Source organism: Pezoporus wallicus, unplaced genomic scaffold, assembly GCF_028554395.1.
Source record: "Pezoporus wallicus isolate ANWC-B61680 ecotype Strahan unplaced genomic scaffold, APGP_CSIRO_Pwel_v1 scaffold_6362, whole genome shotgun sequence".
NCBI classification, from domain to species: domain Eukaryota; kingdom Metazoa; phylum Chordata; class Aves; order Psittaciformes; family Psittacidae; genus Pezoporus; species Pezoporus wallicus.
Genome location: NW_026637663.1, coordinates 7,636,399 through 7,770,619, shown reverse-complemented (window position 1 = coordinate 7,770,619; position 134,221 = coordinate 7,636,399). Strand labels below are relative to the sequence as shown.

The 134,221-nt window shown below is 41.4% G+C and overlaps 2 protein-coding genes across 6 annotated transcripts; one reads left to right on the top strand and one right to left on the bottom strand.

The window, feature by feature from the left end:
• Nucleotides 1-42,823: 42,823 nt before the first annotated feature.
• On the bottom strand, nt 42,824-94,887 carry FAM120B (family with sequence similarity 120B). Of its 5 annotated transcripts, XM_057406978.1 has the most exons (11): nt 94,830-94,887; nt 90,888-91,933; nt 87,713-87,893; nt 80,878-80,970; nt 74,668-74,840; nt 70,478-70,570; nt 53,562-53,768; nt 50,526-50,634; nt 49,168-49,281; nt 45,614-45,692; nt 42,824-43,454 (listed from the first exon to the last, which is right to left on the bottom strand). In XM_057406978.1, exons 2-10 carry the CDS (start codon nt 91,905-91,907, stop codon nt 45,631-45,633), a joined length of 2,052 nt encoding a protein of 683 aa, XP_057262961.1. In that variant the 5' UTR covers nt 91,908-91,933; nt 94,830-94,887; the 3' UTR covers nt 42,824-43,454; nt 45,614-45,630. The 5 variants fall into 5 exon arrangements, with proteins under 5 accessions (XP_057262961.1, XP_057262964.1, XP_057262960.1 ...); XM_057406981.1 differs by lacking the exon at nt 90,888-91,933 and having other exon boundaries at nt 94,830-94,877; XM_057406977.1 differs by lacking the exon at nt 94,830-94,887 and having other exon boundaries at nt 90,888-91,996.
• Nucleotides 94,888-101,569: 6,682 nt separating this feature from the next.
• On the top strand, nt 101,570-110,043 carry DLL1 (delta like canonical Notch ligand 1). The gene is made up of 11 exons (XM_057406976.1): nt 101,570-102,143; nt 102,360-102,671; nt 102,940-103,000; nt 103,273-103,530; nt 105,962-106,022; nt 106,495-106,625; nt 106,750-106,919; nt 107,059-107,275; nt 107,994-108,786; nt 108,904-109,018; nt 109,399-110,043. The coding sequence occupies exons 1-11, from the start codon at nt 102,084-102,086 to the stop codon at nt 109,402-109,404; spliced, it is 2,184 nt and encodes a 727-aa protein (XP_057262959.1). The 5' UTR covers nt 101,570-102,083; the 3' UTR covers nt 109,405-110,043.
• The last annotated feature ends 24,178 nt before the right edge of the window (nt 110,044-134,221 follow it).

Here is a 134,221-nt window from a genome sequence, read left to right as displayed (position 1 = left end):
GCTTGCTCTATCAAGGAGAAAGGAAGATCAGTCACTCTAGGATCTAAAACCAGCCAGGAAATCAAACTCAGGCAATTTGAGGATGACGGATTGTCCAATCTGAATTACATGAGGAGTACAAATTTAGTAACTTTCCTCCAAGGTAGGAAAGAGAGAAAAGTATTTTTATTACATTTATTGAGTAGGCATGGGAAGCCTCCTGTGAGGAAGAAAATGTCCTTTAAGTCTATGTCATGGTAGTGTGATACTGAAAACCAGAAGGGGTGAAGGAATTGTGAACAGCTGGTGAGTGGCAGCCTTATGCCAAAAGAATGAAGTGTGGAGGAGGGGAAAAAGCAATTAAAACAAACAACAGAAAAACCCCAACAAAAAATCCCCAAAGCCAACCCAACAAGAAAGAACTGGAGTCTTAACTTCAACAGTAAAGTAACAACAGAAACAGAAAAACAAAACAGAAGTGTTGGGAGACTACTGTTGAACACCAGCTTCCCATGGACTAAGAGCAACAGAAGCCATTGTCCTCTATTGGGGATGGGAACCATAAAGAATAACAGGCTGGGCTGGGAACATAGCTGTTGTCTGCTCTTACTCGCATTTCTCAACTAAGCCCAACTCACTCTCTGTACCGAACATGAGGGATGCATCACAGAGGATGAGTCCGGCTGGGGAGATGATCTGTGAACACTCACCTTCCTTAAAATAAGAAAATCCCAGCAGTTAGAACGTGGTTAGTTCATCCAGGCTCTCAGGTGAGGAGTAAATAAGGGCCCCATGGGAGGGTGATGGGCATGTGGGACAGGGACCTGCAGCCAAACACCCTGGGCAGGCTGCTGGCTGGGGCCAGTGCTGGGGGAAAAGTTTGGGCTGGGGTGATTGCAGGTGGCAGCATGCTCTGCTCCTGGGCATGCAGCTGGCACAGAGCAATCCTTCCGGGTTCCTGTCCTCTCACTGCGGTGCTCCTGCCAGGAGGGAGAGGGTGGTTTATGCTCAGCCTCAGGTGAGGCACGCTGACTTCCCTGGCAAGCTGCCCCCATGGCACACCATTCTGCAGTGCTCCTCCCCGCCTGCCTTCACCTGGCATGGCTGTTTCAGAGGTTTGAGCATTCCTGTACCAGGGGCCAGGAGGAGCTGCTGCTCCCCTGCAGATACCAGGGACCTGCCTGTGGCGAAGGTGAGCTCAGCATGTGCTGGAGGACGAGGGCACAGCACAATGCTCCATGCATCCTCCCTTGGCCACCCTGGAAGCTGGGAGAAATACTGCACAGAGAGGCTTAAAAGCAGGAGATGATTTTTGAGGAAGGAGACATTAAGCAGTCAAAGATTCTAACTGAGCAACAACAGTGACATGTATCATAGTGACAGATTTGAGAGGCAACAAGGGAAGAGTTATTCACCATTTCTCACAATACAAATATTAACTGGTGTCACCTGAAATGATGTGATGGCAAGGTCAAAACAGGAAGTACGTCTTCCTATAATGTGTCAGTTATGAAACTTTGGATGGACTAACAACAACCACAAAAGGACAGATATGTAGATAAGAATAGTCCATAAATGCAATTCAACACAAAGACATGGATACAACCTCAACTTGAAAGTCCTCGAATCACAGATTGCCACTACTGTTCATGTACATAATACTGACCACTGTTAGAGGCTGGAAAAATCTTTACTGACCCTAAAAGTATACTCTTGTTTTCTTCTGGTTTTCATTTGTCCTTTGAAACTTGGTACACTCAGTGATTAAAATAAACCTGACTTTGAAACAAATACATCCAAATCACAGGTATCCAAAGCGCTGTGTTAACCTTCCTGCAGTGTGTTTTGACCCTCGGAATATTTAAACTTTTACAAAAGATTCTGCTCGTGGACAGGCTCATCTTTTTCAGGGCATGATTGACAGGGGTCTATTACAAAATACCTCCCATTAGGGAAAAAAAAAAGAAGAAAAGAAAACTACCTTAATGGTGAAGCAGGGGATGACAGCAGCAGACAAAAGGTTGATGCTTCTTTGTTCTTCAAATCTGAAGAAAATACACAGAACTCCATTGTATGACTTTTTCATGCACAACATTGTCTCCCTTGACCTCATGCACATCTGCAGCCTGAAGTCCTCTGTTATCTCTGGATAACAGCTGTTCCATCACTGATTATTCATCAGCTTCACTTTAGTCTGCCTTAAGGTGCTGTGAAAAGCTCCCAGGTTGCTGAGTTTGCTAACAGGAATTCAAGATAAAGACTAAAATTGCTGAACAAAAAAAAGAAAAAAAGGATAAATATCAGCATTACTGAACATTTCGTTTGGTTATCTGTAGCACGTAGACCTATAGTTTAACATATTGAAATTGCAGGGTCTTTTGAAAATCTCCCTTAGTTCTCTCATTTAATTGGCTTTATGCTTTTTATTTGGCTTTGGACAGCAAAATGTGAAGGCAAAGAACACATGCAGTCAGCAGTGGAAAAACAAGCAAGCCCTTCAGACACATGATGTGCAGGAGCAGAATTTGCAGAACAATTCATTAGTGAGGATTTCCAGTTAAAAGAAGGTGACTGAAAAGATATGTGCAAAACCCAACCCCTTTGAATGCAAATGCTCCTTGATCTTTATTTGGGGCAGAAGGAAGTAATTTCTCTTCTGTCTTCTCACTCTTGCTATGGAGACCACAATTCAGTATGCACCTCCTCCTCAGACAATTCATCTTCTGCACTCTTCCACCACCACCTCCCCCAATCATTTTCCACCTCTCCCACTCCCCAGTTACCAATGGTCATACTCCCACATGGGTGCTAAATCCCATCAGTCTCTCTGTCCGAAGGATAAGGATGGAAGAGGATTACTTTGATCTCCAAGTCTCTTCCATGGGTCATTTGAGAGGTGAGGATGGAAGAAGGTGAAGATTTCCAGTTTATCGGCAAGGTGTTGATGGCCACCAGATTGCTGGGAACATAATAGAGGACATTCTTGGGGAAAAAAAAACAAAGAAGAAAAAAGAGGGGGAAAAAGAAGTGCTTTTCAGCTCAGCACTAAGTTGTTAATGAGCTCCTGGTGTAAATTCATAGGGTGCAGGGGCTGTACCTAAGCAGGTGGCTCTGCAGTGACAAGCAGCCTCCAGTTGCCTCCTTAGAAGTAAGCTCCTGCGCATCTCCTGTCCCTGACACACCTTCATGTGTGTCCCATGACACACCACCCAGTATGTGGATTTAGATCAGTATGACAGAGCCCACAATGTGCTAGGCATGTTTCCAGAAACATGAGACCACTTACAGACTGTAAACCAGAGAAAACAGTTCCTGCAGGAGCCCCAGAGGAGCTACAGGCTATTTCACGGGGCGTCCCTGAGTTCTGGTACCTGTGGCTTGTTTGCTTTGTGGCCATGTGTAAAACAGTCTGCTCAGAAGTCACCACTCTTTGATCTCTCCAAATGTGAAGGTGCTATGAAACAAGCACAAGCGTTGCAGGTAGCTGCAGTTTGCCTGTCGTAGTTATGAGTACCATAGCTCAGGTACAGGATGCCAACACCTCAGTCTACTGAAATGACACAGAGGGACACAGTTAAAGGCTTGCTCAACCTTTGTTCTAAATTTCCCGATTTGATTGCAAACCTAAATTTTCTTCATGCTCCCAACTTGCCTTTTATCTCTTCCAGTCCATCTACATCACATCCCTTGCAATTGTATCACGCTTTCTTTGTCTGTATGCCAAGAATTTGCCAAGAACTTGCAAAATCCTCATTCCTAGTTCTTTACCTGTTTTGCACAGCATTTCTGCCCTCCTTCAGAAAGCAATTCTGCTATGGCTTCCTTCTGTTAGACAAAATTATGCAAACTGCATAGATTAAATTGCTGTATAATGGTTGATCAGCTTTTCCTTATTGTTTGCCATTTGTTACACAGGATTTGTGTGCATTTAAGAGTTTTATGTGTTTAATAGTTATTTAAGAGGCTTAGCATAGCTAATACCTTCAAGCAGTTCTGTCCCTGCAGACTACAGAGAAGTAAAGGCTACCTCTGTCACCAGTGGGGTTGATTAAGGTGTTTTGAAAAGTTTTGAAAGCCTGAGTGTCAAAGGAGCTGGGGAGAAGGTGCAGAGACTGCTGACACTGTTGGGAGAGCGTGCTGATGTTTGCCAAAATGATCCCTGTCCCTCTTATAAAAAGAGCTACAAAGCAGACCCAGCTCCCACTGGTGGAATGGGCTCAGCAGGATGTAGGTCTCCAAATTTCACGTTGTTCTATTACAGCCCGTTTCCGTTCATGTACATGCAAAAGCTTGGAATGACTTTGGCATGAGTGTCGGCTCCTCTTCCAATTTGAGGATGGTTATAAGCGAACACATAGGCATTTCCTCTCTGTTGCCAGATCCTGTTTTCATTAACATGTTGCCAAAGCATTAATCATATCTCAAATCCCTTGTGCCCCTGAGCAGACTTTCTCTCCCAGCTGCCTCATCCCCATTCCTTGACAGACAGACTTTCATCTCTCTCCTACTCCTTACACATCCTTGATCTTTTCCAAGAGCTGCCGCCCCACCAGACCAAGCAGGCCAGGAACAATGGGGGGTTTGCTGCCACCAAGTTGGCTTTTCTGCTTCCTCGCTAGTTGTGTAGTGAAGGCGACTCCAGTGCACTCAGAAAAGCACACAGAATCCATGCAATACCTGCAGCTTTTGGTAAGCAATTAACTGAAGAAGTCAGGTTTGGTTTTCTTAAACAAATTAGCCTTTTAGTATTGAGTTATACACACCGTTGAGAAAACAGAGAGTAAAGTAAATACGTTCTTGAAAAGCAACACTTCTCCCATGCAGCCCCAGAGAGTAGTACTCACACATTTGCCCACTGCAAACAGATGGGCCATTTTCTTGTGTCTCTATTAGGTAATAGGCTCAAGCTGTGAACAAATAAAGCAGAAAACACCCAATATGCCAATGTGTTAGTTTTGTCTTCCTGTAGGTGTCCCTGTCGATTGCAAAAACGAGTCAGGACCTACTTTTTCATTTCTTATTTTTTGCTAGCAGAGAAAAAGATAAGTTGGAACCTTTTGCCTGGGCAAAATAAACTCTGGCCATTTTTCACAGTAACAGTTATATAAAAGGTGCTGATTAAGCCACATTTGAGAAACAACAATATTAGCCCTAACAGCTTGGAATTCTGTTTCGATATGTGTTATCTTTTTAGATAGCTGGGTTCTCCTTTAAAGCATACATCTCTATACATATTCCTGCCAACCCTAAGTTTTAATGATATGCCCAGAACAACTCTCCCTAATGTGCATATGAATACACATAGTATATATAACTATTCATCATTTGCATGGCCTTTGATGTGCTTCACTGGTGTATAGCTGAGGACAGAATATAGCTGAGGCTTCACAGACCTTATAAACCAGTAACATGTTCAAGAAACATGTTCATCATTGCTTTTGTACACAAGACTGTTTCCATGATTGCATTGGAACTGACAGGAGGTTTCCACAGGGAACAAAACGGAAGGTAAAAACCTCTAAAGAAGTCTAGATATTGACTAAACCCAACAATAATTCAGTATTATTTTTCCAAGGTACTCAGTCCAAATTCCTAGTTTTACTTATTTTGCCTAGAAAGTCTTTGTCCTTGCATGGCTGAATTCATCAGCCCCGAGGAGAAGCAAGTGCTGAATGACACAGGCATTTGTGTACTTACCAACAGAAACCCAACAATTCTTAACGTACTCAGGCCTATATCCAAGAGATATAAAGGTGCTTTGCTTTAAAGTCTATCCTGATTAGAGTCACTCCTATGACTCTTAATTTACCACTATCAAACTACCTCTCCTATTGTTATAACCTTTCTTTCTTTCATGAAAGTCCTTCGAAAGCTTTTCACGTACTTGTTAAATGCTCTTGGTCACAAAGCCTGCTCAAAGTTCCCTTGATCATGTCATTGCTATGGTGTAAAATTGAATTACTTTTACAATGCATGCTGTACCCTGGCAAAGTGAAGCCTTTTCCCACAGTTAACAGAGGTTGAAAGCCTCAAAAATAAGTGAATAAAGAAGGCCAAAAAAATAGTTAATTTTCATTAAAGAAGGAAAAAACTTTTTCTTGATATGTGGGGAAGGCAAGCTCAAAGAGTTCTCTAGTTAAGTGTTAGCCCGGCATGCTATCTCACTGTTTCAAAAGAGAAATGGATTGACTTGCTGAGGAGGCTTTAGTAATAGTGAAAAATAAGGCATTTGGAATTTGCCTGATTTTTTTGTTGGTAGTTATAGGCGTCTTGTCTCCCACAAAGAACCAAGAACACGAACAGTTTCTTTATTGCCTAAAATGGCTGTGGGATATTCTGGGTTTGCAGATCATGAAGTTAGTCCTCATCTTATTTGTGTCCTTTTTATAGGCTTGGACATCAAATAAATAAGGTTATCCACACCAAAAACAAGTATTTAAACTAGACAAACATATACTCAGAGCATACTCCCTTTACCCCCCCCCCCCCCAAAACCCCTCCCACACATCCCTTCTTGGAAAATAAACCAGGCTTTGTTAATCCTATTGTATAATCTAAATAAAGGACTTTGATTAGCCTGCTTATTCCAGATTCTCATTGCACATTTGCAACACAGTACAATATCAAGGCTGCAGTGGCAATCCATTGCTCCATGCTGGAGACAGAAGCCCAACCCTTTCCTTGAGGGAGCTCAGGGGTGCTACATCATCTACAGGGTATGAAATGCATGCATGCAGCAGAGCATGTGGACATGCCTAACATTTTTCTTGAGTTCAGCATGGTCCTGCAGTGACCCTGTTGATCAACTATTTTACCTGGTGTCAAAATCTTGGGTTAATTTTCCTTTCCCCTCAGTTTCTGGTGCATGACTTGTCTGTGAAGTTCCTGCTTCCTTCAGGTCTTCATGTGTTTCACAGCACATTCAGCCCTTGAGCCAGTGAGCCTGGACCAGCAGGAGCTCATGGCCAGGGGTGCAGTAGTCATTCCCAGGGTCCCAGCTGGGGAAGGTCTAGGTGCACCATTCTTGTCTTTGATAACTCAGACCCACTCCCAGGTGCCCATAAAGTCCTAGTTTGGTTCAAGACAGTCCAGGGTGGTTTCAGTCCTGCCTATACTGTCAAAGGGGCTATGCTGTCATGTCACAGGGTAATCATCTTCTAGTGGTACTTGTGCTTGCAGGTATATATTCTGCTAAAAGTATGCTTTCATGGTGACAACTTGTGTCCTGCCTAGCAGAGTGATATAATTGTACTGTTATCATTAGAGTTGTTTGCGGGGAGCTGCTTCCCCAGTGGCAGTGCAGCCCTGCCCTAGGGTGTGGGCAGAGATGTGACCTCTGTTGCTCAAAGGGATTTCCAGTTAGCCGAGCAGCAGGATGAACAATAGGAGCAGCACCCTTTTGATTTGCATGGTTTTCATCTTTCTTTTGCTTCCCTTGGATTTTCTAAGGCAGGCTGTGAATGCTGAAGTGTCACCACTTGCACTTAAAGACTTTGCAGGTGATAGTGCGATGCTTGTTCACACCAATATGCCAGGAACCCCTCAGCAGGAAGTCAGCTCTTTCAGACCTCTTTAGAAATGTGTGATAATCTTATAGTGCACCAACACTTTCTCCCTCCCCTCTCTCCCTGCCTCTAATCTCTCTTAAACAAGGCTAGGTTTTGATGCTGCTGCTGACATAGCTCTTTCTCTAAATTTGCTCTGTTTCACACCTCACTATCCCTTACCACTGCACTATTCAGAGCTCTGGGGACAGGTTTATGGATTCAGTCTACACCTAGCCTGCTGTGTTGCGCCCTTCATGATGCTTTTTTCCACATGCTTTGGAAAAGACACATTTGGTGATAGATATGCAGGCCTTTTCATATTCTCTTTCTCATTTTCTTCACTTCTTCCCTCTTGTGCCTTGCCTTCTCTAAAAGGATTCCTCCATATTTAAATTTTGCACTTATTGGTCACATTCCTCCTGTTCTATGTTAGAGCAGGTCAGATTTTTAATTAATTTATTCTTTTTTCAACAAAACAGCTTTTTATTAACCAAGCACCCCTGTTCTGAACAGTTTTCAATGAGAGGAAAGCTCCAGGTTCAAGTACCTCTATGAAGTAAGTTAATGGTAATTTGAATGTGGATCTATATCCCATAGGAACACGCTTACCACCAAAATGATGTTTGCTCTATGTATGTTTGTTTCAGTCACCAATCTGCCCACCAATTTTTGAAAGATTGTTTTATCTTGATGTGCAATAAAGTTGAAGGATTTAAGAAGTTTCCTGGCCAGCTCTCTATATATCAATGTAGTATTTGAGTGTCTCTCAGAGGCTGACTAATTTGCTCCTGCAATCCTTCAAACAAGGCAGTAACATATGGACTCAGGTTTAGAGTTTGGCAATAAAGACACACAGGACAGGTTAAGCAATTTTCCCAAGTTTTCACAGTCAAAATATGAGTGTGCTTGTCCACAAGACTCCCTCCTCATGCCAGACTTTTTCTCCAAACTCCTCTTTTTCAGTTAAGTACCTATCAATATTTAGTTTATGCCATCACCTGATATCAGAGCCACTGAGACTTGCAAAATCCTTAATTAAAACTGTGTACAAACACTGATTCCCCACAGTGTGCATCTGGAGTAGTGGTTACTGTTTTGTCTCCTCTGCAGGTTGTGACACTGCAGGACATACGGGAAAGATGACTTGACCAATACTGTGCTGTGAATCATGAGGGAAAGTCCTGTCATTGTCCCTGTCCCTTCACATGCACAGACTGTAGAAGACACCAGATTCCCAGGCTGCTTTTAATTTGGTTTAAACATTAATATTTTTCTGTACCTTATTAATCCCGATGAAGACCAGCATTTCATTCTTTAGCGCAACTGAGGTGTGTTAAAACTCGCCAGGATTTACACACCACATTTGGGTCTCTCTTAAGAAGCTCAGCTGTAAAAATAATTCTCATCACACATTACAAAGCTGACTGTGGTGTTAAACACAGCAGACATTTGGTGAAGTATACTCCTGGACAAGACCAAGTAGCTGTTAAGCATGCTAAGAAACAGTTCTCATTCAAACAGAGGCCACCAAAACGGTTTTTGAATGAGAACTCACTGGGTTTTCTTCATCCTTTCATCTTGTCAGGAAATCTCTGTGAACTTCCCTCCTCTCCATTTGCTTTCCTTCCCCTTTCTCTGCTGTCATTTACCATCCAGGCTATTTTCTTCAAAGTACCCTCTAAATGTCACAACCACCAAACAACCACAGCAAATAATGGAAATGCCCTCATAACCCTCTCCAAAGCACTTATATACCAACGCTGAATAATGATGTGACCCGTTCTCATTCTTGGGAGCATATTTCACAGTAGTGGTAGAGGAAAGAGAATGGTTTTAAGATTTTGTTCCCTTTTCTCTAGGTTCGCTTTTGATGTAAGACAGCTCTACAAACACAATGTAGAAAAACCCTACAGCCCAAACCAGATGCCCGTTGGAGGGATCGTGCCAGCTGATACAGAAAGAGGAACATTCCTATTTCAAGTGCTGCAGCACATGCTTCACTGTGTCCCCTAAGAAAATTACTCAAAAGCCCTCAGGGACCTCTAAAACAAACAAACCATAACAGGGCTTGGGTACAGCAAAGATGTGCGCATATTTGAACACAGGGTTTCACCTGGAAGAGACAGTCCATAACACAGGATTTCAGGCAGAAATCCAACTATTACTTCAGTTTTTAAAACCCACAAGTTTTTCAAAGAGCCAAGAGAACTGTTCTTTTGCTGATTCTTTCTAATGTATCAAAAGACACTTGTTCAAAAGGCCCACACTAATAGGCATTTAACTATGTTAAAGTAAGTTGTAGGTTAAGATACCCTACTTGATTAATATCAGGAGTTCTGCATAATTTCATTCAGTGTTGGTTGAAGTTCTCTCCTCCCAAACAACTTATTTCTCTCTGTTTCTTCGATCACTGATAAATATGAACTTCATGGTATTTTGTATTCAAGATGTGCCTGAAGCAATATCCTCAAACCAACTCCTACTCAAGATTAGAAAAGAAATATTTAAGTCAGTGCTTAAGCTTTGAAGATGATCTTATTGCAGTCCCAACAAGACCTCTGGATCTAATCTAGATCAGGGCTTTGGTCACTGCCCCCTTTCTCTTTTACAGAGACAGAACAATACTGAATGCATGGTCTGTCTCACAACAGCTTTCCCTCTTTCCCTTCAGGTCTTTCACTGTACCTAATTTGCCTTACCCTAAACAAGCAACATTGGCCTTATCATCAGGCACTAAGAGACACTTCAAAAGTAACCACTGGCTTACGGGTCAGGAGGGAACAGAAGCATTCAGTTCAGCTCCCAGAGGTGTGGGTTTAGGAACACGCTTATCTGTTCACACATAAGCTCCTTCTGAGCTGCTTTGCATCTATGGAGAAGAAAACAGTGGTACTGGTGGTGCAATCAAACCAAAGACTAGGTGCTTCCCTGAACATGGCTGGCATACACAAGGGAAGGAAATTCAAAAGATACATCCCCTTCGCAAATAAAGCTACCTATATAATTAGGTAATGAAGAGAAAAATTGTGCCTGGGTCCCAGCTGTGAAACTTGAGGACTGACAGAACCTTCTTCCTGCCTGCAGACTCATTTCCAGGTCTGCACTGGAAACTCCTCCTAGACCAGCTATGGAAGTCAGTAGACAGAATATTCCTTCTCTTACCACTGTGATTTTGCTAGAAAAATCCCCTGTTTAGGTATAAGTAAATGAACAGGAGGATTCATTGCTAATTCTGCTCAGAAAATGAGCAGGGTCGATACTGGACAGAGTATGTGATGGCCAGTAGCTGGAGGGCTTTCCAACATGATTCAGGGCATAACTACCTCAGGATCCCCTCTGAAGCGCAGACAAGGCCTTTTCCTTGTTGCTGTGCAGTCACCAGAGCTATCTGCCTCCGTAACACCACATGGCAGTATGTTCCTCTGGTTAGTTAGAAGCGGCATAAGCAGGAGATGTTTGCACAACCAGGAAGCACCCTGTGTGTCTTACACAACTACTAAGGAGACAAGCTGGTCTTGTGGTTGATGCCAGAAATGTGTTGCTGCAATACCCACTCTACTCATGTGCTGTAGCCCTTCATCTCTTGTCTGTCAAGTTTGTGGCAAGGACAATCTGGGCATGTGCCTGGTACAACATGGCTCCCTATCAGTTGCTTCTGAACCCTTACACAAACAATTGCTAATGATAGGAGAGCCTTTGCCCTCAGTGTATGTAAACAAGCAAACAGTTAAAAGTTTCAAACGCTCATCTGTGGCTTTTGCTGAAATAGGGGCAAAATGGTCAGTGGAAGGAGGCCCAAGCCCTTCAGCAGTGCTATCAACCCTGGCTCCTCCATTTTCGTTGCAGCCTCTTTGGGGTGCACAGAGCTCTTCAGTGAACCATTAGTATACTGAAGGTCATAATTTCCTAACCTGCCCTGTTGACTTCCCAGGGGGGATTTACAAGCTTACTCCTTCTGGTGATCTGATTTCCATGTGTATGAGATGAGGTGAGAGCATGGCCATTTCAAAGCCTCGGAAGTGGACCTCCAGCACTGGGATGCTGAAGGAGGGCAGGGGAATCAGCATGAGAATGTTATCCTAACACCTTGGCAAGAATGGGAACCCTGACACAAATGTTTATTCAGAGGCAGAGGGATGGCCTAGCTGGGCAGTATTTTATTTTTCACTCCTAAGAGTGTGAAAAGAGGACATGTAAAGAAATTTACAATCTGTGATTCCCCTCCTGAGACCTGAAAGATGCAACAAAGTCATGGGAAACCAAAAGGCTTTTAAGATGAGGGAGGGAATTTGCTGCCCACTGTGAGCTTAAACCTGCAGCTTGTCCTTCTGGCTGCGTTTGGACAAATTCAGACAAAAAGTTTATGTCAGGAGAAGATGGATCAGAAAAGAGCAATGGGATTTTACCCAGGCTGTGGCTTTCAAAATCAGAGTCCTTCTTGTTTGTTGGTGGGAATGCTTAGCAGCCTGCTACGATATGGCCACAGAGCTGTGCAAGGGGTGAGATATCTAAGAGGTCAGCAAATCTGGTCAAGTAATGGAAGTTACCGTCTGCCTAGCAAAAGCTGTGAGTACTTATCTGGTGCTCTTGAAAGAGCACATGGCATATTAATTAGTGTCAGACACTAATGAAAGGCTAGCCCAGTAATTACTGCTGAACCAAAGCAGAGGCTGTTCCTGCTACCACTCAGTGTGTAGTGTAAGAGAATGTAGAGAAGGGTCTTGTGTTTGGGTCCAGCCTGACCTGGTCTCAGCTGTGCCCCAGGAGCTACCTTCAGACCATCCCATGAGTGTATTTGACATATGCAGAATGAAAGCCAAATATAATCTGTACAAACTGTATCTAGACAGGTATATTTCAAACCCAGAAAGCCCATTAGATTTTTCTGACCTGAACACTTGTGTATCCTTAGCATCCCTGGCCATGGGACTTCAGACCATTCCTCTGTTTTGAGCAAGGTTTTCACTTAGGCAAGACGATAAATTGCTGTGCCCTGGTGGAGATTAAAAGCAGGTAAACAGACAGCATGGCCTTAACCTATTTCTCACACATTTCACACAGGTGAACTCAACTCAGTTTCCAAAGTTTACCTACCTGTCAATGATAAGCTTACATGAGTTTCCTGTTTTAACCACCAGCCTCTGGATACCTTGTGTTACAGCATTATGCTTCTCTACTCCAGATTGATGAGTCCATCCCATGAGCATGCTTCTGACCAAAGCTGGACCAGCTGAGGAAGAACAGGCCTAGCACAGCAGCTCAATCTTATTGCCCAACCTTTTAGGACGACTGAATGACATGAACACATTCATTTGTACATCAGAAGATGGTGGCACATACTTCTAACTTGTGTTAATGTGACTAGGACTAAAATAAGCAAGGCCACTTCTACGGAGAAATATGTTGGCAACTGACAAGATATTATTACATTTAGTTTTCATAATGAAAGCAGCCCACTTTGTTAAGTCTCCAGCCAAGAGTGTCTGTGTTCAGATGTCACAGTAGACTATTTCCTAATCAATATAGCATATATTTTCACATCATGAAGAAAACAGCTTGGTAAGTCAAAAGCCTTTTGGTAAGGCATTTGTGTCCCATAGATGGTAACACTTACAGTCTTCCTTATTTGGGAGAGATTGATACCCAGTGAACCGGCAGAGCTCTGGGGCTCTGAAACAAGTGCTCTCTTCTTCTCCAGAATAAGACTGTAGGAAGACAATCTGGTTCCATCCTAACACTCTCTCTGAGCTGTCCATTTCTAATAGTCAAAGGAAAAACAGCACTTCCCAAGGGCAGATTCAGATCTCAGCTGAGCTGACTAACCCTCAGAAAGGCACTGTCTTTCCTCTCTCTTGAGCAGAAGTGAAGGAACAATGAGGCTGACTGGAGTAACACTCACCTCAGGTAACCAAGCCACCAAAAATCAGGCTTCTAGCTCATGTCACTACTTTAGGCTCCCTTTACAGTCAGAGATAAAACGGGCAACTGCAGGAGACAATTTTCCCACCCATTTCAGGAGGGGCTCAACTACCCTCTGAAAATGCCTGTTGTGTCCTGACTGTCAAGTGAAGGAAGACAGACTATCAGTTTGGATCTGGGGCAGCCCAGCTTTCAGAGAGCTAATGCTGGGTGAGGGCCCTTAGGCATCGCAGGTTAGATGCCTCCAGGTTAGATGCCTCCAGTTAGTTGATGGGAATCTGGGCCAAATACCTTTGTCATCTTCAGAGAGGAGTTTCACATTTTCACCATTGAAACCCTTTGAAAAAGAATCAGAAGAAAAAACAAAACAGCAGAAGTGATTAGATCATATTGCAGGCTATTTGTTGGACATTTATATGTTAAAATTGAACCATCATCAGCTATGTGATAACAAAACAAGAGCAGTCAGAAGAAGCTGCAATGATTTTAGTCAAAGGACTAAACCTTCCAGCCTGGACTAAGCTCTTGCATACATGCTGGTCACTCTGGCTAGTGCTCTACTTACCAGCATCTTGGAAGATCAGATGATAAGCTTGCACATCCACATGGAATTTTCCACAACAGCCACAGGCAAAACTTATTTCAGTGATGCAACCTCAAACTTCCTATCAAGGCATTTCAGATCCTGTATTACTGAAGACAGAGCACAGCTGGATAACTGCTTTTGGGGGCAGTAAAACTGCATGGAAAATTCAGGCTGTAGATTTGAAATACTCAAGACCTTCTGAGTTCCATGCCTGACTAGGAAGAATCATGTGCAAATAACTAATAGTGAATATGAGAAGCCTTATACATTCTTTTCAGTGTTATAAAGAAGCATTTATGATTTCTTTATAAATTATGACAAGCTCAGCCCACATCTGAAGATAATGTCACAACCTGAAGGGATAGTCTGATCTGATGCAGCAAATCCCACTTTGTTTTGATTTCAGCCTCTTTTTTTCCACCACCAATAGTTAATGTTCGATATGAAGGGCACTGGGATAATTATCACTGCATCTGTTTTCTCTATCACAGACTGCATTTTTAGCCATCAAATCACTTACAATTGGATGGAGGATTCTGAGAGTGTGTTTACCAAGAAGTGTATTGAGAGGCATCTGTTTCATTTAGTCTGGAATGAAAAAAAAGTAAAAATGGAATACTTACCCTGGAGCAATGCTGAAATTATGTTACATGCTAAAGTCCAGGCTACTGCTCTATTAAATCAGTTTTTAATGCCTCCTTGTTAAATCTACTAACCTTTCCTGCACTAGACATGCCCAGATTTCATGAGCATCCTTGCCAATGCTAGGAAGCAACTGATGCTAACCAGGAATAGAATGCAGCAGAACTCAATTCCCAGAGCAAAACCAGCTTGTATTTTGCACTGTTATAATAAGTAAACTCAAAGTAAGCGTACTAAGCAAAGCCCTAGCTTGCAGAAGCGCTGCACAAACTGCAAGAGTTCTGAAGGGCAAGAGATGTTTTATTTGACAGGTTCTGCTAAGGAAAATAAAAATAAATACTTATGTAGAACATTCACATAACCCCTTGCTCATTTCAGAGTCTGTGGTTTGCAGATCACTGCAGACAAACTCAAATTGCATTACTTGGCTAAGTGAATTCCCACATATCTGTCTCGAGGTCTTGTTGTTCTTTGAAGACGGAGGAAGTTTCAAGTATTAAAACCATCTTCAAAATCTTTATGAGACAGAGTGACAAGGTACTTTGTGCTTCTAGGGAGGTGGAAAACCAAAGATCTGTAATTTTTCCCAGATTTTCTTATGCTACTAGTAAAACACCCTGGTATATGGAGGTACAATCCCCTCACCTACCTATCCTCCTCCCACCACTCATCTCTCTCTCAGTTCCTGGCAGAGCAGCTGGTAGTGAAGGACCTTGGGCTGCAGAGCAGAGACATATATTATTTGAGGGATGACAGTGCACAGGTTTTGAGCATGTCTCAGCCATGACCCACACTACCCTATTTAGCCTGGTTGTAGAGGTGTAGGTGTCCCTCCTAAGGGAGCCAAACCCTTACATACCTGCGTATGTCATGTTGCACTTCTTCACTACTGTGATAAACTACTTCTTTCCGTACCTGCCTCCCAGAAGCAAACTACCAAACAGGTTTCTGATTGCAAAGATTTAATATCCAATGCAGAAGTGGCTTTGCATAGGTTTTGTATTTTCATTAAAGCTCTGGGATGCACTGTGACTTCCAACAGGACCTGGAGATGACTGACTGACTGACTGATTATCTATCTATCTATCTATCTATCTATCTCTCTCTCTCTCTCTCTCTCTCTCTCTCTCTCTCTCTCTCTCTCTCTCTCTCTATCTATCCAGAGCTACCAGTATTAACTGGTGCTAATAAAACTGCATAATATTTAAACATATAGAAAGCCCAAGAGCATGAGATGAGATTTAAATAAAAACACATTTCAAAGTCATACAAATGGCCATCAAAGACTGATTTCTTGTTACTCTCTCAGCTGGCTGCTGTCAGGCAAAGAACTGAGCAATTCCGCTTTTTAATGCCATGTAAATTATACTTCTGTGTTGTGATACACCAATTAAGTTCTTTGAATAAATTAATCAGAAAATTCTGTAAGGATGCTTCTTTGCTTTCTAAAAGGAAAAAATAATAAACCCAAACACAAACCCAGGCTTTGTGTTTATCTGGTGGTTTGTTTTCCTCTGGAGTTAATTCATGGGTTGAAATCTCCATGCATATATATTCACACATGTAAATAAGGACTGAAAAGCTTCACATTCTGTGTGAAAAGCCTCAAAACACTTCTCATAATTTAACTTAATAGATGTTAGAAACATGCCAACTAAATAAAGTGCCTTACACACATTTAGATGAAGCATCACTTTTGCAGCTGACTGACTACTGCTCCATTATTTCTACTAATTACATATTTATCTGCCTTAAGGAGCAGTTTTACTATTGATTCAACTAGAAAACAGCTTGCACAAAGCCAAAAATAAAGCAGCATTATGAAGTCAGACTTTTACATGCAAATATAGGACCCAGCTAGCAGAGTCTAAAGCAGCAGTCACGTAACTTCACGAAGAGTTGTACCACCTCATCACACAAACAAAATTGTTTCAGGTTTTAACATGAAAGTAGAAAAGTCGGATAAATCAGATGAGCTTATGAGCATGTCCGCTGCTTAATGTAAAGATATCAGTGATACAGAAGTGAATAAAAGGAAGACTCACAAATGCTGAGCACCATCAAAGCTCTCATCATGGCATGAAGAGTCTGCGTCCTTTGTAAAGGAGTAACGCTGTGTTTTGAACAGGATCTAATTTCTCAAAACCTAATAGACTCTTCTCTCTGCTTTAGTACACACAGACTGAGCTGAGATCAAACCTTGGTTATGTCTGAGTTTTGCTGTAGTGTGACCTATGTTAAAACGTTCTAAAAGCCAACGCCTTTCTCACCTAAACCTTGATTGCTGCATCAAATTTCAATCCTGATTTTTGATTTAAACCCTACATTTTATTTATTTAAACTAAATCATGATTTGTAATGCTTCCAGTTTCTCAGGAGTGGCTCTGGCTATCTGAGGAAATGAGTGCAACCTATGGCACTGAACTGTGAGATGCTGGCTTTGCTCAGCCATCTCCAGGTGTAATGTGATTTCATTAACCAATAAATGGCGCATCCTAACCCCCTCTATCCACCAAACAACCCCACAAAACAAAAGAAGAAAATTGAAAACTGGAAGCATCATCAAATGCCATGGATCAAAATCTCATCTGGCATAAACCAAAACACTGATGCTGAAAGTCTATGGAGTTGCACTGATTTATGCAAACAATAACCCTAGATGCTGAACTGCTGCAATGGCATGCCCATTCTCAAAACTGAAGGCCCATAAAGGAACATAACAGCCAGGTCAGGCAGTAAAAGGCAAGGTCTTGCTGCTGATAAGAGAGTGGGAGGCTGCCTTATAGGCTGGTTTCTTTCTTCCTTTCTTCCTTCCTCCCTTCCTTCCTTTCTCTTTTCCTTATTAATTTATGTGTTTAGAGATTTTGACATCTAGCATATGAAAGGTAGCCATGTGATTACTCTACACAAAGGCAAAAAAGATATATATTGTATGGAGGTGCTGAAAGTGTATACATGCACGCATGAGTAAATGTTACGTATTTTCAAGGGAACACAGGAGTGTTTCTGTTGGAATAATGAACAGAGCAGTAGTTGATGGGGGGATGACAGAAAAGTCTCCCCACCCCCTTGCAAAACCAAGCATCGTCTGTACTCATTCTGTCAAATAATAAGCATTAATGCTTTTAAACAATGTGTGCTTGAAGAAAAAGGACGGATGGATTGAGGGAGGGGAGGTTTGTAAATATTGCCCACAAATCATTCAGCACTTCTTTCACAGTGCAGTATTAAAGCCAGACTAAATTAGCAGTCCACTTCCCCGGCTCTCCTTCCCACTCAAGTCATGTCTGTTTACCCTCTGTAATGACAAAACGTAGACAACTGTCTGCTAGGACTGCGGTGACATTGGCACACACATACCAGACAAGCAGAATGTTGTGGGAAACAGAGATTGAAGCATCTTGATATACGAGAAACAATTATCATGGGAATTGTTGTTTCTCAGTGCAACAGCTATAATAAATAGTTGCCATATGCTAAGCACAGATGCCTCCTTGAAAAGCAGCCCTGTGATGGCACAGCCCATGTTCTGTAGAGTCTGGGGCTTTGATGAAATGATTGGCTTTTGCAAGCAGAACTGCTGCCCCAAGGAAAGGTATCTCAGGCCACTGAAGAGCTCAGAGGGGAAAAAAAAGACTCTGGAACAGCTTTGCATTTTGCTAGTGGGTTTTGCAAGGGAATCTGAAGCCGATCACTTCAATCAGGTGAGAGAAACTGGGATGCCTCTTGGTAGCATGGATTTCACCTCTGCTTGCTTTTCAAAAAACAGATAGAGAGAGAGGCATAGGAAACCTTTTGGGGAAGAAGTACTAGTTGCCTGCATTACTCACGTATCAGAACTGCAAGAGGATCTGGTGCACTGCAGGGGTCTCAGGCTTTGTTTGATTTCAGGAGTTTGGGTGGAACACTTCATATATGCTCACACACACACATATGTCATGCATCTTCACCTGTCTATCACAAGAATTTTCTGTCGATCTAGATAGGAAAAAGTTTTTTGTAGCAGTGGAAGATAAAGAAGCAAGCGGAAGGCTCTTCCACTTACTCAGTAACACATCACAGGAGGCTTGTGCTGTTCAACACAGAAAGCAAAACAAAACAAAAAACTAACAGGTCAAAATAAACCAGGCAGACCGACTCACACAGCATCCTGCTGAGGCTGGCAGGACCACTCTTGGTTTTACATATGTCTAGATTCCAAGTTCTTTAGAACCCTGTCTTCCTTGCATTCACAAAACCCTACAGGCACATCTCCAGCCTTTTCTGAAGGCAAGGGCTACATTGTCAAAGTGCCTAAAAAGGCAGTAAGAGCCCAAACCCTAGACCATTAAACGCACCTAACTACCAGATTTCAGTGAGAGTTAGGTGGGTAGATTCTTTGGGGGCAGGGTGAGTAAAAAAATCAATTTTAATCTGTATTATTAGGCATCAAAAGCTTCTTAAATAATGCCTGCTTCTGTATTCTTGAAGGCTTTGCAGCACTCGGCAGTCTCAGCCCTTGCACTATGCTACAAGCAACTATTAAAAATTTCTACTTCTTCACTTGTACTAAAATGAGATCACAGTCTCAATCTGTGCATCCAGGTGTTATTGTAACAGAAACATCTACTTAACACTCAGGTCTTCACTGCAAGCGTGCATGAGAACTGACACCACAGCAGGCTTTGCTAAGTGAGAAAACTGGATTAAAATCTAAACTGCCAACCATCTCTCTCTCTCTGTGTCACTTTAAGAACATGGCAGGGCATATATTTGGAAAGCCAGCTGTAAGCCCCTTAGGTAGGCTTTGGAAAAAGCCAACCCATCATGCACAGCAGATGCTGGCTTCAAAAATGGCACAGAAGGCAATGATGTAACCTGCTGTACTGTTTGGCTGACATTATTCATGTGTGCTATCATACAGAATGCTAATAGTTTTAAACATAATTCCTTTAAAAGTGCTAACTGAATCAATAAACCTGTTAGAGATCTTGGCTGGCTTTTGATTTCTGATATGATTAACATATGACAGCAATTAACAGCTAGGAAAGATTTCCAATAACTTTTCAAACTTTTCATTCATACAGTCCCTTTTAATCAGAAACTTTCTTTTATCTGAATTCAGTTGCGTGCTTTGTTAGAAACTGTAACATCAACAATACCAGGAACTTCCTTATTATTATCCTATTTATGCCAAGGATTCTGATTGCTACCCCCCACTCCCATCCTAAATTTAAAGGAAAATGGAAAACTGTTAAAGAAAATTAAACCCTGCCGAGTGGTTGCTATGCATTTTGAATAGCCCTTTTGTGCATGTATTATACATACATACATACTACATGAACCCTTTATTGGCTAAATTTGTATCTCGGGGATGTTTATTAAACAGCCAAAAGAAAAAAAAGCCACTGTTAAGAGGCTGCCTGTTTTCAGCTCTTGCTGCATTTGCAGCAACACTTCCAAGATAGCTGAATAAAGGACAAATGCTCAAGTGTTAAAGAATCCTTTTTTAGCATATGGGACTTTACAGCTTCACACTTGGAGTTCTCAGAAGTGCTCCTGTCCCCAGGATCTTTGGGGGCTCTCACCGAAACCTTTGAAACTATCTTTCTTTAAATGTGACCCATTGGTCATTAAAAAAAAAAACACAGGAGTTTTCTGACCAGCCTTACTATTAGTATATTAAAGATACTGTATGACATTGACAATATCAATAAACAAGATATTTTAACTCTGAATTCCACAGTACCATTTTACCCAAGGGAAATATAGACTCAGACCCCACTGCTGTACTTGGCTGCTGATAGAGAAGCCTTTTCAGTGTCTCAGAGCTGAAGAGAAGGAATGAAATTCAATACTGCCACTGCAGCCTACTTTAGTTTAGACCTACGATTGGAGGCCATTTGCAGTCCTTAACCTTCTCCTCACAACATTTGTACTGAATTCAAGGGAAGCACCAGCAGGAGTAAGGACCCCTTTGAATTCAGTCTGTAGGTAACACCATGCAAAACTAACTCATTTCAGCAACGAGCTGGTGTGGCACAAGGAAGCAATTTAGCCTAACAACAACTTAGGTCAATACATACAGGGAAGAGCTGAAACCTCATGAGGAAGACAGAGAAGTCCAGTTACTCTGAACTGGAATTCAGCTGCAATGTGCAAGTTGGCATTTGGCAGAGGTGAAAAGTACCAGGAGACATTCAGTAAGAAGAGAGTCAGAACCCTGGCTTTACAGTGTTTTTGAAGGAGAAGTTCAGGCACATCAAACAGTATCCGTGATGGACCTGAGCTGTGCTCACAGAAGGCAGGAAGCTTTCCTCCTCTTTTAGCCCATGCTCATTAAAGGAGGGTAATTTCCTTCTGCATCCTCTCGATGAGAAGGCTTGTTCTGGAGATATTTGCAAGTGAAAAATCTGACACTAGGGTGAAGGGAAGGGTTAGAAAACCAGTAGCTGATGAAGTTAATGACAAGAAGAATAGGCTCCTGAATGTTAAATTACGGTGTGTTTAAAAGGAGTGACACACAGAATGGATCAAACTGAGCAGAATGCATTCATCTCTTGAGTTACACATTTTGCCAACCCCTTCTACCAGAAACCCTGCCCTAACCTACCCATACAGTTCCTGACAGATGAACACACTGCTGAACTACCAATACACCAATACTGAAGAGCCAAAAAAAAACAAGTGTAAAATTACCAGGGATGTTACGCTCCACAGTTGCCATACTGCTTCCCTACAGCCAAACAATTTTGATATTTATTCCACCATCTGTAAGCATCTCAGACTGATTATTTCAGGTGTAGTAACACCTATAGTTTCTTGTGGCAGATTAAGGTCTTCAATTGTTGCACACCTCACAGCAGCAGTTATCTCACAAGACTTCTCTGAATGGGGCTTATCACAACCATCCACAAGCAACAATGTGACCTCCAGCTCATGTCTCTCACTTGGCTCGCAGGGCAGGGTCGGAGAGGAGGATGGTGGCTGTTTCTGACTCTCCCTTTCTTTCACCTCTTCTGGCCCAGTGACTAACTTCTGATGGCCCGTGCAGCCTCTGGGAAACACGGCTCAGGCTGCTGGGCCAGCGGCTATTGTTAGCTCTGCTTTCTGACACGTCTAATTCAGGGCAGTCTCTTGTGTCTGCAGTGTCGAGAGTTCCTGTAGAGGGATCTTCACCTAATCTCCTCCGGCATAGTCTTAAGTGCCCTGTTTTCCCTTTTGCTCTTGCTCAGGCTTTGCACTTTTTGGTCTGCATGCTGGCATTTGCTTACTGAGGCTCTGGAGGTCACTTCAAGTATCTCTTCTCCAGGGAGCAGTTCTTCCTATTTTCCTCAGCTCTGCTTTGCCTAGACTGAGTAGTTGCCTTGGCTAAGCACCTTAATTGTCCTGCTCAAAGACAGATATGCTATCCGTGTTTGACTTTCATTTTCCAAGGCATAGGAAAGAAAAAAAAAGGCAAGAATAATTAATGGTTTCAACACATGTTGGATGTTTTAAATAGGACAAAACGTCACATTTGAAGAGCTATGTCCATGTTCATTGTACCTCACTACATTTTCAAAGGAGATAAGCCGTTAGAAAAAGTGACCTTCACATCAGATTCCTAAATGCACACATCAGCAGATAAGAGAGCGCCCAAAGCATCAGGATTCACAACTGCAATGAGCTCACTAGGAGCTGATGGAATGTTACTGCACGGAGATAAGAGCCCGGATGTTCAACAACCATTTTAAGCCAATTTTACCAAAAAAAAGAAGGTTGGTTCAATAATTTTCTGCACACTTGCCTCTCTTCATATATGCTCAGCCTTCTTAATGGCCTTTGAGTTAACTAGCCAGTTTCTACCAAGTTCAATGGAGGCTGAAAGGACACTCCAAGACATTAAATTCCTGCAAGTCGCATGAAAATGGACACCTGGGCTGAGGAAGGTGTTTCTGCTTATCCCCTTATTGAAGACAAGTCTTTAGCAGAAGCTAACCTTACTGGGTGTAAGAAATCATATGGGAAACATTATGATGTCTCAGTCACGGCGAAAATCCTCTACTAGAGCCAACATGTTATTAAACACCAGAGTATACAAACACAAAGCAGAAATCCTGCAGAGATCACACTCCCCTTGTTCCTCTACTTTTGCCATGGAACTTCTCATCTTCCATTTTTAACAATTTTTCCTAGGCAGATGATTCTCAGGTTTCCCTGTCTTGGTCATTATGGGCCATTTAAAGCATACAAATCAGAGGAAAAAATACAAAGCATTATAAAGGCAGTCGATCCACCTTATTAATCAGATTACTTAGTCTGTTACCATTACCACTTGAACGTTTGTCTGCTCCTTCCTTTTACCATCTAAATGCAGAATATCAAAGAAAGGTGAGTGGGAGAACTGTATCAGCAGTGTTCTTCATGGGCAGTTGCTTTCTGAGAGTAATATTGATTTCATTTACGGCATTATCAAATACTGCTGGCTAGGACTGCTGGAGGCATTTGCAGCCACATGAAATTTAGCCAAATATATTGTTTTGCTACGGATGAGATGCTTCCCAGGAACATATCCATTTCAACAATTTTCTGGTCCAGATCCATCTAGTCACTTCTTATTACAGAGAGAGTGGAGAATGAACTAAAAGGTTTGAGTTTTCAAGGATATATATGTGAAAATCTAGTAACAAGGGAGTTGTCCATCTGGTTCTGAAGGGAAACCAGAAAAATAATAGTAATATCTGAATTTATGCGAGTTAATAACACAAAGCAATGAAAGAAAGCAATTTGTTCTGAGAGGAACCCATCTTTGTATCATTTTGCTGTTTCATCTTACAGAGTTGAATTCTGGTAAAATTTCACACCCTCTGCTTCATTAAAGAAAGTCAGGGATAGTTTAAAGAATATCTGTATTCCTCCTCTTATTACTGTTTAAGTGCTCACTGGGGTGGAAATACAGCACTTTTAATCAATGACTCTGTGTAGTTAAGTGGTATCATTTGAAGGGCCAAAGTCTGAGTTAGGATGGATTTATCTGCATGCTTCGTCGGACTTTTCATTATCTCTATGCTTTGTCTGTTGTTACAGAACTTATCTATGTGGTTTAGCAGCTTGATGATAAATTACTACTGTCAATCTGGTTAGCTTTTCCAAGATGGTCACCAAATAAATGAAAACTGAATGCCACAATATCAGTTTTCATTAAACATATGCTCATTCTGTTAACGTTTATACAACAGTGAACTTTGCTGCTGCCTCCAATACATCTATCTTTTATTGCAGATTTAAAATATTAGTGTCACATCAATGAAAGTAAGCAGTGAAGAGAGGAGGAGTGGATATCTTTGAAACAACACAGAAAACGCACACTCTTCGCATGATTTTGGAAGATCAAGCTCTAATATAAAGCCACATCAGAGCATACATTTGCAAATACTCCTCTGAAAGCTGCTTAAATTTGCTATCAGATTCCTTTAGCCTTTGGATATTACCAAAGGCCTGAACAAAACCGAAGCATCACAAATTCAGGATTATGAGAAGCATGAATAACCATGGCCAAAAATAGGTCTTTTAGGATGTCATTGGCTCAAAGGAGTAAGACGACAATGGCTGAGTTAGTTAGTGACTTCTAGGAAAACAAGGAAACAGAATCCAAGGAGTACAAACATGTCTTCCAGCAGAAAAAAACCCAAAACCTAAAAAAAAATCCAACCCTCCAATCACCACCCTCCCCCCAAATACTTGAAAAGACAAAGAACTAGTAATTGCCTGTAAAATGTAATACACCATGTGCTGATGCACAAGGAGTATTGCAAAGAAAGTCAGAAACCAGGAGCCTTGCCATTTATTCAACAGAGAAACTGTGGCTGCAAGAGTTGATTAATCACTGGTGGTGTCGTTATTTGTATTTTAAAGTAAAGGCAGCCAAAATAACAGCACTGAATACCAGATGGACAATCCAAATTCTGAATATTCTGCAGGAAAATAACCCTTTGCATACCAAGCGATCTCTGCATTTGTCATAAATTCTTTGTTAATCCAGATACGATAGCAACTTTTACCTCAAAGCAAGAGTGGTTCTATCAAAAAAAGAGAAAATATGTAAACCAATAAATAGTATTTCAACTGAAAACCAAAACCTTTGGAGCCCAAAAGTCCAGGTTTGAAGGAGACACTAGGCACATATCAGCCAGGGTGACAAAGGGAAAACAGATCACGTATCCAGACAACTTGTTGATGGATATGCTTGCCAAAGATAATTTAGTGCTGAACACAGAGCTGAAAGCAACCAAGTAAAAAAATCAATAGGCATCCAAGTGGTGTTGTGTAGAGCAGTTTTATAGAGGACAACAGACATCAAAGTATGCAGTGAGAGTGAGCTGTGGCCTTTTCAGTGCTCAGAACTGAATTAAGTCAAATGCACATGGCTTCTTCATACAATGCTAACAGGATAGAAGGAAGACTTAAGCCCATCAGCAAGAACAGAGCAACGGATAAACCTCTTTGGCTAAGACTTAGTTTATTGAGTCAGATGGGGAAAAAAAACAATCCACCAAAGCCCCCCTGAAACCATCACTATCCCATCTGTCTGTGTTATTAACAAAGACTTGTCCAAAGGCTGAGTGGTGTTAACAAGGCATCTCTGTTCGTTTGAACCATACGAAGGTGCAGAAAGTCATAACGTAATACATTGTTAAACATTTACCGGACAATAACAACAAAAGGTAGTGAGAAATCCAAGAGGATCCAGTACCAGCATTTATTTCAGGGACACAACTGCAGGCCACGAAGTACAAATAAAAGAATTTTTTCTCTTGTCCCATCAGCCAGCCAAACCTCATCAAATTCATGCTTAAAAGATGGGGGGAGTCAGGTGTAAATCACAAAGGTAAAGTACATCACATCTCTATTCAGCTGTGATCCTCTCCTTCTTCCTAGCAAGAGACAGCCACCAGAAAACAGGACTTCTCAAAGTACTGTAAAAGAAGGAACATGTGAGTTATACTGCATGCTCTAACAATGGGTGAAATCCAGCAGTAATATAGATCTTGGCTAATGCATGAGAAAGTCAGAAAACAGACACAAAACATCACTCACTGACAGTAATATAATAGCATGCTCCCCCGGGACCCACACATGCAGAGTACTGATTGGCCTGCATGTCTTTTTGGGATGCAATGCTGTTAGTGTTTTTTTCAGACAAAGGAAAACTGGGAGCCTTAGAACTCATGCAAAGAAAATGCCATTATCAATATAAGTTTTCAGTGTTTGGACAACCCTGGGAGCTTTCATCAGGCTTCTTTCAGAAATTACAAGAATTCACATGCCATCTGTTTGTCCCTAAAAGTGCAACAACTGATGCCATTATCAACCCTTCTCTGCCAAAAGGGATGAAATAGACTCCAGCCAGCTTCCCCCACGCAAAGATTGCTTATTCCAGCATGAACTGCATGCAAACTATTAAGCAGGAATTTGGAGATGATTCCTGCAATGTAAACCCACTCTGCTGGATCCAACAAGTTATGGCTGGACAACTGATGCCAAAGGGAATTTGGACATCCAGTGGATGCCTGAATCATCACCACCCAAAATTGTCTTGAAGCTTATGAATTACAGATGTGTAATGTCCATTCCTGCCAAATTGATGAATGCTTATGCATTAGTAATGGATTTAAATGCACAAAGATGTGTAAGTTCCAAGCCATACCAGCTACAGCACTGACGGTGAAGAGTTTGCAAGATCACTTCAGTGAAGATTAGGCATAGAAAGATGAAAAAAAAGAATAATCATGTTATACAAGACCTGTGAAGTAAGTATCTGACATGCTTCCACAGGAGGGAAGTATCATGTTGTTTAATGATGGTGTATTTAAACTTATGAGTTCCATACTTGTGTTCAGAGTCTCTTTTTTACCTACAAATTGTGCATTTAGATAAGTGAGGGTCGTCATCAGAAACATGCTTAGCAGCACTGAACTACCCCACTGAGAAAGCCATTACATCCAAAGTTTAGAGGTAGCAACACCGGCAAGGAGCTTCATCAGCATTTTGACCACAGGCGCCATCAGCAAGAGGAATGCCTGACCTTGGCTTACTGGCTCTTGGCTGGACAAAGACACTCACTTGTATTTTGTCAGATCTCAAATGGCTTCTTTTGGCAGGTGATTCAGCTGCTAAAAATGGGAAAACTCTGCCCATTAGTAGGAAAATAGACTTCAATGGAGAAAATAAGATAGTGCTAACACACAAAAATGTGGTCCTGCTCTCTCCCTGCACCGGCTGCTCAGTTCCATCCTTGGTGGTACTGCGGCCAGCCTACCGACACAAGGGAAAATGAATCCAGCTACATTCTCCCTTTCCTCCCCAACTCCAGCTGAATCTGCTCCAGTTTACCATCAAGCTAGGAAATGCATGGTGAAAGGAAGAGAATAGTACAAGGGTGAGAACAAGCACCCAGAAGCAAAGTGTGGAACTGCTGCTTTTATCAACACTGACAACTTGTGCCAGCTTAAAGTATTTGTCTGACTGGAACCCTGGAATCTTCCAAATAGCATCTCACTTCAGCTTATATATTACCACTCCATTATCCCGTCATCACTGCCTGAAGCTGGTCAAAACACTGCAAGGGAAAAGAGTTTTGAGAAAGAAGGTTTCTTGTTCAAAAACTAAACTCAAGCCTTTTTTTCAGGTGTAAAAATAGACTGGATAGCTGAAGACTATTCCTGCGCGCTCAGATCCAGTGTGATCCTCACCCCAAAGTTGCCCTTGACAAGCACTACTTCCCAATTAGCATGCACCAAAAGTCTAGATCAGAGAACATCCTACTGAGAAGATGACTGAAAAGACTGAAGTGGAAAACCCAGAGTATACTTCGAAAAGCCAGAACAGTATAAATTGATCACACACAGAGACCAGCCCAGCTGACTGACTTAGTTTCAGCACTCCTCCCCACAGAAGTGATAGCCATTACCCATTCCCCTCTTTTCCTGCATACCACACACAGTTTGTTATCCAGGTCTGATAGTGTGCAAAACCTGTGCAGCTCTCTTCCTTCCAATGGGAAAAACAAGCAGTCTTCATGCAGCTCTACATCGCTCATTTCTGCTCATCAACAGTGTCAGCAGCAAGTGCCAGATTGAAAGCTTTAGGTCAAAACTGAAAGATTTTGAAATTGAAGTTTTTCTGTCCATTTCCTTCCATCCCCAAGATGATTTGATTTCTACACTGCTATGAAAAAAATTCCCTTCATTTGTCTTATCCTTTCATTTTATTCCTTTTGGCTCAACTTCTTAGGTTCAAATCACTTGTAATTAAAACAAATTGACTTTAGTCATTAAAATACTTTAAATACATTACACTAAATATTTTATTTTAAAAACTTACCATAATCTGCCATATTTTATCATGATTTAATATGCCTTTTAATATTGCATTTTAATGAAATTTAATATAAAAAGCATAAAGAAATTGACTTGACTGAAATGAGAACTTCAGCCTTACTGAAATAAAAATAATGAATCTGAAGGAACAAGAAGTGGCATATCTCTTCTATGACCGACATAAATACTTTTTCCACAGTGGTACTGAAAATAAGCATCCGTAATACTCACTTCCCGCTTACTTCCCACCTCTAAAGACACTGAGTGTGGAGCAGTGGTGGGTACCCCAGACCTGTGTTTGCCTACTCAGTGCTGCTGTTGCTCCTTTGGGCAAAGCACACAGCCTGAAATGCTTCTCCTTGAAGAATAATTCTATACTTAAACTATTTTTGTGAAATTGGTTGTTGTGCCAGAACTTTCACATTCAGCGTCAGTCCTCTGGGGTCTGCAAACTCGCTTCAGCTGAATCCAAAGTTCCTTTGAGATCAGGGCTTCTTTAACATGTGAAACAAACTCAGGCTGATGCAAATAATGATGTTAACCTTCGCAGTGTTGAGGTGAGGAAAAAGGACTCATTTCAATTTAGGGACTCAAACTGCCTTTGGTGTAAAAGCTTCCTACCCCAAACAGCCTGTAAGACTGCCTGGTCTCCTAGAGTCATTCCCTTCACACCCAGCTCCGGACATTTGCGTCAATGCTGAAAATAATACCAGAAACAACAAGAAATTCCTGCTCAAGGGAGGGATGGTGCATCTGGGAGGGAGGCAGGTAATGCAGTGCCCTCCTTCAACCCAGCAGATCCTCCCCTCGATGGGAGCACACACGGAAGGTTTTATGAAAGTGACATATGTCTAATTGGCTGAAAGGTAATATTCAAAGGCCCGCCGCTCCTCTCTGAGCTCAGGGACTGCAGCTGGCAGAGTGTTAAATCAGTTAACAGTTGGGCCCATTTACTGCGCTGCACCACTGCTGCTGCTGCTGCTGTTACCGGGGCTGCTGCCCAGTTTGGCTCATTGAGCTCCACAGTCAATGGAGAAGGCATCTCTATTGTGCACCTCAAAGCATGCTCACAGCCCCTGAAAGAGAAACAGGCCCCAAACTACTGGGGCAGATCGTATGACAGGATTACTTGCTTGTTGTTCCTCTTTCTTTCTTTTTTTCTTCTTTAAAGGACTTCTATTGGACTACAGGAAGGAATTACGTGAGGGGGAGACCATATTACATAGTGACAGCTGGAAAACTGGGGATTGCAGACTAGTAACAGAGCTGGGGTCCTTCTGTGCCGGCTAGACACCTACCTAAGGCATCTTTTAATTAATTTGTGCAGAGGATGATCTTCAGAACCCAGGCAGTGCAGAGCAAATCCTCACACAACCAATGTTAGTGGCAGCCTGCCCCCTGCACTGCGGCAAGGACAGGGTTTTTCACAAAGCACACACAACAGCCCTGCTTTTGCAAACCTTAGAGCACGGCAGAACAAGCAACTATTTATTGATCTTACAAGTGATCCAGATTCAGGAAAGCTGTGATGAAACAGAACTCCAAATGCCTCACACTCCAGCCACAGCAGATACCAGGCTGTTGGCTGGTAAAAATCAGTGTTTCTCTAGCACTGTCAATAGACATCAACCCACTGAGGAACTTCCCCAGCAGCCCAACAGGTCTTCAGTAACTACTTCTGATACCCCTGTCTAAGCAACATCAAACAGGCAATTCATATCCACCCTTCTATTTTTTACAAGCTGGGGCTATGTGTACCCATCTCAGAAGCCTGTATATGTGTTTGCAATGAAACACCTACAGTTTGCCTTCAAGTGCTGTAGACAGGCACAGCACCAGGGACCTCCATCACCACTTAAGATGAGGAGAGTAACTGTTACATAGCTACCCATGAACAAAGGCATCACTATCTGGAATTTCAACATGACCCTTAGTTGCTACACTCCCCTAGAAATGCACAGACATTACAAACTTCTGGTAAAGTACATGCAAGTGCCTCATCTCATCTTCTTAGTAGCATCTCAAAGCTTTGAAACTTTCATTTACCACTCCCACTGCTCAAATGCCACCCAGTAAAGCCACGCGACATAGTAATCTATCTTCTCAGCCACATGCAGAAATCAGCACAACCATTTCATCTAAGAACTGTACAAAACGTGCAGTCCTGTCCTGTGTAAAAATAGCACTCTCGGTTGGGAACTGCAAATCCTGCTGGAGGCTGGGCAGATGGCGGCTCATGCTAAGTTTTCCTTCGTGTTTTTTGATTGAGGGAAAAGCAAGTTGTCAGATCTTAAAGCAAAGTGTTGAATTCTGCATTGTTTTGATTCAAAACGCATAGTAGTCCAGGCCTATAAAGACAGCAAAGCCCCCAAGCTCTATGACATTCTTGGAGGGAAGAAAAGATTGGCCCAACTTTCTACATACTAGCACATTTGCACCACCCTGGCAACAAACAAGGACACCAAAGGGGTTTTAAAGGCAGACTGGCATCAGACGAGTTGCTACAAGAAAGGGTATAAATTTATAGTGCTCAGGCTCCGTTGTGGTAATTGTGATAAACTGCAGATAAATGCTTTTATCACAACCACAATAAAGCCAAGGTAAGAGATCTGACTTGCCACTCGACAAAAGCACAGCACACTACCTCACACGTGCCACGGAAAAGGCCCAACACCCAGGCACACGCCACAAAACAGATGAGGCAATGTAAATCCCCACCCTTCTGGCCTTGTGGTTTATTTGTTCATGTACTCATCCCCAGGGTGAATAAAACCAGCCTGTTGTGCCAGAACATCCTGAAATACCAACATATGCTGAAGTCGTATGTATGTTATTATTAACACCTAGGATTATGTCAGTATGCATCATATCTCATCCAGCTCTACCACACACGTCATCTAGTATCTGAGCACACAGGATTATTGTACTATTCAGTCATTCCATTAAAACAATAGTTGATGCATGGGGTGAAAACTAAATAGCCCTTTTTCTGAAGAGATTGCAACTTAGCCTCATGAAAAGGTGGTACAGATATCAGCCAGGATGGATTTAACACTACCGAGCATCCTAAAGGCCGCCACTGATTACCCTACCCATTGTGGTCGGTTTCACCAACAAAGTTCATTTATCAGATGCTGCTTTATTCCCTTCACATGTAACATGGAAAGAACCACAGGACACTGTCTACTCAGCCCTCATGTCTGGTATGCAGCTCCTGTTGGCATCATGGCTGCGCTGGGGCTCTTGGTGTGTAACGAAGGGCAATATGGTCTAGCGATCTCAGCAGGCGAGGGCTGGGAGGTGGGCATGCCCTGCTTCTTGTGCCAGCTCTCACACTTTGCTTCTCCCTCTTTAAAATGGGAATACCACCTGCCAGCCCCACAGGCTTGTCATGAGGATTGATTAATGCTTGTGGACATTTTTAAGAGAGCCGGAGAGCTCACCAGACAGAGCTGCAAAAAGGCTGCATGCAGGCAAACAGTTTTATTAGCACTTCTAGAGCTTAGCATCACCTTCACTCCACAGAGGCCTGCACCATAAAGGACGAGTTACATTCGGATTCAGTTGTGTCTGAAAGATTTGGGTCTCTCAGGCACAACTACAACACACAGCAATTACAGAGTAAGTGACTTTTAACCAAGGGAAAAGTTGCCCATCTCTTGCCTTTTGCTTAGCTCCAAAAATCTCCCTGTAGCCTCATGTATCTTCAGGGCTATCAGTATTTCTGCATGATGCTAGTCACAGTCTCATCACACAGACTTTCTAACCCCCACCAGACGTGCTCCCTCGACCCTGGGGTCCCATCAGAAAACATGCCTGCTGCTATGCCTGAGCCTGTGCTGCCAACAGTGTATCACAGGCATGTTAACTCTGCAACAGCCTTTTACATTGCCCTAAAACTTGTAACTTGTATTTTGCTCCCCCTGCGAGAGAGGGAAAAGGCAGGGCTGGGGTAACCCATGCGACATCAGGGCTGCCATTCCAGAGCACAGATAAAAGTGAAACCTGAGCGGAAAATGTTTGCGGTGCCACTGGCAATCAAGGGCTGGGTTGTCCCAGCAACGGGAACACTTCATCAGCTCAGCTAACAGATGGTCAGTGAGCAACAGGCAGCATATGTTCCAATAAGCACTGACATCAGCACAGATGGAGGGTGGGCAGGAGGCTGGCCCTGAAACATAACCTGACATTTCCTTCTCATTTGGTGCTGCATTGTTATAACTCACACAGGAAGATTAGCAGGGAAAAGTGAATAGCATTAGGGAATCTGCTCAGGAACTGATTACTAACACTTCACTGCAGTTTTAGATTTTTACTTAACCAGAGTGCAACATTGTTAACAACATTCAGGGGCAGAAAAGGAAAATGCAGTAGGTTTTAACGATGGGGCCTTATTTTCATCACAGGCGGGTTTTCCCAAGAACACTAATTAACAGATTGCCACCTTCCAGGACTCTACATCTCCAGTTCCACTGATTTCTACAGCTTTTTCTTTTCCTCCTTCCAGCCCTCCCCCAACAGAATGCACCCAAATACCCCACAGGATTAAATAAAGCCCTACAACACATTGTCACAAAGGGTATAACTTTTCTCAGCCCACAAATAAACTTTAATGGTTGCTACAAAAGACAGAAAGACAGCCACAGAAGGAAAAAAAAGAGAAAATCAAGCATATATCCCCGCTGATGAGTATTCAATAAAAACTAGGAATCAAAGGAGACTATAGTCCTTGGAAATCAACAACAGATTGATCTGGGACACAGAGAATCAGTATGCAAACAGGTTACAGACAAGTTGTATATTTATAGACTTGCATTGAGGATAATGGAAAAGCATGCAGGACGCCTCCAAAATGCCTCTTTGTAACAGACAACGAGATGTTGAGTAGATGCATCCAAACGATGCAAGCATATAGCTGTATGACAGGCAAATATTAAAGAAATGCAACATGTGCAGCAACAACCTGCTGTTACCTCGTGAGATACCTTTAGAAGTCTTTTGCTTTGCTAACCCGTGGGAAAGTTTAGCAGGCACCTCCCTTCAATGCTAATAGGACTTATATGTACATCCATCTCTCGTGTCAGCAGAACAGACCCTCCAGCGAAGCCAGTCTACAGTCCTGGGGGACTGCCAAGCTGTTTTGGGAATGGCAAACCCTTCCATCTCTGTTCCCTGTGCCTTTCTTTGGAGAGTGTGAATTTGATCAGAGATTTGCAGTCTGGATAATCCCCTGTGCACCCCCCAGTTTATTCACAGAGTCCTTTCTCTGAAGCTTTACCCCGGATACTATGCAGTCCCATAGCCCATTGACATAAGGCTCTCCTGCCATTCTTCAAACTATAATCTTTCTGAGAGGGGAATGTCATCAACTGTCTTTTAGCAAAAAGCAGCACAGGGGGTCAATTGTCAATATTTTCAAAGCAGCTTCTGGTTTTGCACACCTTGGTATCTGGCCTCAGCATTACAGAGTTATTAGGGGTAATATTGCACACATTTAGTGTCCACCCACTACAGCAATCGCCCAAAGGAGCTAAGCTTCATAAAGACTTCTAAAGATGGCAGGCTGTGCTCCAGCAGAAGACAATGAGTGTCACAAGATACCGTTATGTCTTGACCAAGGTCACAGAGTTACTAAATGACAGGCCTAGGAAGGTGCAGGGGAATTAATCAGGTTTCCTAACTCTGTCCCATACCCTACCAATTAGACAGAACCCCCTTACAGCAGACCAAATTAGATACTCATCAACTGAAAAGATGCATTCAGTGAGAACTCCCTAACTAATGATGTATGTCAATGAGCAGACAGGCAATCACACTCAAACTGCAGATTTCTGCCTGAGTATCAAAGCGCCCAAGGCATGCACACTTGTTAACTTCTACAGACAAGCAGTGTCACTCCAATAAAGCCAATTGAGAACACTTTCAACCTGAAAAGACTGAGTATCCGAACCATTTTTGATTCATTTCCAGCACAAGGATGCCCAGCTGCTGAGAGGTGCCCAATTTATGCTCTGGGCTGCTTTATGCCCTCAATGACTTTTAGTGTATCAAATAGACAATCTGCAAGTTTGGGACTGTGCTTTTAGGGCCTACCTCTTTCAGTGATGTTTGGGGGACACTCTTCCAGTCATAGCGGATGTTTGTTCCTTTCCTTCAGCACATTTAAGCAAAGCTTATACACACTTACTAGTTTGGTGCAGCCTCACTGTCCTGATTACACTAAAGACTTTGTATTTCAATCACCATTTAGTTCTTCAGCAAATCTTCACCGAGGTCCAAGCAGCACAGATCCGTTATGATTAATGGTCTTCTTATGTGGAAGTTGAAGATGGTCAAAGATACACAAAGTTAAAATGAAAAAAATCAAAGCATGTGTTTTAATTGTGGCAATAACGCTGGCTGGTCGTAGAACAACATACAGCTAGTATCTGCCAGTTAAGGACATTTGGAATTAATTTAACAAATCAAGCCTTTCGGGATCCAGAATGTCTGGTTTTGTATAATGTGCTATTCATCAGAAAAAATATATTCTGTATCTCTATTTGCACTACATATGTTCCAAAATATGAGGGAAGCAGGGCACTGGGATTAGTTATCCAACAAGGCAGGTTCTAAGTGTGCTGTTTCTCCCCATGTGCGTATATATAAGACAGAACCTGGACAGAGGCAATTTCTCTAATAAAACCAGCAGTCTCAGGCTGTTTAGCATTGCCTACATCTCCACAAGATTCCTGCGTCCATGTATATCCATTAAAGAGTCAACCTGGCCAAGGTACCTGAGCACTCCCTGCCAGTGATTGCCTCAGTTCTTTGCAATATTACGGATAAAGGCTTGGACAGGTAGCTAATCTGAGCAAGGAACAGATGAGATAGCTTCTACCTCTCCTTTATTCTCCAACTTCCTTATCCTCAGAATTACCTCATTCATGTTTGGTGAAATAAAGTTTATGCTCTTTCCTGTTTGCTTCCTTCTTTCCAACTCACTGTAGTCTTCATTCATAATGTAAGGCATTTGCTTGTCAAATGCTAATCTATAATGCTGATGACACTAAACTGGGTGGTGAGATGGACGTGTCATAAAGGAGAGTTGTCTTTCAGAAAGACTTGGACACTCTAGAAGAGTGGGCTTGAAAGAACAGTACGAAGTTCAGCAAAGGCAAGAGCAAAGTCCTGCACTTGGGACAACATAACCCAAGTACACAGTCCAGACCAGGATGTGTGTGGCTGGGGCACAGCCTTGCTGAAAGGAACCTTGTGGACAGCTAACTGAACAGGAGTCAGTAATATGCTGCTGCAGCAACAAAGGCTAATCTGATGCTGGGCTGCATTGGCAGGTGCATTACTAGCAGAAACAGAGACACGATCATCCCACTAGTCAGGCCACACCTCGAGTTCTGTGTCCAGTTCTGGTCCCCATAATGCAAGAAAGACAGTGACAGATTGGAGAGAGTCCAAAGGAGGCCATGAAGATCATCAAAGGGCTGGAGAACAGAACAGGCTGAAGGAGTTAGGTCTTTTCTCCCTGGAGAAGAGAAGGCTCAGGGGGAAACCTCATCACAGTATTCCAGTACTTAAAGGGCAGCTATAAAGAGGTTGAAAGTTTTCTTCTTTACAGAGAGATCATTCACTGGAACAACCTCGCCAGGGACATGGTAGTGTCTCATCACTGAAGGTTTCCAAGATGTGACTGGAGAGGGTGCTAGAAAATCTCACCTGGACTTTCCTGTGAAAGGCTGGGCCAGGTGATCTTTTGAGGCCCTTTCCAACCTGGGCTGTTCTGTGATTCTGTATTTCCCAATGCTTAAAAAATGCTTTTAGAAAGAGAGGCTGGATTCCCCCTGATGTGGAACAAGTCCTACCATTAAAGGGAAGGTTCTGTGCTCCCATACCTGCTCCCAGCTACCAGTTTCAGCCCCTCCTTTGTCCTGATGCTAGCTTTTATGCATCCACAGCAAGAAGACTGAGTAACTGAGCAAAACCTAGTACTTATTTGTAGTTTCTTGAGCAGGCTAGCTTTCAGTCCAGACAACTCCTTGACTTTGTAAACAAGGCATGAGCAAAGCAAGTCTGTGGACAGCAGTTTTCAATTTGCTACAAAGCAGTCCACTGGAAATTTTCAGGACAAATTACAGTAACATCAGTTGACTTCAACTTCTGTGGACATGTATCCACAAAAGTGTCCAAAAATAAAGTGGCAGACACTGGGCAATGTGGGTATTATTTTGAATTTTAGCCATCAAAGCTGCAAATCGCTAGCACAGGTAGGACCTACAGCAGACGCTCTATACAAGTAAAACCTCTGACAGGGCGGAGAAACAAAACCAGGGCATAAAGTCAGTGCACTGGGGCTTCCTGAACATTTGCCTTTGGGGCATGGAGAGCAGGACCCAAAAAATACAGAAGAATGCTTCCTGAGAGCAGATCCTGGAGCCTACGAAAGAGCACAGCAAATGGTATAGTCGCTTTGCCTAATGTCCCCATCAGTATGAGTGCTTCAGTGATATGTTAAAGCATCACAAATAGAGAGACCTTAGCAAAATTTGCTCAGAGGAAGCAGAAACAGAGCAGTTCTAATGAGGCTCATGCAATGCTAGGAGCATATCTGTGCAGGGACTGGCAGTGTTTTACAAGCCATTGCAGGTGCCTGATCTTAATGCTAGCAACCCTTCTTTTTTGTCTGTACTGTAGCCAGGACTTGTGAGCGTGAGAGAGATTGAATGCTTTGTAATGAAGGTATATTGTAACATTTCTCTCCAGGTGGCACTTTGTTAACAACAATTAGATCCTGATTGATCTTTGAAGGGCTAATTCTTATGTGGTTTGCAAGGGTCCTACAAGGAGCAAGTGTTGAGTGGGGGCACTTTAAAAGTATTAGTGAGGAAAAAAAGAAGAATAGTGCCATAAGAAATTTGCAATACAATGCCCAAGCCTCCTTTGCACCCCACAGTAATTTGTTCTTATTCCTGTTATTATCCCCTCGGGCACTAATGGTCACTTTATTAATTAGTTGAAAATTGCATTCTAGGTCAAATGGCAGCTTTTTTCCCTCCTATTGTTGCAAATTGCTAGTGGTATGGCCCAGTAAATGGCAGTGTTACTGCAAAATGGGAAAGATACTTTGCTTTTCAAGATAAAGCCCATGGACCAGCTGCACTTTCCATGACATTTCTAAGCAGAGCATTTCCCCAGGCCTGCTTTTAAGCAGTTAGAAATTAAACAGAACTCACTGTCATTGTTCAGATTTCTAATCATAGGCTGTTACTGTATTTGCTCTCACTCTCCTCACCCTCCCCCCCCCCCCCTCGTTTTAATTCTAGCCGAGCCTGTTTTCTAAGGTGCATCTCTGCAGTGCTTAGATCCATTTTTCAGGAAAGTAGGCAGCGTGTTTAGGTGCCTTCGTTTCTGGTGCTCTAATGGAAATACTTCAGAGACATCTGCTTTAGCAGTAGAGGACAGATGCTTAGCAATTTCTGAGAAATAAGGTCCTGTCTGTGGCATCTGAAGATAGCGACCCAAAAATCGCAAATTGCTCTTGAAAATACTTGCTGGCTACTGAATGTAGAAATAGAGCAAACCACAGACTCAGAAAACAAAATGGGAAATTACAGATTTTGTGAAAGTTTTTTGTAACAAAAACTCCTACTGAGGACAATAGATGTTTAGCCTTTAAACCAGAGGATCGGCCCACCAGAAGTGAACATCAAAGCAGCCTATTTTCCATTAACTATTTTCTGCAGCCTACTGTGCTGGATGCAATCTGTCATGCAAGTTTGTAGTCCAGCAGTCAGGAAAGCTACCAGAAGTCAGAAGGCCTGGGCTAATTTCCCAGCACTGTCAGTCTAACACTTCTAAAAGGGTGCAGTTAATCTGAAATCAGTTCCGCAAGCCACCTAAGACAAAACATAGCCCTTAATTTCTGTTTTTTTTCTCCAAGCAATTCTCATATCCTCTTAATCTTCTGTAAAGTTACCTTTAAACCGATTTTTCTCCCTTTCTGGTGGGCCCAATTTTAAACCAACAGAATTCAGGGGAAAAAAACCTTCCCTCTGGCCCTTCAGAGATTTAACTGAAGTCATACAAAGAGGAAAAAAATTGTTTAAGAGAAAAATGCTACAGAGTCTCTTGCAGAAACTTCGCACATACTACCCTCACATACCTAGAAGTGCAACTATTTTGAGGTTGAAACTATTCCTTCTTGAAGGATATATCATATCCAGCACATAGAAAGGCAAATGCATAGCATCCTCCAGCAGCCTGGACACTCATCCTCTCAAAATCTAAATGCTGCAGGCTGGCATCAGTTGTAGCCCTAGTGAGCATTACAGAGGGCAGTTAACAATCCCCTGAAGCACTGCACTCCTGGAGCACAAGTAACAGAAAAGAAGCCCCATCATCCTCCAATCCTAATTTCTAAACCAAGATCAGCCTTGCTAGGTTGGGCTCCCTCTATGGACATATGGAGGGTTTATCAGGGAGAGGGATAGTGGATTGATTAAGCAGTAACGTGAGGGTAAACAAATGCACAACGACAAATTTGGGATTTCTTTCCTACTCCCAACAAGTAATTGTTAGGACACACAAACTGGCTCTTAACAGCACTTAGCATTTTTCTCTTTGATGCTAGTTTTTAACTTGCTTAGACCAAAAGTTTCTTACAGCACTATTTGTTGCCAGGACTTCATGTAGTAATCAGTAATGCAAAGAAGTAAAAGAATTCCCTCTTCAAAATAACAGGTGGATGAATTTGCATGTTAATAATTACTTCTTTTTCTTGGCCACTTCAGGAAATCATTGAAAATGTAACCTTATGCAAAGCATAAGCCACAATCACTGTATAGACTTGTAGAGGTGTCACACAGTTGCAAAATGAGCCCAGATATGCAGGTAGTCAATAAGAAAAATACAACTGCATTAAGGTTATTGCAACCATGATGGAAGCACAGTATGCCCTAGTTTTCTGAATCATTTTTAAAACCTGGAACTTTTAGCCTAGATGCACTGTCCACCTTTGTAATGCTCTGTGCTGCGGTGCATCGACTGTGTAGCTGCAATGCCTCTTCTGCTTAACAATGCAATGTCACCAGTGGATTTTTTTTAACCCCTCATATTTGTTCCTTTGCGGAATCTCCCCTCTGCACAAGGAACATAGAGTAGAAATTAGATCACACCTACAAAAAGAAGGCTTTGTTTAAGAGAGAAGTGCTGCAATTTGCCCAAAGATGGTTAAGATTCAGAGTAAGCCTTTTATCCATATTTAAATGTGGTGATCTTTCATATGCATATTACATAACAAGAGGCCTGGCTTTATCACCAGCGTGCCTCAGACTTGGGTGAACTTCACTTAAATTGAAACCCCTCCAGCAGAACACAGATCAGGAGAACTAGAGGATCTGATGGGCAATTAAACCAGAGGAGTATCAGAACAGCACATTACAGAATTGTCCTTTCAGATGAGCTGCATCATCATCACAAATGAAAATTTAAGTAGTCTCAGGAAGTAAATAGAGCTTGCTGGGCCTGTGCTATTAACTAACAAACAAACAAACAAACAATCAAACAAAGAAACCCTTGACTAAAATAGGTGGATCTGATAAACCTAACTCCTGAATGGTTACCTTGACTTAAATTTTCCAAATGCCAGAAACAGCATACAAATCTCTCATTACTTTCCTAAAAAATTGATTTCTTTCACTGAAGAATGACTTCCTGAGTTACCTACAGCATATTTAGAAATCATATATGAGATCAGAACAGCTCTTTACAATAGTTTTGCTCTTTAAAAACAGTCCAAAGGCCAGCTGCATACTTGGCTACCTAATTTTTAAGACAGGGGGCATCACTCTCTATTAAAAAAACCTTCAGTTTTCAAGCATTTTCAGAGGGCTTATACCCAGAATTGGTTTCTGTGCCTAGTATTTCTTGTGTCTTCTGGCATGAAAAAGAGATGATGAATACATCTGAAACATCAACATATTTCATACTGAAATTCATGTCTAGATAAAATGCATTAACATCATTGAATATATCCCTTCATGCATTTGACCACTACTAGTAATAGGTTCTTCAATACCAAACATCAATCCTTAATTTTGTAATAAGATTAAATAACACATTTAAGCTGGTGAGTACTCAGACAGACTATACCGTCAGCTGCCTCTCTGTCTTTTACAGATAACCAACTCACCATGTGTTGTCTCAACTACAGAGCCCTAAGAGGACTACATACTTCCAGGTGAAAAGCCCTAGCCAAGACACTGTAATAACACTTAACACCTTATGTCCTACGTAGGACTTTAAAAGCAGTAGAAGCCAGCAGAGCTGTAGGAGTATCACTTGTAGGAACATACTCTTTAACAAATGAGCTTCCATGTTCAGAGGCAGCTTCTCACTTGTGGTGTGTAACATTAAAATACAGTGTATTAACATTAAAATACAGTGTATTATAATGTTAAAATACACTGTATTAAAATACAGTGTGTTTTTTCTGAGCTCTGCTCTCAGTAGCTTGATTATGGGTGAGAAAGGTCTGGATGTCAGCTGTGAGATCTAGGAAATCAGTGAATGCAAGGTCCTAATTGCACAGAGATACACAAAGGCACTGTGCTGGTTGTAGCTGTTTTCAGTTTTTCAACTATGTTTCCAGCAGCAAGTAATCCCATGGACCATATCTATTGTTTTGACACTGTCCAATTACTGTTGTAGTTCCAGCTAAAATTTCTTACCACCTTGCTCTCAGGGCCTTATAACCCATTGTCATGGAGCAGGAAGGGTGGGCTGCTCCACAAAGGCAGGCAAGACAGCATCTGAATGGCAACACAGGTAGGGCATCACTTTCCTTGTGAGGGCCCAGTCCCATGGTACCTGAACAAGAGCAGAACAGGTCTGATGACGGTAACCCGGTTCACACAAGAGTCCTGTGACCACTGGACAAGTCTGTGGAGATGAAGGATGTTCCAAGTCAAACCAGGAAGTCAAATCAGGAAGCCAAGGTGCCAGGCTGGACACAGCCATACCTGCAAAGCAGATTAGGCAGGGACCTGAGCTTAAATGGAACACTTGAGCCGGGGGGCAGAGGCCTCCCATGAGACTTTTTATAGATCTCTCACACAGATCTTTCCTATACACCAGCTGAATCCAGGGTCACCCAGCTGCAGGCAGCTATACCCCATCAGGGGCAGGAGGACAGCCTGGTAGAGCATACAGGGTGCAGCCAGCCATATGGCTGTCAAACACCTGTGCACCTGGGACACCAGGAAACACTGGAGCTTGTATATTCACCATCATTGAGCCCTGTTCTGAGCAACCTCAGCAAGTCTGAACGACCTACGTTTAGAAGCGTGGTGAAAAATTATTTGCAGAGCTTTGGCACTGCTGTTCCCCTCCACCTCACCATAGCACTTGCTAAGCTAGCACAGCAATTAAAACTGTTGTTTCCTGTTATATAAAACAAACATAATCTGTATGTTTTGATACTTACAGTGCCATAGCATCATAAGATTAACTCAGTGTTTCAGTGTTTTCTGCAACTCAGACAGATTCCCAGCCTGATAGTGTCACAAATGAGCAAAGTAATGTAAGATGAAGGGTACATAATAAATAAAAAGATGAAAGTTGAAAAATGTCTTTCTGTGAGCCACTCTTGCAATGACCATGTCACAGTTTCTGTTGAGTCACAGTTGACAAAGTTATGGATGCTACTGAATGTTCTCTGAATCCCATTCCAGAAATAAAGCTAATATATAAGTCTACAATTTTACTGAACATTTGATGAAAGGCAGCTACCCAGTGCATTGGATACAGAAGACAGTAAGCAGTATAGCCAAACAAGAAGAAAGTTTTTCCTCACAAATGGAGGTTCCTTCACTTCAAATCCACCTACCCATGCAAAGTAACCCTGTAGTCCACATATTAAGGAAACCCTATTAGAATGGAACCTTTAAGGTCATGTTCTTGTATATTGTTTCCTTCTACAGTCCATAAGCTTTATGGTACTGTGACCAATTTAAGGTTCATGGTGACAGGAAAGTAGCAACTTTGTTTTGACTTCATGCTTCTCCTTTCACTTTATGATTCCTGGTGGGAAAAAAACCTTTGGCATGGAAATAATAATAAGCAGCTTCTGCTTATGGTCTAACATTAGAAAGAAAAAAAAAAGCCTCACAGAGAAGCTAACAATTCTTCAGTAGTCAGGGTAATTATTACCAACAATTCATAACATACCACAACTAGCACAGCAAAACTCCCACTCCAACAGTATTTAACTTTATTTATTGAGGCCAACCAAAATCTTTTCTCATATCAAAGCCTGAAGGGGAAATTACCAACAAATTCTGGCACACAATTACATTCTTTTCAAATACACTATTATACATCATGAGATTCCTGAAACTAGAGAACTTTCCATAAAAGTCGGATCACATTATTCTAAGAGATTTTAAGGGGGAAGAAAAGAAAAAGAAAAGAGCGGTTGTACAATTAACCTTTATGCTATTTGAGGCTGAAAGTGCCCAGTCTTGGGTAAAAAGGGGTTCTTCTAAAGTGTTTACAATCATGTTACAGTTAAAAAATGTTACTTTTCTACCATGTGGCTTACTTTCATAGTTTCTCAGTCTCAGAGAATGAGAAAAGGGTACCTAAAAGATTCCAGAAAGTTATAAAATCAGTTTCTATGTACAAAACTGCTATAGCTTTAATGTCCTATTATTTTGGGGCCTTTCAGAGCTGAGTCAAATGGATAGTCCTCTTCTGGAATACCTAGAATTCTCTTCCATATGCAGTGAGTCATTTATGAAGTATTTAAGGTTTATCTGTCTTTAGCCTCAAAGTCTAAGTGTCTTAAGACACACTAAGACTTAGACTAAGCCTCTGGCCAGTATAACTTTGGAGGAAATTCTAAATCAATAGAAAAAGGCAGTAGGAATGTCCCTTTCACGACAAAATCCCTGGAATGCAAATCAGACACTGTGCTGTGTAAAAATGGTGTCTGTTCAAACTGTTAATAGAATAGCATAAAGGTTTAACAGAAGAGGCATAACAGTTTTCACAACAGAACCAAATGAATTGATTAAAATTTTGTAGCCTTTTTCAATACCTAGGACTGCCCTCTATTTTTTACATGTAACTTTTTGATGATCATTTTTTATAAGCATGTCAACCAGGTTTTTTTGCAAAGTGCCCCAAACAATACTTTGTGGAACTTAAACTGTATAATAATTGTTTCACAACACTCCATAATTTACTTCTCTAAGCTACAGGCTAGAAGCAAAAAGTATAAAAATAAAATGGAACTGAAAATGAGGCATGATAAACTTCTGATTAGACTCTCCCACCACCAGTTTTGAAACACTGATGAAGTTTTAATGATTTTCAGCATACAGCAATTCATAACACATCTTGTTCTCTTAGCCATTTTCATCCACTTCCAGTAATGAGCAGGATCACCTGGGTGATTTAAAAACCAAACAGTTGTGAGGAGAACATGAAGAGAACACATGAACATCAACACTGAAACAATTTTAGAAGTTATAGCCTGTTGCAGTGTAAGATTTAGTGATCCGTATTACACAGCTGATTAAACTACCACAAGGACGCATTCTAGGTTTAGTGATCAATGTATTAATTATCCAAATCAGCATCTGAAGTTCTGCAAGTCTTAACACAAGCACTAAGTTTCACAGCATCTGCTACTCTCTGTCAGGATTGGTCATGAGATAGTTTTTAGATTTAATTTTCAAATGCTTATAAAAATAAATACAATTATATATAATAAGAAGGCTAAGAGTGAGATACAGTTTCTGTATCAGTAAAATCTAGAATGATCATTATGAGAGCTACACTAACAAGATATTGGTCAGTATTATTCAAAAGAAAAATAGTCCAAAAGAGTGGATTTTCCAACATGATAAACATTAAGGCCACAGTTTTCTGTGGAAATACAAGATTTTGTTCACATGCAACACCACTGACTTTACCGTTTGAATTATCATCATCAGTGACTCAACATGGTCTTAGGAAAATCTGCACACTGTATCAAATTTCAAATCTTGCTCTTAACATTTTGCCTCTATCTTTGGATATCCCCTTTTTCGGCTGCATATATTTTTTTTTTTTTGAGAGAAGGAATGGGACACCAAACTTTCATTTCTCTTTCATCTTATACCTCCTGTATGAGAAGAAGAGATGTTCTTACATAACTTCACGCACTGAAAATGCTGAAGTCAAAACTAAAGATACTGCAATTCCAAAGCACATAAATAGCTGAAACCCCATCAGTTCCATAAACATCTGCTTGAGCCAACCCCATTCAAAGCTTGCTAAAAATCTAAGAAAAGCATGAAATTGTTGAAGATTACCTAGATGGAGACAATTATCAATTAGGTTGAGATGAAGATCAGTAAAGAGATAAACACAGTTCTAAGTGTGTCACCCACTTTCTATGTGACATAAAGTGTTGTTGACACTTTCTTCCTCTAGCACAATTTTTATACTTCATGATTTAAAATGGGATTTCTACATAACTGCCTAATATTTTTAGCCTGAAGATAATAATTAAGTAAAGTACCTCTGATTATTTTTAGCCGAATGGGTATGCAAATGGAAGACATAAGAACGTTGTTGCTATCTCTAAAACAGTTCCTTAATAAACACAAGTAATGACTTGAAGAGGGGCTTTTGTAGTACCAATTTACCAACATATGATCCTATGGTGCTGTTAAAAATTGCATGTGCTCTGTTATTTTACAGTTCTTTAGCATTATTTATATAACTCCATTTATAATGAATTAATTTTATAATAAAACACACACATCCATGAAATGAAATCACAAAGTGAAATAGAGCAACTTTTAAGAAATAATTCTGAAGGTGTTTAAATTAGAATTCTGGACAGGAAAGAAGACTTAGCTCTCTTAAGTAAGTTTACAGAAGTAAGTATGACAGATTCTTTCTCTCCTCAGCAGTGATGTGGGTCCCTGTGGTTCTCAGTCAGCTGAGATACACAAAGGTATTTAACTAGAAGTGCCAAAAGTAATAGCAATTTTTTTTTGCATTTTACAGGAAGGTGATCTTGGTTCATTGGTAGATGATGTTGACATCAGTAATATCATGTTTCAAATTTTTCAATGGGTTTCGGTAACAATGGTGTAACACTTAAAGATATAATCCACAATTAAGACACAAACTGCTGTGAATTAACATGAACCACAATTCAGCAGGGATATTCATGGTAAGTAAACTCTTGTAATACACGTCTATAACAAAAATAAGCAAACCTTATAGTTTAAGTCTTAAAGCTTGCAATCAGGAATATCTAACAATATAAAAACACTTCAGACTTTGAAGTGCCAAATGGACAAAAAAATATAGCTATACTGGGATGCTATTTTGCTTCAGCTGGTGCCTTTAACTTCAGTTTTAATGATTCTGATCTCATAGCAAGCTTAGACCTAATGTAACAAGTGATTAACAAGCTGAATAGCCTCAGCTTTGAGTTATTTCCTCCACAATCACATGGTTCAGTTATTCTGTAAAGTCCATGAAAAGACAATCTCATAAACAAAAAATATCTCAATGGTAACTACCCCATCATCTCAGTTTGCTACCTGTACACTTGTACTCCTCACCGAGAAGGAACATGGAATCTTCTCCTTCGGTCTGGATGACATGATCTATACTCTCTACCTGGAGGGAGGGGAGGATTTAAATGTTTCTAATTAACATTAAAGCAAGAATATAAGAGCTTATTCAGATAGTCTGAAAGAAAAACTACATTTATATAAATATTAAAAAAAGAACATGTCCCTTTCCAGTTCATGTATAGTTATGGCTATATTTTGAGATGTTGGAGCACAGTCCCTGGCAGCATTGCTCTTAAAGCACTTGGCCCACTGCAACTGTTAAATCTAGTCCAACTCATGGGTTGGGATAGTGAATCATACAGGTCATACACTGTGGCTGACAGATCAGACCACGTGAATTCAGTAAAGTAAAATATACTATTTAGAGTCAGACTTAAGCTGTATTAACAAACGTTTTCATACTGGTTTAAGTGTGCCTGTGTACAGTGCTGCTTCAGTTAGATTTCTATAAGCAAAGCAGTACTCAAAACTCAAAATGAAATCTTTTTTCAGCACCAAAATTCTGTCAAGTCCCACCTACTTTCCAGTTCCATCAAAATCTTGTTAACCAGAAATATGCTTGAACACAGAGTATGCAGCGTAAGTGTGGAAGCCTTGATTAAATACATAAAATCATAGAATAGATTGAGTTGGAAGGGACCTTCAAAGGTCATCTAGTCCAACCCCCCTGAAATCAGCAGGGACATCCTTCAACTAGATAAGGTTGCCCAGAACCACATCCAGCCTGGCCTTGAATGTCTCCAGGGATGGTGCATCCACCACCTCTCTGGGCAACCTGTGCCAGAATTTGACCACCCTCATTGTAAAAAATTTTGTCCTCACATCTAGTCTGAACCTCCTCTCTTTCAGTTTAAAACCATCACCCCTCACCCTATTGCAAAAGGCCCATCTTTCTTATAAGCCCCTTTTATAGCAAATGATTTTTTTTTCCCTTTCTTTTTTATGTTAATTTAGATCTAGGGGGTAATTTATATGCTATGACAAACACTCTAGGTGTTTATCAGCTGGACTGTGGAAGAGTGGCAAAGACACATAATAGCCGATATCATGATTTCCACACTTGTTAGTGCTCAGTTTATTTTCAGCTATTTGTAGAATGAGGTAACAATGTGATTCAAAATAATGTATTAGTGATTTTAACTTCTAATTAATGAAGTTTTGTCTGCCAATAGGCTATATGGCATAAAATGTGGTGTTTCAACCATGAAACTAGAATCTGTAAAGTCATGGTTTGCTACAGACGTCTATGCTACCTTGGGCAAGGCTTTGAAACTCAAAGATTATGAAGTGCTGCAATGCAGTTTCATATCTCAGTAACAGAAGCCTAACCTTAAATTTAAATTAGATACCTAAGATCTGTCTAACAAGCATCAGAAAAGGACAGACACTCAGAATAGGATACACAACAGCCAACATGCTAAATAGGAAGTCTTCCAAATTAATAAACAAGAAACACTAAAGGAAAATCTCCCTCCCTGTAAGGCTTAGATCTTCTGCTCTGGGTTACATGGATACACTCTCCATTTGTGACACACATACATACAAGAAATTTATGAAAAGAACTTAAAATAAATAAATCTTTAAAACCCCCAAACCACCCCATTCCCCCCAAAACAGAAAAATCCCACAGCTGAACTCCATTCTCTCAAAATACAGGCAGAGGATGAGATGTTAATTACAACAAATCAGAGTTTAGTATTCACCATAAAATGAGGGAAGCCTATGTTCAGTTCTCGTTCTGCCTAAGCAGAATCAAAACATCATTTCAGAGAAATACCAGTGCTTCTAAGCTTTATGCTTTCTGGGTGGAGGCTCTCTTTCCTCCACTGTTAAAGTTGAGACCATGTCACAAAATCCTTAAACATTAACAGATAAGAGAGAGCAAAGGCTGCGTAATGGTTAGGTACGCTTCTGACACAGAAGATATGGGTCCCGTCCTTTAATTTTTACTGCATTTAATCCGATGATTTATGTATACTATGCAACAGCAGGAACCATAACAATATACCATGGGAATGTACATAAAGGATGGGACAGATAGGTAATTTTACTAGGAAGTTTTATCACATAAGCTATTATGGAACACAAAATCGCTACTTTTTCATTCTTTTTTCTCTCTCTTTAGTGAGACACATACATATAGCAGAGAAAAAGCTACATAATGAAGCAACTCATTGCTTCATAACCAACTCATTGCAACTGCTGTCTTAATATTAGCAAACCCAGGAAAAAAACTTCATCAAAATGAGTCATCTTAGCAGATCAGCTTAAAAGGAGCTCTAAAACATCGCAGGGCTCTTTTGTAAGGACAGATACATTTTCCCAATAAATCTGTGTTAATTATAACAGAGGCAATTTGACTGCACTTATGGGATCATGTTTTAAGAGTATCCTGAGGGTAGTAAATAGGTCTAGTGTAGAAGAAGCCAAGATGTTTTAATAATGCTACTGAAACACATTCATAACACTGTTCAGCACAGTTACTGTGGAACATGCTTTGTGAAATACATATAGTTATAATATCTCTGGAGCTGGTCAGAGATGACCCAACCCCTGAACAGCAGGCTTCTTGAGATGAACATGATACCAATGATCAGTTTTGTTTCTGCTCCTGGTCAGCATACATACTCTGTATTTTAGCTTTACATTTTACATACATGATCAGTCTTTTTCTGTGAATCAAATGATAGTATCTCTCAAGTCTACAACAGTGGCAGCTGAATTAAACTTTATTGGATTTTTTTATTATTTAGCCTTCTTTAGTTATATCATAAATCTCGGCAAACTTCACCCAGAAACACAGAAGAAATTTAAGCTCTACAAACTTAATAAAATATTTGACCTTTGTTAGACACTTCTCTTTCTTTTATTTTTGTTAATCTATATGTATATGCTTTAACTCAATGAGAAAAAAACTGAATTATGACAGCTCCACAGTGTTATCCACAGTGATGCTCCACTGAAATGATTGTTCTGTTCAAGAAGTGAGATTGGTGGATAATTTAAGATTAATGCCAAGATAAGATAGAACTTGCGTTTGCACTACTTAGGCAATGATCTGGAAGCTGACACCCTGATCTAGAAAACCACTCCAGAATGTTTTTAACCTTATTCACATGCTTCAATGTTTTGTTGAAGTATGAACTACGATCTGCAGCTAAAGACTTCAGACAGACACTTCCATGCAGCTGTACCAATTTGCTTTACAACTATTATGATTTTAAATATAATTCAGCTGAGACCAAGCATGGAAAGTTTAAATACATAAAAGTTTTTTTTTGCCAGAACATTGTGAGTAGAAGATGACTCCAGATTATAATGCTACACTCTTCCTCACCTTGCAGAGTTAGTTTTTGCTAATGGCAGTACACAACTATAGCTGATACAAGTTTTGTTACAGATTGCTGTAGTCACAGGATAACTGCATACATACAAATGCAATCTGATATAGACACAGAGCTGTCACAGTGTTGATAGAGACAATTCGAAATACACACATGTGCACACCTTTTTTTTACCTTGTGGTTGAGGATTTCTCCACAGGAACCCCCTCGTCTGGTTATGATATGGAGGAACAAAAGAACTTCTGTGTATTTGTTGGAACCTGGGATTAAATTCTCTTTGCGGTGTTCCTGAAAAACAGTATTTACTAAGCAACTCTAACTGTAAGATTAAAGGAAATAAAAGAGAGACCATTCTTTTTTTGGAAACAACATTTCTTAGTTTTATGCCAAAATACTTATGCACAATTACAATTTCTCCAAACTAAAGTTAGACTAATAAGCATGGGTCTGTCCTTCCGTCCATGCACATCATGATTACAAGCTGTTAACAAGTGTATCTGGAAACCAGATCAAAATTATATGACACAGATTTGGAGACTGCAGTCATTACAACAAACAGAAATCTCTGTCCAAATTGAAATCACAAATCATAACTATAATGGTTAAGTACAGCTCTCAAGCAATAGCAGATGCTAACAAGGTCTGGTATCATAAATTACCAACAGATACCTTTAGTTTTGGATGTCCAGCACCAGTATGGTGTAGTACCACAGCAGAAGTATCACTGATACGTAATGCAAAGTACTGAACTAACAGAAAATCACTCTTGTTTAATTTGCTCAAGGAATTTTGAAGGGGTAATTTTTATCTTCACAGACACAACTGATCAGGTATTAAGCAGGTAATAAACTTAATAGCAGCATAAGCACTGTGATTCAGTATGAATTATTTTGAAGCCTCAAAATCCCTAACATTCAGAGTGATCAGTGAATGGTGCTAAAAACCTTTCAGATGTTTTTCCCCCCTAAAAGTCAGGCAGATGAAGTGGGAAAACCAAATGTCTTTAGTAAACTGAGCCATAAAGTTGACAGGGGTGGAAGCAAAGTCTTGGGCAGAGGGAAAAAAAAAGGCATTGTCCAGGTTGCCCAAAAGCCTGTATCAGTCAGTCCAATAAAGAGTATTCTCTCTTCAGTGCCTCACTTGGACCTTCAACTATGAACATTAAAATAGCTTCCCTGAGGGAAAGAAGAAAAAAAAACCTCTGAGTCATCTAATTCCTTCTATAAATTAACTTTAGTCACTGAGTAAATAGCAGTGATGTTTCAGTCAGTGAAAGATATTTTATTTACTGCATATATCTCACTACCTGTGTAGCTAGATGGAAATACTATTCTATTCAAACTTGGGTAATCCGAGTCACGTAAATTCCTGAAACCACGAAATATTTTCCCAGATCTCTCCTTTGGTTTCTTGGAGAAAGATCTTACAATTTCATTGGCTTGATGGGCTGCCTATGTAAATGCTGCTGCTGTTGAAAGATAATTGAGCTTATCAATATATTGACTTATTGAGAAAATCAACACAATGCCAACCTGTGATAAATCCATTCCCTCTTGGTCTGCTGTGTATTGTTCTTTTCTTTGCCATGCAAGCCTTGCAAATGAAAGACTTCAGATTCTCAAAGGGTGTATACAAAGATTCCTGCAGACAAGAGGGTTAAAAATCAATGGATGTGCTGCTTTTCTCTCTTCAGGTGCAGCACAAATAAATCACATATACCACAACTTAGCCACACTCACGTATATATGAAAGTGGTAGATCTGGTTCACATTTTTTTTTCAGGAAACAAAGTTCAAATATTTTGTATTAAAAGTGGATTCTTGGAGAGATGAGTAGAGGAGAAACCATACCATCTACACTGACCCCATTAGGTAATTCGGTTTTAATTTAAAAAAATTGATCATGAACATATTCATTACTGAGAAGCACAATAAGAAGGCTAACAATGTGATAACATCATTGCCTCACTGCTTTATGAGACTATTATATCCAATTTGCTGTGTGGATAAACAAACTAATATGATTACTGTTATGAAAAACAGAGAACTAGATAAGATGAGCTTAGCATATTTTTTTTTAAAGCAAGATGGTTCTATTTTTGATTCTTATCAGAAGCTATCCATTTTTTATCTTTAATAGCTGCTAGGCTACAAAGAGCTCAGCTACACAAAAACCGGTCCACAAATATATCAACTGCATGTAATTTATACATTTTCTTCTTTTGGTAAAAGAATCTGCTGGAAGTAAACCCTAAAATGTTCAAAATTTCTGGTATACATGTAAATGTTTAACCAAGATTGTATTTCTACTGCAATTTTCATAAAGCTATAAAATGAATTTAAGCCCATCATAATCCAAACGATTCTGAGATCTCCCTGAAGTAATGTAACTATCCAGATCATAGAGAAGGGGCCTTAGGAGTTAGAAGACAAGCACCAAACACCAAAAGGAGTAATTTCTTCTTATCCTATTACTTATCTTTTCTAAAATAAAAAAATCCCATGTAGAATATCTGTTTTCTGAAAACAATGCTGTCACTATCATCAGATTAGATTTATGGTGCTCAAGGGCAGATTGTTAACACAGAAGTGCTGAAAGATCTTGGCTTCCAGCAGTACATTAAGCTCTGCCAGAGACTAAGTACCAGCTGAACTTATAATAATAGGAAAAACCAATCACATATGCTTGTTGCCTTGCCAGTGTCCCTAGCTAAACTGGCATCTCTTGGCAATTCTCCCCCAAACAGTTCTTGTCTCGAACTGATAAGACGGAAAGCTATTTTATTGGTCTGGGAGCTATCTCTGCCATATATGTACCATAAAATTGTACCTAAAAAAGAAAAAGGTATTTAAGCTACTCTAAAAATTCACAGGGCTAGGCTGTTCTTTCCCACAACAGAACCGTTTATCTGGGGTTTGTTTAAACTAGAGTATCAGGCTTTCAAAACCCTAACCCAGATATTTTAGTTGATCAAGAAAATTTCCAACTCTGTTCTAGAGATCTAAGCACCTTCCTTCCTTTAACCTGATCATATCAAGATATTTTCAAATGCTGGCTAAAACATGCGATCTAGCACATTTAAAAAAACCTCTCAGGGAATATCAATTTTCTACAGATATAGACACATATTGTAAAAGTTATTCACTAACCTGAATTCTACCCAAATGGAAAAGAATTATCAGGTTCACATAGATCTGTACAGGTTCATATTTTCCCATTTATTCTTTGGACACTCTACTGCACTGCAAAAGTCCTACATGAAAAACTGGAGGAAGCACTGGCCCAATTCAAAATCTACTGAAATCAACTGACCAATTAATGGGAGCCACAGGATCTGGGTAGAGGCTATAGTCCTAATCATATGATTGATTTCATATGGAAAATATTATCCTCCTTCTCCTCCATGCTAAAAACACATACATTCCACCCACCCACACATGTCCCACTCATCATTGCAGATCCAGATGGTATGTAACTGGACACAAAATTAGAAAAGAAAACTAATTGTACAACTAGTATTGAATGCATGAGATTAAAATCATTGAAAACTGAAAAATGCTGTGTCTGTAATCACTTTTATTTATTTTAACCTCAAGTGATACATGTAACAGCAGGTAAAAACATTTCAAAGATAAAATTTTCAAAAGTAACTAAATGATACAGGATTTTCAGTACCACACTGAAAAGAATCACATTAATCAAAGGTCTTAAGAGCTATCTACACCAATGAGTACAGATCTACCCAAGCATCTCTCCACATACTCTGTGCCAGTGGAGCATGAGCCAGGTCTCGTCCAAGGCTTCACCAGCATATTCCTACCACCTTGTCCAAAGTCTAGCAGACCCTACCTCTGAGCCTGGCCAGGATGCCACCCTAACACAACCAGATGTGGCCCATATCCAGCAAGACTCTGCTGCTATGTCCCTGGCCTGGGCAGATATGTTTTAAATAATACTGTTTTTATGGTAATATAGCATGCAAATTGCACAAATCTCTAGCCTGTCAAAGTAGGATTGAGAGCTACGTAAGTACTTGGAGGTACAAGAAGGTACCTGGTGAGATTCTGAAAAAATACCTAGATACCTACCTTCCTCCAGTTTCCAGTTCCTCTTTGAATTCACCAAACCTTCGAATAGAATTTTAGGCTCCTTAATAACACTCTTAAACACTTTAACAATTACACCCAGTATGTTTACTGAAAGACATTCTTAGTATGTTGCCTAAAATCTTAAAGGAAAAAGATCTCTTAATATCTTAGTATGAGAAAACTATTACAGGAATTATCATATTTTGAAATATGACAAGCATTTTGACACTTCCTTATATTATTTTTCTGAGCAACAGAAACAAAAATAAAGGTAAAATCATAGCTTTCTTCATAGTCTCAGTATTTCTATCTTCTTAGTTTTTTTTTTGTCAGTGGAGAGGACGAAAAAGGAATAAGGAAGAGAGGAAAAATACAAAGAAAGTGGACCAGTGTAAACATGAATATTAAAACAATAAACAAACATGGACAGGTACATTTATCAAAGAATACAGAACTGTTTAAGAGGATGCAATTACTCACATTGCCTTCCAAAAGCTCCTCCAAAGAGCAACCTCGATGTGACTGCTGGTATTTTTCTTGGAAAAGTTTTCCATCAAACACCTGCCAAGGCATCAAATCATCCATTCTGAATGGAAAGCCACAGGCACTATTGGCCATCAGCAAAGTTGAAAGGCCACGCACAATGACAGCACCAAGATGCACACCTCTGGAGTCCACTTGCGCAAGCTGTGCACATAAGAGAAACCAAAAAAGGGAGACCTCACAAATCAGGAAATATAAGCAAACCTACCACCACATATACCCATGCAAGCAAAAGAGCAAAGATAAACAGTCCCAAAGTTGTGACAATGATGGTCCTCTACTGAACAGTAGAATTCATCAAAGGATTCTGTACCTAGGTTTATTTAATAAAATGGAAGTGAAGTTTGTTTTAATAAATACAGCATCTTATTCAAGTTTTTAAGACAGAAATAGTCAGAATGAAAATGGAAAGACAAATAAATGGCTATTCTCCATAGCATTTCTGAAGAATTAGCAGTTCCCCCCCGAAGAATTCTGCTAGCAGAATGTAAAACATGAGCTGGGAGTATAAAATGATGTATACAGTGATCCACTTGACCTTCCAAAGTTTGACCAGGCAGGAAATGTTACAGAACTTAGACATCATTTAAATTATGAGATTTGACAGAACAAAGTTTGTTGTGCCCAGGCTTTTTTTTTAAACACTCTAAAATTTCCTCTGACTGTAGTCTGAAAGTCAAATTATTTCACTTCAACATGGATGTCTCCAGAAGAAATACTGGAACAGTGTGAAGACATCCAGAAAATACAAAATGTGAAACTCAACAACACAATTAAAACTCATGGCCAAAATAAACTTGATGGGTGAATTTAACATCCTGCTGTGGCAAAGAACAGCAAACTATAAAAGCCTTGAATTCAATATGGGGAAAACTGTGATTTTAAGTACTGTGTAAATTGTACAAAGCTCCTCAGTGGGGAATGCCTCTTCCACAGTCTGTACTGAAGCAGTTTGTCAAGACCAGGAGGGATTCATAACAGTGTGGCCATCAATACTGTCATCTGTGGCAATTGTTGTACCCTTACAGTACAGTTTTCCTTTCAGTATAAATTATACTAGGAATAGAACAGCATTCAAAATAGTCTGGAACAGAAAGGACAAAAATGTGGCTCAAGTTTGTCTTAGTCGAACTCCTGGAGAACTCTGAAGTGTTTGCTTGAAATGCACTGGAAAGGGTTGGCCCATTACTAACAAAACCAACATCTTGTATCTTGAAAGACCCCCAAAGGACTTAAAGGTATGCACATACAGCACCAGTGCCCTATTTAAAAAAAAATGGCAAGTAATAGCAGACAACAGGAAATGTACTAACAGATCAGAACATTTTCCTTCCTAAGGCCTGCATAAAATCAGGAAATCTTTGCTACCATCATGGAGCTACAAAGCTTGCACCAAAAGAGACAAACAATAAATTATTTGGAGAATATAGCTAGACCCTGGTCAAGGACTTAGGTTTTCTGTATTATTAAATGAGCTGAAGTCTGTTGTATAATTTGACTATGTGAAACTGGCTTCTGTGAGAGGGCTCCCACTAACCACAGGCAAGGGGCAGTAGGGTTCTCTTAAGGTGACTTGAAGATATGAGGTGTACTTCCACTGGATGTTTTTTCCACTGTGCAAAAGCAAAGAGGACCTAGAGATGACAATGCAGGCAAAAGATACCAGGAAGGGTGGTTAAGAGCTCTCTGGGAAGAATTTCTGCTTCTAGTGATTCCTGGAAAGGCAACAAGCTGGCCACCAGGGCACTGACCCAACACAACACTCAATACTTGAAATTCACCTAATACAGATAACTGAAGACAACCACTGACATCCAGATAAATGTAGACAATATAAGCTAATTTGTGCATCCACTTAGAATACGAAAGGCCTATTCGTTTTCTGACTGTGACACTTCATACTTGAGTAAAAGTGACCTTCTTCTCCCCATCCTTTAAAACAAAAGTATTTTCAGTATGGGATCAGGCTATTGAGTTTCAGGAAGTTACTGTCTCCAGATGTAAGCTGTCATTTTGCTGGCTGACACTAGTAACTACATGCACACTCATAACTCTCTTGCTCTGGCAAGCAAAGCAGGCCTTTGAAAACCATTTAACAATGCTGAAAGGTACTTGAAAGAGGAATGAGGTTTAAGTGAGCCAATATTACTGGTACTAAAGTAGACTGCAAGAGCACACACAGCCAATTACCACGTTGCATCTGAAAGATTCTTATGTTGCACTAGCCAGACTGTTTCTGATCAAACCTTAAGACCTGCTAAGGAAATGAGTCCACATCATTACAAGCTTTAAAATGGAATCTGATTGGTTTGTGATCACACAGTGAAACTTTACAAGCAGGAAATGCAAAGAGAAAGAACTGCTGGGAATCCTCAGAATTCTCCCCCCCCCCCCCCTTTTTTTTTTTTGTTAACTAATCCAGCTAGGGAACTCTCTCAGAATTTACGCATCCTGGTCTTGTTCACAATGCAACAATAAACTGAACATTAAATAACTTCAATAAAATAGAGGATTTTGACAAGCAGTACAGCTTTCCTATTAAGCTACAAGGAAAATGGATGTCAAGCTACAATTAGCAGTAGGGGCCAGCAACAGCAGCACACCAACACTGAATCAAACTTGACCAAACTCATATCAATATGATTTATACCACCAGTAGCCTCTTTGTTATAGATCAGTACAAAACCAGACTGAAATTTCGTGTCAAACAAATCAGTATCTTCTGTCACTGAATTATCAGCAAGTACGCATAACATCAAAAGATTTAATTGCTGAAAACAAACTTTGATGAAGAATAATTAAATATTTAAGCTGTTGAAAAGAGTAAATGCTGTCATCTGCAGCAAGCAATTTCCCATCTTCTAATATAATGGCTGTGACCCACATGACTGTTAATTCATACTTTTTTATCATTTATTGGCAAAGATGCTTATACTGCCCTTTTTAATCCCACTGGTTCCAAGGACGTAAAACAGCTGTTAGAACAGATTACTAATACTATATGTGAATGTTGAATGCCATCTGGACCACAAATCTTAAAATAAAGCTTTCATATCTTTATTATAAAGCTAAGCACAGAACCAACCCAAATATGTGATTAACGCAACTTTCTCCAGTAACGTTATTCAAGTTAGTGCAAAATAAATGCATGCGGTTTTGCAGAACAAGTGCATAAATGAGAATCTGAAACACTGATCTTTTCAACTACACTTGAGACATACTGATTAAGAAGATAGAGTGATGTTGCTGGTGACAGGTTTTACAGGTAGAAGGCTTCACTGTCTAGGGATATCAATCCAGAACTTTCCTAAAGCATTAAAGTGTCACGTGTGGGGGAGTGGTTATCAGGTAAGGCTTGTTTTTCAATGGAAATCAATATTAGCAAGACCAAGGCAAGAACTATGAACAATGATTTCTTTATTTTAATAAGACGGGAAATACATTCACTAAAGGACAGTTTCTATTTTCCACGTCTGGCAATGAAAAGCAAAGAAAACGAAAGCACAGTGAGTCTATAACAATGAGTCTGTGCACGTGGCAAACCACAGACTTGCTTTGCCATGGGAATGCTCACAACTGCTTGGTGTCTGCGATGCAAAGACGTCACGATGAGAAGTGGAAAATTCCGAAAGAAAAGAAGGCTTGCCTTCCAGGGCATTACACCCTAGAGATTACTTCTTAGTGGAAATTGTGTCTGTTCTTTCTACTATTTTTATAAACTCAGGACCCCAGTGAATCATGTGAGATATACCCCTGTGATCCTGCTGCTGCTACTCTTACCACCAGCTGATGACATTTGTGAGAGAGAGAGACAAGGGAGTGCGTGAGAACTGCTCCTCCTGCACCAGCTGCCTGCGCTGTGCCCCTGCTGCTGATTGTACAGCAGCAGCTCCCCATCCTCTTAGCATTTGGGGAAAAAGATTACTTTTCCTATTTTCCAACATTAACTGAAGACTGAGAAGAGAACTCAAACTTCACAGTCCTCTCTAGTATCACTGAAGCAGAGGTTAGTGACACTGTGCACAGAAGGCTTGAACTGAACTGGGTAAAGCCCACTTGAAAAGAGCGAGAGAAGGGCTGCAGCACGCACATCACTAATATATCTGGTTTTTATCCTATCAATCTGAGAAATGTCTTTGCTAGCAGAGCCATCCTCATAGACATATCATACCTTTTTCTGCTCTAGAAACACAAGGCTTTGGCTTGTCGACCACAAGTTCAGGCTGAACTGCATTCTCCCTAACTGCAGAAGGAGACTTTGCAAGAAGGAAAGTGTTCGCTCCAGGAGCAGTTGGCAAATCTAGACCCAGAGACTGTATATCCTGCTGAAGAGATTTTACTTACAGGAAGAAAATACGTAGATCTTGTATGCAAAACATGAATTTCAAGGTCAAATTACATCTAACTATAATAATAATAATAAAAAAATCAGGATGTTAAAATACCTTTATGCTTTAAGGCAATACTACTGGTCCTCCAAGACTTTGTGGATTCACAAATGATTTTTTGATAGAGGTGTAAACTTTATCCTATGCATTTTGAAAGATGCACAACCTCCTTTCAGGAACATACTAAAAAACCCCGCAACTTCACCACTCTACAGTAGGGAGTTCAGAGGGTTCAAATTCTGTTAAAGGATTAATAGATTCTACCACAGTTGAAATGGGAGGGCAAGTATCTAAACTGTCAGCAGACACAGATGAAGGCCAGAACCATACCCACTGGCAAAGCTACCTCACTATCTTCATTTCTAGAAACCAAGGAGAAAGGTAAATATATGACAATAATTTTACAATTCTTTACTTCTGCTACTTCACACATCATCCGTACCTTGATGCACTGAACACATTCACTTTAAAACTGGTTCTCTTAGTAAGATTTTCAACAACATTCTAGGGACACACTTTATCAATGAAAAAAACTTGGATTAATAACTGTTACTTAGGTGAAAGTTGGTTTTATGCATTTTTTCCCTGTCGCCTTCTGCCTGTGGTTGAGCTGAATATTGAAGATATGACTATGACTAACATTTTGAAATACAAATTTTAAAATAATAACTTTAAAATTACATAAGGCATTTTTATCCCACTCCCCCCTTCCTCAGCTCAGCCACCCTCTGTTACAAAACACAACACTTAAGGACAGGGTATTATTTGCTAATTTCTTATTAAAATTAATAAACTGAAGAACAATAATTAAAAATCAATGGAAGCTGACCCAAGCAATAATCTGAATACTTCTCTAGTTTAACCAGTTTATTTTAAATTCATTTGAACTCAGTTAGTTTATTATCAGTATACTACTTCTTACATTACCTCCCCAAACCCACCTGTATTTTAAATGATCAAATATTTAACCATAGGCAGTTTATGCTTGAGCAATAGAGGCAGCAGGTAGATCCTATCTCAGGAACTTGTCATTAAAACAGTAAGGCTTAGCTTTGCCTGGGAGAGGTAAGACACACTGTGCTCCAAATATAAAAACTGTCAACTGATGACAACTTCACTAAAGTTAAATTCACTGTAATAGAAAGTATCAATAAAAGATTCTTTCAACCAAAATACAGACTGTTTTCTTGTATTCCAAATCTTCCTGCCTTCAGCCATTAATATAGAAACACAGAATCACAGAATGGTTTGGACTGGAAAGGATCTCAAGAACATCTAGTTCCAATCCCTCACCCCCCACCAAATTCCCGGTGTGAGTTGTCAAACGATGTTGTGCACTGGAGCTATATGCTTTGTTCTTCAGCAAAGGTAACCTAAAGTAGTGCAACGGTAGTAAGCCGAAGGACTGTTATCCTACAGAGATGGGCTGGTGAAACAGTACATTTACTTGGCATCAATCAGCTTTAAGCAATAGGCTGCTGGGAGTGTAGTACATCACCTGCTTCCTTGACCTGGCAAATTGAGTGGGGAGAAGAGCACCAGTATTTTGAAAACACAACTAAGGTTTATCCTGATAAAAGATTACAGCTTAAATTAAGCTCTTCCTGCTTAAGCAAGGTGTGTGTGAAGGAAAATGAGGATTGAAAAGAGATCCTATGAGGGCATCTGCTGCAACAGAAACTAGATAAACCAGTTTTTAAACACTTCTAAGGCTTTGCAGTAAATATTTACCAGTAAAGAACCCAACTGTTTAGTATTTATATGTTGAGGAAAGTTTATTGACTGGATTTTATCAGGAGTTTGATGTAAAATGATACCTCTCTGTGGAACAACACTGTTATTTATATTAAGCCAAAAACTCCAAAGTAGTCGTCCTAAAAAAAGCTTACAAATTTCTTTTACCTTTAGCACCCTCAAAAGTAACAACACAGAAGTACTACTGCTAACCAATCTGCAAGCAGATAAAAATCTCCTTCAGTTCTAAAAAGCCTGCTTCTCATTTCTTGTTTGGTTTTCAAAAATACCAGCCTTTATCAGAGCTCTTAATCATATCTACAATGAACCCCAGCATAAATGACATTTCTCTGATGGTAAGTGTCACCAGTTAAAAAGTTTAGTCCCTTCAGCTTATTTGTGCACAGTTATGTATTAGACACCACACTAGCACCTGCAAAAAAAGATTAAAATAACATTATCTTTCTTTCTTTAGCCACAACTGCCTGCCTCTGATCTAAATGATTACTGGGCTAATTACAGTAGATAATACATGGGATATTTACAGAACATTTGCATAAATTTTGAGCTACAGTCATCAGTCTAACATCTGACTGTAGCCCAGCCAGCAGCCATTTGTCCCTTCTATAAAACTGAATGGATTCATTAGGATTTTAATTTTTACTGTCTTAAATACATGCTTGTGTTTTTGGTGACAAACCTTTGAACCTCCTTACCCTTCTTTCATATAGATAATACTGAATTTATTTGGTAGCAAAATACATTTAATTTGTTTGGGACTCTGAAAACTCTTAAGATCACATTTTCTTTTTCATTTTTTGTTTTTCGCCAAAACATAGTTAAATGTTCTGGAATTATGAGAGGGGGAAGTACTGGTAGCTCCATCTGCCTTGCAGCTAATAAAGTTTGTCCCCGATGAAAGACAAAGTGCTAACAGACTCCTGGTATGGCTGAACCAGGAACTGATGGGCTCCTGCATATGCTGTGTCATTGGCATCTGAAATGGTTCAGTAATTATCTGATTTTTTTTCCCATGCCTGTAGCAATGTCTCCCTCTCACATGGATGCCCTAATAACATGATGACACATTAAAGGTTCCTCCTGTTAGGCAATTTAAAGTGTCTTCTCCTTATCCCCAGCTGTCTATTTAAAACAACCGGCAGTAACTTACTTCTCTCAGAGACTCCTACATCTCTGTCAAATGTGGCTGAAATTAGCCAACATATTAAGAGTTATTAGGGGACATAGAGAATAACTTCAAATGCTTGCAAAAGGTCACTTCCCTCTCTTATTACCAGTAACTTTCCATTGTAAGCCCCCAAATATCAAACTTATTCTGCTCTGTCCTGGTTTTGGCTGGGATAGAGTTAATTTTCTTAGTAGTTGGTGCAGTGCTGTATTTTTGCTTTAGTCTAAGAATAATGCTGATAACACACCGATGTTTTAGTTGTTGCTAAGTACCCTAAGTCAACAACTTTTCAATTTCCCATGCTCTGCCAGTGTTAAACTACAACATACTCCTTTACTTTCTGACACTCACTATATATATTTCTGTATTCTACTCTTCAGTGATTAGCTCCTTTACCAAAATCTTTAAAATGAGGGGCTTCATTTGCCACTACCTGCAAATTGACCATACTCCTGATTTAAAGTCCTTATCCACACCTTAGCTCAGCCCTTTCCTTCTCCTTAATTACAGGACTCATCCATGGAAAAAAGTTTTGGGAGCAAAAACCCTGCCACCAACACAACCTTGCACCAACACAACTACTCAGCAGACCATACTTGGCTACGTTTGCTAATGCAGTGTGCCCTTTCACAGCCGCAGATTATACTGGCAAATGGTAGCTGGTTAGGCGTGCCACTGCTCAGCGTGCTGCTATCTGGTGGACTATCTTGTGGACATTTTTTATAGCGTACCATGAAACCACTGCTGTGGAATAAGACATCATTATGACTATAAAGAAATTTTGATAGATGGGAGTTCATTACTAAAACTGTCCAAGGTTTAATTAAGCAAGCTTAAAAATGAGGTTTTTTTCCTCCCCAGAATCAGAGTAGCTGTTCAAGATCTATATAATTGTCCTAATGTATGACCATTCCCTTTCTCAAGCTGTTTTGAGTATATACTTTTTAAGAGCCTGATCCAGCGAACCTCAGCAGAACTACATTAGGCAAAATTTAATATATCTGAACCTTCCAGAAACATTATGATGACTGTTACTGATGTCATGGCTGGTATATTATCATGGCTCTTCAAATAAAACCATCATTGTGTGAAGATGGTTAGCACAGAGAAATCCAGGAGAACAAATACTGTTTGCAATATAGGCTTTGTTGTTTGTTGGTTTTGGTTTTCCTTCTCAGGTTTCTTTGTACTGCAAAGCAGCTGCACAATAAGATTGTTGATACTACAGTTCACCTTTTGAAGTGATATGGTCCAAGGTAAACAGTTTTGGCTAAGCAGTTTTCTAGCTGTTAAGTCCACAAGTTGAGGAAGAAAAGAACCAGTCTGCTTCTATTTCACAACAATCTCGAGTTCCAAGACAAATCAAACATGAATCAATAAAGTAGTAACACAGATGACCTATGAAAAGAACTGCCAACCTGCAATCTGTGATCAGGTATGTTCAAGACACAAACAACTGATCTGTAATTAGGTTGTGAGAGTACCACTTGCAAGATACCTATTTCTTTTGGAAGGGAAAACTGCCATACTTGAAAGCTGCTATCTTTTGGCATAAGAACATCAACTCTATGTTATCGTTCAGATGAACACATACAGTGAAATCAGAGAATCCCTGTTTGGTGCACACAGCTATTACATACAGATGGTTTTCTGAGCCATTCAAGAACTAACTACAAATAAAGGTTTTAAAGAAAATATCATTACTTATGTGTAATATTCTACATTTCCTTGTATCAGCACTCTATCAGAGCAAATTGATACAAACAGGGAATTGGTATATGTGAGAGTAACAGCCATTTTTAAAGGTGTACTTAAAATGAAGAATGCTGTTTAAAAGAAAATGCACGCTCTGTAATCAGCCAAACTTTGGGATGGCAGCACTTAAGCCAGCGCTGGACTCTGCAGGCACTTTGCTGATGAAACAAGCATTTACTGACATTGCAGCCCCAGGAACTGATCCACAGCCATTTTAAAACAAAAGGTACCCATTTTTTTTTTTTTTTTTTTTGGCACAAGATGCTGTGCCAAAACAAACTTCCTGCAGAACCACTGCGCATTTAGTCTCCTATAATAGAAAAAAATTGCTTGCCATTGTTGCTAGACCAAAGCATGCCTCTGTTGTATTGCGCTTCAGGGTACAAATACAACATACAACAATTCCATAATTTTGCTAAAAAGTAAGTAACACTGAGAAGACTGAGGGATGGTTTTACAAAAGTGTATTGGCACAGCCCTGTTTTTACGAGATTCAGTAGCAAAGCTCTCACTGACTTTAGTAGGAATTTATGGGACTTCAGTCCTAGCATAGAATGTTTTCTGCCAAGATGTATTTTTGTGTCTTATATGCAGAAAGTAAATAGAAAACTACTGATAAATAGGAAATTATACTTAGGTATTCATTAACTGCCTTTACTAAAACCAATACACACATAACTTTCTATTTGGCAAAGAACTGAATGTCTCTTCTTTTATCTATCAGGGAATATATAGCAGCCTAGCTAAATGTAATATACCTTTCTTGTTAATGTGCTTATGCTTCCTACATGTGCCTGTGCTGGAGTGACAATAAACAATCTGATTAGATTCCTAAACAATTAACTAAATGTCCCCATAAATCATTAATTATTCTTTTTGAAATAACACACAACCACCTTTACACAGCTAGTGTTTATCATCCCTGTGTTTTGTTTCCAACACTGGGATAGGATTGTCTTAATGGGCAATGATGTCTTGAGGTGCTAAGATATAATGCTGGTAGGAGATGTTACAATGTACATGTACCACTTTCCTCCTAACACAGTTCCATTTCTTTATAAAAAGCTACTTTAACTACATCTCAGCTATTGTTCAGTGAATGTCAAATGAAATAATCCAAAAAAAAGAGGTGAAGGGGAAGAAAATATGCACGTGACATCAATATTAATGTTAAGAATGTATAAAAAAAAATTACATTTATACAGCACTTTTTGCTACAGAACTTCTATTATTGCAAGTACTGGTGCATGAGTGTTACAAGTAAGAACTAACACACAACGAAGAACTGAACAGTTTGACCAAAGCCACAAAGAAAGCAACAAATAGGAACTGGACACCATTTTGACTTTTAACCCCTGGACAATGATAACGTCAGTCAAGAATACACTTGAAAAGAAAGAGAACTAATCAGTTCTTAGTCAGCCTGGCTGTTTCTCATATCTTCTAGATGAACATTTCTACTATGGCAATTTGAAAAATTCCTGTACATTCTACAAAGCACTGTAATCATATGCCTAAAGGCTTGTTTTATCTTCTTTCTCCATCCACCTATAAATGGCTCATTAGGTCATTTCAGAAACCATTTTTGCTTCTCTGAAGTTACACATAGCCATCTGCTTCTCCAGGGAAAGTCAAGACAGATGTGCAGCTCACATTCCTGCTCAGGCGTGACAGGGGCACAGAGGCAGGTGCAGGCAGCCCTGAGCAGATGACAGGCAGGTGCATGCGTGCCTCCGCTTCCTGATGGCATGCTCCCTTCCCCGCTCTGGCTCCAGCCCCTGCACGTCGCCTGCCCTGTGGGGATACAGGTCACCCCTTAAATTTAATGGAGAGCAACCCCACCTACACCATGCAAACACCACCTCCAACCATCAGGTACTGCTTGATTCTTCTAACATACAATACGCAAGGAATTGAAAACTACTTATCTCAGGAGTAAACACACACTTTGACCAACACAAACTTGGCAGGAAAATGTCAGCTGATACCAGAAATTATTCTTATTTTTCCTCTCTATAATAAGTGATCTCTGATTTTTTCAAAGCTGTCAGTTTGCTTAACATTTTGGGAGCACTTTATTATCCTCACTATTAAATAATTATGTTTCATTTCCTGCAATATTATTATGTATGGATTAAAAATTAACAGTAATTTTGTTACCTTAAATTCCAGTGTCTTTTACCTGAAACGTCCTGAAAAATTCTTTATGCTATATAAACTGTAAAAGTGTTTATAACTGAAACACTGCTGGTATTTCCTTGTTGAAACCTTGTTAATAATGAGCTACAGGGTAGTAAAAGGGGAAACTCACAAAAAAGCAGAGCAAATTTACACAATTATTGAGGGAAAATGCAACATCATCCTCCACAAAAGGAATAGAAATCCTCTCTTTTAAGGCTCTTGCTCAAACTCTTGCCCAAAATTTTTGCCATAAGCAAACTGAATCCAACTAAATGAATGCATTTTTCTCAGAAAGCAAACGAGCTGATCTAGTCATGCTGGGGTTTGTATTTGTGTCAGTGACACATAACAAAATTCATAGAGTTATGTGAATCCTGATGCCAGAGTATATGTCAACTGTAAAAAATGTTCAGGGAAATACACTGTAACAATACCAATAAATATACCAAATTTGGTAAAGACAAAAATGGGGGAGAATGGGGCAGAACAGCAATTTTGTCTGGAAGTTGAATATGTAAGCCTAAAAAATAGTTTTTATATATTTACGAACCAATGACAGCAAAGGAACAGTTGTCCATGCAACAAGACCAAGAAAACTTGGATTTCTTCAGAACTTCAAAAGATGCTTATGAAAATAGCCACAAATGTAGAGATGGGACTTTCAGCAGTGCTGTAAGCAGTGAGTAACTTCAGCTCCTAAGATATAATTGCATTTGCACTGATTTTTGATCCCTGACATTTCCAACACTCTGCCAGTTACAATCTCACCTGTCATTTTAAAAACACCTTTCACAGATGCAGATGTTGTGGGATTACAGATCCTGACTTAATAAAGCATTGACAATGCACCTGAATTCCACTTTAGTTAATACTAATGTACATCACAGAAGCAGGTCTTAAGTATGTAAGAGAGGTTTATCTGTGAGATCTTTACAATATTCTTACCTGTAATTTCTGTTTTACCCAGTCCAATTAGACTTTAAGCAAATATTTATTAGGAAACAGTCACACAGACACAATAAACACACTCCCTGGGGAAGAAAGGATTTTTATTTTTTTTACGCAATTATATTTTGAAAAATACAGATAACTCACAAAGGCTGTTTGGAGTCTGTCTTAAAAGTATCCCATCTAACAGTGTTGACAAACTTATCTTGGCTATCTTATCTAGGTCAGAAGACTGAAATTCTGGAATGTTCAGAATCTGGGTATTATTTACATTTTTCTGTCCACAAGGCAAGGAATAAAGGATATCAAGTTTAAAAATACAGAATAGATTTAGCAGAATCTTTCTGAAATTTGAGGGACCCAAACCAAGATACCCACACACTGCTCTAAAACGTTGTGCTTTATTACATGAATGCAGCTAAGTATCCCTCAGAAAAATATTCAGAGAAAAAAATCTTGTGCAATATTAGTATAATGCTACTACCAAGCTAATTTTGCTTCCATGGCATTGTACAATGCAAAAGAGTTGAATATCCCATGGAACTACAACTCTTGGTAAAGCTATTTCTGCCCATCAAACTATTTAACTAGCTTGCTGAGTATTTGTTCTATTATTATCATTCCAAAAGCTAGGGGAGATTTAGGTTAGATATAAGGAAGAAGTTCCTTACTGTGAGAGTGGTGAGGCACTGGAACAGGTTGCCCAAAGAGGCTGTGAATGTTCGATCCCTGGGAGTGTTCAAGGCTAGGTTGGATGGGGCTTTGAGCAACATGTTCTAGTGGAAGGTGTCCCTGACCATGGCTGAAGGGATGGAAATGGATGATCTTAAGGAAAGGACGATCCTTTCCAACCCATGCTATGATTTTATGATTTTATGATTCTAAGTAATACTTAACACGTATTTTGTGCAATCAAATTGCAAAGACTCTCTGGAGCTTACCATTTAAGATCTAAAATGACTGCTCATCTTGCATCAGTAATACTTTTTAAATAACTGAAGGCATTTGAAAACTTGAAGGAATACACTTCAGTGCTTGACTTATACCGCATATATGGCCAAACTGTTCCTTTTACAAGTGGCACAAAAGATGCAATTACTCCAAAGCAGATATTCTGGCATAACTGGATTTTTTATTTTTATTTTTTATAGCAAAGCTATAAAGAGCTTGCAAATGCCATAAATTCCAGCAGTGATATTTATGTCCAACCATGCATCTGCTGTTAACTTTTGAGTTCATATTCTCTGACATACATTTTACTTTTAAAAGCATTTAATTGGACCCAAATTTCATCTACCAATTTCCAGGTATATTTCCTTTTTAACGGAATCTTTCCATCTCATCTTTGGCCACGACTTTCAGAAAAGATGTGACTCACAGCTTTGCACCTCCAATACAATTTTCTCCTATATTCATGTATTTAGAAAAACCTTAGAAAAAATGTTCTTGTGTTTATAAGTCATTATGGTCTGTCCTGTTTGGCCAGTATTTTACATTCATTACAGGTAAAGATGATCTATAATCGCACTTGTAAACAACCAGGGCCAGCACAGTACAAGAAACACGACTGCAAGCGTGACTGCTGGTGTCTCTGTTCTTCAACAATGGCCTCAAAGTTAGACTGATGGCTCTCTGGGCTTTTTGCCAGCACCACACACCAATTTAAAATAGGAGGGAAATAGGCAACCTGGGGTCTAAAATTTCATTCTGACCTTATGTATAAGCTCTATGGGAGGCCTGGGCAAAGCAGAATGTTAATCTACCATACAAGGGAGGCACAGGGCAACCCGGGGGGAAAAAATACATTTTGGTATTTCGAAACCGTCAGTCTTGAAAACTAATCAAATCTTCATGTATATACATTATGTTATTGTCAGAAAATACTATTTAATGTGAATTTTAGTTGTATGTCCACAGCCCACTTTCTTTCAGCATGATTTAAACTACGGATTTTTCTGGCTTCAACTCACTTTATTCAAACCATGAACATTTAAGTTTCATAAATTTGCAGGTTTATTGATCTCATTAACTATGAAATATGGATACTACATCAGAAAGTAGATTTGAAAGTGAGGATGAAGAGAACTGTTCAGCCTTATCAGGAGAACAGGCTTTATTCACATTTTCTCTCATACTTCACAGTGGAAGCTTGGCTTTCTTTTGCTAAAACATATTTGCTAATGGATTCCTTTGTAGGAACAGAACAACTTTTTTATCAAATCAATGTTCTTCACAGAACTGTCTACAAGGAGTAAACATTTTTTCCTACATTTAAAATAATAATGCAGTGTTAAGTCCAAAACTGCAAATGAGTAAGCATACACTGAAAATTTTGCAGATGCTTACTAAGTTTAACATAACTTCCATGAAAGCTCAGTTATTAAGTTTTAGGGATCAAGTTTAACTTCTCAGTGGAGAATAACACGTATGGTAAACAGACTATTCCTCTATTTTCCTACTATAGAACTAATATACTAATCAGATATGTGTTAGTGTAATTAACTGCACTTGGATCCTTCAATTTTAAACACAAGTAAATAGAAAATTAAGCTGTTAAATACCTACTGGTACCATATTTACTAATTATTAAAATAATTTAACAGCATAACTCAATTTTATAAAACTACCAAATAAACATAGTAATAAATAAAACCAGTTAAAGCTATTCTGGGATGGAATCATAAAAATGAGATGCTTGAATTACAGTGCTCAGAAAGCTTGCTTTACTGATCATTATTTTTAGAATATTTATATATATTATTCTATTAGTTTAATCTCTGGCCTTTCGAAAACAAATTTCAAAGGACATTATCAACTTCATCTCCACACATTTCAGAAGCACAGAAACAAGAAATAAACCACTTTTTACTCTTCTTGTGAAGTGAGATTAACCTCATATGAATCTTCAACTTAATCCAGGTGCTACCACAAAATTATAGGTGACATATATAAAGAAAAAGAAGTATTTTTATGACAATTAATACAATGTAACATCTTCTCTTAATATAGCTCGACAAGCCAGAGATACACAACCAACTGAGAAACAGCAACTATTCTCCTCTGGGACATCCAGGTCACCAAAACACAGAAAGCGAGGTTAATCTGAAAGCAATGGGGGAAAGTTCTGAAAGTGTTATGCCCTATTCACAATCTGGGAAACTTACAAAATTTGTGAACAGCTTTGAATTAGCAGAATGACTGCTGATAAGCAGTATACACGGATTAATATTATGTGTTCAGATACAACACTCAGATTTATAATTTCATAGAACCACAACACAAATGAATCATGCAAAGACATCTAATTCAAACAGAATAAACTTCCAAGCACTTCAAACATTTACAAAATAGTATCTGTGAGTGCACTTATAAACAAATTGTTTCAACACTTCCTGCTTATTCTTGCCTTCCTTTATGCTTTTACTGAATGACTATCATTACAGACTTGATAAAATGATGATATACTCAATGTTTAGTGCAACACTGTGCAATAATGTCTTCAACAGAAATAAATCTTACATTTTTGCTGTTTTCCATATTGCTTTCAACTCATTTCTTCTTTTTTGTTACACAGACCTAATACTTGATCAGCTGTAGAATAAATTTGTGATCAATTCTGAAAAAATTCATAGGAGACTGGACTTTGTCTGTTATAATGCCCCAAATAACGAAATGGGAATCAGACTGGTTTTGTTATTTTGGTTCCTGTGCCCTAGAAACGAATTGATAGTAATGGGAGTGGTTGGGTTACCAACCACAATCAACAAAAATCAACAAAAAGTACAATCAACAAAAAGCACTTTTACAACTCTTAACATAGACTCTTCAAAGTAACAGAGAACTTACTGGAAAGCTGACGAAGATTTTCAGAGTGAAAATGTGTTAAGGTTCCAACCATTTCTAACCCTTTCCCCCTTACTTTTAAGTACGCCTACAACTCAAACAGCCATTGACATGTGCACTCTGTGCTGTAAGCTGCTAATACTTTGAATACAATTGAAAATACTCTTGTATAATTAGATATGCAACAACAACTATTTAGATGTTTCTACTGCAATAACCCACTAGGAACCTGTTTTTCCACGTATGGATTCAAGAAGACAGAAAATGAAAAAAAGAACCAGATTGCAGAAAGTATATAAAAATATTAAAAAGAACTCCTGAAAAATTATGGAATAGTGTGATACAAAAGATATTCACTACATTAGGCTACATTAGGTAACGACATTTTTTTTGCTTTAGTTTCTGTTATGTTTATGTTCTCCCACAAGTAGTAGTACTAAACCTTATGTGATACAGTGATTTTCATACAAATTATGTCCCAAACACTATCCTCAAGAAAAAAAGAATGAAGCAATGGTGCACGACAGGATTCACCATTACAAATTTTCCATCAGCTGGAAGTCTGGAAGCCAAGTCAGGAAAAAATCTGAGAGGACTGCAATCACCAGACAATGTCATTTGTAGTTTACTTTTTTTATCTGATCAACAAATGTAAGTATTCATATGAACTGTAGCACATTAAAAGCCTACATATTTACCACGACACCGAGTTCTTGTATCTGAAAAAAACTTAGTGTAGAAGAACTTCCCCCCCAGATATTTATCGCACAGTTACCATTAACATTTTTTTGCTATTCAATTAATCCAGTCCATACCTGCAAACTTGCCAGTTCAGCAGCTGACTTCCCTTTGAGGCAGAGAACGAGTGCCACAAATGCATTTAAGTCCTCCATAGAGAGGCTACTGACCTAAAACAGATGAAAAAATAACACATTATCTGAAAGCTCTGAAGAGGAACTTTCTGAAAATCAACTCCTCTTGCTCAAGCACATCAAATATAAATCAACAACCTCATGAAATTATGACCACCATGAATACATCATCTAAGAAGACACTTAAATGGAACAAAATACTTTCACAACTTGAACAAAGCACATACCCCAATACCTGTGTAAAGTGCGTACACATGGACTGCCACTCAGCAAACAAAATGCCCACCTTCGTGTATTCCCTTCTCTTCCCTTGGAGTTTCTTAATGACAAGAAATTTCTTCATCTCCATAACACTAAGCATAGTTAAAAAAATATAAATTTCTTTATAATCAAGACTCAGAATGAAAACCACCTCAGTGAACCACAGACGCGACCACCCTTAGGATTTTTTTCAAAGGTTTACGTGGTTATCTGTTGGAACCTTTAAAATAATCTAAAATATTTCACTTACCCACTTTAAGCTAAATTTTAAAATATAAAAAAATCATATTTGGATTCATTTAAGGTTTTAGGCTGCATACTTAAGCTGGAAGAAGTCAAAACTATAAGAAAACTAAACCTAAAATGTTCAAGGGGAAAAACATGAGGAAAAATCCTAACTTTGCATTAACAGTTCGCTCTAATACTTCTATAAGAAAAAGGAGAATGGAGGCATTTACTGTTGTGAAAAAGTAGTCTGAGATTCTACAGAGGTACATTATCAACTCAGGAGAAAGACAGTGCCTCTAGACCAGCTGGGCTGATTCCCTGAGATTACCAGTCCATTTCTGATCATTTGCTTCCTCTACCAAGAACACTATAGATAATACATGTGCACCAGGACCAAAGATCTGTTACAAATGTTGAGGCTATAAAGAGGTCTCTAAGTGAGATCCATAAAGCATTACAATTCTTTTATCAGCTGGAACTTGAGGGAAGGTTTCTGTTGCAAAGTGCATAAATGTGCATTGTGGGCTTACAGTAGTTAAAAGGTTGCCTAAAACTCTGCACTTACTTTATTTTTGGGGAATGTTATGTACATCCCATTTCAAACTGGTAAGAGTTTCTATTGAGGCTATTAAAAATCAAAAAGTGACAGAAAAAAATGAAGGGGATAAAGAAAAATTTAGATCAGTAGGAAAAGAAAAAAAGAAACCCCACAAGAAACCCAAAACCAAACAACAACAAAACAAACAAGAAAGCCCCAAACAATAAGCAGACATCTAGAATCACTTTGTTTAGGAACAGTGACCCATTCTTTCCTGCTGAAGATAAAAATTATTTGGCCATTACTGAGAATTCTTTTTTAAATCATACCTTGCTGCTTGTTCTACTGTAAAATACTTTCCCTTCTACAACGCTGTTAAAATTTGCATCAAGCACACCAATGTGAGTGGTATCAGAAAAACTTCAAGCATTCTAAATGCTTCTTGGTATTCATTAACTCCACCAGGCTGCTAAGATCTGATAATGGCCCTACTTTACCCTGTATTTTAAGTCAGATGTCACCTTTGTGTAGATGGCAACAAGAGAGGTTTACTAAACCTGTACATTGTATGCATTGCAATAACAGAAAAAGTGACTTTCCTCACAAAACAACCCTTAATACTTGTACAATTGTGTCCTAAGAAAAATAAGTCCAAGACTGCTTGCAAGTACAACAGCAAGGAAATGCCTCTAACAGAGCAGATAAGCCAAAAGACTTACAAATACCAAAACACTTCTTTTGAGAAATATTTTATTCAGTCACCAAGGTGGGTGGGTTGTCGTAGTTCCAGTGTCAGATTTCTTCCAAAACTGCAAGAGCTTGAAAGAAAAATTTCCCCTTTCTTTGCAGGCTCCACAGTTTGGTATTTGAATGAATGAATTTCAACAACTTTAAAGATAGACCTATTATTTTGTAATTTTTTCACTATTTCTGTTCTTAATTTGGAGGATATTTGAAAAGAACCCTCATGGAAAAGATTACTCTTCAAAATGACACTTTCTTTACATTGCTAAGATTTGTTTATTTCACATTTTTTTATTGTTTGGAAAAAAACCCAAACTTGCATCTTAAGTTTTCATTAAATACTTGCACATGAATTTTGAGGAAGCCAGATGGGTAGGTCAGTATGCTGGCTCCTGCAAAACTCAGATTAGATGATAAGTAATGACATTTTTAAGAAGTATACTTCTCTCTTACATGAGCTGAAGGAAATAATGTTAGCCTGCTTCAAGGCAACCTTCAGTTGCTCATCTTAAATCACCTTTGGGGTAAAATTCTGCCCTCCTTCTCTAATATAAATGTAAGGCTAAAGTGTTAAGTAAAGACAAGAATTAGGCCACAGTTAGACAAGCACTGTTTTCTTAGCTATAAAACAAATGGAAGCAGTATGGCTAGCTTGAAACGTGGATGCTGGCACGCTTGCTCTCACATTTTCCTCTTAAACACCCAAGAAAACAAATGGACAACTAAGCAACACATGAAACAACTCATCAGTGAGAAACAGTTTAATCCAAATCAGTTCCCTAGTCTGGTTCACAAGGTAGATGGTATCAGTGAAATTCAGAGGGCAGAAGAGACTCAGGAAAATGGAACAGGTGTTGAGAAGCTGGCAATGCCATGAAAAATATTCCATGAAACTAAGTCCATTGCATGTCCTCTGCTATTGCTATTGCTAAGTCCTCTGCTATTATTCTTACTGAAAATATCAGCTGCAAAACTGTTTTCATCTTTGTTTTTAGCATTCATCATTGAAATACTAAGTTCCGAAAACCAAATCCCTAACAAGCGTTTTTTTTTCCACTTTATTAATTTTGCTGTGATCAAGGCTCAGTAAATCCACATTTCTGTAGGTGTTCTATCCTGTTACTCTTCTTCTTAATCCCACTAAAGAAACCCCTCCAAAATAATTTAGCAATCATACTATGAAAGGTTATACAGGATATCACAATAAATAAATGAAAGATTGAAAACAGATAAATGAAACTATGGTTTCATATCCAAATACAAAAAACACTTAAGAGGAATTTAAAAGCTTAGTATATGATACATATCTTGCTGAATTGAAACTGCAAGCCATGAAATTATGTTTAATAAATTTTATCTTTAAAAAACTTTCCATTTATATTCTGCTATGTAAAAAATAATAATTAATAAAAAAGAGCTATATAGATAATTTGTATAGTTCCCATACATACTTCCTCAATGCATCGACTTTGAGCAAACTTGTAAAAAGGAAGAAGAAAGGAAAAGGCAGGGAGAACTTGTCGTCATGCAACATATACCAGTATAAATCTGTTATTGAGGGAAGCAAAGTCTAAGAGAAAAACAAACCGAAAGACAAAATGCAGTGCAGTGTAAGGAAAAGTACAACAGAGCTTATCAGATTTGATAAAGGCATTATAATTTCCTCATCCTCAAAGAGGAAAATCTTGTGAGATCAACACTTGAAAAGTGGCAAGTACAGACAATATATTAAATACCTAAGAGAAATGTAAATAATGAAGCAATATTTTATTTCACCTAGTGTTCCTTTATGTTACAATTAAGGTAGTCTGCAGGCTGGCAAATGCTTGGAATTAGAACTGCTACCTAATGATCACCTATTACTCAGAATTTAATGAGAAGAGCCATATCCTCAATTCTGGCTTGAAACTGAGTAGATTGGCAAGATGGTGTGAAAAAGTAGTGACAGCTGACTAAATATTTATATAGTCTGTTGGCACAGACTGCATAGTCACCTGAGGGAATGTCTTCTTTGGTTGACACAAAGGAAACACAAAAAGAGAAGCTTTAATTTACAAATAGGACCACAAACGCAGGGGAAATCCCTCAGTTTATACTCTTTGTTAAACTGCCCAAGGGGCTTTGTCATGGGCATGTGGAAGTTATGATTAGCTACTAAAAAACACAAGTGTTTCTTGAACAGGATGACACATGTTAAATGAAGTAATTAAAAATACTGTAATGCAGTATTATTATACTTGAGCATCTATGCCTATGGTAAAGATTAAGAGAAAAATCCAGCACAGACTAGCAAGAAACAATTCATTAGTCAATCACAACTATCAGGGATGACAGCTGAAGAAAAAGCAACTGTCCCAGTTACCTGCATCATAAGATAGACCAGCAAGCAACAGAATGCTGCAACAGGTGCTTCTAGACCTTGGAGATATTCCATCCCATCGTGAAGGTGAAAGCATGCCAGAAATGTACTATATCGCTGCTTTTCCACATCAGGTCCTTTGGCAAACCACAGTGTTTTCAAATTAGGTGTTCCACCTACAAAAGAAATCCATTATTCTATCTTGGCAGCAACAAGATAAAACATGCCTACCTCATTACAATCTGAAAGGAAACAACTGATCTGCTCTTGGCACTTGCAACGACAGAATTGAAAATGAAATGTATTTGACAAAACTTGGCATTTGTGGAGAAAAAAAAAAAAAAAGGCCTGTAATTTAAACAAGTTGTATTGAATACAGGCATGTTTAAGCAGAGTGGGCTGAATTCAATTGTTACAAAGATGCAGACAACTTTGAGACAGCAGGCAAAAAGTCTGCCCACAAGTGTACTCTTTCCTTGGGGGTTCACAGCATTAAATAAGGTTAGGTTCATCATAAAACAGCGATTCAGCAAAAACCCGACAAAAACGACCATACGTTTCTTCTCTCTTTCTCTCTCAGGGGTCCTTGAGGATCCTCACACTGCTTCCCTAATAACCACCTGTTTTAATGAACAACTGGTCACCTACGGCATTTGCTGGCAAATACATCCTACACAAAACACTGTGCTTGTACGGCTCCTCTGCAGTAGGTTTCAGTTTGGGAATAGAAAACAAGGCTCTCTGGTATTTTGCACTCCCTAGGCTACTGCATAAAACACTGCTGCAAACACACACAGAAGAATTGCCATCAGTTATGTACAACATATCTTCCAGACTTCCTATAGTATTATTCACAGTGGTCTCTAAATCCTTAATATTTATCCCATGTTGCCATCCCCAACTTGTGAACAAATGTAAAATTTGCTCCCCATTTAAATTACATTTAATCCATTATGAAAATAAACACTAATGCACGTGAATTAACAGAACAGCTAACTATTTATGCCTAAGAATCCCAATTAAAGACAGAATCCTCCCATAAAATACTGCTGCTTCTGTAGTTTAATAAAATGAGGTGTGAATTTTAAGTGTGGACTAATTAAGCTACATTTGGTAACACCTTTTCCTTTTTTGTGTGACAGGCAGCAGCTGTAGCCCAGTTAGGAACACTTGGTGATAATAAATGGTTAAAGTGACAAGGTGCTGAAATCTACATAGACAATGTTTATTTAGCCAAGAAAGCCCATTAACCAAATGGTACTAATTCTTTGGAGAGGGGAAAACTAGAAGATAGGATTTTCTTTTTTCATCCCCGTGATGGATGCTTCCTTTACTATTTTTAAGTCTAACTCTCTCATCAAAAGTTTTTACCATGTAAAAAACCACCATCACACAACTGTAAGAGATTCAAACATTCTTTTATAGGGAGATATATATATATATTATGAAAAAATACGAGTTGCTTGATTTTAGTTCGAAATACAGGTCAGTGATAACATAAATATTGGCAGTGAGTGGTCCAGTACAGACAGCACAGTAAGACTCAGATTACTGGTTTTGATACTGGTAATTGCTGCTTTAATAAAAGAAAAGCAGAGACTGATTCCCAAGAAGAAAAGTAAACATAACATGCATAAAAGCAGAGCAAAGCCAACTTTTCCTATCAAGGCTAAGCAACTTTAATGTGTGAAACAATTTTTATATATGTAAACTCATTTAGTTGTGATGGTTTCTGCTTTCTAGAAGCTTCCCAATCAGCTGCATATGAAAAGATATGCCAAGAGCCAGTTAAAGGAAAGTACTTTTTCCATCTGTACAGCTGTTTCTTTAAATGACCTGCATCCAGGCGTATACCTAATAATAGATCTCTTTTTTCAGAATAAAACCATGAACCACATCAATAATCAACATTACATATCTATGTAGAGAGAGCTCAACAAAAAATTCAAGACATCTCTTCTATAAACAGTTTCTTACTCTTTCAGGAACAACATCTACTTGCTCCTGGGAAAAAGAGGTACTGTTGAATTATGAGTTATTTACTCTGGAAAAGAAGACTTAACACAATCTCCTCTTGGAACATACCAACCAAAAGTGTTTTTCTGAAAGGATTTCTTCTACAAGTAATTAAATTTCATGTAATAACTAAGATCAATCCATTATATTAACCCTTAAATGAAAGTAAAACAAAGAAACAATTACACTGTTAAATGACTCTCCCATCACTGCGTCAACAAGAGACCTACAGTAGTCCTCAAAAACTGTTCTCTGCTTTAGTTCCCTCATCATACACTTTACAGCAATTAGAAAATTGCTGAGAGAAATTTACTTTACTAAATTAACCTAAAAAAAGAAACCAAACTAAGCACCAAAAGGGAAACAGAATTAAACATACTAGATATTTATAATTGATACACCCTTACTGTAAAGGTCAATCATGAGAAAATTATCCTTCCTACTGGGGTTGTAGAAACCACACGTTCCTATGAATTACAGAGAGAACCTCAAACACTGCATATGCTTATGGTCATTATCAACATGCATAAAACTGTGAAAACTGTATTCAGTACTATGTAAACTGTAGTCCTTGGGAACTCCAAGAAGAACAGCATCACAAAAACCTCCATTGGAAATCAACAGATATTATTTGCCTAAAAACAAAAACGGATAACCAGCAAGTTAAAAGAAAAAAACATTATTTTTTTTCCCCATTTTCCTTTTTACTCACATTTAGAGACACTGTCATATAGAAAGCATCATGATAACATGAGCACTTCAAGGGAATACATAAATATTTCATTTGTTTGAGCCTCAATTACTGATTTATGAATATGCAATGCATGCAAAAGTTGTGGAATGCATTAATACCAGGATATTATTGAACTCAAGGCTTACACAAAGGGGATCCTCACATGTATACCAACTTATGTCATCATTGTGTACATAGATATAAAAGTATAATATCAACTATTTATGCGTAGTTAAAATAATGACTATTGAAATTCCATTTTATAACACCAGGAACAGAACTTTTATATTTCATTGCTTTACAAATTCATGTAAATACTGAGCAATAAAAATAAGTTTATAAAAATGTACTTGCTAGGAACACTGAACCTTAACTTGCTAACAATTGTGGCTAGTTTTAAAGATGCCATAAACTCAAATGCCAATTAAATCTGACCTTTAAAGAAGTATTTCAGAAACTGCATTTTGAACATAAGCATATTCATGACATATTCCTGTAAGACGCAATGATTAAAATAGTGAATGTACATCCAAAGTCCTGTGGTATGAAGCTACAACATCCTACACATTTTCAGAAATAAAATGAAAACCAGAATTCACACAATTCCAGTAAATACTTTAAAACTTTTTCTGTTCCATATAAACTGCACATGTAACAAATAGATCTGCTATGTTCACAACATATGGATGTTGAACAGTATTTTCTTGGCTCATAGGCCTTCTAAGAAATTTCACTTCTCAGAGACTTTTTTATCATTTACGTGCTGCTCTGTCAATGTGTGGGAAGCATAACAATCACATTCATTCAACTGAAAAGAAACATTCTGGAAGAGAAGAACAGAGAGAAGGCAAGCAAGCATAGATGCCAGTTCAGAAGACTGTCTCTCCAGAAAAATAATATATACATAATACACACTGTATTTTAAATATATTTTATTATCTTACAGCCTTTAGGATTCGATATTTCATTTTTAAGAAAAGCTAACATTGAATCTATTGCCCACAAGCTTTTCAGATGGAAGACAGTTCTGCCGGTTTATATACACACAAACACACACACACACACACACAAAATCAGTGGGAATTCTACTTTTCTGGGTTTTTTTTACATCAATGCAAAATATAAGATAGTTATGGTTATGTGCACTGCAGTTTGAAGTTCAGATCAAATATTCTTTCTTCAGACTTTTAAATCTAAATCAAATTGAATAGTCAGGATTTCCCATGTATTCTCAGCACATTTGTGAAGTAGTTGCAACGATGAGGTTATATTTTCCCCAAAAGATAAAGCAGAGCCTTCCCAGATTAATTGCATCTGTGACTTTTTAAATAGTTTCTGGTAAGGTTTTTCCTCTTTTTGAGTAACCTGATCTTGATTGACAGCTTTGAACTCTAACTTCCTATAACAACTTCTTTAAATTTAGCTCTTAATATGATCCCTGTCTGAAAAATCTGATGTGCTGTTGAGAACCTTATTTGGTGAACTAGAAAGTCCTGCTGTGGAAAATAAAAGATGCATGAGTGAATGTAAGGCATACTAATATGGACTGTAAAAATTTTAGAAAAATATTTGTGCACTGAAGGAATGACAACAGAGCACTAAAAATAAACACTACAAGTCCTCCTCCCCTTTTTTAATAGTCTGCTTGAACAGCCTTTCATTTCAGAGTAAGTAAAGATTATGGCTGAGAGGATGCTGTTTTTATAAACTCTTCTTATGTGGTTGCTATAAACAAACATGCAGAGTGATTTTAAATCCTGTTTATTGTCAACATGAGGGTGGGTTCTATGTGTATCATGTTTGCAGAGCAGTAGAACCAAAGTACATAAGACTAAGTGGATTCCTCTCCAGCAAGGGAGGAAGGTACTATACTATCTGGGAAGGAAAAATTCACAACAAATAAAATATATTTGCTATGTAAACTGAAATGCAGGTACTTAGGCATGTTTATACTATGTTGGGTTTTGCTTGCTTGTTTTACAAATGCATGTTACCAGACCACTGTATGCTGAAATAACACAGTTGAAAAGCACAGACCAATCAATTTTTACCCTGCATATTCATATCCATTTGGAAAATTTCACAGCAATTTCATGCTATCATCAAGTCAATTAGATAATCACTCTCTTCATATTGTATCAGGGTACTGGACAGGGAAACTACTGTATATCAAATGAAACCTTGTTTGTACTTTGTCTACATAACTCATTTCTTTCCAGTTTCTTTCAAAAGGATTTTGAAAAGGCTGATAGCTAAAGATCAATTGGTTTTCCTTAAGCCTTGAATTTGAAGACTCTTATTAAATATACAAGTTTCAAATATGAAGATAAATGCACAATCTTCGGGTACCTTAAAAAAAAATTTACTATAATTCTAGAAAATGAAAACTAAGTAGGTTCTAAAGCAATCCCTAACAAAAACAAACAAACAAACAAACAAAAAAAAAAAAAAAAAAAAACACCACACCAAAACACAACCCCCTCCCCCTCCCAAAAAAAAAAAAAAAAAAAAATAAGAACTGCTACAGAAATATCTGGATACTGAAGAAAGAAGCATTGGTAATTACTCTAAAAAAGTTAATAGATAATATTTTTTCTTAACAAGATATCAATGGTATTGTGTATCAATGGAATTAATTAAATTCATACGAAAGACTAAAAACCTCTGAGCTCCTGATCCACATAAAAGCAGATGAACAGAGAGTACTGCAACAGTAGAGGTAGAGGGGTTATGACTACAACAGCATGATCAAATGAACAATTAAGACAATTTTCTTTCTGAAATAACAAAATTGATACAGTATTGTTTACTTCCTGTCTTAAATTTACATTGCATGATACAATTTGGTGACGTATACAGTGCCCAATCTTTTCACTAAAGTGCAAGATACTTCCTTGTAAATGCAACACATTCCATTAATTTCATTAAGAGTGTTCATGCATCCTTTACCAAAGGAAAGAAGGTAAAAGACACACAAAACACTTGATGCTTAAGACAGTAGAAACAGCTTCAGTAGCCTAGTTACATTTTTATTGAAAGCTGGATTCTCCTTCTGGGTTGTCACAGGTGATCTAAAAATGACCCTTTTTATCTTCTCTGCCAGTCTTCTTAACACATTCTCTCAAGCAGCTTAACAGAAGAATTTTCATATGGCCCCACATACCACTTATCCCAGCGTCAAAGCAGTATTTAGAACCTCTAAGAAATTGTTTGCATTTTAGAACTGATGTCTGAATTAGCACTGGATTTGACGGGACACAGTAATAACATGTAGGCCAAAGCTGAATCCTGTTACAATTACACAGGGTAATTAAAAGCAATTACACGCATGCAGCATTTCTACTTTAGCTCCTTGTTCTTCACAGATGTTTTGGATTCCGTATCAAACATGTGATGATTGATTGCCTAACCTTATTGTAGTGATGGCATTATTTCAGTTCAGATTTAAACACATTTTATTCTACCTGGAATAGGTTGTACAGGCTGTATGAGCTCTGGCTGTTTGAGAGGATTTCCAAAAAAGACAAACCACTCTTTCACGAAAGAATAGGCTCCACCTAAAAAGACAGAATTGGATCAGTAAGTCAAATGCAAGTATTGACACTAGTGTAAAAGTTGGAAGCAGTAGTGATAAGGATTCGAAAGTAATGGAAGACATTTGAAATTACTTATTTGCTCAGCTTAAAAAAGCAAAAAAATAGTTTTAGCATCTTTGCAACAAATGATCAGAACAAATGAAGCAACTTTGAATTATGCACTATAAACATGAGTAAATGTAAGTACTAATCTGTGGAAAACATTCTAAAACAGCTTACAGCCAATTTTAGGCCTACCCATTTCAAGACAGTTCAGGAAGCTATGGAGGCATCTGACATAGCTTAGGGACCTATGTGAGCTGTCTCAGTCTCTCAGGGCTGTCACACTGCCACATATTGCAGTCAGTCCTTAATACGATTCTCCTCCCAACTTGCCCTGATGTTTCCTGAGTCAGGGTTTAAGACAAAATCTTTATAAGGCCTTGATGGCTATTTGAAATCTGACAGCAATGGAGTCATCCCACCATCAGAGGCAGAGCTTTTACAGCTCATTGTTCCAGACCTTTTATCTAGTATAAAGGGATCATTTATGCATAATAGCTCAAGTGGTTTCCTACCCCCTAACTTCAACTCTACCCCAACCCCCAATAAAGAGTAGGGAGCCTTTTAAATTAAAAATTTCACTGCTTGAGTTGTGCATCTAACTATTTGATGCTTAGGGAAGAAAAAAATAAAAAAGGAAAGAAAATATCCTCAGAAAAAACTAAAACATTTAAGAATTTTTGAAATGCAACCTACCTAATTTCCAGTAGTCAGCTCATAATCATTCCAATGCAAGTCACCCTTAAAAAACCCTAGAATAATTATCATTGCTATGAATGGTGCTTCTGCATTCTGTACAGATACTGCTTATGGTAACCTTGTTATAGTGCCCTAAATTTCCACTCTCTGTAGTCTGGTAAACAGTATGAAGCAGACAGATTTAGCTAGTCCTGGGCACTTGGAGTAGTGTTTTCAAATCTTTTCCAGGCAAATCTTAAAGCTTTCCCACCCTTGTCACTTTCCAGATTCACAGAGTTGTATCTAATTCCTTCCAGCTCTTGCCCAGTGCTGAGGCCACTCTTTACAATTTCTGCCTTTTATCATCAATTCCAACCACCCTGCACTTTATTGCACAATTATTTCTGATGCCACATTATGAACCCTAATGAAAAACTTCACCTAGCTTAAAATAAACCAAACCTCTCCAACACTCTCCTTCCTTTCCCTCCACCACCCAAAAAGTTCAGTCACGTTAATTTCCTGATCTCATTCATAGCTCAACACCTCAAATGACTGTTGGCATGAATGAATAAGCAGAAATGCCTCAGATGGAGTTGTAGTGTAAGGGATAAATGAGGCAGAGGAGAAGAACACAACAAAATCTGGTTTACAGCCCTTCTTCTTCCCTCCCCATTGACCTGCAGCACAAACTCCCAATAAAGGTGAGGGCTGAAGAACCAACTGCTGGACTCTAAGGGACAGCATTACACCTGGCTTGCCATGCTTCACTGTTCAAAAACTGATGACATTAAGAATAAAATGAAAAACGCTTGCACTGAGGAAAAAAAAAAGCCTTCAATGGCACATTTCAGTAGCTGAATAGTCTCACATCTTGAATATAAATCATTGCCTATGATAATGCCATTTCATTAAAAAAAACAACCAAACCTCCAATTTAATACCCTGAAGTCACTTTCAGAAACATTTTGATATTTTAGCATTCTGGTTTAAGATTTATCATGTAAATTATTCTGCTTTATTCAATCTATTCAGCTCACTCAGCCTCTCAAATTTTAGCCTGGCTTCTTACAGAAGCAAACCTAATACAATTAGGACATCTGTCTTATAATTAATTCATGGATGCACTGCTCTGTTTCAACTAAGCCTGACAGAGGAGAAGAGATTTCAAATGTGTTAAAATCCTAAACATGTTGTGAAACTGGTGACTCAGCTGTCAGAGATCCTGTTAGAACAGCAACTGAAAGAAAAATAGGAAACTCAAGTCACCTGTTGAATCCAAATGCACTGAATGTATGGCAAATCAATATACAAGCAGTTATAGAGCTGAGTAAAAAGGTAGGTGGCATTAGGGGAGAGCAGAAGGCAATAGGGAACATACTTAGAAACACCATATATTGCTGGAGGGATTTGTCAAAGACATGGGGATGCTAGAAAGATGAGGCTAGGGAGATGAGGCTAGGGAGATGAGGCTAGGGAGATGAGGCTAGGGAGATGAGGCTAGGGAGATGAGGCTAGGGAGATGAGGCTAGGGATGAGGCTGAGATGAGGCTAGGGAGATGAGGCTAGGGAGATGAGGCTAGGGAGATGAGGCTAGGGAGATGAGGCTAGGGAGATGAGGCTAGGGAGATGAGGCTAGGGAGATGAGGCTAGGGAGATGAGGCTAGGGAGATGAGGCTAGGGAGATGAGGCTAGGGAGATGAGGCTAGGGAGATGAGGCTAGGGAGATGAGGCTAGGGAGATGAGGCTAGGGGAAGCTGGCATGGAGAGCCACTCTTTGTAAGTTCCACAACTCAGAACAACTTATCAAAATTTCTCTCAATTCCAAATTCCTACAGCTATTTTTACATCACCATTTAGCTCAAGCACAATACAGAAGTCAGAAGGAAACCTCTAGTTTTGCTCTTTTAATGTATGTGAATATTGGTACAGGACATAACACCCCATCAGCAGAGTGCTTTTCACTATTACAGTCCATTAGTAACAAAAGTACATTACTGTTCACGTAAGTAGCCAATTAAATATAGTGGAAAGCAAGGTCCTGCAAACTGACAGCACATTAACATACCAAGAACAAAACACAGACACGACTACTAAATGCCAACCCTCCCTGCATGGAAATATCTCTGGGAAAAAAAAAACAAACAAAAAAAAAACCTCAACAATTTTTCAAACTTCTTTTCCTACAATGCACATACGGAGTTATCACCAGTGAAATTCAAAAACCATCAGTTCCTTTCTTTAAATAGATTCTAAACTAACTACCTGTGGAAGCTGCAAATTTCAACCATGTGAAGAAATCCAGACACGGGAAGTTGGAAATACTGTTATGTGTGCTCCTCTACACCTGAAACCCTCCTAAGTCACTGGTGGTGACTGGCAAAAATTCTGCTAATGAACTGGTTTTGACAGTGTCCAAGTGAGGATCAGTGTGGCCTGCTAACATTAAACCTGGGAATGATGACAGAACTTCCAGGAGCTGGCCATGAGAAGCCAAAGGCGGCATGAGGGGCATTACATAACCGCCTGATTGGCATCAGTCATGCAGGCGCAGGTATTTCTTCCATGGACTGCGATAGTGCCTAAACCTGCTGGCTTTCTTCTGAATTTTTCGCACACAAAATAGCAAGCCTGGCTGGACTATCAAGGTGCATTATTTACTGTTATTTTCCCCTCCTTCTTGAACTTTTCTAATAGTACTATTTTTCTGGGAAAGATGCTAAAAGTTGACAATTTATATATCACTATATGCAATATTCCACATAATGATCAGAAATGACTCAATTCATTTTGAAGATACTTTTAAAATTACACAGGCAACAAATACCATGTTATCAGGATCACCATCAACCCCTTATTTATTTTTGTAGGATCAAAAATAAAGCTGTGATTCTAACATTTCCATGAGTAAAGGTATGCACATGCTTACCATATACCAAACTACACTAAAGGCATAGTTTCACAAGCAATTCTTTCAGCAGCACTGCTACCTTTTATAGGTGACTTGACACTGATTTGCTCACTCCCACTCCCTGCCATTCCCTTGGGCTGTTTCACCACAGCTGTTTGTGGCTACACAGAGTCAGATGGGGAAACAGAAGCATGTTAGTTACCTGACTGCAAGAAAGGGAGAGAAGAGACAGAGGAGAGGAACTATTTTTAGTTCTCAAACTGGGCTATCACATAGCTGCACAAACAGCTGCACCAGCACAACTGAGAGGTTGCATGGAGACTGAAGAGTCTGTGCAAAAGACTTACCTAAACTGGCACTGACAGCAATGGCACTGACAGTAATAGAAATGCGCATCAAGCTATGGCTCCAGGCAAAGTGGTTTGATCTAGATGGGTGATTTCAAAGGATATGACAACAACCATCTCCTGTGGATTTTTGGGTTTCTTAGGCACTCTCAACCTAGACATTCAAAACCAATGGTTTCTTGTTTCAGGACAGAGGGAACAGTTTACATTACTTTTAGCCTGTTCTTACTAAAACTGTAACTGCTGCTTTTACTATCTTGCTTTGCTATCCCTATTCAACAGTACTCAACAGTAAATAAGCAGACTTGCAAACTGAAAGGAAGTCATTTTCCAGCACTGCAATCTTGTAATTGAGGAATCTTAAGGAATAGAAATGAGGATCACTAACACATCTCCACTGCAAACTAGAACACTGTATAGAGTTAGCCAAGATAGCTTCAAATGATCTATGTTAGCAACTCTATCACAATGGCAGCAGACTCCACGTGCACTAATTTAATTGGCTGACTCCTTCCAACAAGCTTCTTTTAATGCTAATCCAAAGTATTTTTACATTATACGACAACCTACATACAGTGTAAATTATTTCTTCCCCTCCTACCCCTCATTGAATTACAAAAGTCAACTTAATCTCATCTAAGGGAAACTGGCAAAGGATTCTACTTACTTTAAGAACAAAAATTCCATGTAGGTCCATCAGCAAGTTCATAAATAAAAAATTATTACATTTACTTATGAATTCTCACACAGGCTCTGATTAATGACATACACACTTGACTTAGAAACAACTATACACTGGAACAGAAAAACAACCCATGAACTCCTAGGAACTGATGTCGTTAAAACAGTTAGAGGTAAATACATGCACTAAAAATGCAAATTTAATAGGAGTGCCCATGCAGACACACTCTACCTACCTTTTGGGAAGGGTTAAGGACTGAGGGTGCACAAGTATGATTTACTTTAGAAAATTAACTCTGGAATTTGAAGCAAACTGAGAACAAATAATACATGTTAACTGTGATTTTATTCTAAAATCACTTTCATAAAAGAAGACCTCTTTCCCATGCAAATTTCTTTTCAACAAGATTATAAATTAATGTTTCAGTATTTCAATTCTAATCTTCTTTATCTGAGTACTACAAACACTATAACATAAATGCAAATCTGCCTACTACCCTGCCAGCAACGATTGTTAATTAGCAGTTTTGGTGTGGATGTTTCTGAAAGCATCAATGAATATCCTACTACTTAGAAGAATAAATAAAACCCAACCAAGTTATAATTATCTACAAAATTTAGAGGCAGTAGGCCGAAAAATGAGAAATGACAGATGTGCATGATTACTGCTGCGATTTCTGTTACTGTCTCCAAATGGCTATCATAGAATCATAGAATGGTTTGGCTTGGAAGGGACCTTAAAGCTCATCTAATTCCCACCCCCCTGTCATGGGCAGGGATACTTCCCACAAGACCAAGTTGCTCAAAGACCCATGCAGCCTGGCCTTGACACTGCCAGGAATGGGACATTCACAACTTCTCTGGGCAACCTGCGCCAATGTCTCACCACTGTCATGGTGAAGAATTTCACCCTAGTATCTAATCTAAATCTACTTTCATTCAGATTAAAGCCATTCCCCTTGTCCTATTACTACAGGCCTTTATACAAAGCTCCTCTCCAGCTCTCTTGTAGGCCTCCTTTAAGTAATGGAAGCTGCTCATGTTGAGCTTCTCATCTACCAAGATCCCTACTATGTAAACTCTGATTCAGCATTTCCTATTGTTTGGGTTTGGTGGGTTTTTTTCCTATTATGGAACAACTTCAACCTCTAGCTGCTGAAGCAAGCCAGGTATTTAATTACCTTTCTGTGGCTTTCTAAGCACATAGTTTGAATATCAGGTTTGATGGCAGTGCACTTTCATCAATAAAATGTAAAGCGACTACCAAGAAGAAACAACATATTCAAAAGAATAAAAGTTCAATGCATTTTTAATTTTCAACTCACTGCCTAAAAGACACTGTAAAGATAACGTTTAACTAATGGGAGTCTTAAGAACATAAAATTTCTTCAAGATGTGAATAAAGGTTTCTCTGTCTTAAAGCTGAAGAATGGAAGCACACATATACACACAACTGCTACAAAACTGCTACTTATACACTGGATAAAGAAACCGTATTTTCTTGTACTTTGATAAAAGAATTAATAATCACTGGCCTGACTACTTGCATTAGTGTTACGACAGTAACTATATTTGACTATCCACTGTTCTTAAAATTGCAGATTTAAAATCAACAGAAGGTAAGACTCTATCAGTGCATTACTGTTTTGCAGAAGTGCAAACAACTCACTTATTCATCAGGAGCTACACTTATCAATACAACATAAGGTTTCACATTCTCTCAAACTTTTAAAATCTTCTAAATGTCACTGTTCTGCTCAATCTGCTGCTCATTAACAACACTGACAGCTTCCCATTTAACAAGCAAAAAAACCCAATTTAAAAAAAAAATTCCTTAAAATCACTGAAATTGAACAGCATTTAGAAAACCTGCAATCTCATTGTCACATTTTCTCTTTATTCCTTAAGAATTAGTGCATTCAGCTGCCCACAGTTTTTATCCTAAATTCCATGTTGATGTAGCCACTGAAAAAATAAACTCAAGATTTCATATTTCAAAACTGAAAGTATACTTGAATAGTGGTATAAGTAGTTTAATCTTTACCTTCTCTAGATTCCAACAAGATAGAATAAATATGCTGACGAGCAGGGCGGTAGATAAGTGCCTGTCCAGGAATTTCTGTATCAGATTCATCTTCCAAAGAGTTGCTGCATTCAATCTCTCCCTTACTCAGGATATTGAAGATCGTGTAATTTTCAGACTGGACATGCTGTTCTTTAGCTAACTGTTCAAAGAAAGAAGGAGGCATTATCTCCAAAATTAAAGAGGATAAAAAACTAACAAAATGTATTCACTATTCAAGGAAACAGTACTTTTTCTAGCAGTGTAAATGGAGCGAATGCAGGGTTGGAACAAGTGCTTTGTGAGGTAACACCAGTATAGTATACTTTCAGACATCTACCTTTCCGGGGACAGGAATCCCCAGGAGAACCATCATTGCCGTTCTTAGGCCCTCCCTGAATTCTTAAAACTTGGGGGAGTTAATGACATTTTTTTAAAGAGTAATTATTCTTAAAATGAATTCTGAATTCAGACACAGAGAAATGAGCTGCCCTCCTTTAGTCATCTGAAAACGTATGTTCCCTCTTTAAATAGTGACTGAAGGCACAACAAACTTTTATTTGTCACCCAAACTTATTGCAAGATGAAATACGTAAGACAACTCCATTTCTTTCCTGAGCTGACTTTGCATAGTATACATTGTGGTGAAATTAGTATGCTTACCTTCACCACACTTTGACTTTGCAATAGCTTTTCCCCAAGAAAAGAAATACAATCTACTCTAGTGAGGAACACCAGGCCTGCAGGCTGTTGCTGAAAAGCAGAATTGTAGCATCACCCAGGCTGCATATTAACCATGCACCGCATGCAGATACATCTGGCTACAGCAGCTGGCTACAAGCAGCCTCAGGGACCGCTGGTCTGAAGTGGCACTGGCGCAGAAGCAACAATGCTACTCTCAGCACAGAATTTCAACCAAGAACACTTGTAACTTGGACTGGCCAAGCGCAGAGCCAGACTTTCTATTTCACAACCTCAGACCAAAACCATGGGAGTGTTCAAACAGTTGAGCTGAGCCAATTTTTTCCATGGAGTACCACTAATAAATTCTCCAGGACCCGTGCTATATGGTGAGCAGGCACAGAAGTTTCTCTGCTCTCCATTCCCAGTATGTGTCACCTTATTTGAATTATTTGGGTTGTGCCATCCATACAGCTATGCCACTAGAAATTACCAGACCACTGGCCAGCTCAAAATTCACCATTCCTGCAGAAATCCAATATCCGCAAACCTGAGAACCCAGCAGGTCAAAGCTGCAGTCGATTAATGGGTCATTACTGATCAAAACTTATTCTATTGAAATGTCATACTTTCAGAAGAAATTCTCATATAAAATCAATTGTAGGCTTCCGTACATAATGCCAATCAACAAAACTTTTTTTTTTATAGTAATAAATTAATGGTTGCTGTGGAATAAATACTTCTTCATTCTTACTATATGTAAACAATATAATCCCTCAAATCTACTTTTGTATAAAACAAAAACCAAATAGTTAAGTATTTCTAAGCATCATTTGAAGGAAGCATTGAACCATTTCATATAAACCATGAGATGTTTTTATCATCATCTGAAAATACAAGTTTGTCAATAATTTACACATCCTTAGGTAGTGAAAAAATATAAGCTGATTTCAGAAGAACTGCTGTATTCAATCCTGTATCTTGAAAAATATTTCTGATTTACACCTACAGTCAGGCGGAAAGTTATATTCTTTGCAGGGAGAAGCAGGAATGTGTCATCAAAGTTGGAACTGAGCTGTGTATGTCATTTACATGCAGCTCAGATTATGTGCAAGGTAAGCAGAATTACATATGGTTTTCAAAATATGCAGCAAAGCACACCCATTACACATACAATATTTAACCACCTGTAACAAAACCAAACGACAAGTTAACCTGCTTACAACTCTGCCTGCAATTTCCCTGGCCAAAGGGTTGGCTTAACATAGGAATTATGCAGTGAGGCATTCTTCAGTGGAGTTTCTAAACATTATTATTTTATTACAGCAGTAGCTCAGCATGACACTAGAGAACTGTAGTCTTCAAATGAAAGATCAAGGCTAGAAATAATGACCACTTGTCATAAAGACCGCATGGCTCATTTTCTTAAGGAGTAAGGATATTACCACTATTGTTCTAGCCACAATCCAACCTAGATAATTACATTCTGGCCAAATTTTCCTTGCACTTCAATTGTAAACAGTATTTTTCAACACTTTATTAAGATGCAGGGCTGTTGCTTGGGTTTGGGTTTTTTTTAATAACATCTTTATTTAACGATTTCAGTTGAAAGTGACATGTATTGTGCCTATGTGTGGCTAATAAAAACACCCAAATCTATCTGCAACTTAGCTGAAATGAGCATTGCATAAGTTACAATGCAGTTTTAAAATATTTTTAGAAAAAAAATTGTAAATTTTAAGATTAGAGTAATATGAGAAAACAGAAAAACTAATTTTAAAGAAAATATTCAACATAACAGACAGAAAAACAAGGTGCTCTATTTGCAGTCTGTACGGACCTAACAAAACAGGGAGCAACAGGTGACTAATATAGGATCTAAAATACAGCAGAGCATCTCTGCCCATATGTGAAGCCATTAGTGAAACTTGATAGTGCATCTCTGTCCTAGAATTAACAAGCCCCTCCAAGTACTTTTGGCTCCTTCAGGGACAATAAATCTGAATGATCATTAACCTGATCCAAAAATCACAAAATACAGATTTATAGGAAGTCTCCTCATCTCCTCCACAAGAACAATTTCAACTTCTGCATTCTTAGCAGAGCTCCCTTTGGTATTTTGACTGCATGTACCAGGTACAGCCAAGCAGACCACTAAACAGCTGTAGCTGACTTTTGGATGCTCAAAGAATAACTGTATCATTACATTGTGCAACACATGGGAAGTACTCCCTATGCTCATCTATAGGCCTATACAGAAGCTGCTCCCCATTATTTGAACTGCTTGATGCTTCAAAAAGAGAGGAATCATCTGCTTTCATGGTGATGCATGTAACAGTCCTAACCATGGCTATACTTAACAGACAATAGATTTTGCTCAAGCAAATTTCAATCAATAGGTTTGGTGTACTCAATACTGACTTCCACTAAATAGTCATGGCATCAAGTGACCATGAAGCTTTAAAAAACAAGGTACCTGAAAGACTTCTTTATCTTGACACATGGCTGTTTCTTGTTGAAGGGAAAACATTTGGCAACTTGCTACTTTGGGAGGAATCCATGGAGACTGCTGCCCAGGTAAAAGATAGCACTCCACTCCTCTGTAAAGCAATGTCTTGTCTGATCCCAGAGGCAGAATGTCTTCTAAGTGTTTCAGGCTGCTGTATGACTGTGGAACCTTTGAGATGTAATTTGCTACAGCAAAAAATATGCTTGTTCTTCTGTTGTAGCTGTTATTCTTATGGGGACTGCTGACCAAACATTTATGCCAAAAGCCTTCCAACAAGTTTTCTGGAACAACATCATTGCCAAGCAAGCAAGCAAAGAGAGGGAGGTGTGTCAAACTAAGACCCAATGCACGACAAAGATCTTCTCGAGAGTACATAACAGTGACCAGCCTGTCCAAACGGAGCTTCCCAATGGAAAAGTAGGGGCATGTATTATAGATGAGGTAGTCACTATCTTGCCCAAGAATTCCTATGCAGTTATGTTGCAAACCGTATACAGCCACCTCAAAGTCTGCCTCCTGCAACGTACATACTGTTTCTTGACCAAGTGACTTCAGGGCAAAACGTGTAAAAGTAGGCAAAGCTGAAGGCATCACAAACATTTCTCTCCCTGGTTGTTTTCTGTGAGTCTTGATAAACTGAAATACTCTGGCTATGTCCTTGTTATTCTGCAACCTCCGTTTGATCCACTCATCTCTCTTTTTTGATTCTACCACTCCGTCAAAGAAAAACACCAACTTGATACCAGCTGCCATGAAAACTTTAATAAAATCCTCTAAAACGGCAAGGAACTCCCGCCACTGGCCACCACACACCCAGGATTCTGGTGTGTACCAGTATCTAACACAACTCATGGCATCTACTACGATAACAGGCGGAGAATCAGGACGATCGATGCAATGTTTTTGTGCCATTTCTCTCAGATCTACAGTCCTGCATGCATCAGGGCAAACTCTCTCCACAAACCCCTGCAAACCTTTAATGCCCATGGCTGATATCTGAAACTCACAGCAGTCTGAAAGAAGAAGAAGAAAAACAATATTCTAAATGCAATACTGAGAAACATAACAGAATTATAGAATAACAAACAAAAACATACAGCAAAACAAAACACACGGCAAACAAACAAAAAATAACAACCAAACAGCACAGAAACGGAACTGTTACTTTTCTGCTTTTGCTGATAGTTTGCTTTGTTGCCCTGGCCTTTACACAGTTTGAACCAGTTTTCTTCCCATCAACAAACTGGATGTAAGTGCCCATTCACTTTGCCTTCCAATTCTGTTTTTCTATCACTGAAGACTATAAATATCTAAAGGTTTTCTTACGTACAACTCAAATTCAGATTAACAGAAAAAAAATAGAAATTTAGAAATACAGAAACTGCTAGAAAACCAAGTACAGACATAATTAAAACCTATATAACATCTTACCTGAGTGTACAACACAGGAATTAACGGCTTGATTTTCACAGTAAATAGTATACAAATGTCTTTAACTGAAGTCAGTGGGAAAATACTAGTAGCTTTGGTAATCAGTCTTGTGCCTTGATTATGCAAATGGCTCAGTTACCATCTGAGCTTATAGACAGTAGTGCACTGATATGGCACTAGTTGCAATACGTCTGCTTCTGCAATGGTTTTAGTAGTATCAGTTCTGCTTCAAATCAGAAGCTCAATCCATTGTACCATTCTGTCATTTGAAGACATAATTTTCAAGACCTGTTTAAAGAATTAGACGTTTACCTATATTTTGTGAATCTACAAATCTGGTTATTATTAATAATAAAATTAATAGGTTAATATATTAAATGGGATTTCTAATACACACAGCATTTTGAACCAATCTATTTTAAAAGGCACGCATATAAACATTAGCTAGACATTAAACAATTACAAATGGAATAAGCTTATTTTCAGTTTGGGAAATATCAAAAGACTGAAGAAGAGAGTCTCTGAATTCTGTGGTAAAACTTAATAGCGTACCAAATGAACCAATTTATGGGTTCTGTAGAGCAAGTTGTGGGATAAAATGAAAACATTGACGACCTCCATTTTTATTTCTAGAAATCACAACACAAGTTTGGCACAACCTCCACCACAGATGTGCTCCTCCCTTTACCACAGCATCAGTCTCCTCTACCACAGCACTATTTTATTTTACAGGTCCTTCCAATGAAAAATAGAAGTAACAAGCTCCATCAAGCTTTGTTTTCTTCTTTATTCTCAGAAAATATTTTGGGCTTATTTTGATTTTATTCAAAAGTCAAATCCTTTTCTCAGCTAAACAGTGAAGGATTTCACTACGTTTTAATTAAACAGGTCAGATTTTTCCTGGTTTTCACACTATGAATTTCTGACATTTCAAGAACAGGTTGTCTCCGGAGTGTTACATTACAAGATACACACTTACGGTTTTCAAAAAGAAAAAAAAGGAAGCTGAATTCACAAAAACATTGTGAACAGATAGCTTTTAAAGGTATTCCTGAGCCTGCAGAGGTTAAACAACTAATAATCTCCAGATAAAGTTTTTGAATACCATCATCTTTAATCACAGGATCATAGAGTAGTTTGAGTTGGAAGGGACCTTTTAAAGGTTACCTGGTTCAACCCCCAATGCAATGAGCCAGGACACCTTCAACCAGATCATGTTGCTCAGAGCCCTGGGCAGCCTCACCTCGAATGTTTCCAAGGCTGTGACATCTACCGGCAATGCAGGCAACCTGTTTCAGAGCTTCACCACCCTCATCATAAAAAAAATGCCTTCCTTATGCAGTGTAATATGAAATAAATAGAAAATAAAGCTGAGAGTGTACAGCAGACCTCACTGTTACAAAATCAGAATTAAACAGGTATGAATGCAAATCATAGCTGCACATGGATACAAGCTAGGACCCTGCTCTCTCTACAATGTTACTTTCAGTGTTACCTGGGTGTCTGGCTCCAGACATTCGCTTTTCCAGGAAAGCTGCACCTCTAACTCAGAACAGTTTTGAGCACTGGTAGGCTATTGGTTCTTATTACTTTTCATGGAGACCTAGCAGTGGGTATGAAGGCCATCATCTTTCAGACATTAACACACGCTGTCGGACGAAATGATCAGACGCCATGTCTGAGCAAACTTTAGTTATGATTCTGCCCATAGTAGCAACATGACTCTAGCAATAAGTTTCACATCCTCACACATGTATTTGACGCAGTCCTCTTGCCTAACAATTTAAACAAGTTTATAGATACAGTTCATCAGGAAAAAAAAATAATCCATTTTAGTCAATAGCAAGTTCACATCCAAACAATAAGCAAGCACCTTGGCCACTACTTGCATTTTAATATTACTAGCAAACACATTGAAAGCATAAGAGTGGGGAAGGAGGGTGTATTTTCTCCATGAACTGAAATAACCAAAAACATTCCCTCTCATTCCCAGTTTTATACAGACACAAAACTTTGGAGAGATGACCCCTACCTCATGATACCCTTAGATTTCACTTTGTCAGCAACCAACCATCACAACACAAAGTTTATTACACCCATGGGAACACACAGTACTGCGAAGGGCTGTTAGCAGCAACGTTCACAGCAAGTTTCAGCCCTCACAACAGTCACAAGCGCCTCACAAGCGCCCCACAAGCGACGAGGCGCAAAGCCCTCTCCTCTGACGTACAGCCAGGCCCGCAGTCCCGCTGCCTTGAAGGGCCGGAGCCTGCGGTCCCGGGCAGCCTCACAGGCGTGGGCCGAGGCCTGCACCCCGCGAGGCCATGCAGCACCCGGGCCACGTTACGAGCGAGAACCAGGGCTCCAGTGACCCTCACCGCCCACAGACAGCCCCAGCTCCCACCCGCTTCCCCCGGCCCCGCCCTCCGTGCCCATGAAGCAGCCGCCTGCCCCTCCGAACAGCACCCCGACACTGACCCGAGCCTGCGCTCCGGCTTCCCGCGGGGTGGGGCTACGCATGCGCTTGGCGGCAGGGCTCTGAGGTGCTTGAGGCGGCAGGGCTGTAGGTGGTGTTATAGTTGTGCTGGTAGCGGTTCCCCGGCTTTTCCCGGTCTGAGCCACCCCTGTGCAGCGGGTCCCTCCACATGGCAGCGACGCGGGGCCACGGTGGCCGGGATGGTTTGAGCCCCGCCCGCGACCCGGTGTCCCTCGGCTTTGTATGGCCACAGTAGGGCCGGAGGGACCGTTGTACCGAGCATGTCGGGACCGGGCGGGAGACACACGGGGGGAGATGAAAGAGTCGCGCACCGACACTGCGAGCCACCGAGTCGTCCAGCGGAGGTTTATGTGGCCCCGTGGCGCTGGCATCGGGTAGACAAAGCTGCCCCGGCAGCCGGGGCCTTGGCTTGGCTTTGCTCGGCCCTCGCCGGCGGAGGGGCGCCCCGTTTCCCCCGGGCACTGGCCTGGCTGCAGGCATGCGGGGAGCACGACCCGCTTCCACCCCGCCAGCAACAGGTGGGGAGACCTGAATAACTCCACATCTTCTCGGGGGGAAGAGGGACACAGGGGAGTCGGTGGGGGATTAGATGTTATTGCCGGTGAAAAATTAAACAGAGCAGTGCTCTGGGGAGTGCAGATTAATATATTTGGTGACTCGGCGTGCACAAAGCCTCACCATTGTGGCCGTGTCTGAATGCCTGTGAATAGGATGGAGCATATGTGGCCTGTCACCGCAGGTGCCCACATCTGTTCATCTCCGGGCAGATGCTCTCAGAAAAGGGGAGAGCATTTCCAAAAGCTTGGGCCCGCCCCATCCATACCCATCCTCTTTCTCATAATCACCTTCTGCAGAAGAGTTTCTGCCCCCACCTTCTCCTTCCCCCCCCCCTTCCCCTCACACGGAGAGATGAGGAAAGAAATAAAAAAGACTCAAATTGGAAGTGGCTTGGAAAGCCCTGGAAACATACACTCAGACTGCACCCTCCACCCCCAGAGTTTATTAGCAGCAGGTTTTGCACAGCAACAAGATGTGCACACCATGCCAAGGGGGCTGCAGGCCACAGGGGAACAGAAAACCCCTTCACGCATGAAAAGCAGTACAGTACAGCAGAATGCTGGGCTGGTGTCGCAGAATGAGAGGGGCCTGTGCAGCTACTCTGGAGTGGTGGTTTAAAGCTACGATGATAGAGTTCTGGCTTAAGATGATGATTAATAAAACCAGGGAAAAGAGAAGAGGGTTTTTCCCTATGAGAACTGGTGAACACAGTGAATATTGCTACCAAGGTTAGTAGCAGAAGGGAATCTTTCCAGCCATCCAGTGGAATCTCATTGCCGGAATGCAAAGTATTTTTCTGAGAAGTGTCATCATGTTTTTTTTATCCCATGTATATGACGGGAGCATGACTGTTCACCCTTCCTGCGCTGTGACACCATGGCCAAGACCAACCAGGCCCCTGTGCTGCACAGGGTTTTGCCAGGCTTGCCTAACGGGGTGATGGGTGCTGGGGCACAGGGCAGATCTCAGGACCACGGGAGGAATGCAAACGCGATCCGTGGGTTCTAGTGTACAGAAGATCGCTGGTGTCCTTGGAGTTCAAGGGGGGCAAAGAGCTCCCCAGAACGCGAGGCCGCGCTTCTCCCTGGCGGGGCAAGGGTGCGGGTGTTGGGAACGTTTGAATCGCTGCATCCCGGAGCAGAGACTAGGAAGTGGGGGAGGCGGCGGGAGCGCCCGGCCGGGGGCACCCACGAGAGGCTTCAGCGCAGGGTGCTATTCCTGACCGAGGGGAGCAAGGCGGGGGAAGCCTCCTTCCCCCGAGCCCCTGATGTACCCTCGTCGCGGGGAGGCCCCACGGCTCTGCCCCCTCGAGCGGGCGGTGCTCCTCTGCTCCCGGAGCAACGGCAGTTTACGCAAACGAGTGACCAATTTTATCCCTCGTAGTTTCCCACGAAGAAAGTCCCGTCGGAAGCAAGCCAGGGAGCAAACCCCAACAAACAAGTAGCGCAGGGGAACCGGACGGGACGGGACGGGGGTTTTCGCGTTCTCCTCGTGTGCAATCAGTAAAACACATATAGGGGCCACTTCGGGATTTGCCCAGGGACAGGGTTGCAGAGCAGCTGGCTGCGGTAATCTCCTCGGGAGACAAAGGAATGCCCCGTCCCAGGATCACAGGTAAACACACAACCATTGTCATGAAAATGAGGGGCTAGGATAGGGCCGGAGCAGATGATTTGCGATTTGAAAAAGGGGGCTGGGGGGGGGGGGGGGGGGGGGGGGGAGGGAAGGCCCAGAGCTGCTTATCTATCATCTGGCCTCGCTGTGTGCCAGCTGAGCCACGCGACTGCTCTTTCTTATTCTAATCAGCACATGCCTTTGCAACTTTGGGCTAACCTACACGCTAAACTTCTTAATCCTCCTCCCTGCACACGGCAAGGCCGGCAGAGCTCCCTTGCGTCATCTCCGCGCTCCCCGCCCTCTCGACTCGGGTCGGGTTGGGGCGCTCGGCGGCGGGGCCCCGGCCAGAGCCCACACCCCGTGCACGCCGCCGAGCGCGGGGCCCGAGGGGGAGGCAGAGCCCAGGCCCGGCGGCGCCCCGCCTGCCCCGCCCTGCCCTCCACTCCCATCCCGTCCCGGGGGGACAGGTGAAGGGGGCGTGTAGGGAGGGCTGCGGCGGAGGGGCAGCAGCTCACACATACCTCCGTAGGGACTATAGACCTAATTAAAATATTATGCACACTCGACTACACATAGCTCCACACGTACACGTCCCTCCGCCGGCGCACCGTTCGCCATATGCCCGGAGCCCTCCGTCCCGGGAAAAATCAGGGTTGCGCGCCAGCGATGGCAGAGCGTCGCCCTAATTAACACACATACACGCACATCCTTTTGAAGTGACTTTTCCCATCATCTGGCTCGCTTAGAAATAAGGGCCTCTGCTGACGGGCGCTCTCGGCCGCGGTGCTGCGCGGCGCCCCGTAAATCCCCCGCGCCCGGGGCAGAGCAGGGGAGTGGTTGCAGGGAGGGTATCGATTAGGGCAGGAGGGAGAGCACAATACCCCACCCGCCCCAGCGAGTCGCTGCCACCCGTGGCAGGGCCCACCGTATCCCGGCCGTGCGGGGTCATAGCATTCTGCCCCCGGGGGTCCCGCCGCCGGTTGTCCCCGGTGGGGCTAGCGCGGCCGAGCCTCGGGCGAAGGTGTGGGAGAGATGGCCCATCACCGTGCGTGGGGGTTGGTGTCAGTGCGCGGTTACCAGCGCCAGGGAGGCGCGGGGGGCGGCGGGCGAGCGCGGTGCGGAGACACGCGGTTGGGAGCGAAAAAGCGCCATTTGGTTGGGAGCAGATGGCTGGCTGGGGGGCTGATCGCGTCTAAAGGCGTGTCATCCCCCTTCAGCGAGAATCCCTAAGGGCTCCCCTTGTCTTCGAAATCAATGAAAATTAAAGTGCAGAGAATGGATGAATAGTTGGACCTCGAGTCCCTCCTTTGTTCGCCTCAGCTACTGGTGGGCAGGAGTTAAACTACAACAGCCTCCTATAGAAACACTTAAGTTAAACAGTCTCCCCGTTAGCCCAGCATCTGAAAGAGAGAGGGAGAGGGGGGAAAAAAGCAGAAAAAGGAGCTTTCTGCTTGATTTCCCCAATACAGAATCGCGTGGCATAAATTAAGCGGGAGAAGAATGAGCGCCGTGGGCAGGATCCTGCCGGCTCTCACGGCGCCTTTCAGTCACGCTCAGCAGCGGTAATCGAGAAATCTGTGCCACGTCAATTTAACAAATACCCGGTACCGAAGGGGGGTTGTTAAGGATTTGGGGGCAAGTTTTTTCGGGTCTTTTCTTTTTTTTTTTTCCCTATCCCTGGGTTAAAGCCCTCGCGCGTGTAACTTTTTATTTCCATTTTTTTAAGCAAGAAGATGCTAATGGACCAGCTTTCTATTTCTCGCAGATTAAAAGATTCGCCGTGATATATCATTTCTCTCCTCCACCGAGGGGCTACCCGCAAATATCAAGGCCCCCTCCGCCCCACTCGCTTTGTATCTCCTATACGAAGTGATTTCCCCCCCCCCCCCCCCCCCCCCCCTCTCCCCCCCCCCCCCCCCCCCCCCCCCGCCCCGCTTTCCCGGGGATAACGCCGCAGCCAAATTTGAGAAGCAGCAGCAAGCCACTTGTAAAGATGCTGACGCTAGGTGGCAAAAGTAATGTACAGTTCAATCCGGCGTTGCTCCCGGGTGTCGTGCTTGTGTGTCCCGGTCCCCGCCGCAGCCGAGGATGGGCACCGAGCGGGAGGCGGGGGGCGGGGGGGGGGGGGATGCGCGGTGCGGCCGGTCCGCCTTAGACCCGCCACCTTCCCCTCTCCCTCGCATGGTGCCTGCGGGATCGCTGCTCCCCTCTTTGCCTAGATATACCTCAGGGGTGGTGGGAAACCCCAAACGCAACCCCCAAACATTCCTGTACATTTAAGATTTCCCTTAAGCGTCGAGGGGCGGGGTGAAGGGAGAAGAGTACCTGTAAGCAAGCCCCTGGTTCGACCAAAATTAGATGTAGAGGATCACACACTGAGTTGCAGAAGTCTGTATATTTGTTAAAGTACCGAGGGTACCTGTTCGGGTTTGGGGTATATGCCACCAACACCCAGTAAATGAACGCTGGCATCTACAGTCCTGAACAGTCAAGAAGAGCTGGGCTGAATGAACTCATTAGTGATTTTCTTTTAATTGGTATTACCCAATGCGTTTACTTTAAGAAGTCTTTAAGATATTTTTTTTTTCCTAGCGCATTGTAAGATAATTTGTGATCAAGACATCTGCTTCAATGAAAGTCACATTTTGCCATGCAAATGCACGTTTCAACCCAATGAAGTCGCCATAATAAGGCTTTTAGCACGGCATACCTACAGTGAGGTTATTGTGGCCAAATCCTCTCCTTTCGCACACAAGCTTAATCTGCGCTGAAATGATCTGTTACAATTAAAATGACATTTACAGAGACAGTTACACCTTGCATCCTAATGAATCCGCCTGCGCCTACCGAAGGTGTTTAAACAGGGGGTCCGAGCAAAATGGAAAACCCCGCTTGGAGGGACGTGCCAGAGTCGCCCTCCGACTTTTATCCCCCGCTTCCATCCAGCATTAAAATACTACTCAAATAGTCATCATCTGTATCCCTTTTTCACCGCATCAGTGTACTCCTTTCCACGTTTTGAAGATCTAGCGTGTGATATATAAAATAATAATAATAAGTTTCCGGTTTGTGCAAAGTTGTGGGGTTGGTGGGGGTATTTTTTTTTTTTTTTTTCTACGGAGAGGGGAAGTGCTGGAAGGGATTTCTTTAAAAAATGTGCGGACATTGTTGTAGAGGCAGTAGCGTGCGCCGAGGGGAGCTCTTTCTCTCCCTCGCATTGTGCAGGGAGCAGGTGCTGTCTACATTACCATACAGCTGAGAGCACAAAGAGCTAACTGATTCAGCCCTCACACAATAACAAACGGCCTTAATGACAGCCACGCGAACGACACACACCAAACTCACTTTTTACTAAGCTGAAGGAGGAAAAAAGAGAGAGAGAGGGAGAGGTTGGTGGGGACGATGATGATAATAATCATAGAGGGGTGCGAGACCCGGGCGGAGCGGTGGCTCTCTCCGGCAGTGGTGGTGTCGGGGACGGGACCCGCGGAGCCCCGCAGCCTGGTCCCCTCCGTGGGTCCCCCCCACCCGCCAACCAGCCCGCACCCTCCCGCGCCGCCGCGATTCTCGGGACCTCTCTTCCCTCCGCCGGCGGGACTGGCGGTGTGAGCGGAGCCAAGGGAAGACCGAGCCCCTGCTCGGTTCTCCCAAATTCATCACCACCACTCCCCTCCAATTATCCCGGTTATGCCAAGGGAAACACGGCGTGCATTTCGAGGGATCAGATCCCCCTTGCTGCGGCTCGCTGGCTCCCACCTCCCTCTTCCCGTTAAAGCCGAAGATGCCCCTTGGAAGTAGTCACAGTCAGCGAGTTACTTTTGGGGGGCACGGCGGTAGCTTTGCACGTTTGGAGAGGTAATTCCAGCCGCCGTCCCCGGGGCCGTTTCCACGGCGGAGCGCGTTGCGCTGCCGCTGCTCGGTGCGGCGCGGTGTTACCTCTCCCCGGAGCAGAAGGGGGATTCTTGCGGTTACCAAATTTGCAGGAATGTAAATGAGCACGTTTTGTGAGCGAGGAGGGGAGGGGGAGGAGGGTTGCACATTTTACAGCTCACTGACCATTTGGCGATCCATTGAGAGGAGGGTTTGGAAAAGTGGCTCCTTTGTGACAGCGCTAGCCAGATTGGGGGGCTGCTCATTTGCATCTCATTAGGCATGCAGGCGGCTGGCGGGATATAAGGGAGGCAGGCACCCAAGGAGAGGCAGATCCTTAGCGCTTCCCCCTCGGAGAGAGCCGCCGAAGCGCGGCGCGGAGCGGAGCAGCGCGGAGCAGCCCCCAACCCTCCCCCCCCCCCCCCCCAGTCCCCCGTAGGAGCACACCCGGACACGCTCAGCGCGCCGCTGTTGAGACACGAGCTTGTTTTTGTTGGCTGGGATTCCTCTAAAAACAAAAGTGAGCCCACAACAAGGAGAGAGCTCCGCTGCTTCTGAAAAAATAATAAAATAAAAAGGAAAAAAAGAAAAACACAAAAAGGGATCAAGGCTCCGACGTGACCTGCTGCCGTTTGACACCTACCAGCCCCGACGGGCGCAGGGCAAGCGCAGCCGCGCAGAGCCGCTCCCGCACCGCACCGCACCGGGAATTACCGCCGCTGCCGCCGCTGCCGCAGGGATTTCCAGATCGCCGATTTTTGATCTTCATTGGGAAGCCTTTTCTCTGCCTCTCTTGGGAATTAAGTTGCCTTTTTAACAAATTTTTTATTTTTATTTTTTTTTTCTTCCTGGAGAAAAGGAGGAGCATCGTGGATTGGGAAAGAAAAAGAATTTAGCAGATTAATCGTAAAAATTTTTTTCTTTTTTTTCTTCCTTTTTTAAATCTTTTGCTATCCCAAAGAGCTGTCAGCCACCGACAGGCTACACCTAGAGCTATCGACAGAGGGGGGACAAAAAGTCAGAGGCTCTCCTGAAAGGAGGAGACCGTGACACTAACTCTTCCAGCTCTGCTGGGGCGAGCGGCTCTGGCCGCTGTGTTTTACTCTTCCCCCGAGAGACACTGTCCCCTTTCCCCTCTGAGGAGAAGACAAGGGGGAGGAAAGCGAGGGCACCAGAGCTGCCCCTCCAAAATGGGAGGTCGGGTCCTGCTGACACTGGCCCTCCTCTCTGTGCTGCTGAGCCGCTGCCAGGTAGGTGCCCGCGGGGAAAAGGGAGGCAGGAATACCTTCAGCGCTCCCTGCTCCGGAGGGAGCTGGTCCTGAGGCGGTGCCGGGCACTACCACTGCCTGTTGCAGCCGGCTCCCGAGGAGGCGGGGAGGAGGGGGTGTCGGTCCCGCCGGTGCCCAGGCTCGGGCCGGGGGAGCGGGATGCTCGGAGGTCTGACGGCCGCTGTCCCCGCCCCGCAGGTCGGCTGCTCCGGGGTCTTCGAGCTGAAGCTGCAGGAGTTTGTCAATAAGAAGGGGCTGCTCAGCAACCGCAACTGCTGCCGCGGCGGCGGCCCCGGCGGCGGCGGGCTGCAGCAGTGCGACTGCAAGACCTTCTTCCGCGTCTGCCTCAAGCACTACCAGGCCAGCGTCTCCCCCGAGCCGCCCTGCACCTACGGCAGCGCCATCACCCCCGTCCTCGGTGCCAACTCTTTCAGCGTTCCCGACGGCGCGGGGGGCGCGGACCCGGCCTTCAGTAACCCTATCCGCTTCCCCTTCGGCTTCACCTGGCCCGTAAGTGGGGGATGGCAAGGGAGGGGACGGTCCACAACCCATCCCCTCCCACCCCGTCCCATCCCATCCCATCCCATCCCATCCCATCCCATCCCATCCCATCCCATCCCATCCCCCTGGGCCACCCTAGCTGGGTAAGACCCTTTCCAAGGGACCACTGATCCCCCCAGGGGTGGGAACTGATAGTTCCTGGGTGCTTGGGATGCTGCCTTCTGGCCTTACCTGCTCTCATGCTCTCCCGGTGGCTTATCTCTGCTCCTTTCCCCAGGGCACCTTCTCACTCATCATTGAAGCTCTGCATACGGACTCTCCTGATGACCTCACCACAGGTAACCATCTTGAAACAGACTCTTGCCCAGAATAATCCCAGCCTTGCAGTCCTACTTTCCCCTTCTTTCTGCAGTATAAAGCATATTCCCCTCATCCCATCCCTGCTCCTCTTCAGAAGGCCGTGGGAAAAAAGGCCAACCTGTTGGCACACAGCCCTATCATCCTGCCTCTGCTGTTCCCCTCCCACCAGAGACCCCCAGTTGAGCATCTTCCTGTGCCCCTGCCTGCTTCGGGTTCCCTAATCACACCTCTCCTCTCCACTTCCACACAGAAAATCCCGAGCGCCTCATCAGCCGCCTGGCCACCCAGAGGCACTTGGCAGTAGGGGAAGAGTGGTCCCAGGACCTGCACAGCAGTGGCCGCACTGACCTCAAGTACTCCTATCGCTTTGTGTGCGATGAGCACTACTATGGAGAAGGCTGCTCTGTCTTCTGCCGCCCCCGAGATGATGCCTTTGGTCACTTCACTTGTGGAGAGCGCGGCGAGAAAGTCTGCAACCCGGGCTGGAAAGGCCAGTACTGCACTGAGCGTGAGTGTCTACCTTCTTGTCTCCCTGGGTGCTGGTTACAGCAGGGTTCTCTGAGCTCTTGTGGGGTATTTCTCTGACATCAGGCCCCATGGAAGAGGGGAACCAAGCTACAGTGAGTGAAGGTCTGATGCTGTGTACACGCTTTGCTGGTGCAGGGGACAGGAGGCCTTCAGCATTGCCAAAGGAAGTTAACCTAGGCAGCCCCTTCTCAAGCTAATAAAATGTCAGTGCCAGCATTACACTCCTGCTCATTGCTGTAGACAGCAAATCTGATAGCAAAATGTTTAGCAGTTGCTCAAGGATTTATTAAAATATATCAGGCTTACTTTTTATATGTAGCCACCCCTTCAACCATGGTACACCAATATTATTATCTACAGGGTACATGGCTTCAGGAGAGGGAGGTAGGCTGTGGAAACATCCATGCAGCAGGCTTATTGGTAGGCTTATTATGGTCTGATGTCTTGTCACCTTGTGCTGAGAAAAGTATTGGGAGGGCAAGATAATCTCTGTGGCCTCTAGACCGTACATTTCTCATTTGGGGTACTCATAAACTGTCACTAACAGACATTGTTGCACCTGGAGCCACGAGAACATTCAACTACTTCCCCATCTCTCTTCTGTGCGATTGCCATGATCATTACTACTAATAAAGTAGTGAGGGATATGAGTTTCAAAGTATGCCTGAGCTTGAAGTTGTTGAGGAATGTGATGTGTTGATACAGCAGGAAAAGCTGGGACAGTGAACAGATCACAGCAAGGATAGTCAGGGTTGTCAGATACCCTTTTGTAGATACCCAGCGGTGTACACCCAAACACGCACACAGCTCCTGCTGCAGTGTGTGATGGCATTCTCTGTTTGTGTGTGTACATGGATCCGAAGTACGCTGACGGATGACGTACTGGGTGAGTGCTCCTCTCAGTCACCAAAGAGCCAGGCAGGCAGGGAGGAAACTGTTACAGGCTGTAAAGCAGCCTCTCAGTTTTCTCCATGTTGTGTTTTTGTTTTTCTTAAAGCCCACCTACACTGTGGTCTCAGCTGAGCTGCTACCAACTGAGCCAAAACTGACTATTCACACTGTTAGTGACTGCTAGGATGCTTTTAGCGTTTCACGGTACAGAGCTGCACAATAAACAGCAGGCAGAGAGGCTCACGTTTCCTTTGATAGTGTTTTAAATAGGAACTATAACCTTTCCCATGATCAAAAGTGCCTAGCCCAGCTGTGTCAAGGGGTGGGGAAAAAGGAAGCATTTTGATAATGAGCTCTTTCGGGGCTGTCAGCACTTTTGGATGCCTGTACATCGCTGCTCTCCCCATGGAAAAGTAGAAGGCTGTCTGTCCTTCTTGATTCGTTACGTAGGCTCTTCACTCTACTTTTCCTCTCAGTAAAAAAAAACAAAAAACAAAACAGCTTATAGGAGCAATACTAGGCAGGGGAGATGTGTTTATGTGTGCATGCAAAAAGAATGTTTTGCCGTTAGTGAGCGGAGCCGCCAGTCGCAGTTTGCTTCCCGTTGCCTTGCCCCCAGCTCCATTCTTTCTAACTTGGAGGCGATCTGATTATCAGCACTGATTCTTTCTTTCTTTTTCTCCTCCCCCTCTTTCCCTCGCATGCCATTGTCTCCGGCTGGCTTTGTTGAATTAAAACTTTGCAGTGCCTGCTTAATGAGTTCCATAACCAGGCGAAGTAATGAGCAGAAGTCCCTTTTTTCCCTTCCCTCATCCTCCCTCCCGCTGGCTCGCTTACCTCTTTTAACAGGGCTGCACCCAGCCGCCCGCCCCTTTTCGGAGAGGGGTGGAGGAGGGGGGGAAGGAGGGAGGAAGAACTTTAGACTTATTTATTTGAATACGAAACAACAAAAAAAGTTTTTTTGCAGCGAAATCACGCGCGTGCCATAGATTAGCTGTGGGCAGGGATAGGCTGCCCGGCCGCCGGCCGCTGGCCCCATTGGCTCTGGGACCGGGGTATTGTTGCAGTGGGGCAGCTGCTGGGAGAGAATAGACAATAGAGCAGCTGTCTTGCACTGGCACCCTGCACACCAGCTGTCCACTCTTATCTGCACACACACTTTTGGGGGATATTAAGAGGTGGAGCTGTGTGCATAGAATTGGAAAAAAGGACTTCTGACCCTCACTGGGAAGTGAAGGGGGGTGGGGGGCTGTGGGGAAGGGAGCAATTGTGAGCCCTCTTTTGTCTGTGTGCAACTGTATTAAGAAGAATGCTCATCCCTGGCGATAAGTAAAGTACCCAGTTACAGGGCGAGATCAATACTCCTGCAGACTCCAGAGATTAACTCAGCTGTGCTTAACTGCCCCGACCTAGTAAAAGGGGCTCGCTCCCCACCTGCAAGGTGCTCTCAGGATTGGACTTGGAAAAGGGCGGTATTTGGCCCCAGTGCTGATGTCTTTCCCTGCTTGCTTTGTTTACAGCGATTTGTTTGCCTGGATGCGATGAGCAGCATGGCTTCTGCGACAAACCTGGGGAATGCAAGTAAGTTTTCCACTCTCCTCCTGCTCCCTTCTTTGTCTGTAATGTTGATGCTATGGTGTTAAATAAGCTATTGGTCATTTGGAGGGTTGGTTTAAATGCCTTTCTTCATATTAGATGGTAATTTGAGAAATCCAGGTGATGCCAGATCAAAGTATTAATCTACAAGTCAAACAACAGTGCTTAACCTGATGAGTTTACAGTGCTGTGTGTCAGGTTTAGCTGTTTGTTGTTAGAGTAAACAAATTAACTACCTGGAACCATGGTTCTATCTAAGGAAATGGAAGAAATAGCTGGGGCTGATGAAAGCTGATGCTATGGTTGGACTCGGTGACTTTCTCACATGAAGGATCACTGAGGGCTTTTAAGAAACTTGATTCCTGGCATCAGTGTGTTTGCAGAGTTTCCGATAGGGTTTCCAACTGTGAGAAGTCTAAATCTGACGAGACTTTGTTGTTGGTCTTTTTTTTTCCAGATGCAGAGTGGGTTGGCAGGGCCGGTACTGTGATGAGTGCATCCGATACCCAGGGTGCCTTCATGGTACTTGTCAGCAGCCGTGGCAGTGCAACTGCCAGGAAGGCTGGGGTGGCCTTTTCTGCAACCAAGGTGAGTTCTCAGCCCTTGCCTGAGTGTCTATTTTAAAACACAGAGAGCAAGTGGCTCTTTTGAGCTCCCTCACCCTGTGCTAGCCTTATAGACTAGCAAGTGTCTTGACTGTCCTCTTTTACAGACCTGAACTACTGCACCCACCACAAGCCCTGCAAGAACGGTGCCACATGCACCAACACTGGACAGGGGAGCTACACATGTTCTTGCCGACCTGGGTACACAGGCTCCAACTGTGAGATTGAAATCAACGAGTGTGATGCCAACCCTTGCAAGAATGGTGGAAGCTGCACTGTAAGTTTGAGTTGCTTGTGACATCTGAACCCCCAAGGGAGGAGTTAACATCAGTTTTACTGATTTTTCAGAATCCCTTTGTGAATTTCAGAGCAGCTTCAGGTAAATGTTTTGACCATTTCTCATTTCTTTCCCCCAGGATCTTGAGAACAGCTACTCCTGCACATGCCCCCCAGGATTCTATGGTAAAAACTGTGAGCTGAGCGCGATGACTTGTGCTGATGGACCGTGCTTCAATGGTGGGCGATGCACCGACAACCCTGATGGGGGATACAGCTGCCGCTGCCCACTGGGTTATTCTGGGTTCAACTGTGAGAAGAAAATCGATTACTGCAGCTCCAGCCCTTGTGCTAATGGTAAGGTCAAATATTCTACAGTGACCTTCTAAAAGGAGACCATCCAGTTGCTTTGGCTTCTGGTCTGGAGTTGATAACCAGGCCCACTGATCAATCGTGACCCATGACACGTTGATGGTGTACTTGATGGAGGATCTGTACTTTAAAAGTAATGGTGTTGTTTGGGCCACTGGTGAAGATCCCATTTTTTCAAAGCGTGGCTCTGGGCAGGTAAATTGGGCTGAAGCTTCTTGCACAAAACCCTGAAGGATTATACTTGCAGATGTTTTGCGAAAACTCTGAGGTCTGTGGATGCAAAATGCCATGCAAGCGTTAAATATTATTACTTGTAATCTATTGACAGTAATCTTCCTGTTCTCATTAAACTAGTGAAGACTTTCTTTACAGCAGTCTTCCTTATTCGTTGCCACTCAAACTCTGTAATGTGAGATTGTGATATTAACCTGATCTGGACTAGCTTTGTTGTCCGAGATAAGTGAAATGTTAAAAAGGGAATAGGATGGAGAATGAAACATAGATCTGATTAACAAATATCTTCCTTAAAAAAAAACACCCTGTACTTTTTATGGTGGATCAGATTTGGCCATGGTTGAGCTAACCTCTTAAAACCAAAGCTTTTCTCAGCTGCTGGTTGTGACAGTCCCCGAAAAGCAGGAGGTGGGAGGCTGTTGGGTCTTTCTGTCCACTGCTCAGCACTTGTCCCCTTGATGTCTTGTAGGAGCCCAGTGCGTTGATCTGGGGAACTCCTACATATGCCAGTGCCAGGCTGGCTTCACTGGGCGACACTGTGATGACAACGTGGACGACTGTGCCTCCTTCCCCTGCGTGAATGGAGGGACCTGTCAGGATGGCATCAATGACTATTCCTGCACCTGCCCCCCGGGATACAATGGGAAGAACTGCAGCACCCCAGTGAGCAGATGCGAACACAGCCCCTGCCACAACGGGGCCACCTGCCATGAAAGAAACAACCGCTACGTCTGTGAGTGCGCCCGGGGGTACGGTGGGCTCAACTGCCAGTTCCTGCTCCCCGAGCCACCGCAGGGACCGGTCATCGTGGACTTCACTGAGAAGTACACGGAAGGCCAGAATGCCCAGTTCCCCTGGATCGCTGTCTGCGCTGGGATTATCCTGGTCCTCATGCTGCTGCTGGGGTGTGCTGCTATGGTCGTCTGCGTCAGGCTCAGAGTGCAGAAGAGGCACCACCAGCCTGATGCCTGCAGGAGTGAGACCGAGACCATGAACAACCTAGCCAACTGCCAGCGCGAGAAGGACATATCCATAAGTGTCATTGGTGCCACTCAGATAAAGAACACGAATAAGAAAGTAGACTTTCACAGTGATAACTCTGATAAAAATGGCTACAAAGTCAGATACCCATCAGTGGATTACAATTTGGTGCATGAACTCAAGAATGAGGACTCTGTTAAAGAGGAGCACAGCAAATGTGAAGCCAAGTGTGAAACATATGATTCAGAGGCAGAGGAGAAAAGTGCAGTACAACTAAAGAGGTATGTCTCACATCTGAGCAGGTGGGGTGGCTTGACTCAGAAAGATGTGTGTGTGTCTCAGAGGTAGCGTTAAGCAACAGCCATCTGACCTGTGTTGTCTCTTTTTGTCTTCAATAGTGATACTTCTGAAAGAAAAAGACCAGATTCAGTATATTCCACTTCAAAGGACACAAAGTACCAGTCGGTGTATGTCATATCAGAAGAGAAAGATGAGTGCATCATAGCAACTGAGGTTAGTATACTGCCTTGCCCTTGAGCAGCAGAGGAGTCTTGATGTACAGACCTCATCTAACACGTCAGGGCAGCAAAACCCTTTTCCATCGTACCATAGTGATTCATACCTGTTGAAATCTAGCCAGCTCAAGTTTGTCGTGCTGTGGATGTTATAAAGACAAGCTCAGTGGCTTGCTGCTGTGGATGTTACATGTACGATGACTTTGCAGACAAGGGTACAGTGACAGTGTGGTTGTGGTCTTCTGACCAACCCTTTAGTGTGTTTCATGCCCGGTCCATTCTTGCCCTGTGTAAAGACAGAGTGCTCTGCAGCCTTACAGCCCTCTTCTTACTTTCTGTTACCATCTCATGACCTCTGCTCATGTTCTGTCTCACCAGGTGTAAACCAGAGGCGATATGGCAAGGTGGTTTTTCAGAACAATTTCAGAGGAGATGTGCCCCGATGAATGCTGCTGAAAGAGGAATGGGATATAGATTCCTTCACTGACTGCTGCTGAGAAACTAAATTCAGGCTTGAGCTGGTTCTCTACTGAAGTTAGCAAAGTGACTGCAAAATAAAGAAACAAGATGGACACCAGGCAAGGGTCTGTGTTCAAAGATTACTGTTGCACTGCCTTTTATGAATTTTATCATTGCACTATGGTCAGTTGCTTTTCTATATATATTTAAATGAATGGACTTAATTACTACATAAGAAGCATGCACTGCCTGAAGTGTATATTTTGGATTCTTATGAGCCAGTCTTTTCTTGAATTAGAGACACAAACACTGCCTTTATTGTCTTTTTTGATACTAAAATGTGTTTTTACTAGGTGAGAAAAAGTGTGTTATTTTTTTGAATCTGTAAAAATATTTTCATGATAATTGTAAAGTTTGAGTATTTTGTGATGTTCATTTTTTTATAATTTAAATTTTTTGGTAAATATGTACAAAGGCACTTCGGGTCTATGTGACTATATTTTTTTGTATATAAATGTATTTATGGAATATTGTGCAAATGTTATTTGAGTTTTTTTTACCGTTTTGTTAATGAAGATTCATTTTTAAAATATTTTTCCAAAATAAATATTATTAATGATAACCAGAGTGCTCTGTATGTTCTGTAACCAATGGTGCACTGATTGAACCTTGCAAACAGGCATCTGACAGACTTCCATGGATTTGCAGGTGGATGGGATAGTACCAAGACCTATCACAAAGAGTGGGGAACAACTTGCTCTGTGTAGACCCTGCTCTTCCCCCTCATAACCTTCTAAACTGTTGACCCCAAGGTTGTGCTCCCTATTACCCCAAAGGCAAATGTCTGTTAGAACCCACAGTAATGTTTGCTCATTCGTGTTCAGCAGTGTATGTATAAATATAAGGCTTCACTTCCAGAGGAAGAGCCATAGGAGTGTGCTCCATCACAGTCCAGATGTAGGGCTCATCATGACTCAGCTCTTCATTCCTTCCAACCCCAAACACTTGCCTGGAGTCCAGGCAAGTTTGGGACACACAGGGCATGCCAGCGAGTGTCCCTGGTTCAGGTCCTTAGTGTATGCCCATGGGATATGAGCTCCCCCAGTCACGCCTGCTTGGGGGGCGGCTCTTCCTTCTCCAGGAAAGACTGACAATTGAATGGTGGCCACAACTCCCCTGGCTATGATACCTGTCTGAAGGATTAGTTGCATCTTTGGTTTTCACTCTGCCCCTTGTGCCTGCTGCTTTCATATAAGGGCAGGGTGATCCCATCCTGTGGCTTGGCTCCAATGCTAAGGCAATTTCCCCAATTTAGTTTGCCCTAAGTCCTTCAGGCTGCACTGCACATTAATTGCTCTTCAGAAACAAGCAAAGTGTTCTTCCACTTCAGGAAAAAAAAGGAAAACCTAGGAAATAATTTCCTTTTTGCCCCATTAAATCTGAACCCAAAACATTGTGGTCCACCTCCTGCAGCTTCAGGGAGCAGATGAAAATCCTCTGTTCCCATTTACTTCAGGAGAGGGGGATGCTATCCAAAATACAGAGTGAGAAAGCAGATATAATCAAGCTATTATCTCAGCTGGTGATCTACAGCTGTAAAGTATATAGGTACTCCCCTTGTTCCAGCATATATAAGTGCATGAACCACTGAAGTTGGACTTTGGTGTGAGGTCAATGGAAAACTGACTGCAGGAGCTTGTCTGCCTATAAAGCTTTCTCGCTAAGCCAAACCTTAGACAAGATCTACTAACTCACTTCTCATGAAGTGACCCAGCAGGGTCAGCCTCTTCATTTATCCCAAAGTGTCTGTTTAGGGAAAGCTTCCATGAGAGTGATGCGAGGTGTTAAAAACCAGCCTGTCAGTGATGGTCTGAACAGCGCTTTCCACCTGAGCAGTAACATAACAATCTGCTGATAACCAGTCAATGCATCATATATTAAACGAGGCACAACAGTGTGTATGGCAGCAGGTGTTCACACAGCAACATAATCTCACAGGCTGGACAAACGAGGGAGCATTGGCGGGCTTTATTGCCATCTCTGTTGCTGAGAGATGAGTTGCTCTTGAACCTTGGGCAAATCACTTTATTTCTCCCTCTTTCCTCTTCTTCCCAGGCTTTTTGGAGCAGGCTTGCCTCCTATGATGCACTGCACTTTGTGCAGTCAGTGCCATGGTCTCAGCTGGGTCCTCTTAATGCTGCTTCTGTAGAAATAGCAGTAATGAATGGAAGGTCATTGATGGCTGAGTGCTTCTATAATACAAGTCTTCAGTGCTATAGCAAGTGCTACTTTAATATGAAGTCAGGTAAAGGTCTGGAAAAGCACACTGGAGGCACAACATTAGCATCTGTCTAACTTTGCTTAAAAATATAAAAGCTTCAGAAAGCTCAGTTTGTCCAAGTGTGCTAATTACCAGAAGTGCTGAGCTTGGTGAGTGAAGGAAAATGTACTGTGGGCAAAGAGAAGGCCAGCGATGCTAGAGAGGGACTCTCCATTAGGGACTATATTGATAGGACAATGGGTTCAAACTTAAACAGGGGAAGTTCAGGTTAGATATAAGGAAGGAGTTCTTTACTGTGAGGGTGCTGAGGCACTGGCACAGGTTGCCCGAAGAAGTTGTTAATGCTCCATCTCTGGCAGTGTTCAAGGCCAGGTTGGACAAAGCCTTGGCTGACATGGTCTAGGGTGAAGTGTCCCTGCACATGGGAAGGGGATTGGAACTTGATGATCTTAAGGTCTTTTCCAACCCTAACTATTCTATGATTCTATGAATCCATTGTCTTGTCCTCCTAGAGCACCTTCTGAAATGATTGCTACACAGATGAGCCCAACGGCTTCTCGCATTTCTGTCATGAGCACGGTTGAGGCTACTGCCACACTGCAGGATTTATCTCTTGTACAGAATTAGTAATTCCCCCAAACCTTAGTGTGTTTGTGTGTGTATACAGGGGCTTTTGGTGGCCATAGCAGGCTTAATTATGTAGCGTGGAGCAATGGATCCACACTCCTCACATTTAGTACCTGGGCCTTTCTGGGGAAAAAACTGGATGATCTGGCAGGGGGAAGTCGTGTGTGTTCGTTTGAGGTAGGGTGGCATGTGCAGGTACCGTGTTGTGACGCAGGAGGTGCACACCATGGGCAAGGGGCAGCGAGGGTGCCTGCCTGCCTCAGCCCTGACAGGGCAGTGCTTGCCTGCAGATCGAGCTCTGCTGCCAGAAAGCGGCAGGAACCTCCCTGTCAGCAGGGTCTCCGAAAGGCCTCTTGGTTCTGAAATGAGAGGAGAGCCTGCCTGGGGAGGCCGTTTAGCCAGGACAGCTGAGAATTCAGGGCCTGATCCAAAGCCCATTAAGTTAATGGAAAGACTCCAATGAGCTGCGGGGACACATGGCACCGTGCCGCTCCTGACACAGCACATCTCTGGCTCTCCCCGGGAAAGCTGCACATACTGGTGCAGCAGGAGACGTGAAAGACCATGGCTGGTGTACCCAGGTCTGCCTCCTGGGTGGATCATACCCCAGGTGCTAGTCTGTCCACTGTGCCAGGACCTCAGGTGCCTGGGGTCCCTCCCCAGGCCATTGCTGTGGCACCATCCCTTCATGTTCCCACCTTGACCTGCAACATCTTCTTCTCTCCGCCCTGGAGCAGCCAGGGAGGGCTTGGCCTCATTCAGTGCCAGGTCTCAACAGGGTGGCTGGAGAGGGCACCCGTCACCCCATGTCTCTGCCTGCAAATCAGTATCTCTGTGGCAAGTGGCATTGGCAAAGTTGGCATGCATGGGACATGTTAGGAACTTAGAGGCACTGAAACAGCAGCAGAGGTTAGCTGTGGGGAGATAATAGCAGCTGTGCTTGTGCAAGGGGACTTTTTAATTGAAGTGTGCTACAGCTTTTGAAACATAGGAAGCTTTGGGTTCAGACAGCATGTCTTCCTTTTAATTGCAAGACACAGGCTTATAAATTGGTTTAAATTGATATTTGTGTTTACTTTGTACACAGTGCAGCAGGACAATTTGGGTGTCAGGAAACCTGGGTACTATTCCTGTCTCCATCACAGACCTAATGTATAACCTTGGGAGAGGAAGGATGGTCTTGTGGTCAAGGCGCTGTCGAGGGACTCAGAAGGGCCACCTTCTATTTCCAGCTTTCCCTCCAGACTTCCTGTGCAACCTTGGACCTGTGTCACTTAATCTTTCCAAGACCTTAGGAAAGTGGGGGCCTCCTGGTTGTGCTAACAGGAGGAGGTCATCTGTGTGTGTGAGAGGATACCGTGGTGGTGAATGTTAAAATACCTTCCAAGGTGAGTAAGGCTATTTCCTATCTCTGCATGTCAGATTGCTTGTCTGTGAGATGGGGAGCTATTTTTTGCAAAGCCCTTTCAGATGTTTGTATGGAATGAAGACCCCTCTCACAATTGAAACATCCATCATCGCAGGGAGGATATGCCTGCACTGGCATCAAGGAGACAACCCGGAGCGAGGCAGCTCTGTTGGTGTGTGCAGGGGGGATGTGATGCAGCTGCAGGCCAATGGCACAGAAAGGATGCCACACACGGCAGTGTTGACATGGGGGGCCATGGTGCCGTCAGCCTCCTCTCACAGATTAGCACTCAAGCTCTCTGCTATAGCTGGCTCTCTGCTGTAGCCATCCATCTTCCAGGAAAACCATTTTGCAGGTAGAGATACAGATACAACTTGGTTTAAGACTATGAGGGACAAGGAGGAAAGCTGCAGGAATGATGCACACCTTGGGAAACCTCCCTTTGTATGGCTTAACATTCAAAGTCATGTATTTCAAACAAAATGACCTGAGAACTACTTCTCGCCCAGATTCCAGACTGAGTAGCAGCCTGTCCTGATGCTGACATGTACTCGTGACAGATGAATGGGGAACCTCTGCATTCCCTCCCCTCTTCAGGAGCCACTACCTTCACCTGACTGTGTCTCTGCTACCTACTGTGCAAGTCAGAGAAATCAAGAAGCTGACCAGGAAAGACTCAATGTGCTCTATGAGGCATATTTTCAGATGAATCATGGGGCCTGTTGTGAAAATTTGATGGCTGATTCTCCTGCTTGCAGTGGGGCAGAGGTGGACAACAGCCCCACTGCTGTGTGGGGCTGCTGCTTGGTCAATGGGGCAGGGAGGCAAGGGAGATCTGGCTGAGGCCACAGCATCCTCATGACAGGTTGGGTTTTTTTCTTAGGAAGAAACATCCCTGCTCTTTTCTCCTGCTGCTGCAGCCTCATCTTCTGCACCAATACATTTGAGGCTGTTGGGGCTGCTCTCTGGCCCTGCAGAGCCAGTCAGTATGGACCAGTCTATGTCCATAGTGTTAAACTGCCTTACTCTCCCAAACTGACTGCTCACAACCACACTGCCTGTTGGGGATGGCCCATGCTTTGTGCCTAGGAAGAACCTGGGACACTGCAAACTGTGGGGACACAAGCATGGCAGGGACCCCTGTAGCAACACAATAATACAGATGATTGAGGCCAGGAGCTGTTTAATTTCCTAGCACAGGTGTATCCAGGGCATCTTAGTGTCATGTTCAGGAATGCTTTACTCCTTGGCATAGATGAGGAACTCATGTGTTAGCTGTGGGGGTAACTGTGAGTGTCAGTGCAGACTCATGTCACCTACTAGGGGCAACTATATAAACTAGCATTGCTTACTTTAAAGCCTCCTCTGTGCATGGGTTATATATGTCCAGGCAAGTTTCTTTTTTACATGGTATAAAACTATACCAGTTAAACGGCCCGTGTAGATGCAGCTACATCAAAAAAAAATCATGTACATCAGTGCAGATACCTTCCCTTATTTGTCTATCCAAACCGAGCTAGTAGAAGAATCACAGACTCATAGAATAGCATGGGTTGGAAGGCACCTTCAAAGGTCATCTATTTCAACCCCCCTGCAGTGAGCCGGGACATCTACAACTAGACCAGGTTGCCCAGAATCACATCCAGCCTGGCCTTGAATGTCTCCTGGGATGGTGCATCCACCACCTCTCTGGGCATCCTGCACCACTCTTTTACCACCCTCATTGTAAAAAATTTCTTCATGTCTATTCTGAATCTCCCCTCTTTCAGTTTAAACCCATCACCCCTCATCCTATCAGAACAAGCCCTGCTAAAAAGTCTGTCCCTGTTTTTCTTGTAGACCCCTCTTAATAACTAAAAGGCTGCAATTGAGGTCTTCACAGAGTCTTTTCTCCAGGCTGAGCAACCCCAGCTGTCTCAGCCTGCTCCACAGGAGAGGTGCTCCATCCCTCTGATAATTTTTGTGGCCTTTCTCCAGACCCACTCCAGCAGGTCTATGTCTTTTCTGTGTTGAGGACTCCAGAACTGAACACAGTACTCCAGGTGTGGTCTCACCACAGCAGAGGGGCAGAATGACCTCCACTGACCTGCTGGCTGTGCTTCTTTAGATGCAGCCCAAGATACAGTTGGCTTTCTGGGCTGCGAGCACATGTTGCTGTTGTGTTCTCCACACGTTTTCTCACTGTTCCACACACAGTATTATACCATTGTGTTTTGCAGAGCATGGCTATGTGGCTGTATACATGCAGGTATAATTAAGAAAATACATAGCTGTTTGGACAAGGCTCAAGCACTTACAGCTGTGCTGGCTCAGGACTCGTGGTTAGCTTGTGTATCTCCACAGTGTAATTTCCCAGGGTGTTGAAGACCGAGCAGGAGAAAGGATCAGGATGGGGGTCTCCTGTGTTCTCTTTTGTAACATGAAAATAGAACTTTGTGAGGGCAGCGCATTCTATGGGAAAAGACAGAGCAGATAGACAACTCTGACCAGCGCTTCATGTGGGGAGGACTTGTACTGCAAAGCCATTTCTGCACCCAGCTCCCACCGCTGCCTGGATGTTCACAATGGACGATTGTTTCTATTCAGAACTTTTACCCAACAGAAAACTACATTTTTTTTTTTCAAAACACTTCAAAGTCAAGATATTTATGAAGGAGATTTTCAGCTATGGTAAACCGAAATACCATGTTGAAAAGCTCTCGTGAGTTTCACTTTCTCTGTGAAGCAATAGAGCAAAATCACAAGTGTGTATTTCCTGGCAGACAGCAAATTAGCTGAAAACTTCCTTTCCTTTTCTTTATTTTTCCCAGAAATGGAATTTATCTTGGAATCTCATGTCATTACAATTTTGTGCATTTTACTTTTGATTTTGCCTTAGAATGTGAACATCTTCAAGGGTAAGTTCTCCCTCTTGTCCCATTTTCTAGCCCTAAGTAGCATTTTAGTGGCCTGAGGAAGGTTGTATTTACCACAAGCAAACTGCAGGATTTGGCTGTATGTCAGAAAATACTTTTAATGGTAACCTGCACACAGAAAACTGGTATCCTTAAGAACAACTAACTAAATGAGGCACAAAGAATGTGAACTCCTAGCATAAAAGGCTATTTTTAAGACCATTAATACAAAAAAATTAAACCTCTTCAGAACTTATTTAATAGGCATAGAGTCAAAATACCTTGTCTACATTGAAAAGAAAAATTGTACAGAGCAGAATCAGGCCTCCAACTGTGGATCCAAGTTCTGCATCCAAGATAATTTGGCTTTGTGTACTTTCCTGCTCAAGGCACTAAGATTTTCCTTTACAAGTTTTCCCATACATGCAAACATGGGTGTTTACAAAGGCCACCTGTCTGAAAAATGTAAGCCCCTTGCTTCGGTCTGGTTTTACCTCGGTTTGAATCAAAGGGCCCGTGGAATTCTCCATTGCCTGCAATGGTGATGGTTTGGCACAGCTGTTGCTGTTGCTGCTGCTGCCGAGATTGTGGGCGTCTTTTGAAAAGTCAGGTGCCCAGTGCTTTTTCTCAAAGCTCAAAGCAAGCAGGATTGTTCAGAGCGAAAAGCTAACGTGGAAAGACTACATATGGTGCTTGTCATAGCCTGTATCTTCATTTTCATTTTTCTTTCCTTTTCTTTTCTAATCTTGTTCTTTTTCCTTTTCCTCTTTTCCTTTTCTCTTTTTCTTTCCTTTTCTTTTCTTTTCTTTTCTTTTCTTTTCTTTTCTTTTCTTTTCTTTTCTTTTCTTTTCTTTTCTTTTCTTTTCTTTTCTTTTCTTTTCTTTTCTTTTCTTTTCTTTTCTTTTCTTTTCTTTTCTTTCTTTGCTTTGCTTTTTTCTTTTCTCTTTTTTTGTTTTCTCTTTTCTTTTCTTTTCCCTTTTCTTTCCTTTCCTTTTTCTTTCTTGTCCCTTCCCTTCCCTTCCCTTCCCTTCCCTTCCCTTCCCCTCCCTTCTTTTTTCTCCTTCCCTCCCTCTTTCTTTCTTCTTTCCTTTCTCTCTTTCTCTCTTTCTTTCTCAGTTTTAGTACAGTTTAAAGTAGCCACAAAAAAATTTACCATATTGAGTAAGTAAGTTCTTATAATTGACTTCAGGAAGTGTTATCTGGAACGGCAGTTGTGAGCACACAAACTCAGCAGACTTATCTGCGTTATCTAATTACCAGACTATAAAGTTCTGCTGACATTTCCTTTTGATAAATACAATACACTGCTTTCTTTATCTATCTGTATTAAAGAGACAATGTTCTCCTAAATCCAAACCCATGCATGCTTTTCACTAAAACAACATTATAAACCCCAAGACTAACAGAAATGTTGCCACGCTTTCAACAGGCCTAAATGAGAACAGTGGCTTTCAGATGAAAAACATCTACCAGTGGTAGGAAACCACTACAAATCTCAATGTTTAAAGTGTGAATAAGCATGAAACAGATTTGGCAGATATTTATTAAGCAGAAAGAGAGAGTTGGAAAAAAAAAGGAAACAATGAGCAGCAATATAACAGATACGCTTGCATGTCTTCACTGCTGATGATGTGTTTAGCTATATTCAGAAATACAGAATCATAGAATCATTTAGGTTGGAAACGACCCTTAAGGTCATCGAGTCCAACTGTTAACCTAACACTGCTAAATCCACCACTAAAACATGTCCCTAAGCACCACATCTGCACGTCTTTTATAGTATATACTAGTGTTTATCATATGGTTTTCAAACCAGGATTGCTAGAACCAGCTGGCCTTTCAGAGCTCACTTCTGCACGTGCACAGGAGGGTTTTGGATGATGGTGAAAAGCAGGACTTCCCACACTGATCTTTGGTGCTGGAAGCCTGCAGGTAATTAATATAAAGGAAAGGTGCCTCTAAACAATGCTTGTTGCTGTTTAATCTTCTCCGTTTCCTTCTGCTACGTGAGGAGAGGTTTGGGTGCCTCCTGCACTGGGAAGGGAAGGGGCAAGAGGCATCCAGGGGCTGTTGCAGGAAGATGTAAGGCAGGGCATGGCTGTGCTTGGGGATGCCGCTATGGATCCACTGATGCCAGTGGGGAGCTGGGGAGGGGCTCACAGAGCTGTGCTGGTGGGTGAAGGCAGATGAGAAACCTCCACGCCAGCTCTGCAGGGGACCATGGCTTGGCTTGATCTCAGCAGGGAGATGAAGGCTGCAAAAGAAGGCGAAACTGACACAGAAACATTACAAGACCTGTAGCACTGAAATCCCAGCTTGTAAGCCCTCTGAGTTTCCATTTGCCTCCGTGAGATTTAGGCATAGGGGAGCTGTGGTGCCTGGGAGTCCTTTGGCACCTGTACACACCCCACAGTCACTGTGTGCTCCTGCCCCTGTAACCACTTGGCCAGGGTATACCAAAGTTTAGAGGTTGCACAAGCATCCAGTACAAGATATGGAATGTTCAGTGCTTTTTAAATCTGCAGTTACAATAAAGAAAAAAACCCAACCCACAATTGAAAAAGAAACGATATCACGCTGGGATAAGCTGTAAACACACAGTGTAGATCCAACACAGCCACCAAGTTCTGGGGATATTCCAAAGAGCACTTTTCTATTAGATTGAAAAGATACCCATTTCTGTCAGAAATGTTAAAGGAAGTGTTAATGATGGGAATAAATAACAGGTTCTGGGAGCCTCTGTTACTGATTAATGACTTGTCTTTTTTAAAGGAGGTTTTCTGTTGGGGGGAATCAGAAGTTTTCAGTAATGCTCCATTGTCAGACATTTGAGGAATGATTTTTCCTTTTTCTAATAAAGTGCTCCCTCATTATTTCTAAGGCAAAACAGATTCAAGAATCAAGCTAAATCAATATTGGGTTTCAGGCCACCAATAGTTGAGGAAAACCTAAACTATAATGCTTCTCAATTGTACAAGTGACTTGCCTTTTGTCCCTTTCTTTCTTTCTGCTCATTTCCATCTTGTGTTCTCTAAGTCTACCCTGCCTACCTTTACCTCTCCATCTCCCTCCTACTGTTTGCCTGAGTTATCTGAAGATGGTGATTCTGATGCCATGTATGTATGTCCCCGAAGTTGCCTTTTATAAGCGTATGAGGGCTGATGAGACTGAATGTTACAGAAAGACTGGCACTGTTGCCGTTTTTCAATGATGAAGTAATTTAAAAGTAATTGAGGACAGCTCAATGAAAACATCTGCTCTGTGCCTTGGGGCCATCAGAGAAGCAAACAAAATAGTATGATGGAAAACAATATGGAAAATGCTGTAATAATTATATATTTTTTTAAATTTAATAGCTTATTTTTTACATGCATCTTAACCCACTTCAGAAACAATGGCAAGTAGCATAATATCCCATTTTTCAGCACAAAAATAAAGGCACAGGAGGATGCTATCTTGGCCCCTTTGAAGTCAATGGCTATACTGGTATTGACTCAGATGGAGCAAGGATTTCTTACTGAAATCAAGGCAACCCAAAGAGGCCTTTCCACTAGTCTAGAGCCCCATTTCCCTGCATCCTGAACTGAAGAGAAAGCCACAGTCAGTTCCTGTCTCTGCATTTCAGAACAGGTAGGCTCAAAGCTGAATGAATTGCAGAGACTGACAGTGGAGGTGATGAGGCATATGGAAAGGCTTCCTTGTCATGATAAAATGATAGGGTTTCTTACCATAAATATGGAACAGTAAATTGGCTTCTACTTGCTTGCTGTAAAAGGGCAAAATAAGAGGATTTGAATACATGCGGTTTACTCACCAGTGGAATTTAGTGCCAGTGATGTAATTTAAAGACCTTAGTATGGTTTAGATGAGCATTGTTGGTCAAATAGTAATGAGGATCTCTGCAGCTACATTAGAGATGATAAGTAACAGAATACAAACCTTAATATGCGAAGCATAGCATTGCCATACCTGGGCCATGTCATGTGTTACATACTCTTCCAAGGTTAGTTGCCGTCCTTACTGTTCATTAAAAATCTTTGCCTTTTTCTTTTAAAGTGACTATTTAAAACCAGTATTAAATAAACACAGTGATTTGTTACTGTTTAGAGACAGAACTGAAGTGAAGAACGGAGATTTGCTTCCCTGCTGTCTGGGAGTTGTCAGAAATTCTGAGTTGTCTTCATTTGATGTTAAAAATAATGCTATCATGCTATGACTTCCATGTACCGAGCTCCTCAATTATCTTTCTTTGCTCATATAAGGAAAACACACTTTGCAATGGAGCCATAACTGGGGAAGAACCTAGCAGTATTCTATACAACACCAGTTGTACAGATTTGATAGATTTGAAAAGCATGTATAACTGTAAATATGGGGGGAGAAGGAGAAAGTTATGGTTAGGCAGAAGGTAATGGTCCTTACTGACATGGGTGACAAGGACCATTAACTTATGACTATGAGGTTAAATCACCTCCTGTTCTCCACTGTGGACAGTGGTACCCACTGAGTGTGGTTCCAGGATGTGCAGTGAGTGCCACTTACTGCATCACCACTGCCATCCTCTTGAGCCCTTCAGTGCAAAGAACGAAGTGTGTGGAGCAGTCCCACTACAAACCTAGGGCTGTCTTGTGCCCTCAGCCCATTTGCCAGATGTAGAGATTGTAGTTCAAGGTAGCACAGACACATGGCTATGGTCCTAAGCAATTCTAGAGCATCCATGCACAGCAGTCTGTTTTTATCATCCTCCTACTGTATTTCTCATCAGTAACCACATCTAATTTTTTTTTCAGCTGACATGACTGAAACAGAAAGTGCCTCTACATTTAGATTTATCGATTGTTATGAGCAAGCCACTTCACAGAGGTTCCAAGAACACATCCTGAGCTAAAACAGATTCTGAGAACATGAGGTGCCAACCCTAATGGATCTGTTTGGTTTTGCATACTAGACATGACCATCCCTGACTGGTTTCAAGATCTTCAAGAAGTATTCCCTCTGCCCAAAGAAATCCATTCCACAGTTTTCAGCATCCCTCTCTGACAACCAGGATTTCAAATCCCTTTATCTGGAGGCAAACAGAAAGAGTGTGCTTGTGGTGAATAATTTGAGCTGATATTCTTGCCAGCTGTTAAGGGACACATGCAAAAAAAAAAAAAAGAAGGAGAAGTCAGTGACATCTGGTCAGCACTGATATTTCCTAACAGAAGTATTTGTTTCGGGTGGGGAAGGGGTGGTGGGGGTATAAAGAAATACCATATCCATGCACCCCTTTGCCCCCTTTTGAAAAGTGAAAGCGATAACATTGACCACAGCAACTGGAACAAAAATTGCAACTTACATCATGGGGAAACAGTGACATTACATTAGCCCATATTACACAATGGTTGAGCAGTCGCTTTCACACACTAAGCTTTCAACTTTAACATTTTTTTCCCCTTAAGCTACACAATGGATTTTTTTGCTGAGTTGGAAAATATCAGGAGACAGGCAGAAAGCCTTCCTTTTGTTCCTTCATCCTGCCGAGCACCTCATCATAAAGATTTTTTCCCTTCTGTTCTGTTTTGCTTTCCCAACTTCCTTTCCCCTTTTCACCCTCCACCTTTTTTTTTTTTTGGTCAAATAAATGTGACTAATTAACAGCATGACTTCTTTCCACTAAATTGTAAAACCACCTCCTTGAACTTCATGAAGGTGATAATGTTGCACCATGATTTCTTCTTGGGGAATAGACTTGTAAACTACCTTCTAAATGATGGTTTTCTCGGGCCTCAGACTGGACGACAGGTTGACTTCAGTTCAAGAGTAACTTCAGCTCTCTCCTCTTCTGGACCTTTTCAAGGAGGTACACCCAGCTCAAGTCAGTAGATAATAGAAATCCCAGAATGGAAACACATAAAAAAAGTTGTTTCCTGGGGTCAACAAAGGACAGGAAAAGAGCCAACAATTACTTAAATAAACAGTATTCAGAGAAAAAGAAAAAATAAAAATATACATGCCTGCGCAAACTGAGTTACATATGAGGGAAGAGATGGTTTAAAGCAACTCAGTGCTCATTCTGCTGAAATTTAACTGTAAGGAAAATGAAATCAAACCCAAATAAAATTAGGAGGCCACTTACCCTCAGAAAAACATCCTCTCCTCTCTCTTCGCACCTCATAATAATACTCTGCTTTTATATCACACTTTTCATCCTAAAAGCAGTAATGACTTGCAGGGTGGACATTTCCTGGGGATTAACGACTAGCTGAAGGTTAACGATTTTCTGCTCCACCTCAAACCAACAGCTCCTCCTGACTTGTCAGTAACTCTTCAAAAATAATCCCTACATGTCAGCTGTTACTGCTTATTAACATGAGGAATAGAAGAATGATAGAATAATTGTGAGTTTTGTACCGTATACGTAACTCAGAAGAAGCATAGCAGGAAAGAAAGCAGGGAAATCAGTAATGTCTTTAAGCTGCAAGAGAAAGTTGCAACATGAGGAATCCAGTATTTGCTTACTAATGACTATCACTGGCAATATGGCAAAAATCAACCATCCTAGCAATTGCTCTAAGCATTTCTGGTTCCTCAGAGAAACCATAGGGCAACTGCAGGGAAAAAAAGGCAAGCAAATTCATACTGCTGGGAGAAAATGCTTTGACTTTATATCCAGAATGCTCAAGGAAAAATCCAGGCTATACTGTACGCAGATGATCTGTGAATTCAAAATGTGGGAATCCATTTGGTCCCCAGCAGTGGCGCAGCTGGCAGAAGAGGACATCCTCTGAGAGTTTTCTGGCTGGCAAAATTTCATGTTTTTTGCAAAAAACAGTGTGAAGGCAGGAAATGGGAGCCAGGACTCAGAAATCTGTGAGAACTGTGGGTCTGGCCCTTCTTGAGTCCTTCTGTAAGGAAGGACATGTGAGGGCGCGCTATTTATTTTCTTCATTCCTTTGGGCCGTGTTGCCAACATTTCCCTCTGTGCTTTGGTGTTAGAGACTGGCTCTCTGCCCACAAGGTGGGTGAGGTGCTCTGAGACAACGCATCTGATACAACAGACCTACAGTCTCCATTAAAGGAAGAAGCCCCAACTCTCTTGAATAGCTACTTCCAGAAACACAAAACGTATCAGAATACATGTCAGGATCAGCTGAGCCACTCAATTCTATCTAATCAGCTTCTTCCTAGCTGTAATCTCTTCTTGGAAATGCGAGTTCAAATGTGTAAGACGTTTAAGGCCAAGTGAGGAGAGGTATACTTGTGCCTCCAGTTTGCTATGGCACCACTTTTTACCTTGTGAAGCCTTGTGTATGGAATCAATGTCTTGCAGAAGAACAGTAAAAAGCCGTATCTCCTCTTCATTTAAGTCCTCAAAAAAGGACTTCATTGGCACACTGGTTTCTTCTGGCTTTATGTGCAGCTGCTGCCTTTGCTCTATGAGAAAAAGTCAGTGCATTCTGAATCAACCTTAAAAGGTCCAAGGAACGGTCCCCCTTGACTCTATTATTTGAAATGACCTCTTTAAAAAAAAAAAAAAAATTACAAAAACGCCTAGAAATAGAGAAATGAAGTAATAAAACTAATGAGAATACTTCAGTTAGGAAGAAACTGTATATACATCTCTTTACATCTATATCTGTATCTATAGCCATATGTGTATCCTTATCTATATCTGACGCCCATGCACACATATACCACATACATCATCATACTCTGTTTCTATTAACTCTTCTAAGATTTTTTAAATTATTTAATGAAACTAAATTGTTCCTTCAAGCATTTTTGAGACTGTCTTCTCTCTAACAAATTAATTCCTCAGGCAGCTAGTGGCAGCTGTTATCTTCCTCTGGGCTCCCCTGCCTAGTGTTTACTCTCCGAGAAGGGTACTCCCACAGCCAGGAGAGGGGTCTGGCACTCCTGGATCATAATTTTCACACTGCCCAGAAATGAGGATACGATTTTTGGCTAGTGCTTTCCTTTAACGTATCCATCTCCAAAAAGGGAACTGGTGTGCTTCTTGTGGTGTTGTCGATGAATTCCTCAATCATTGCCTCCAAAATGAAGTAGAAATAGCAATGGGATTGCTTCTATCAAGAACCAAGTGGCAACCTCACAGAGACCACAAACAACCATTCAGAGCACACAGCACTTCAACTACAGTATAACCAGCACTTCAGGTGCAATGGCTTGGGAAGAAAAGTGTTGTATGATCAGGTGAGCCTAAGTGGTGAGGTTCAGTGTGAGTGGCAGTGAAAGTCTTTTGGATTCCAAGTTCTTCGAGAGCAGTCAGAACTATTTATTTAAATTGTTGATCTTGTGCGGTTGAATTTCAATGTTATTGTCACTGAAGCAGCATTAAATTATAGAGTCTCATAGGTTGACTGAACATGAGAGCAGAGTTAGCAGGTGATCTGAAGGACAAGAAACACTTCTGCAGTATGAAAATTAAGCTAGTCACATCAGGAAGGCTGCTCAGAACTTCATGAGGATCAGCCTGAAAGGTGAGTTGTGCTAACAACTAACTGAATATTAATCTTTATTTATATGACTCATTTAGCTGTAGCACCTTGAGTGCTACAGGGTGGGATTGAAACAAAAACACAGGGTGGGATTGAAACAACATCTTCAGAAAATTATACAAGAGCTAAACAAGATTGAGGCACAAAGAGATTAATTCAGAAATCCAGTTTCCCATTTCTGGGGCAGCACCTAGAATCATTTAGCTTCTGAGCTTTGGATCACAAAGTTCCCTGGAATTCCCTCATCACCACAGGAGCTTTAGGATCCTGGGGGCAGGCATCTGCCTCCAGGCCAAGTTCATTGGATTTTGGAGACATCTATGCTCTGCCTGAGTACCCTGACAGAGCTGATCTCTTGGTGAATCTGGATTGTGCATAATGCACTGAAGAGCATCAAGGCCCTTAAAAATGATGCTAGGTGTGGTGGAGCAAGTGACTGTACACCTTACTGAGTGCACAAAGACAGACAACAAAAGTAAGTGTGGAAAGGTGAAATGTATGGTTTGCAGCCATAATAGTCTGTCGATCAACTGGCAGAAGCAAAAGTGATGCAAATTATCCTCTCAGTTGGGAAGTTAGGAAATTTGTGGGGGAAAGCTAAACATACTCCTACATCGTACCTCCAGAAGAGAGTCAAGTTGAAGAAGATGGCATTCATGCGACTAGTACATCACTAAAAATCTGTGATGGACAAGCTGATAGCCAAAAATAATAGTTTAAGGAGTAAGAAAACAAGCCCTAGTTTGATGGAAGTAAAACCTGGCCTACCAAAACCAGAAACAGAAACAAACTCTGATGACTTCAGTGAAGTTCAGATTTCAAATTCTGAAGAATGAGAATGTGCTGAAAAAAAAAAGCCTTCTGGGAACATCACATGCCAGTCATCTGTGACTATACACATGCGCCATGAAAGCTCAGGAACGAAACAGTTTTGCATAAGGAGCAAATTAGGCTTGACCTTGCAGAACCTCACAAGAAATTGAGGATTAGCACTAGCAGAGACTATTTTGGGTCACAGAGGGTCTTCAACTGTAAGGTATTTCCTATTTTTCTATTCCTCTTTTCCTCCTGATGCTTTCTGACCCTCAGCTGCAATGCAGAGAGCCTGACGTGGCAGTGAGGTCAAAGTCCGAAGACAGATGCAGTCCCACACTGTGCTCTCTGGCCAACCCTTTTTCATTAATGGAGGCACAATCCAATGATTGCTGCAATTCTTGGCACACACGCAGTGGTGGGACTGAATCCCTCCACACCGACTTTTGCAGAAACACAATGAGATCTCTGCTCCTTGCTCTGGCCTCCCACCTTTTTGTTGATTACAAGTAAAAATCAAGAAAAGAGTGTGTGTGGTGAGAGAATACCATATTTTACAGTAGGTAGAAGGGGTCACAGCGCGTGTGCATGGCCCGAGTGGCAGTGTGCAGTATGCGCCTGGAGCAATGTGCACTTACAATTAGTTGAATTTCACTGTGTTGGAGATGGAAGCTGACAGGCCACCACACAAAACCTCCCCGCAGCCAGACTCATGCTGAGATCCAGAGCGGAAAAGGATTTTAACTGAAAGGCTTTGAAGGCTTTAAATATGGAGGCAGTGAATTCATGCACTGTTTACCTTTGCAGGCCTGGCTTTGACTCTGTCTTTCATTTTGTTTTAATGAACTAGGTGGTCTCATGTAATTCCCAATTACTGCAAAACTCCAAACCCCTAAACCCCATAGCTCACCCAATATTCACTGAGGCTCACCCAAATTCTGAAGAGGTGACAATATTGCGGTATTTAGATAGAAAGAGCTCAAAATAGGCATATATTCACATAACTGTCTATTAAAGGGGCCTAACAGCTTCTGAACAAGCTATGTGCTGGTGGAGCCCAAATTAAATGGACTAGAGGTCTGGGCTACTGTGGAAATTTCTCTGTTTCCAACCAAAATAGCATTCTTCTGTTTGCAGCCTATTTATTTAGTATTGATCTAATTTCTAAAAAGACCAAATTATTCAGAGGAAGGTCAGAGAATTGCTCACAGGTGCAATTCACCTCTGGAAGATGTTTCTTTTGGCCCTGAATATTTTGTTCTGGTTTTTATTCTAAGAGATGAGGACTATCATACAGCATGCATGTATATTTTAGTTTACCAACTGATGCTACATGAATGATATTCCTCTGAAATTCCTCACTCTTCTGTGAATCACTAATCTTATACCCCACAGCATACTGTGGAGATAGACTCATTCCATAGACTCTCCATCCAAGCTTCTCCCTTTCTCTTCCTTACCTGTGGCAGAACATTCTCCCCAGCTCTTTATCCACGGCAGCAAAACTCACTGAGCACCTACGCTACTGGCAAACCTTTGAGCAAAGTGAGTTTAACTTGGATGAAACAGAGAAAGAATCCTAGGGAGTAAGAGACTCCAGCCAAAGCTCAGCTAGCTCAGTTGTCATAACATGCATCTCTCACTTGCAGTTCTCTGAGTGCTCTCTTTTCATCTTCCTGCCTAAGGACTGACTCAGGCTGAGCTGGGACTAGTGCCTGTTAGACGATTACCTCTTCCTACAGCCTTCCAAATAATTTCAGCTACTGGGAATGCAACAACTCCATTTTAGATTTTGGAGATACTCTTAAGTATTCCCAGTCTTCAGACTCTGAGCTACAAGGGAATTTAGTGTACATAGACAGATTTGTTAGCAGTTGACATTTATTAGTGTCCAGACTGCAGCTGCTGAAAGTTTTCAGGTGATATCTTTTCTTGGCAGTAAGATGGGGGATCACCAATGTAAACTGAAGAGGAATTTCTTCCATGCAGACACATCACTTACTTACTTCTCTCCAGCTCTGGAGAAATGAAGTAGAGAGTACACTGCCATCCTTCCACACAGATTGCCCCTACCCATGGTCTCTCTGATGACAGAAAGGGAATGGTGGGAGCTTAGAAGGGTACCACAGGAAAGAGCATCGTGTCTCTTTTTTTGCCCCTGCTTTGAGAACTGGGGTGTTGCTTTTTCTTAGTGCCAAGTCTGCCAAGTAACAGAGATGCTTGACGTGGGTGTTGAAAAGGACAATTGTGTATATGTAAAAGAGGAGATGTATGGAGATTTACGTATGGCAAAGATTCAATTGCAAAAGGCATGACTTGCAAAAAACAGGTTCCTCCTAATCTTTTCAGACTTAATTTCCTCCTTGTCCTTATCCCATGCACCTATGTCTCACAGCTATAATATCACACAACCTGCTTGTGAAGTGCAGTGCCGGAATTAGCTCTTTCAGATGTCAAGAATCCACTTGCAGCATGTATCCTTCCACCTGGAAAGTGCCTGATGGGACCTGACCTTCTTATGCTTCTGCTTGTATTCCTGAAAGGTGGATTTCCCACTTTGCGAGGCTTCACTGCTTTGCCAGTGGTTCTGACACCCTTCACTGTTTTCCCTCTTGTCTGCAGTGGCAGGCACAAATTTACCTTGTAGAAAACATCACTGGCCAGCACCATCTGGCCAGACTTTGAAGCATATGTTGGTGTCCTAGTTAGGCAGACCACCCCTGCATCTCTGGTGTCCCATGGCAAAATCGCTGTTCCCAGGAGGAATCTGGGTCAGACAAGGTGGCTGTGGCTTACAGTGTAATTGAAAGTCCCTTTCATAATATCCTCTTCATAATACATTATCTCCTCATGATAGAGGAGGTATCAGCAGCCTAGAGAAACACTGATAAAATTAATGATTAAAGCTGTCCTCTCCAGGGCATTAGTTTTTATTAAGCTCTTGAAGTTCATCTTAAATTTCTTCCTTTATTATTTTAACATCTTAGGCTCAGCTCAGTTTTTCAGGTTCCCCTCACATGAGCTTGTTTCATGAAAAACTGAAATTCTGAATAACTGAAAATGTAATTAAAGTCCTTTGGATGTACCTGCATGCGAGTGAGCCCAGATGTGCTTCCACTGACATCAGTGGAAGTTGGATTTAGGCCTTCTTGCTCCTGTTTTTGCAGGTGGAATTGTAACTATGGACCATCAGGCACTGGGGACTGGGCTCGGTAGCCTAAAAGGTCCTTTCAGAGACCCATGCTTGCACAGACACCCACCCAGGGGTCACCAACAAACAATGGCATCCACCTGCAATGCACTGCAGGCTTTAGTGGGGCCTTAATACCTTGCATCCTCCCCAAGAAATCTGTGTTCACAAGAGGTCTTTACCACTTCAGAGGACTCCCCTTTGCCCTGAAGCCTTTTGTTGGTTTAAAGAGCAGATGTGCAGACAACAGCAGTGCCAGCTTCCCCCAGCGTCCCCCAGCACTCACCTGGAGGCAGCAGCTGAACAAGAGGAGGAGTTGGTTCAGCCCTACTGCTTTTTCAATTCTTCAGCCTTTTAGCTGAGCTGGCCTCAAAAAAGTACCAATTACTGCCACTTGTAGCAATGGCCTTGATGATGGGGAAAGCTGTCAGATGGGAAGTGGACTGACACAACCAGTTCATTTCACATAGGTCAGCAAACAGCCATCAGATTAAAATGATTTTTGTTCACTATCGACCTGGGCTCGATTGGAACCAGTGACCCAGAGATGAAAGGCTCAGAAAGAAGGGTTTCTATCTTGTGTATGGTCACACATCACTTCTGTCTCCACCTCACTCATTTTCTTGTCCAAAACTATTTTCTTTTTCTTTTCTCCACCCCAAAAATTATAAATCCATCCTCTACTCTTTTAATTGCAATGCACCATATGGGGATCTGTTGAGGTTTTGTTAAGGCTTCAGTAATCTATTAGTCATTCTCTCCTTTGTGTTACAAAAGATCTATCCTCCAAGAAGCATGTATTGATTTCAGTATTTCTGCAGCTTGTTTGGGTTTAGAGGGCACTCTGTGAAGTAAAACAGAGCCTGGTTTGAAATCAACAGTGATAGCAAAATAGAATCAACAGTATCAAGAACAATCTTACAGAGAATTCAATATGCAAACTATACAAGGGAAAGTTAAATGTATGGGAAAGGAGATACAATGGTAGCAAAGATGTGCTTCTTTTGGGGAATAAGGTAATGTTCTCTTGGGTCTGAAATTTCTCAATTCATTTTAAGACATGGGCAACTCTTTAATTCTATCTTATCACAATTTTCTCTCAGTTTTTGTTCCCTAGCCTCTCTCTACAACGTGCACCATTCTAACCTTCTGTTTTTTGTTAGGAAAAAGGACACATACTGGGAAATGAATATGCCTGACAATTTTTTTTTAGTGCTAATATACTGTTTCAGACGTTCTCCATTTATCCTGTCTTTGAGAGATCTTCCTTCTCATCTATGCTTGTGTTTAAGTCACACTGTAGTAACAGGAGTCTCAACATTTTCCTGAATTAGGATTTTTGTTGTTTATAAATTTCACAAGATGCTCACAAGTCTCAGTTTGTTTTCAGCACATGGATAGTTTTTTCCTTCTATGCTAGGGACAAAACAAAGATGATATAAATGCGACCTGGGTAAATGTTAGAGCTTATAAAAATTGCACCAATAAACATGTGTGACTCTGTAATGGCTCCGCTTACCATGATCATGACATTAACACCCATTTTTAAAGAATGGCAAAAAAAATCTACATTAAAATGCTATGTTCTCCCTTTTCCTAAATGAATAGTGCAAATATGTTAGCCCACTACTTAAATCAATGTAATTTTCAGGCATTCAGAACAAGACATTTTCCTAGGACCATATTCCCCTGTAAAATTCATTATCTATGATAAACTATTCATTTTGATTAAACCTGTAATCCGTCCCCTAAAACACTGGTTATTATCATCCTTGCTACAGTTGAGCAGTATCATCATCATCCTCACCACCTTCATTACCATATGAATCACTGGTAATAACTGATTTTGTTGGGATAATTGCTCCTTTGTCATGTCTGCTGTTGCATTTCCAGTACATGGGTGATGGTTGAAGACCAGGAATGGGCAGTGGCCAATTCCTCCAGACACTTGCATTTACTACACAGAAGTCTGCAGGCACCAACCCTCATTCTGAAGCTTTTACCACTGACTAGCACTGGTCTTTTGGTCTTTAGAGGGAGAATTCTTGCTTGCTTTTGAGAATGAGCCCTTTTCATTCAGGGGGTAATACTGAAAATACATGCTCCAGAGAAATGGTCTTCAAAGTTCATGGCCCTGCACCAAGGCAGGATCAGCTCTACCTATCTTTCTCTCTTCCTGAGAGTTATTTTCTAATTGCTTTTTTAAGACCTTCAGTGACACAGATCCTGCAGTCTCTCCCAGTGATCCAGTTGGGTGCTTCACTGTCACAACTGTCAGAAAGTTTTCCTAATGTCTGAACGAGCTCCTGACTTGTGGACAAGGAGGTCAGGTTATTCTCTTCTTTTTCACTGGCAGCCTTTCACATATTTGAAGACCTGGTGTTCCTAAGACTTTTCTGAATGTGCCTATCCCAAGTTGTTCAACCTTATTTCATCTTGTCTGGGCTTTTTCAATCTTATCTCATCTTGTCTGGGCTTTCTCCAATTTCTGTGCATCTTGCTTCAACAGCGATACTCAAATTTGCACAGAAAATCAATGGTGAGCTAAGTACAGGACTGTCATACACTGACGATACCTGCTGTAAGGTCAATACATGCCTATAACATATATGGTATATCATAACTTTAAGTGTATTTATGAAAATAGATATACTATTTTCTAATGTTTATGGAAGCCAAATTAATATAGCAGCTGCATCATTCATTAAAGGCATACAGTAACTGCAGTCTGGTACAGTCCTAGCATGGGGCTGGCACTTGTGGCTTTACCAGTTGTTTTTCTTAGGAAGAAGGCTATTCTGTCCTTGAAAAGGCTATTCTGTCCTTGAAAAACTGCTAGTCAAGTTGCCACACGCCCTGGAGAATTCACTTCCAGCATTAGAAGGTTAAGATTCCTGTTTTTGTCTAACTAGAACGAATTCTAGAAACAGGATTGTTTCTGCTGAATTGTGTATCACTATTTTTTGCTGAGACATCTCAGACAATGGACTTTTGAGTGTTTTTTGCCATCTTACATGCACACAGAGTATACTGAACACATTATTGTTGTATGGTGCAATGGCTGTGTGGTACTTTGCTTGTTCATTGAGGTAGCTGGTCCCATGACAGCACCATACTGGAAGCTGTGGCTAGAGGCATGCTGAGCCTTTGCTAGGAAGTCCTGCTGAGAGATGCAGGAGAAACCACTTTGGATCCCTGAAGCACTATTACAGCTGCATGGCCTCTAGAACAAAATTTTCTTGGTTTTGACTAGGGTGGAAAGAGTTTGTGCTTGCCTGGAGTGTGGGCAGAGTGAGCTTGTGTCAGCCTACAAAGCTATTATTTGCAGCCAAACCCTAAGACAGTGATGCAGACTCTAGATATTTCTTTAATACGTTCTGATTCATTTCAAAACTCTGGCCCCTGGAGCTTTTCTGAAATACTGTCTAACCAGTTGTTTTCCAGCCTGAGTGCAGTACACCATCGGCTGTCAAGGGAGCTGGTTTATGGAACTATCTTCCCTTTAGAGTGAATTTAGCTAAAAGGTGAATACTTAAGGTACCTCATGACAGGCAGAAATCTGAATGTCACAAGTCTCTGAAAGCCAGATAACTCCCACAGTGAGAAAATACCTACACTCTGCACCACTTATTCTCCAACCAGTAGCTGTTTTGCAAGAACACAAAATCTGTTACCATTCAACACAGTACTGATGCCTAAATAGGATGGGTCCACAAATAGGACTATGATACTGCAGAAATATGAACAACAACAGAAGAGGCAGTGCACAACACAACTAATGATGGAGTTGTTACAGCTTGGAGAAGTATTTCTTGCTAGATATTGTGCAATTCTCTGAAAATGTTGCACATCAACAAAGTCTCTATTACTGTGTTCAGTTCCTTTGCTGGCTTATTTTTAGACACAGCTTCTGTCTTCAAGATATTTCTGGGTAAACCAGGGATTGCATGGTATGTGGACCAAAGCAAATTGTGTGAATGCTGGTAAAAGAAAACTGCAGAGTTTTGTCAGCTCATTTGACTATCTATCTGCTGTGAAAGGAAGTTCACTGTCTGGCTGCAGTATTAGGAATAGAAAATTATGCAATAATAATAGTAATAAAATCAGGAAATATACCACTTTTGCTCTTTCCTCACTGATCTGCAAGAATAGCTGGCTTCTACCCTTTTGTAATGCTATGTTGGGTTGCAGTTACTGGCTTTAAGATGCATTAGTGCTGGACTATGTGGTAATTCTTCTTAAAGTCTAATAGTTTCTTCTCAAAGTGCAGTAGTTTTATTTAAAATCTGGCACTGAGTTCCTGCACAGCATCTTGGCTCCTGTATCGCCTAATCTGTATTTTGGCATTGTTTCCATGAAGCTCAGACCCAGGGATTTGGCATCAGAGCCTAACATGTTTCTCCTCTCACTTTTCCTCCACTGCTCCCCACCAGCTAAACTGAAACAAAAAATAATGACAACCTATATGTTCCAAGTGAGGGGAGAAAAAATGGCCTATGGTAGAACTAACAGGCCTAGTGCTGTACAGAAAGGAGTTTTCACTGACAGAAATAAATGAATTGCAACTAGATAATGAAATCCTGTTTAAAAAGCCCATGAATTCAGGGTGAAAAAAAAAAAGGCTGAATATCAGAAATGTTTATTCTAGTTTATTTTTGTTATTGAATTGTTAATTGAGTTTAAGGGAGGATATTTCTCCTGGGAACACTGTTTCTTCAGTGCAGAATAAAAACTTCTTTTACCTAGTAGGTGGCTCAAAATGCCTGGATTTCTCTCTCTGATTAAAACCCAGCTAATACAAAATGTGCTCTGATGCTCATTTCACACAGAATTATCTGGGGAAGCCAAGCCTACCTACTTTGGGGTGAGAAGAAGGAGTGGCAGTACCCTAAACCAGCTGTAGGCCCTGTCTCTGTCACACCTTTTTGCACCAATGCAGTGGTGCAGTGCTTTGGACTTTAAAGTCTGTTATTTCTTTCATTTTCTTTAGGGAGTCTATCACAGGGTTGATATGCTAAAAATGCAGCG

Coding starts and splice junctions, on each gene's coding strand:
- FAM120B (XM_057406978.1), bottom strand. CDS start 91,907: ATGGGCATTAAAGGTTTGCAGGGGTTTGTGGAGAGAGTTTGCCCTGAT. Junction 80,971..87,712: donor CTTGTTGGAATCTAGAGAAG/GTAAAGATTAAA, acceptor CTGTCTTTTTAG/GTGGAGCCTATTCTTTCGTG. Junction 45,693..49,167: donor GAGAAATCCTCAACCACAAG/GTAAAAAAAAGG, acceptor CCCTCCCTCCAG/GTAGAGAGTATAGATCATGT.
- DLL1 (XM_057406976.1), top strand. CDS start 102,084: ATGGGAGGTCGGGTCCTGCTGACACTGGCCCTCCTCTCTGTGCTGCTG. Junction 102,144..102,359: donor TGCTGCTGAGCCGCTGCCAG/GTAGGTGCCCGC, acceptor CCCGCCCCGCAG/GTCGGCTGCTCCGGGGTCTT. Junction 108,787..108,903: donor AGTGCAGTACAACTAAAGAG/GTATGTCTCACA, acceptor TGTCTTCAATAG/TGATACTTCTGAAAGAAAAA.